Source organism: Argiope bruennichi, chromosome 9, assembly GCF_947563725.1.
Source record: "Argiope bruennichi chromosome 9, qqArgBrue1.1, whole genome shotgun sequence".
NCBI classification, from domain to species: Eukaryota; Metazoa; Arthropoda; class Arachnida; order Araneae; family Araneidae; genus Argiope; species Argiope bruennichi.
In genome coordinates this window covers 6,241,958-6,386,136 of record NC_079159.1, presented here as the reverse complement: position 1 = coordinate 6,386,136, position 144,179 = coordinate 6,241,958, and the positions used below count along the sequence as shown (strand labels likewise).

The following is a 144,179-nucleotide window of genomic DNA, read 5'->3' as shown; positions in this document are numbered from 1 at the left end:
TTATTCTTAGCACCTCACAATTAGAATTAAAGCATCTTCATAGAAAGCACTACCGAAAAAGAAAAAAGTCCAATGTTTATATGAACGTACGCTGTAATACGATGTTAATAAGCACAGTTATAGATATATTATACGTAGATGTATATTATACAGGGGGGCCATAAAATAACTTTTCCTGTTTTTCGGCATCTGCAGCTAAAACAAATGAATGAAATAAAACCGCATTTCATATACAGACTGTGGAAGGCATGGGAAAATGAATTTCGCAGAAAAAAATTTAGTTCCAAAAGTTGTCGATAGGAGAATACTAGCGCTGTGGAAATACAATTATGAATGAATTCATGAAACTCACAGAAAATAATCTTTTATTCATCAACATTATGGTCCCCTGGACACCGTGCAACATTTTCAATATTCTCACCTCCCTTGTGTGCAACATAAGGTGCATGACGTTCTCCACTGCTGTCAGTTACGATGTTCATAACAGCCCGTGTTCTGTTTCAAGATATACAGGTTTCCTTAAGAGCAGCAACGGCATTACACTGTCTAGTGTAGAACAGTTTCACCAGTAAAGCGCTGAGATATGGTAGGGCTCATATTAAGCACATATCAATTGTCAGTCACGAAAAAACAGTCAAGAATATATCAATAGTCAATAGCGAATTGCTAACAGGTCGTTTGCTCTTCACTTTTTACAAGAAATGCATGGCGCTGTCACATACTCACTAGGAATTTTACACAATCCATCTCGATATACAAATGTCCATGTTCGTACTTGACATCAGCGCCAATATTTCTCTTATCGACAACTTTTGGTACTCATTTTTTCTGCGGAATTTATCCTCTTACAGTATATGAAATGTGGTTTCATTTCGTTTATTCGTTTTAGTTGCAGATGCCGCCAAACAGGGAATGTTCTTTTACGGCCACCCTGTATATCGCTTGAGTGGACGTTTCAGAATTGAAAGAGTTGAATTGTTGATTTCTTGAAATATAATTATTCTTAGTATCTAGCAGTTAGAATTAAAGCATTTCCATTGAAAGCACTATTAAAAAAAACTCTTAATATTTCTAAGAAAGCACGCTTTAATACAATATTAATAAGCACAGCTAAATATTACGTTACGGGTGCATTGTATACATTTAAATTTAACTATGAAGTGTGCGTCTGTTTGTTTTTATTTGCTATAAATATCATTTTGCATTCTACATAAATTGTGCTTTTAGGAGGGTCTTTCTATTTTCTAGAAATTTTAACAATAATTTTACATGAAAGCGTCTGTCATTCGTTTTATAAAATATGCAGCAGCATCTTTGCATTTAATGAAAGTCTCTTCGTTATTTCCTGTGCGAAGTTTGCGAAAATAGTTGCCATCTTAGATGGTGATCGCGGTTGAAAATTATAAGGTGAACCTAATAATAATCTCTGGGTTTCTTTGAGGTTAGAACTTAGGATAATTAAAAATATATCCGTTTTTTTTTCTAGTTTACCAAATTTTAAGGGTATAAAAATTACAATACTATTTTAATCCTCTCATTCTTAAAATCATTCGAGTTCACATATCTCAAAATGCTAAAATGTCTGAGTTTCTTTTTCAAAAATAAGAAGAAGAAGAAGGGAAAAAAAATCCCCGCCCGTCAAAAATCCCAATAATTGCTTGTATTATTAAGAGATTAATATAAAAAAAAAAAAAACAGAACTCTGCTCAGCTGATGGCTACTAAGCAAATGTAAGCTTGGATATTCTTTGATAATTCTCAAAAAACAACCCTGATCCATTAACCCATCTGGGAGAGTGCCTCTAATGAACAAAGCACGTGATACGGTATTCAATCAATTACACTTATCGAAAGGGGAGGAGGGATTTCGCTGTGATATCAAGGCAACTGGGCGCCTGCCGTTGTTCCGTTGAGCGGGCGTTTGAGATCTTTGATAGAATAAAAGGTTTTATTTCTGTCATAAAAAAATAAAATGCATAAAAATCGTGGGAAATTATTCAAAACTATACATTTACTGTACTTAATATTTACAATTTAATTTTTTATTTTTGCAAACATGGTGGTCTATTTCCTGGAACATTCCTATTTTTAAGCTTTAAAAATATACTTTCTTTATTAAATGATTTAAAAACCAAACCAACATGCATTAAATACTTTGATATAAAGATTCCTTTAAATGTAGAGCTACAAAATTTGACTTATTGTTACATCTTGAGATTTTTCAAATCTTTAATTAATTCAATCACAATGAAATAATTTTCGAATAACTCGGAGCATATTACCGCATAAAAACCAATTTTATGCTACTTAATTTAAAGCGATTAATTTTTGAATTTATTTATTTATTTATTTTATCTTTCTTTTAACTCCATTAACTCTTAGTGTCGTTAACGATAATGATGATTGTTATACTTCGCTTTATCAAAGAACAAACAGAAACGAAACAATTTTACTTTAAAAAAATAAACATCTTTGTTAATGCTTCTCATTTCTTGTAAACTAAGCTTTATTGCATGCGAATTGAAGCAAAACAAAACATTAAATGTTGCAATTTAAGAGGGAATATTTCTAACGACCTAAATTCCAATATCATTACATTTTATGATTCAGTATTTAAATTTTAAATTACACCAATTTATTTTTAAATTATAGAAATATATTTCTCTTATTTCTATACTATTAAATTTCTCTTCTATTTTTTTGCCAAATTTTCAATTATAGATTAAATTATTCCCTGAAATGCATTTTCATTGTTTAATTAAATATTTAATTGCGTAATTTTCCTCCAATGTTAAACGTTAAAGAAGGATTCTGTTTAATATATGCGTAGTTTACAAACCGAATAAGAAAATAAAGTTACAGAACCACTAAAGTTAGAAGATATATTACCGGGACAGCTATGTTTTTAACATCAATATTATATTATGGGCTTTATTTTGTTAGGATAGTTCATATTCAAAAGGTTCAGAATAAGTGTAAGGCTATTTAAATAGCACGATTTTGATGTCTGTCACAATTTGGTTCTTAAAAATATTTTCATGGAGAAAATTAAAAACATTAAATTAAGGATGGGAGATTTAATCGCTTAACTGTTTTGCCCGAATGCCGTACGTGCATCAATTTATCGAATTTTGATAATTGTAATCAAAAAATAAATCATTCATAACGATTATAATCGTTATGAATGAATTCGGCTATGAATTCGGAGTAATTTTAATAATAATATTAAAATTACTCCGAATTCATAGATGTCAAGCATTCAATGGATTTCCATTTGAATAAAAATAAGAAAATGTTCTCAAAATAGAAGGTGTCATCTTATTAGATAGTAAAGAAAATAAAACAGTTAAGGGTTAGTTGAAAGTAAACAGACCTCATACTCCCGGCTAACCATTTGGTTGCCAGAGGCGGCTATCTTGAAATAAATTAGTAATGTATTGTTATTTCTTTTTATGCTAATTTAGAAATTAAATATTTTGCAATCAGAAGTGGAATTTATTGTAGATAATCCCACAATAAAACGCAAGTTTTAACTCTATTTTGTGCATTAGCAAATACTTACATCATTTTCAAATTTGTCTTTTTTTTTAAAGTTTAATTTTGAATAATTCAATGATAATGATCATATTTGCTGGATAAATTTTTCATTTGATGTAGGAAAATTGTTTAGTTAAAAATTCATCAACTAAAGTATATAAATTTATTTTAATTTAAAACTGCAATTCAAAATATTTTTTTCTACCATCTTTTACTTTTATACTTTTTAATTCTTTTCCTTCTCTTATGCATGATTACAGCTGTTTTTTAAAAACAAAAATCAACAGCATGAGGATTAATTGGTTAAATTCTTTGCTCTTAAAGCAAGAAATAAAGTGAACGTATGGAATATACAGTCTAGAGCTGCCGCCATCGTGGCAATGGCGATTCTTTTATTGTTAAAGTGTTTACAAATTAGCCGCACCCAAGAATATTCCAAACGATTGCTCAACAGGTGGGAATCCATTCACGGAACACGACACTTTCTAGAAGTTACGTCATTTTCCGTATTTGTCTTCCCACTGGGTGGGTGGGCAGGTGTTTCAGGCGAGCGAGCGCGTTAAACAAAAATTCGTTCACCCCAGCAAAATCGTCTTACGAGATTATGGAGGGAGGGAGGAGGGTTGTTGCGCGAAGAAAGTAATTCGTTTCGCTTTTAAAATTTCGAAAACAATAGTTTTCAACTTTCTCTTTCTGTTGTTTCTCTTGTGAATATTTTTTAATCGTGAGAACAATTACGCATTCCTATGTGCCAAACGATTTATTTTTGTTTCAGAAGGTACGAAGCTGATGATTTTTGCGGCTTAAAATCATTCCATACCAAACGATAATGGTTGAAGAACAAGATGCTGGAGATTATGATAATTTTTTCGCTTAAGAGGAAGAGTGGGAGAGGAGCAACAAACTTGATTTTAGTCGGAAAGCGGAACTGTTTTTAATCACGAATACATACAAACCCGGTTTGCATATCGACTTTAATTCATTATTCAGATTATTTAGCTATCAGAAGAGCAACAATTACGGTCCCCTCGAAATTTAAATGTTTTCTCCCCTCCTTAATTTGTATAAAAATCATAGAGCTTGGGCGAAGCTGTGTACGCTATCAGTACTCAGATTTTTATTTTCAAAGTTTCACTTATGTACGTTTTGTACTGTATATAGTATACTGAAAAAAGAAAGTCTCAAAAAATAAATTTATTTCATTTTCTTTTCAAATAAAATCAACAATTTTATTTGAATTAATCTAATTGATGTGGTACTGCAAGATCCTCACCGGATGAATGGTACACTTAAATTTTCACTTTGTTGCTTTCCAAATTTACCAGAAAAATGTATTTATTACCATCACATTGTGGATATATATAAAGCGAATTAATAAACGCGACAATCTAATCTGTTGTTGTTAAATATAGCTAAAATATTTTTGAAAATTTATTTAAATGAGGAAAAAGTAGTACAGAAAGAAAATTATTAGCATTTATTTGAATGAATTTTAATTTAAAAGTTTTTTGTAAATTTTATTTTTGTTATTGTTACTGTACCATTCATATATATATATATATATATATATATATATATATATATATATATATATATATATATATATATATGTAATGATATCTCTTAATTCTAAATTAAATCCTAATTAATTTCCTATATTTTATCTTAATTTAGCTCATATTGACTTCATTCTAAAATGTTCTCTTATTTCCTGATCCGATGTCGCTTTTTTTATTTAATTAATTCAACAGAAGCTCTGTAAAATCGCTTAAATCAGCAGTTCCCATGCTCCGAGTGAAGGGATAAAAAATTGTCAAGCTAAACGAATTCTTTTTAAAAGATACCTAGATTTCCCTATCCTAAATCGACACATGTACAGAAATCCCTATCAAAATCAGGATAAATATTTCTCCCTTTTTCGTATTTTCTGCTCTTGTACCGCTTGTGAACGGGCGGCAGTTTTGTTCGCGTTTCTTGTATATAAATTATGCCTCCCGGGATGGAATAAAAGCAACGTTTAAAAATTCGTGGAGTTTACTCTCTTTTCTGCCGGTAAAATGCTATATATATATATATATATATATATATATATATATATATATATATATATATATATATGCAGAGAAAGTTTTGATGTCTTAAGATGTTTTTGAAAGTTCTCCTTCAAAGCGGGATAGATTTTAATGTTAGCATTTAGTAGGCTTTGTTTAATACAATTAATGCATAAGGTATTATAGTTACATGACAAAAATAACCATGTATATCATCTGTCATTATGAGTCAGATTATAAAGCAAAATTTTAAGACACGGAAATATCGATATATTTTTCAACAATATTTTCTTATTATATTAGTTTTATGCTTTCATCTTATTTACCAGAGCCATTCACTCGAACTGATCTAAATTTACATCATTTACATCGAATATTGATTTAAGACTAAAACATTATTCTAATATTCTTAATATTACTTTGCATTACTTTTATGAAATGGTAATTAAGAAAATGTTTTTAGTTCTAAGGAAAGTTTTATTTTGTCCTCAGAGTAATAAAATTCTTTTTTATTATTACATTCTTCGTTTTATGCTGACAAAGCTTTTGAATTTCATCTAGGACAATTTTTACAATCATACGTTAAGCAAAGTATTCCGTATGTGTGTCTAATTCGTCTTGGCCACGGAACTCTCAGCCAATTGGCATGTCTTTTTGTGATGCTCTCGGCAACGGGAGTGGAGTAAACTTCAACACTGTAACGCATTCGCAATAAATCTTTTTTTCAAGAAATTACAATCCGCTAATTTTGCTTATAATTAAGCACGCCCACACACAGAAGTTTTCATTCACTATGATTGGCGAATACATTTCTTGAAAATTGAAAGAATTCATTAGTTATTTAAAATAATGATTACTAAACTTTAAAAAATATTTTGCGTTTAAATTTTTTTTTTCTTATATTTCAGACCTCAGAAAAGAAAATTGACTCTTAATAAGGTTGTTCGGAAGCATTAAATCACGAATTGCACTTGATACGTCGGAAGTAAAGAAACAATGGTGCATTTTCCGAACTGGTAAATAGCCATGAGTAAAATATTTTCTGCGCTTAGAAAAAAAAAAAGTGCTGTCGTTATTGTTTTAGAGGAAATAATAAAATCAAAGAGTACGAATCGGAATAAAAGAGAAAGAAAGAAAAATAATCATCATCGATATCTTCGAGATATCGTTTGGCAGATCAGGAAATGCTTTGGAATTCGTGTCTCGCGTTTCGATTTTAAATTTCGTCTGCGGGAAAGTATGATAATATTCTTCTTTTTTCCTTCGTAAAATTTTTATTAAACGTGCCCTCCTTTCGACGGATGGAACTTTTTCTTTTTACTAACGATTCTAATTAGAGAACATTTCATTCGTAAGTTATTGAGTTAAATGAGAACTATTTTGGAATACGTGTCCTTAAATGCTAATTTAGATTTCTTTGAAGGAAATGTCACGGCCTTAATTTCTTGTGAACTTTACTGTTCCCTTTCATACCTTATTTCAACGTTCCGTTTTCCTTTTTTTCCATTCTTTGAAATGGTACTTAATTAACAGTTAATTAGAATGTTTCGCAATCCTTATCTTTGCTTATAATAAAAAGAATGTTTATATGAGTGTGACTGTGCTGGCGCTATACAGGCTAGACCGTTTGGCCTAAAGCTATGAAATTTAACTCAGGCAAACTTTAAGGAATGGAAATGTGCACTCTGAAATGTTTTTTTTTGAAATTTTGAAATTTTAACTAAAATTTTAATTAAAAGCTAAAAAAAATATTGGCATTTTGCCTACTATTATAGTGCAAAAGTGATTTTCAAACCATAATACAATTTTTAAAAAGACCCTAATAAATATCGTTTTAACGGTATTAATTTTCTTCTTCTTTTTTTCTATATTTAATCATTTTTTTAACATTATGTTAAGCATATTCTCCAACAAGAATACTAAGATGCATAAGAATTCTGACGAATATGAAATGTATCGCGAACGATAATACAAAAATATAAGAATTCCGGAAGAACACCAAAGTTATTGATGAAAATAACTATTAAATTTACAGATTTTTTTTTTATTTTACAGTCCGGATTGCTAGCAAGGTAAATACGAAAAACAATGAAATGCCAAATAATGAAAGCAATCAATATATCTATTTAATTTCGAAAATAACCAGTAAGAGATTTAAATTTATATTTAAAATATACTATTTACATCAAAGGAAATGCCAAATTTTAAATTGTTTCAGTTTAGAAATTAGGTTATATTGCTTAAGGCTTAAAATAGCAGAATGTATCCATTTCTAGGAATTGACCGGGTATAAGACGGACAGAGAGTAAGGATAATGCATAGTAAAATGAACTGAACGGCGTTAGGCTCCTAAAATAGTATGAATTTTATATCTATCATAATTTGAAACCTAAAAATATTTTACTAAAGAGTCTGTTAAGTCATATTACATAAGGTATTTAATTGAAACGTTTAACGACCATCAATCGCGGCGAACTAGCTGGTCACTAAAGATGGCTTGTAGTAGTAAATAAATCAAATAAATTTTTATAAGTAAGAGGGGAAGCGATAACGTTACGATAGTTATTAAGCAAATCAAAGAGAAATTTCAGTGTTTTATTTTGTATTTTGCATTTTACTGGAAAAAAAGAAACTTTCATTAAACTTGGAATGCAAAGTTACTGTAATAAACTTTTTGTGTTGTTTTGAATTTTTCAGATAAATGTTTAAATTATTAGAGTTTATTGCATAATGCACTTACAATTATCAATGCTTTAGCACAAATTTTTATCCTTAACTAGACGGACTGTCATAAAAAAATTGCAAAATTTGAAAAAAAAAATGAAATAATACTTTTGGGTGAAAGCTTAACATCGGTTTTATGCATTAAAACAAAAGTTATTAACCTGAGGAAAACTTTAAATTTAAATGTTGCAGGTATTAAAAAAATAACTTTAAAATTGGTTATAGAACGTAACGATAATTAGATCAGGAGTAAATTTTTTTAAAGAGCAAAATTGGAAAATATTTTTTATTCTTTTTTTAATTTGACTGAACTTTGTAGTTAAGTTATTTCTTAAGTACTCGAACAATGTGCATAATATTTTCTACTACAACTTTCGCGAGTCAATTTGTGACTGTATATCAATCATATCTGAGATGATATTACTGATGTAACAGCTAACCTCTAGATGGACACATCTTCTAGCTCTAAAAATGTCATTCTATGATTCCATATGGCATTATAACAGTCGGATTTAAACTGAAAAATAAATTCCAAACAGAAGAAAGAGCCTTACTTTATGGGGATGGATTTTAGTAAAACATTAAAAAATAGTGCTCACAATCGTTGCAGTTATCGAAAAATGAATTCAAGTTTAAGAATTTAGACAGAATGTTGATTTGAAACTTAATTTTCATCAATTGTTTTTGAAAATCGACATTGTGATGTTATTTAAAATTGTAAAATGACATATTTAGAATAATTTTTTTTCTTTTCTCTAATTTAGACTGATAAAAAAAAGAACTTACAGATATTTTTCGACGATTCTTTATTTTTTTCAAAATTAAATCGTAATTTTCAAAAAATAAAGCAGCTATTAACCTCAAAATTGTATCTGTTATTCTCTTATTTATAACAGATTCCAAAATGAAAGTCCAAAAATTTCAGTAATCTAAAAAAAAATTTTAAAATCTAGAAATTCTTTAAAAAACTTAATTTAAAAAATGAAAAATATTTTTTTAATTTTTTTTAATCTACATTTAAAAAAAATTATTCTTTATTTGATTAAACTATCATTACGTTCCATAACTTATTTTATAGGTATTTTTAATACCTACAACTTCTTAATTTAAAGCTTTCTTCTCAGAATAATAGCTGTTTATTTAAATGTGAAAAGCTGGTGTTAAACTCCCCCTCTGACCCACTTATTCGGTAACATATCCGACTGCAAATTTAGAAGCCTGTTTTGGATGGCCAGCAGCAACTTAATTTTTCCAAGAAAAAGTAAGATTCGTTAAGACTACAAAACAAGAAGCAGTTTTAATTCTCTCATTATTTACCGATGAAACTTCTATTAATATTTTGTTTTGATCAATAATATCAAATTTGTTTAAAAATTTAAGCTTAAATACAACAAAAAAAATTAATGAACTTTGAATATCAAAGCATAAAAATATTTTAAAATTATTTTTATAAAGTTTTGTTTTTTAAAGATTTAAATTTCCAATATTTAAAAATTTCTAGGTTGCAAATGCATTTGCAAATTTTCGCAATTCATTATTTAAGCCTTACTTTCTTTCATAAAACTAAAAAGACATTTTATTTGTTTTAATTAATTTAAAACTACGATTTTATTTAAAACCATAAAATAATATATACTATTTGCTTGTTTTTATTTAGTTTTTCTAACTCATTAAGTGCCTTAAAGAACAAACTCTAAAGTAATTGCGAATAAATTTCTAACTGAAAACTTCCCGAAGAGTTCATTTAGTAATATTTTTTTTTTAATATGAGAACATTTACTAATTTGAAAAAAAAAAAATCTTGCATATATAAATAGATTCTTCATCATTTTATTTCAAATACAAATAATAGAATCCTCAAAATAGAGTAATGAGCTATTCGTTTAGAATATTTCAGCGATCATTTAATATAACCCAGATATGAAATAATTTATAAAAGTTTTATAGAGTGTTTTCGTCCTACTTAGGTGAATAACCCTAAACAATATTAAAATTTCCATCCATTTCTAAAAAATGAATTGTATAAAAAAATATGGAATATTAATCTACCTTTAGACGTTTATTACAACAGTAGAACGAAAAAAAAAAAAAAAAATTCTAAGCATATTCCTTCTTTTCTCCACTACGTACAGAATTCCTAAATTAAACCCCTGAGCATATATATTCTCGGTTTCTCTTAGAACGCTGAATGGCAACTTTTCAGACGTTGTAGTAAATCGGCAGCTAATGTTCAAAAAATGTGGGTCAAAAAAATAAAAATAAAAAAAATAAATAAATAAAGGGCAGCCATTCAATTCTTATCGGACCTTGAAATAGCCGTCTGCTTTTATTTCTTGCAGACGATTTTCTGTTTTCTTTGTCAATGAAGAAATATCTTTTTTTAAGAGTAAACGGCTGATATCAATTTGTCGTTCCTAAATGCTACTACGATAATGCATTTAGCTTCTGAATAGAATTGGGAAACAAAGAGCATGAGTCAATGGCATCCAATGAATTGCGCAAAAAAGTAGAAGACGGCATTAAACATGGCAGTTTTAGAACACGTTGAATCAATGATTCGAACAGGCAGTCATCTGTTACCGCCATTGTTATAGATTTTATTGAAATATACGTAGCAATATGTTTAATTTTAGGCATCTAAATAGAAAGACGCGCTGACATTTTACGTCTAAAATTAGAATCCTTTTCATTTATATTTATAATAGTAATCGTAACTAATTAAATTATAAATGTGAAATTTATAATTTAATTAGTTAATGCCATTATTCTTAGCTCAGGAGAGTTTAAAAGGAAAATTTTGGCAAACGTGAGAGCATTGATATAATTTCACTCATTCTTTTATAATTTTCAATACTAAAAAGTAAAAATAAATATGGGAATAATAATAAATTAAATAATTTTTTAAATATCCTTTTATTAGTGAATCGAAAATTAGAAAACTTATTATTTCTTTTATCAAAAATGTTTTGTAAACTTTTCTTTTAATTATAAGGACTGAAGGAAACACTCTTAAGAAACTTGAAATTTTTATTACATATATTTACATGCTTTTGTGATTTTATTTTGGCGTTCATATTTTTGATTTAAAAAAATTAATATACTTTTTTATTTGTTTAATACTTTAGAAAGTTAAGAAACACAAAAAAGTTCCAAGAGAAGCAATAAGTGGTTAAAATCGTAATCATATTTATTAAGAATTAAAAGTGTTGCAATAAGTGCTAAAGATTTTCATAAACCTTTGAAAATTTACTACGTGAATGTATGATTAAGTGTTCTTGAATGGAAAATGATAAATTTTATTACATATTTCCATTGTTTATTTAACTAATTTTCCTCTTTTCTATTACTCCAGCTGTCCTTCGTAATACTATAAAAAAGTGATTAAAAATATCTTGATCCTATTTTAATGTTCTTAATAGCAGTTTTAAATATTCTTAAGCAGAATATTTCACATTTAAGTAATGTGAAAAAAAAAAGAAAGAAGAATTGTTTTTATTAGCCTTTTTTTAATATAAGGAAAGATGAAAGCATTTAAAAGGATATAAAAACAGAAATATTATTTAATAACTTTTTTAAAATACTCCATATTATTGTCGATTTCCACTTTGGCTCTTACATTAGCAGACGATTCTTTTTATGTAGAAGTCAAATTTTACACACTGCTGATTTGCATAAGAATTGTGAATGTACAAAGTTTTGAGAAAATAATAATTATTCCAATCATTGATCCGTTTATGCTATTAATTTCTAAATCTTCTTAGCTAAGAAAAAAGGGATTTTTTTTTCACATTTGACATGAAATGAATTTAATTAAAATGAATAGAATCGATTTATTTTAAATGTATTTATCTTCTTGGTGTTGTTTTTCTATTCACTTCTGAAATTAGTAAACCATTTTTTCTTATGTATAAATAGAATTTTTCACGTTATTGATTCCTAGGAGAAATATAACCTAAATGAATGAAAAAAAAATAGTAATTGTTATTCTTATCCTTTATTTGTTTTCCTGTAATGAATTTGCTAATTTCCTTAACTTCAAGCGAATTACGAAAAATTTATGAATAATTTTGCTTTAATTATTATTGTTTGATTCTGTAATATATATAAATACTTAATGTTATTTCATAAATGAGAATTAAATTTACTTTTCTTATTTTGAATGTCATTATCAGAAAATTTATATTAGCTTTAACTGAATATTGGAATTTATTGTACTAGCCGCCTTTGGCGACCAGCCGGTTCACCCATTTTAATGCTCGTTACAGTTTTAATAATTAAATATTTTATGTATTTATTATGTATTATATATAAAAGTAATATATTATGTATTACTTTTAATAGCTTCTTCATCAAAATATTTTAAAGCCTCAAATTTTGATAGTCATATAATTCACTCAAAATATTATAAAAGCCTTTAGCCATAACGTAATATGAATCTCTAATTTTCTGTTAACTCCCGTAGAATTTATGCTTTAAATTAAAGTTGAAATGATTAAACTGCAAATAATATAAGAACCTTTTTTTACAGAAACAAAGTATTTTTTTAAAATATGAGCACTGAACACAGAGTCGCTGAGTATTTAAACTAAACCTTATGGGCACTAAAGAATAATTTATGTAATATCTCAAGAGGTTTTCTTCAAAATTTTCTTTAGATTCATCATGAACAGATCGATTAATAAACAATGTTTAGTTTTAAATGCATGAAATTCTAAGAAAATAAACAGAATCGTTTGAAATAATCGGTCGAAAACATGTTCAGCTTACCTTCATTAGCGTGGAAAAAAAAAGTTAAAAAACGATGTACTTAAAACTATAAACATATACGAAAAATATATAACTAACACTAATACAATTTAATTACAAAAGCACACAACTAACATAAAAACATTTTATTTACAGTGTGTAACTGAAATAAAACAAAACAGCAAATCAGTTGTCAACAATCAGAACACAATGCGCATGCGTGAATTTTCAATGCCATAACTGGCATTGAAATGCCTGAATTTTCTATGCCAGTTGGGGTAACGCAATTTTCTATGCCAGTTTTCTATGCCAAATGCCTGAATTTTCTAAGCCAGTTGGGGTAACGCAGAATACGCAGGAATACGAATAATTCTGCAGTACGCAGAAAAGAAATTTTTAATTTCCTTTGTTATGTTTTATTTTAATTCAAAAGTACTTCAGAATGAATCCGAAAAAGGGATAAATTAATAATGTTTAATTTTAAATGCTTCTAACATTACGAAAATAAACAGAATCGTTTGAAATAATCGGTCGAAAGCATGTTAAGCCTAAACTCGTTAGCGTGGGGGTAAAAACTGCAGCCTTACTTATTTCGCAGTGGAGAAATAAAAAGATTTTTTGTCGGGAAAGTTAGTTTTTAATTAATAATTAAAATTCTACATAAAAATAAAAAAATGGGACCCCAGGTGCACATTCCCGACCTCCAAAGTATACATGTGCCAAATTTGGTAGCTGTAGATCAAACGGTCTGGCCTGTAGAGCGCCAACACACACAGACATACATTGAGCTTTATTATAAACTAGCCGCCTTTGGCGACCAGCCGGTTCGCCAATCTTAATGTTCGTTAAAATTTTAATAATTAAATATTTTATGCAATTTCTACTTTAATAGCTTCTTTATCAAAATATTTTAAAACTTCAAATTTTGATTATCATATAATTCATTCATAATATTATAAAGGCCTTCAGTCATAACGTAATATGTATCTCTCTCATTTTCTGTTAGCACCCGTAGAATTTATGCTTTAAATTAAAGTGGAAAGAATTTATCTTCAATTAATATAATAATATTTTTTACTGAAACAAAGCATTTTTTTATAATCTGATTACTGAAAATAGAGTCACTCAGCGTTTAAACTTTATGGGCACTAAAGAATATCTTTTTTAATTTATGTAATATCTCAAGAGTTGGTCAACAAAATTTTCTTAGATTCATTATGAGCAGATCGATTCGTTAACAATGTTTAAATTTAAATGCATCAAACACTAAGAAAATAAAACGAATCGTTTAAAATAAACGGTTGAAAACAGGTTTTAAAAAAACTACTTAAAAAACGATGTACTTAAAACTATAAGCATATACAAAAAATATATAACTAACATAAATACAATTTACTTACAAAAGCATGCAACTAACCCAAAAATAATTTAAATCATCCATTGATAACGTTGTCATGGCAACAATCAGAACAGAATGCGCATGCGTGAATTTTCTTCGCCGGTTACGTAACGCAAATACGTGATTTTTTTCTACACCAGTTGGGGTAACGCTATGCGGATTAGAAATTTTTAATTTCCTTTATTCTGTTTTATTTTAATTCAAAAGTACTTCAGAATGAATCTGAAAGATTGATTCATTAACAATGTTTAATTTTAAATGCATCAAACATTAAGAAAATAAACAGAGCCGATTGAAATAATCCGCCGAAAAATTTTAACCCTAGCCTCATTACTGTTGGGAGAAAAAAAAACTGAAGCCTTTCTCGTTTGGCGCTGGGGATAATGGAAGATTTTTTTGGCGGAAAAGTTGGCGGTGGGGAAAATGGAAGACTTTTTTGTCGGGAAAATTAGTTTTTAATTAATAATTAAAATTCTAATTAAAAATTCGAAAAAAGAAACCCCAGGTGCACATTCCCAACCTCCAAGGTATACATGTACCAAATTTGGTAGCTGTATGTCAAACGGTCTGGCCTGTAGAGCGCCAACACACACACACACACACACACACACATTGAGCTTTATTATAAGTATAGTTATAGATATAGATTGATATAATTCCGTAAACGATATTTAAAATTTTTAACAGCATAAATGTAAAACAGGATTTCCAATTCTATTCTGTGTTAACAACTAACGGATAAAAAGGTCTAACGATAAAAAAAAAAAAAAAAAAAAAAAAAAAGAACTTTAACGAATGCTTTTCTGTATCAATATCACTTTTTATTATATCATTTATGAATTCCTGAATGCACAGAATTAACTCTTCCCTGAATTATGCTCCCAGCTGGCCGTTGAAACTCGCTATTCGCTCGGAACAGTCGATGAATATTTTTGCACGAATCTGTCTGCTGTTGATTTCAAACAAGATTCGCGAGGTATTCAATTGTTTACTTTAATTGTCCGATGCAGTTAAAGCGTTTAATTGGCTTTCAAGAGACATCCCTTGATTTTTTTTTATTAGAATGCTCTTCCCGATGCTGTGATTGTTCTTCCGGGTTCTATGATCTACCACCGATCACGGCGCCACAATCGTCATGCTTGGATTAGTTCAGCTGTAAAATCTACCGAGTGCTTGATCTTTGGTTTTAAATTATGCATTTTGCATTTTTTTAAAAAATATTTTCGTTATTTCAAAACAGAAGTTTCTAATTTAGAATTCCCTTCTATTACAACCAAACGATTTTATCACGTGGAAAATTATATCGTCATGCATCTGAGAGATGATTTAAATTCTGTTATAAAACTAAATATCGCTTTATTTTCAAACGATTTTATTTGTTTAAATTTTTATTTTGCATAATGTGTCATCTATTTTGCTACAAATATAAATAAATGCATGAAACACATTTTATGTTTTATGTAAATGATATTGAAGTTTTTAACAACTAAGTCTTTTTCCGAGTCTTTATTAATCTCACATCACTTATTTAATTTTTTAAAAAATTAATTTATTTTTCAATACACCCAATTGTCATATCCCCATCCTTAACCAAGCCTGTATATGTTTTTATTTATAAAAGGGCTTAAGTTAGCACATCCATTTGTGAATTTATTTTTATTTTAGTATTTTATTCCATTTTTGTCTCCTCCTTAATGCATGAATAATGAAAATAATGCATTCATAAAAAAAAAAAAAAATCAACATCGGGATTTTGAAGGAACTTTATTTCTCCCTGAGTCCTAGGAGCACTTTTTTGTTGAATTATGCGTGCCTGCGAACTCGACAACTCAGAAACAGGTGGAGTTAGGCGGGCAGATGAAATTTAGCACACAGATTTAGCATCTGAAGAGCAGATCTGTTTCAAATTTTGAACCAAATTCGCCGACACATTGAACCAACTGTGAGTTTGTATATTCGCATGCATGTACAATACGATACCTTAAGAAACGCAAAGACTTACGTGAATGAAATCTGATATGTGATCGTGTTACTAAAATTGTAGTTCTGCGTGACATTTTGATTTCAAAAGGTAGGAAAAAAATGCTTCCAAAATGTATGTTCTGTTTCCTTTATTGTATTAAGAAATACATGAATCTCATATATGAAACCCTGAAAATAAAAATTTGAGCACTCATGGCATTAATACTTTTTAATAGGGAGTATTGAAGAACATTTGGGTGTTGCTTTACTACAATACTAATCACTTTTTGAGACCTCCAAGATATACATGTGCCAATTAGATAGCTGTAGGTCAAATGGTCGGACCACACACACACAAAGCGCGAGAGGGCGCGCATACATTCATCTTTATTATAAGAATAGATATCAAAACCGAGAAAACAACACTGCAATTTTCGCATTAATCTGCGAGCATTAATAGCAATTATTCATTACGATAATAAGATATTCAGAAGAAAGATGGCTTGATTCATTGAGTATCAATCAATTGAATCCATTTTATGAAATTAAGTTCAAATGAAGACAAATGTTTGGAGCTGCATCAAATGTACCGCGTTCCAACTCCTGAGTATCCTACCTAATGTGGCAGAGGGGTTGGCCGGATAACAAAAAAACAGATAGACCGAAGTTCTATTAAATCATTTCTTTGTCCACCAATGCCAGAACACAAAATTTTTACTTTTTCTTATTCTTATTTTTATTCCACTTATACAACACCCAACTTCTCAATTTCTGCTCGATTCCCCCCCCCCCAATCCATCACTGTACTTTTCCCGGCTCCTAACTTCGAAATACATTTTTTATCGTTACACCAGAGTCTAGTCGCTGTATAGCGTATCATTTATCCTCCATGGCCAATACAACTTTTTTTTTTTTTTTTTCGTTTATCACTCATTTTGAAATCTTTACTTTGGTTCTCCTAAAAAAGTATTAAGCACAACTCAAGAACAATTTACGAATACTTTACGTGCTGTGCAGTTATAATCAGAAACAGTTGCAAAAATGGAGGTCCGTTGCACATTGACGAAACAATGAACAAGGAGAAGAGCTCAACCCGTTCAGCTTTTCCTGTCACAACTTGTATTTTGCAAACGACGCGTAAGAATATCATAGCAGATGTCTGCTTTCAATGCCTTGGCAATGTTGCTATTGCAACGCCTTGTCTTTCTCAATTAATTACGATAAAAGAAAATTAGGTCGGATAGTACGGAAACCGGATAGTTGCTAGCCGGATAATCTGGAGAGTACTGTAATTTAAACTTAAGACTAGAATGATTCTTCCACAAGTTCTAGAGTCGAGAAAGATATAAATTATTTCCATGTTTTGACATCAATTCTTGGTACTCTGATATACAGCAGAATCTAGATAACTTTCATTTTTCACACGAACTTGAAAAAAAAATTCATGAAGTTTTTTTACAATTTTCGTTTATCACTAGTTTAAGGGTGTATGAAAGCAATATTGCTTTCCTACAGATATGCATAGCAGAAGCTGGGAACTTTTGTTCTAAACAACAATTCAATGTGCAAATCATGAATATGATAAGATTTTTGTTTCGCAATCGTAATGGATATAAGTAACAAACCACACAATAAGATATCTATAGATTTAGGCGGCCGTTTTGACAAATTACAAAGATTTCATTTAATTTTAAGAAAGGCGAAAATCAATTGTCGTCAAAGGATACATGTTCATTCATGCATGTCTACATTTTTTTATAAATTGTCTTACTCTTTGAAATGTTATTTTTTTTTCTTCTTTCTAATTTTCTGAGATGACCTTGACTATCCAATTATATATAGTATTTCACTACCCACAGAAACAGTTTAAAAATCTATTCTGATGCATAAAAAATTTAATCGAAACCAATCACACTTCAAGGAAACTAATTAGATAAAGCTTATTTTTAAATAATATGTATACGTGGTTGATATTCTTTTCAGTATTTGTCCACTTTCATTTAAAACCTCTGGTATTTTGAAATTTTTATTGCGTTTTCAAATTATAGTTCACGAATGAATGAAGCCAACGTGCCCATATGCTGTGAGGTATCAGTTTTCTGGGGAGAATTAGATACCTCACATTCCAGACTTTAGATAACTTGGTTGAAATAGCTTCCATTTTTTAAAATTTAGAGTTTTTTTTTCATCGAGTCTGAAACAATTTTTAGTGTTACATTACCCTTCGATTTCATTGGAGCTGGGATAGGCTCGTTGGTAAAGCGTTGGATTCGTTTTTTTTTTTTTGTTGTTGTTGTTGTTGTTGTTGTTGTGAGTTCGAACCCCGCCTACCGAAGACTCTTCGGGTATATGGTGACTAGTGCTAGTATAAATCTGTCGTAGCCACGAAGTCCTCCAAGTCAGGAACAATACCACTGGGGGTACTGGATCGGAGGTGATTGTTCTCTGATTCAGGTCTAAATTATGATCTATGAATGAAATGTATGAATGAAATCCTCCCCGTTAAAAGGGCCGTGACGCTTGAATAGCTATGACGTACTGTTAACCCTAGATGGCGCTACTGAAACAAGAGACGCTAAAACGCGGCTTAAAATCGCTGACTTCGTCAGCTGGTTTGTCTATGAGAAATGCTTTAAGCAATTACAATAACCATTCGGTTTCGTTGATGCGATGTTGAAACAGAGTGACCTATTTTGCATTTAGTGTCATGATGTAGTGAAGAGAATCACTTTTGCATTGCACTTCAAAACTCTTTTTTTTTTTTTTGACGTATTTGAAAAAATTTAATGAGATCTACAAAATTGTTGTAAAATTCGTATTCTAAAATTCATCCATCTTGTTTCGTTTTTGAATCATAGTGCTTACATGACCAATAGCGATAGTCTGTTGAAGGATTCGGTCTAAAATTTGATACAGATAATTTACATTCACTATGGTCATATTCAAAAATTCAATTATCTGGCACTGTGGTTTCCGACCTATGGGCCGCAGATAGCGTTTTAGTGGCAGGTGGGACGGCCTATTTATATTTGCTTGAGATCCTTCTTTCCGTATACAGGAGACGAAAAAACAGTGGACCAGAATCACCTTTTTAAGAATACTACATAAAGAAAAAGGAAATGATAATCTAATGAAGAAAATCTTTTAATGAACTATCATGTTACTAATCTCTAAATTCTTTTATTAGAATGTGACTGGTCCTGATTTAATGAAATGTTCGGCAGCAGTACTCAGCAGTTGCATTTAATGAGTTCTTGGTATGAATGAATAGGCCTTTCTTATATTTCTTTTTTTTACTTTCTCGTATACGAAGTACAGAAGAAAAATATTGTAACCGCCAAAAAATGTGAGCTAAAGATCTTGACGAATCTCTACGTTATAGATCTCCTTGAGTTAGAAAAACACATTTGGGACATTATGCCTGTCTGTCGGTCAATCTGTGAATATGTTAAATCAAAACCGCTTCGAGCTCGAAGACTAACATTCAGTATTCAGTACATAGAACTACGACCCAATTTATATTTCTATCTTATTTAAAACGAAATTCAGTGACAGGAAATCTGTCTGAGTGGTTCTTCGAGGAAAGTGAACTCGATGTCTATAAAACATAAATAAAATTTGGCACTCAGATTTACCATCTAAAATGCAGATATTTATCATATTTTGAATCAAATCCTTTTTTAGAGCAAAAACAAATTGCATGTAGGAAGTGAATGGAGGCTGAAACTGTCTTTTAATCCATAGAGTGAACTCTCTTGTGGGGAGCGAACAATTTAAGAAATCGTCTAGAGTTTTTTAAAATTTTATTTTGAATCTTTTTATTAATAATATATTTTTAATCTTTTGTGTCTATTGCGATCATGAAAATAATCCCATGATCATAACAAAATGATTCGAGATGGTGGAGAATCTTCACGTTTGAATTCTACTTCCATGAGTAGGAAAGACACATTTTTCTTGCATTATATCTGCCTGTGACTATGATAACTCAAAAACGTTTTGAGACAGACCTACAAAATGTAATCTATGGTCTTCACACCAAACTTTTAGATTTCTATCAACTTTTAAATGACATCCGTTTAGAGGAAGTCTGTCTGTCTTACTGTTCAAATACAAGTGATAACTGCAAAACGCAAAGAGTTAGATAAATAAAATTTGGTACACACATTTAACATCTAGAGCGTAGATTCTTAACAAATATTGAATTAAAAGGGATGACGGTCTGTCAGTCTGTCGTTTCGCATACATATAAATGCAATGATTGAAATAAATGCATTGCAGTATGTTATCTTGTGACTATAATTATAGTTTCCCGTCTAATTTGGGTTTCATTTGGTCACAAAAGAGGTATCCAAAATATATATTCTACTGATGAACTCTGTAGAAATGCTAGATCCACGCCAATGATCCATATTTCGTCACTATTGTTCATCAAAGCCATGTAAAGCATTTGCAGCCTTACCGAAAGTCCATGACATTATGCGGGGAAAGGGGGATAAAATCTTTATTGGAGAATATGCAAAAAAGCGGGGTTTTTTTAAGGAGGGAATGGGTAGCTAGTTTTCATAACAATTGAACTAGCTGCAATTTTTTGATTTCTGTATAGTTTATTTCAAATAGCAATTGCGACCCACGCTAATAGCAAATTTTTTATCTTTTACCATCCTATAAATTATATTCCCATAAATTTATTCGTATATTTAAAATCAAATATCACCGAGAAAAAAAGGTTCTTTAAAAGAAAACAAAAATTAGACATGATCTTCTAACCTTGATCACGGAAGGCAACGGAGGGGGTGGGACCTTCACTCAAGTCACGTAAAATGAAGCACGCCATGCGTTCGTTGCCATTTCGTAAACATTCCTTTTATTATATTATAACTTAGAAGGCCGTAAAATCATTAAAGACCTCTATTGCCTGCGAAAAGTCTTTAGAAGCTGAAGATAATAATTTTGCGTCTTAACAATTTCACAGTCAAGAACTATTGGAAGAGGCACTAGACTTGCATGAGACAATTTATCATTATCTCTACCCCTTTTGAGAATATCGTGTTCGTGCATTTCGCATTCATTGTGAAAGCATGTCTATCCATTTTGGAGATTTAAACGCATTTTATTCTTTTATTGTTGCTGCCTTTTAAAAGCATTTACTTTCACATTTTATCTGTTTTAGCTTTTTTACATGACCTTCACAATCAAAACTCTATTTATCGCCTCGAAAACGAAGAAGACAGGGATGTTATCAAAAGATTCAACATTCTGATTTTGATGAAAACACATTTCTAAGACCTCCCTGATTGCTAAAGAACATTCTGGAATCCTGATTTTGTGGTTCTGCTTGTTTGTGTGTTTCAAAAGGATAACTAGAAAATACTGCTAATTACATATGTAAAATACTACATTTTTTAAATAATGGAACCTTTCTATGGTGCCACCCTCTTTCCTAGGAAAATATGTCGATCTGAATGGTTGTTGTTTTATTGAGATGAAGCGAGCGACACTATTTTTCTAAAAATCTTTGTACGGATGAATATCCGTACAAAGAGGGGATTGTACAGTATGAATAAGAGGGGATTAGCTCCCCTCTTCCTTCATTTCAAACACTCACACTTTTCCTTCCTCTGAGTCCTTAAAGATGGAGTGATGCGCTTATAACACTGAACCGAACTTATCGATCTTTAACCGATTAGGCCTCGCATTAGAGAGCAATCTACTCTTAGTTAATTTCTAGAACGTTACAAAAGTGATGTAGACTAGGTATATGCAAGATTACAAGAAACTCGAAACATCTAAGAATGAGAGCATCTTTTTCTTTTTTTAAATATCGATTCTTTAGAATCTTGAAAAAAAGCTCAAAACAAAAAAAAATCTGGCAGAAATTAAAATATACAGTCTTTTTTTTTACGGTCTTACCTAAGAGCCCATGGTTTAATTTTTATAGATAATTTTTTTTTTCTTTAAATTTATTTTCGCATTTTTAACAAAGGAAAAAAAAATGAAATTTTCATCAAACAGATCACACACACACACACACAACAAACAAACAAACAATCAAGTTACATTTTATAAAGCTTTTGAAAGTGATATGTCAAAAAGAATGCACAGCGTTTTTAGTCCACTCCAAATTTGAAAATGTGTGGGAAAAGAAGAAGAAGAAAAAAAAAAAAAAAATACTGTGTGGTTGTGCAGTGAAAACCAGTTCAGCTGATTATATTGTTTCCAAATGAGTCCTGCACCTGTTAAGCGCAATGATACGCATGATGATACAATAAGACAGGAGAATAAAAGGATCTACAGCGTCATTACTTACAGTTACAAATTGATTGATTCTGCGAGTGAGGATCTCTATACATAAAACGCTAACGTACGTGGCACAGAAATAGAGCTTATTACTAACTGTATACCAACAAACCATCATACGAATTTCAGACTGCTTTATTCATTGAAATATTTTACAGCTGTACTGAATCAAATGCTTCGCTTAGCTAATGAATGAAGCTGCAGATATAAATAGAAGTGTTCTGAAGGTAGTCCGCCATGTCACCAAAGAGTACATTCAGTCAGAGGAGAGAAAATATAAAAGAAATCAAGAAATAGGCTTCAAACAAAAAGTTCATTCCAGCGCAAAAGTGGGCGTAACCGTTGTCAGATAATTGTGGTAAGGTTTGATGTACGTTTTCTCTCCAAGCGCATCAGGAACGTGCCAATCGTCCAAAAAATTCTCTGTAAGTGCAGTCCTGGATGTATACCGAAAACGCTAAAAACGGCTTCTAAAGTTGCAATCAAAAATTGTCACGAATATATCTGGCGAGAAATTACTTAAAAATTGTTCCATTTTGTCGTCCGTATATTAAGTCTGACGATAATCGCCAAGACTTTCGTTCGGAAATTGATATTCATATCTTCCAAAACAATTATCTTATAAAAAGTACTTTTCGTTTTATCTTAAGACTAAAAAAATTACCTTTTTGATGACATAACTTTTATTTTCGTACAATTATTCATTTAATTTTAATAATATTTTTTATTCAGTTTGATACACTCTCAGAAACAATGTTTTTATGAGATTCAAACTCTCCATCAAATCATTCAAGCACGTGCTTTTGCTAATCATCCAATCCGTAGTAGGAGTTCCATTTCCTCTTTTATTTCGTAATATATATACTTTGTAAATTGCAATAAGCTGTTTTAATTGAATTCACGTATTTTAGTTGTATTTAATAACAAGGTGAAATTTTTTTAAAGAAATGCATCCCATATTAATAATTTAACAGCCTAATACGTTAATAAACGGAGGGAACAAACGGGTCGCCAAAGGCGGCTAGTATAGTAATCTGATATGGCAATTTTTAAAAGAATCTGCAACATTTATAACACTTAAAAGTAAAAGATATATTTAAATCTTGAAAGGAGAATACAGTCGTTATCTGCCATGGATAACCATAAGTGAGACAGTGAAATAAATTTTTTTCCAGTCTTTGCAAAAAAGTCTTAAATGTACGCCAAGATAAGTTCTCTTTATCTCAAAGAACCATTCCTTAAATGTTTTTCTCCTCTTCTTTGATTTTCTAGTCTAGTGATTCGGTGCCTCCATTTCCACCAACCGCAGTGACCTTAGCCAAGTGACCAGGCATGACGCCTCTTGATAGCCAGTCCATTCAGAAGGTCATCTTTTATCGATCAGCGATTAGCGTTCATTTGTGGTGAATGGGCCGAGTTCGAGCATTCAGGAATCCAGAATGAAAATGAAGAGAAAAAAGAATAACTTGATTTTATTCAATTTATGAGCATCCTGAAACCTGCCCACTTTGTTAAGAAATACTAAATTTCATTTATGCAAATCCTTTTTGTTTCTCTTTTGAGAATTATTCAAAGTATAAAAGATCGATTTTTGTGTTGAAACGAATCTCCATATTTTAAATTTTTATAAATTCTAGTGAAACAACATGTGGAATGATGTCTGTTTGTCATTGAAAACTATAACTCGAAAATACGACAAACTAGATAGGTGAAATTCGGTCGGAAGCTTGTATCAAAATGGTAGATTTATTTCAAATTCGAGATGCAATCCGAGGACGAAAGCCTGTCTGTGAAATCATGTGAAAAACAACGAGCCGATTGCATGACATTTGCCATATAATTTATTATTAGAATTGCTTTGAATTTTCGGCCAAATTTATCAATTTTTGAACTGTCTACCGATCTGTCTATATCCAATAATCAATTGGTGTCTAATTTTGATCATGTAGTAGTTAAAGAATGGGAGACTCAAGTCCCGGATCCCACTGGAATTTTTTCTAAGTGTGCACACCTTATTTAGATTTCGCAGAATATAGTATCGATGGCCATATGAAACAGCAGGGAATTACAGGTCCACCGGTCTCGGTTGTTCTGTCCGTGCTTCAAAATACTTTCCCGTTGGCGGGGCAATAAGATACATTTGATTTGCAGAATTTTAAATAACAAGGTGCGTTAACAAGTTAACTGCCACTGAAACTACATGACTTATGACCTTGATTTACACAAACTACTTAATCGCATTATCCCCTTTTGTATCATGGTGTGGCATTGAAATGCATTCGATTTGCAGAAATTTAAATAACAAGTTGCGTTAACTAGCACTAACGCCATTTGATTCACTCCTGTAATCCACACAAGCTGTTTAATTACATTATCTTCTTCTGTATTATAATTTAGAAATAGTAAAGGCATAATGAGAAAAGGATTAAATTCACAAGCATCAGTTATAGTACCAAACCTATTTGGAGTGGAGATAATGCTTAAAATTTTTGTACTTTTTATGATGTTTTTCCTATTTTATCGGAGACTAGACAAGCACGTGTGAATATCTGTCACAAACTTGTTTTTTTTTTAATATAAATTTGCCTTTTAATGGTAGAGAGAATTATCATTTTAATAATGGAATAACTGGATATCTTTAATTTAAAAATTATTACATTCAATATAATTTAGATGGCTTTTAAAAGCAAAGTTATTCAAAATGATGCTCAGAAATTCAGGATTATCAGTCGAAGTAAGCGACTTGACAGAAAATTGTAATTTTCCTCTTTTCTATAACATATTGCTAAAAACGAAAGATTGAATCAAAATATGGAAATTTAAAAAAAATTGAAAAAATAAAAATATTTTGAAAATACACTTTTATTAGAGCACTAAAAATGTTTTTTTAAATCTAAAATATGAATACCAAAACAAAATCACAAAAGCATGAGGTGATGGTACTTTAAGAAAATTGGACTTTTAATCTCGCTTATAATAACTAAAACTAAGGCTTAATGAATCTTAACACATTTTTGTGTTATTTATTATGGTTTAGTTTGTTTATAGTATTATTTCTAGGTCATTTTTGCTTCGATGTGCATATTTTTTATTTATAATTTTTTTTGTTTCTTTTCCAATTCTGTAATAAAAGCTTACTTTAAAAATCTTTTCAATTCTATGTTATTTTCTATTTTCAGTCTTAAATATATTTCAAACTTTATTTTTATAAATATTATGGAATTTCAAAATCAAATTTTTATGGAATTCATTTCCAGATGGCAACACCGATATGTAGTTAAAATTAAATTCAAACGAATCGGTTAGCTGGTAATTAAACTGTGAAATATAAAAATATCGTATCTTCACAAGGAATTAAATAACACAAAATTTCAGAGCTCCAATGAAGCAAAATTCAAATACAAAATTCCTTCTTTACGAGTATGATACAAGTCAAGTTACATATAAGTGAGTAAAAAATTATGAAACTATTATACGCATGGGTCGAATCGTGTGTGCACGGTTGATGAAATTGCCGCGCCAAACGGCATTATTGAGGCATGCAATTTATTATCCATTTTCATTAATTACACAAAGTGTCGAAGACGCTATTAGCGGATTGAAGTACAGTATTAGCAATGGGATACCTCCAATACTATTCAGATTTCCCTTCAACCCAAGAAGAAAATGCCGAACAAAAAAGTTGCTAATGATCTGTCCGGCATTTCAGCTTCCCGGGAGATATGTGTACATTAATTAATTATTATCAAAGTACTTGAAAGTACTTATGGTTTTTATGATATTTTGTCGTGTGTCTCATCTTTGTAATCAGGCTTCTCGCTTTAAAGTAAGGAACATTTTTCTTCCCCATATAAAGAATGTAAAGAAAAAAAAAGAACTTTGTGCCTGTCTATTTCTTTTGTTGTTGTTGTTGTTGTTGGTGGTGGTGGTGGTAGTGGCGTTTGCCTTGTCAACAGATACTATCAACTTATATAAATATGAACCTTAATTACTGCAAATAATTATCATAATTTTGCATTTTATTGAAGTAAATAACCACTTTTGGTGACCGGTTGATTCATCTATTATATTAATAAGTAAAAAATGCCAAATAAGTTTAAACTAATCAACTTATTTAATCTTGACTCAAGTATCTAATATCTATTATTTAGAATGATATTGTTACGAAATAATTTTTTTAATGCCATATTAACCTCATAATTGGAAAAAGAAATTTGCAGAAATTTTTAGGGGATGCTTGAGCAATGACTCCCGACCATGGAGATCATTTGATGATTTCGGGTTAAATTTACGAATTTATCGGCAGAAATGAAGGTAGTGGGAAATATAGGAATTGTATCTAAGATCTGGAGGTATATAAATATAAATCTGGTATATAAATCGGAGGAGCTCGAGCGAGTATCTGGAGTTGTATCTTCAGAGAGAGCTGGTAATCTGTGGACGCTGGACCGTATAGGTATCATTTAATTAACGATTTGCTCTCTGTTTATGCTGTTCATTTCTGCAAGTGTTGTCCTTTGTACACATCTTGACTGATCTTTGTTGCCTATGTTTCAAGTTTTTGTAATATTAAAGGAAATTAAGCACCGCATTGTATTATCCAGGTTGTTGAAGTAAATTCACAACAGCACTACAAGACAATTTTTGTGACATTATTTCAAAATATTTCAAAAACTTGCTAAAATTAGAGATAAAATATCACAGTAATATAAATAGGACATAGAAGGATTTTATGCTTTTAAATCTGTTACGTTAAATTCCGAATGAGTGTTTATCAGTTTTTTAAACAGGAAAAGTATGCGAGCCAAAAATTTGAAGAAACAATAAAAATGACTTACTTTCGTTACAACAATAAAATGCATTGTTAAAAACATGTTTGAAAATATTATTCAATTTTTAAAACTAAAGTGAAAATTACTGAACAAATGAACTGTTATCTTTCAGATGATTAGTTCTTTCTGAAGTTTTAAATAACAGAAAAATACGATTTATAGCTGAAAATGATCGGCAAAAATGCCATAATTCTCTTAATTTCAATTTAAAAAATTCTGATTATTAAAGTATGAATAAAAAGATTCTGTAATGTCCATTGTCATCCTCAAAGGCATGTAAGTACAAATTTGGGATGTTTAAACATTTTGTTCTATAGAATAACATGCTAACAAACAGGTCTTTATACATCCACCTTTATTATTTATAGAGATTAAATGTCAATTTTCGATTTCGATTTTTACCATAATTTACAATAATTGTAAAAAAATGAATATTTAATTAAGGTATTCAGAAAAAAGTATATTATTTTTCTATATATTTTTTCACATAATGCATAATTACAACCTTGCTTTATTCTTCTGTAATTGAATTATAGCAAATAACACAAAAATTTTATAAATCAAAATTTATAAATAAATTCAAATAAAATTTTTGTTTTTTTTATTAATTTTATCGATTTTACGATCTTTAAAGGAAATGAATCAACACATTTTAGTAATAAGCTTGTAAATCAGGAAAGGATTTTATACATAAGAAATGATGTCAGAGATATTAATTTTTTAACTGTAGGTATTAAAAGAGTTAATCTCGCGTAACCGCTCATTCGAGCCAGTTACAACCAATTATGTTTACACTGAGAATCATTTGATAAGCAGTCATTACCGGAGTTATAATACTAATTGTTATATAACGTTTCACTTAACATTATAATTATTATCCATTTTTGAGAAAAGAAGTTTTTACTATTGTTTTCGGAGATTTTTTTTTTTTTCAAAATTTTAAAAGTATGGATTATCTAACCTAACTAGAGTTTACTTAAAGTAACGCATAACGAGTTTACTTAAAGTAACGTTTCTTTTCTGTTTTCACATCTCATTTTTCAGATATCATAACATTTTATTTGATTCATTTCATTCAAACCGTATGAATATTTTTAGAATTTGTTCCAAACGCTGATTGAAGACAAAATGCTGAAACGAAAATATTTTTTAGTCTGCAGTCAAATGACGTTTGCTAACTCCTTCATTTTTGCTTAGCAATAGAGCCCAAACGATATAATTTGGAGATTTAATATCTTGCACATAAAACTTTAAAGTCAAATAGAAAATAATATTTTTGAATTAATAATCTTTAAAATAACCAGACTTTCTTTATAATGGTGAAGATTTTAAAAAATGAAATAATGAAAAAATCAAAAGAATTCTTAGAGGATTGAATATAAGAATTCGAAAACTATAGTGGTAAAAGAGCATGTTCTTTGCTTTTTTCGTACAAATGAATTAAACCAATAACCAGGCGGCAAGTATTTCGGATAGTAGTTTTTAGAACAGCCAGCTATTTTTTAAAAATAAATATTAAGATTTAAAACATGAAATAATAAGCAAATAAGATTTAAAATTTAATTTATGAAGTGTAGATATCCCACACATTTTACATTGTTTATAACAACTCTCTCTCTCTCTTTTTTTTCAAAATTGGTTTTCAAATAAAATAACAATTTTTAATACCATTTCCTTTCTTTTATGTATTGTAAATTTGTCGTAAACTTTAAATTTCAGAAATAGTGATAGAAGAACTGACTTTTATAAATTTATAGCATTTTTAATCGCTATAGAAATAAAGAAAAAGTTATAAAACCTAAAAGCTATTAAGCTATAAAGCTTAAATACCTATAAAAAGTTATTTCAGCTTATAGTAAAATTATAGCACTTCATACACTTTAAAATCCTTAAGATTTTTCAAAATTAGTATATCCTTTTTTTATATAAGTAAATAAACTTTACCTATCACTGAAACGAATCATAATGAAGTAAAATTTTACGTTTCTTAACACAATGAATTAACACAATGGGAACCTTTGATACATCTAGACTCGACCATGACTGGTCAGTGGTACGTTAACATCCTTTCTGACCATCTGCATGCACTCATGTCCTGTGTGCATTCCGACGAACGTGAACAATTCCAATAGGATAACATGCCACCCCACAGGTCTACAGTAGCTACCGAGTGGCTAGGGAGCACTCTTCTGAATTTCGTTCCCTCTCTGTATTCCCATGACATGGACATCATCGAGCATATGTGGGATGTTTTGAAATGGGACGTCCTCAGGAGATCTCCACCACTTCGCACTCCCATGGCATTACAGGAATCAATTCCTGCAGGAACCATGGTATATCTTTCAATTCTATATATAATATCTATATATAATATCTTCACAAATTAGTTTAATCCATGCCACGCCATGTTGCGGCTCTTCTGCGTGCTTGTGGGGGCTTTACACGATATTAGATTCGTGTTCCAGTTTTTCTAGCAATTCGGTGTATTATAGCAAAACCAAAATCAGAAAAAAAAGTCTTAAGTGAATTTTTTAAAAACTATTTCTCTGAAGCAAGCTCTCTGCGAATGTTAAAAAAATTAATACATTCAAAAGAATAAGTAAACAAATTCGACCCAACTCAATAAGTTATAAACGTGTTACAATGTTTTCAATTGTGGATAAAAAAACAAATAAATATACAAGTAAAAAGCAAATGAATATGCGAATGCTATCTAAAATTGAAATGGTAACTGTAATTAAACATTTTTCAAAATAATAAAAAAAAGTGGGAGTGGTCTAATTATTGCTTACAAATGCCCTCTTTCTAACAATAGAAGAGTAAAGTATCTTTCTTTTCATTCAAAATTAATTTCCGCTTTCTAATTTTTTTCATCAAGAATTCTTCAAACAGCATTTTTCTTACTCTAAAGATTAAATATTCTAGTTCTTATGACTTACTTACAGAGAATCATAACAATTTTTGGCAAGTGTATTATTAAAATAAAGCCATCCCGAATGAAGGCTATTCTAACAATAAATGAAAGAAGCTGGAGTCAGTTTTTTTCTTTTTCTTTAGCTGGATATCTAAAAGTGCTCTCAGAGTGTTTAATTCTATAATAGAAACTTAGCCTATCTCTTTTTTTTTAGCAGACAACCTATTTATATAGAGATATATTTCTTCTTTTGCATGAGCTTTATTGTGCGTGTAAGATAAAAATCACTGGTGACCGTATTTTGTCTGAATTATTCAATAGCAATTTTTTTATTAGTTTCTAGTAACGTTAACTAAAAAAAAGCGTACAGTTAAAGAAACAAACCTTATCACTCTTGCGGATCTAACAACCGGAAGAAACTACCGTGCAGTGATTGATGCCATTCACTACTTTGAACTTAGCAGGTGGAAAAAAAATCAGATATCGTTTGGTTCATTCAACTTGCATCAAATAATTCTGTTCCATATAAAGAATCCATTACTTATTTCATGCTTTTGAATGACTGCACCAAACATTTCTTTTTGTTAAATATTCTAATAAATTGTCACGATAACAAGCAAAAAAATCTTATTAGAAAAGTAATCCACAAATAAGTATTTTTAATGCATATTTAATTGGCTAAAAATTTTGAATAAAAAATGGTAAGTTTCGGTAAGAATTTATATTAAAAAGAAAACAAAATGAGAACAACTAACTATACGTGTTCGCAAATGCGGATATTTTAACCGTTCTACTTAAAACAAAGTGGATATTAGAATGACATGAATATCAGTGTTTTCAGATTAATTTTCAAAAATTAATTCAAAGAATCCATCATTAGTAATTAAATAAAATAATAATTCTTTTATTTTTAAATTAGAAATAAGTAACAATAAAAATGTATTACCTATAGAGTTCAAGTAGGGATTCCTTTATTTATACGTCTTAATTCTGTGGCAATGGGGTGCCTTCTTCTTCTTGCGTACAGCCGACCACCCCGCCACCACTGAACGTAGCAGTATCGACAGGATTTGTTGTGGCCGATTGCTATCTTGAGTATTGTCCATCCTTGCATTGACCGATTTGTCAAACTGACATTCTCCTCGAGGTAATTGGCCACAAAGTGGTCAATTATTGTCCTTCTTCCTTATCTACAAACTCTCAAATAGTTGGTAAAAAACTGACAATTTTTGACATCATGTCCTTCAGAGTTTTAAGATTACCTGGTACCATCAGTACTGTACTTAAGTCATTATTTATAATTTTCAGATTTTTTCTTAACTCCGAGATTTCAATACATTCCTTTAAATAGTGGTAAACAGTACCGATTCCTCCACAAATGCATTTATTGTCCTGCATTCTTCCAAATCTTTGGAAATATGCAGGAAATCTCCCATGTCCTGATATAATTTGAATTATCAGTGGATGGTATCTTCTTATTTTTATTTCTGGATTAGGAATAAAATCGAAAGTTACTCTTCCGTTTTTGGACATATACCATCTGTCAAACCATTGCAGCTTTATTTCTTCTCTTAATTCCCATTTTAAGACACCATTTGATTTGGGGACAACCATATCAACACCCTCTTTCTGTGCAGCCAACTTTGCATATTGATCCGCCTTTTCATTACCATATATCCCAATATGGGCCTTAACCCAATTCAACTCTATCCACTTGTTAGTTTTTACACTTTTTATCTTTTCTTTTATCGTCCATATTTCCTTATTACAATTGTGAGAAGATTGTATGGCTTGTAGGACTGAGAGAGAATCTGAAAAAATTGAGCACTTCTGTCCGTCCTCCACCCTTTCACAATATTCAATGGCCATCTTTAAAGCTTGCACTTCTGCCTGGAAACTTGTGGCATGGTTCGATAATTTCACAAGACTTTTATCGATCTCTTTCCCATAGTAGTATACTACTATTGCAGCTCCTACTTTATTTTCATCTTTTGAACCATCTGTAAAAATTTCTATTCCATCCATATCTGGGATTTTAATTTGAAAACCGTGAATAAACCATTCTGCAGGATGTTGTTCGAATTTGTCAAAATACATCTCATAATCTTCTTTGCTGAAGCATTTGTTTCCTATTTTAACTTTATTACTAGAAGTTCTTATTTGAAATTTAGTGAAAATTTCCGTTGCTCTGAGGTCCATTGGCAAAATTCCCGTTATCACTTGAAGGGCTTCTGTAGAAATGGTTCTATAAGCCCCAGACATAATGATGAGAGGGCGCCGTTGGATTGAATTTAATGTTTCTCTGATTTTCTTTAGATTTAGCCTATGTCCCCATGCTCCGTGCCCGAAAAGAACAAATGGTTCAATGGCCCCAGTGTAGATTCTTCTTAGATGGTATTTCCTTTTTCCATAAAATTTATCCGCAACTGTCACTAGTTTATATGTTAATACATCCACTTTTTTCTTGACCTTATTAAAATGTGACGTAAATGTTAATTTACTTTCCCATGTAACTCCCAAGTACTTAATTTGATTTGACACATTTATATTGTTATTGCCTATTTTTATGTTAGGCGTATCTGATAATTTTAAACGTTCTCCAAATGTAATAGGCATTTGAATTGTTTTCCTTTCATTAAACTCAAGTTTATGAATTTTGCCCCATTTTACTAGCCTATGAATTATTTGTTTTCCTTTAATTTCCAGTTCATCTTTTGTTCTTCCCGAGATTATTAGTAGCACATCATCGGCATACGCCTGCATAAAGCAGTTCACTGGAAGATTGATTTTAAATGCAGAATTCATAACCAAGTTCCAGAATAACGGTCCGCTGCACGAGCCCTGTGGCACTCCTCTATCCATTATAAATTCCCAATTATTCTCTCCATCTTGGTAGATACATTTCCTTTCATTTAAGTAATCTTTAATTAATTCAAAAAGATTGCTCGGGCAATTCATTTTTATAAGGGCATATAAAATGCTTTTCCTCCATACGGAATCAAATGCTCCAGCTACATCCAAAGATATAACTGTTGTTTTTAGTTTTTGATTCATCGCACCTTTTATTTTACTCCATAGTGCATTTTGGGCTGTTTCACAAGAGTGGTTATATCTAAAACCATGTTGATCATGATGAAGTCTATTTTGTGCCGTTAATAAGTGCTGTACTCTTTGAGTTATCAGTTTATCCAAGATTTTACTTGCTGTTGTTAGCAAACAAATTGGTCTATAGGATTTAGGATCCTCTAAGTCTCTATTAGTTTTAGGAATTAAAATCAGTTTTGCTACCTTCCACTGATTAGGGAACGCACCTAATTCTAGGCACTTGTTGTATAACTCTAAAAGTATGAATGGATTCTTTCTGTTAATTTCAGCAAGCATCTCCATTGGGATGTTGTCTAATCCAGGTGTTTTCTTTTTGGCCATTTTATTAATCGTTGTTCTTATTTCATTTATTGTAAATATTTTATCTTTTTCTTTTGTTTTATATAACTCAATACTTTTCCTCATTTTCTTCTGCTTTTTACTTTCTTGTTGGGATTGTTCCTCTTTGAAAAGGCATCTCACAATAGTTTCTATAGTTTCTTTTGTATTTTTGGTTTTTGTACCATCCTGTTTTTTGACACCGTGCAAAACTGTTTTCCTTTTCATTTTATCTGCCGCTAATTTATAAGGTAGCTCAAAAGGGTTCATTCTCGTTATTTCGCTACATAACTTTTCAAAGCATTCAATACTTTTCTTTCTTAACATCCCTCTGTATATTGATTCATTCTTTTTATAAATTTGTCTTCTCTTCATTCTCTCTTCAGTGTTTTTACATCGTTGGTATCTATGTCGCAAAGCTCTTGTCAGTTTTCTTTGTTTCTCCAGTTCAGTGTCCCACCAGGGAACCCTGAAATGATTTGTCTCTTTACTGTTCGATCTTTGGCTAATTCCTTGAATGAATTCTGTAAATTCTTCTACCCATACTTCTAAATCTTTTTTAGTCTTTATCCTTTGCATTGATTCTCTTATATCAGCATATTTTTCAACCACTTGAAAACTAATTTTTCGAATTTTCCACTTGCTTAATTTAAATCTTTCTGCTGAAACAACTTTGCCACCCATATTAATTTGAAAATCCAAAAAGCCATGGTCACTCAAAGTACTTTGGATTACCTTCCAGCCCATTACTTTGTCATGCAGGTCTTTAGTTGATAAGGTGACATCAATCCAGCTTCTTCCACGTGCAGATTGAAACGTTGGCAATGAGTTTGGATCATTCCAAATAACAAGGTTCTTCTTAAAAATGAATTCTATAAACGAGCCGGCTTCATCTTGTGGTCTATGATCGGGAATTTCATTTCCCCACAGTCGACTATGAAGATTGAAATCTCCTCCAATAAATATGGATGATGTCCCCAACTGTTCAAACAGATTTCCAAGTTCTCTGCAGATTTCTTCTTTATTGTGAGTCGGTGAGAAGTATGCCGATACCATAGTAATTTCACTATTTCCCACTGATAAATTGGCTGCTACTATGTTTTCGCTAGTAAATCTTGTCAAAACAGAAATATCTTGGTTTCTTACTGCTATAATCGCCTTCCCGTAAGGGTGAGAAATTATTCTCCATCCTAGGGGAAGTCCTATTATTTTTCCTTTCATTGTATATGGTTCTTGTAACAAGTAAACATCTGGAATATTGTCCCCAAACAAATTTGGGAGTTCCTTTGTTGCATATTTACCCCGACCTATATTATGTTGAATAACACGCCAAGAGTAATCATTGAAAGGCTTATTATACATAGTTCGTCTGTTTAATCAACTGATCTCTCTCCCTGATAAATACAGGGCAATGCTCCGATGTTGCAATATGATCCGTTCGAATCATAATCTTTGTTCTTTTGCGATATTCTTTACAGTTTCTGCATTCTGGATTTTGCTTTGTGCAATTTTTATAGTTATGCATTTCCAAGCACTTGGAGCAGCTATCTTCTTTTTGCATACATTTAGATCGAACATGCCCAAATTTGAGACATTTGAAACATCTAAGGGGTTCCACAAATTCTCTAAATCTATACGATCCGAAACCACACTGTAATCTTGCTTTATCTTTAATTATTCGGAACGCTTTGGGGTCCAAACTTATAACCCAGTGAGACGAGCTGCCTCTTCCTTTTTTCCTAAATAGAACCCGCATATTCCCTACTATGTCATTGCTTAGCTTGATTTGATTGAGAAAATCCAATTCCTCCTCCTCCCTGGGTCTCTCACTCTTTTCCACATCATATATAATGATTTGAGGCATTCTTATCTGTGGAGTAGTAGCCTTGCATACATTTTGCAAATTTGTATGACTGTTAATAGCATCTTTTAACTTTGTTACCATTTCCGGGGTTTCAACTTGAATCAGAACTCCATTTCCCATTGCTGGCTTCAAACCCATAATTTTAATTTCCATCCCCTTTGGGCTGATATTCGCTTCTAATGTCTTTCTCATTTTAATCGATGAGTCTATTGACTCTGTAATTGGTCTAACCACCAGTGTAGGCCGGTTTGCTTTAGGTCTTAGCAATGGTGTTGTTTTATTATCGTTTTCATTCGCGTTAATTATTTTTTGTTGAATTTGATTCCTTTCTTCCCCCAACAGCTTTTTAGAGGCTTGGATACTTCTAATAAACGTTAAACCTGGTTTTAATGGAATTTTTTTTTCCCGCTATGCCATCACTATTAAGATTTTTCACCACATTTGGGAATGTTGGTCCATGATTATCATCTGTTGAATTCATTTTGGTTGCTGAAGGATTTGACAAAACTTTCAAAAATAAGTCTCTCAATTCTTCAGCCGCGTTACCTTCAATCCTATATTTACTGATAATATTTTCAAATGTTTCCAATATTCCCAGTGGTCCAAAGGGTTGCTTATTTTCCTCTGGTATTTCGTTTTCACTTGCATCCACATTCTTTGCTTTTTTAGCATTTGCAAAACCATCATTTCTTTCTTTCTCTTTGCCTTTACGAGGAATGCACGGTCTTTTATCTTTAGGGAGATTTTCCCCTGTTTTCATTTTTACATTTTTCTTTTTCCGTTTTGTGGCCATTTGCATTTTGCTGTCCGTCTGCATTGACGGTTCAATTATCTCATTTGAATCAGAATCCGATGATTTTTTAAAGTCTTTATATGTCAATCCTTTAAATCCTTTAATTGGAGTTGGTGTATCGGGGATTATCATTCCCGCTCCTTTTGGTGAGTAAAATAAATTCTCATCATCAGTTAGAATATCGCTATCATCAGCAAAGTGTTCCCTATCCGTCTTGTTTATGTCTGATTCCATTTTTTTTCCCACAAAGTCTAAATTTCTAGTGCAACAGAGAGTAAAGCTTAAGCAAGCTTTTAACGAAATGTTTGGAAAGCTTTCCCAATTTTAAATTTGAATTATTAGAAAAGAATGTAAAAAAAAACTGTCCAAATAAAATCTCAATAATTTTTTTTTTGCACCAAAAAACTATCAAAAGTGTAACAAGAATTTCTTCTAATTAGATGCACTAAAGAGAACTGATATTTTCCAAACAATTTTGTTGTCAACTAATATTCAACACATTTATGGACACTTTCCATAAATTGGAATTTAAAATGGGTAAAAAATCACAAAATAAGAGTCTGCATAATAAAGAAATCTTTCGATACAGAAGAACAATATCCGAGTCCTGCAAATAGTTCATGCACTGAACGCAGACATCGATAGCAGTTTCTAAAATGGTAAGCAAACAACAAAATGGCTACCCAAACAAGTGGGCGTTTCTGCCACAACTACACTTCAGAAAGTCAAAAACTTCTAAGATGCTAAAGAATTTTGGAATAAAATTCAAAAACCTGTTACTCCAGGGTTTCAGCTACACTTGATCATCACATTCAACAGAAATTATCCATCATTTTTCATTTTATAGCCATATTTTGAAGAGCACAAGAAAATATCAACCACGCCGATCACTGCGGATCCGAATTGCAATGGGGTGCCTGGCTGTAATTAAAAAAAGAATTCAAGTAGAATAATATCAACCAAGGAAATTTTAATCAAACCACTAGAATTTGATCAATTGAATGGTACCTAAAAAATGTTTTGGTTCATATTTTTGATTTTTAAAAATTATTTTTCGAATTTATTTTTGTAAATTCACACAGCAACAGTTGAAATATAAAAAAATATTGAAATGTAAGGATTAATACAAATGCCTTAATCTTTAGTCTAGAATAGTGGTCATTATGATTGCTAAAGTAGATGTTAAGTAAACGAGTATTCAAAATATGATCCATTTGTAGAGTTATCATTTGGAAAATTAAGAAATTTCCCAATGAATGGTCGATTTTAATTAATTATTAAAATTTATTAATTAAATTTTATTTCGTTTCACAAACCGATTCTTTGAAAAAGTCTCATCAAATCTTTAATTTTGAAATTCAGTTTGATTACTTGATTTTTTTTTTAATTAGAACAACTCATCCATTTTGTTTTGTCTAGTCTGAATTTTTTTCTATTCTTCAACAAAGATTTGCCAAAAAGATTTTAAATTCCAATAAAGACTTGTTAAATAAGTTTTTTTGAATAACTTAAACGTAATTCATTTTATTTTGAAACATACCTTCCTCTTGCGGATTTCGTTAATTTTCAAGATTGCGATATGATTTCTTTTTGTTTTACGGACATTGTGGAATTTTGCACGATTTTTACTTTGCGCACAAGATTTTATTGTGAATTATGGGCAAAATCACCAATATTTATTTTGATATTTATAAATATTTTTTGTAATAGAACACATTAAATCCTCGCTAACCTGTGAATGGGTCTGTACAGTAAATATGGGTAATCCGCAAAATGGTCGAAAAGATAAAAAATCAACAGAAAAATAGATTTGAACAATTTTTATATTAAATATGAGACTACACATACAACTATGATTTAATAAACAATAACGTTGTAGGTTTACTTTTTTATAAAAAAAGGTCAATTATATGCGTGCGTTATATGCTAAACACCTTTTATTATTTTTGACTGAAGATTTTTTAAACATTTTGGGACAAACAATTACAGAATATTAAAAATTCAATGCACTTCTTACAGCATGGCACAGTTATGATAATAAATATATATATATATATATATATATATATATATATATATATATATATATATATATATATATATATATATATATATATATATATATATATATATATATATTTTAAACTAAAGACTCACAATTTTTATTTTAAAACTTATCTTTTTGCTTAAACTTTTTTTTTATCTTTGGTGTCTAATTATGCTGTCTTGAGACGTTCTATATTTGCCATTAAACAAACAAATATACAGTCGCTAAATACATTGACATACATATAAAGCCAACTCAAAGTTTTTTAATTAAATCTACGGTTAGCAATTTCTTTAGTCAATATCGACGCTAAAGAGTCAAGCGTTTCAAAGCGCGAGCGTATCAAACCAACAACGTGATTAAATCCCTCGCGAGGAGACGAGTCTGACTGGAGCGTCGAATAACTAAATTTTTAGTTTTAAATACGCAACAGAGCAAAAGTAATTTGAAATTCAAAATTGATCCAAAAACGCTTCAATATCTCAAATGGTCTTATATTATTAAAAGAGTTAAAACAATTATAAATATTCCAAATAGGATGTGTCATCTAATTAGGAAGTTAAGTAAATTCGTAGGTGAAGGGGTTAAGCAGAGTTAAGCGTTGCCAAACGACCCTTATAACAAATGCACACAAACTGGAAATAATTCTGAAGATTCAAAATTCTTGCCAGTTATCAACTAGAAATCTTAATTTTAAAGCTGTTTTAAACAATAGAATTCGGCTTAAGAGTAAAAGAGATTCAAAATCTTCCTTTGGTCAGTAAGTTAACAAGAAGGATCCAAGCAAATAATCTTGAAAATGAAACAAACAATTTTTGAAATCGAGTTACTCTTCGTATTTTCTAGGAGACGGTTTCCAACTTCGATTCGTCTATGACACATTTCAGCGAAAAACTCTTAATAAATTTGGAACATGTGTTTATTCTTGGATTGTTATATGTGCAAAATTTTCGGAAGCCAAGAAGCATAAATTAAAAATTCAAAATATAGCCATATTCACTTCAAGCGAACACTGAAACTGAAGCGGAAATTCCGAAAATATAGCTTATCTTGTAATCCTTGTCAATTAAAATATTTGCAACCGTCTTTTTTTTTTCTCAATATTTTATGCTTATCAGTAAATATCTGGTCATTCTAATTATATGAAAACAGAGTCGCGATTATTTAAGTAAATTGTTTGTTTTTATCAATTGTCCATCTATTTTTCCTCAACTAAAGAATGCTTCCATTTTGACATTGGGATTCTTTTTTTTCCCTTCATTAATTGAATGTTTTATTTACTGACGGTATCTAAAAGTCCCATTTAAATCCGGCTTATATCTTCATAATATGACTATTTTTTTCTGATGGTATTCAAAAGAATACGGAGAATGTATCCCTGACAGCAAGTAAACTAAATATTTAATTATTAATTAAATTAATTATTTGGATTAATTAAAAAAATCATGGATTCCTTGGGATTATTCTACAAGAAAATATAATTACTGGTGCAAAAATGAAGTTGAAAAATTAATGGTAACATAATTGGGTAAATAAAGGGTTAAAATCTTAACTTTCTGCATTTCTGGAGAATTTTTTTTCCATGAAAGCTTTCCTTTTAAGAAAGTGCCCCTTTCATTATTTTTCTTTATTAAATTGTTTTATTAAATTATTATTCTTTGCTTCTATTTTTTATGCAAATGTAAAAGCCACTTTTAAATGAACGATTAAATTTTCTTAAAGAAACCTATTGTCCTGGTTCATGGTATTCTTTGAATCAGCAAAACAACGTAAATTTGATTTCTTCAACATTGTTAGAATATCGACAGGAAGAAATATTTCCGAATTCTTTTTTATTAGAAAATATGGTTTTTATAGGATAAACAGCTTGTGATTTAGAATTTCAAAATCGATATGCATTTATTTCTCTTTATTTTTAGCCTTGATCGAAAAGTCGAATAAAAAGAGTCGAAAATGTTCGCCGTTTTATAAAGGTTACATTCAAACGGTAAACGAAATTTATAAATTACTGTGAAGTGGAACGATGCCATTTTTGTTACTTTTTCCGAGCCAATCTTATTCGTGAACAAGGGTTTAAAAATTCGGGAAATTCCGTGCGTTACTAATCCGGCCTGCCTTTGCAAACCAGATGCTTATCCGATGAAATTCGAAACTCACTTTCTGTTTTTCAAATTCTTCCAGGTCTTAATGCCTTATTAAATATTAAAAATAATGTTTAGAAAAAAGAAATATACACGCTACCTACAAAGAAAACGATCCTTTTATCTTAAAAGTCTACAAAAACAATGTTTTTGCCTCTTTCTTAAAGCAATTACATTGCTAAAGCATAATGCCAAAAGCGATCATGGTCAAATTGTAGCCAAATTTGCATTTATTTTATTTTATTTTGTTTATTTATTTATTACTTTCTAAATTTCGGATTTGTGGAAAGAGCAAATTTTGGTTTAGAGCAGATACATTAGGATTCGGTTAATTCGAACCTTTTTTAACTTAAACTCATTAATAATTTGAGTTTTTCACTAATCGTTTTGATTTCTTAGTAACACGTAATTAAAACACCAATTACAATTCGAATTAATTTTGGTTAATCTGAAATCAGAAATAATAATTATATATAAAAAAAACCCTGAAAAGTTTGGGTATTCGATATTTTAAACTAGTCTTTTTTTAAAATTACAATCTGTTACCTCATTACCACATAACCAAGTCATTTAAACATTGATCATTGTGATTATGCTCATTAACTATCCAAATTTTTGCGTAAGAAAACAACGGCCCGCAAAAGTTCAAAGAATCTTCAAACTGTTGGTAAAAGGCTAGAAATCTTTCCCATCGCTTCTCTTAATATTTTCAAATTCCCAGGGTATTGTAATATTGTGTTAAAATCACTATCCCCAATGAGTCTTCCTCTAATGTCTTTCAACTCGACACATTCTGTCATGTAGTGCTGAACCAAGCCCATTTCCCCACATACACATGTGTTGTCTTGCATCCTTCCGAATCTGCAGAAGTATTCAGAAAAACTTCCTTGTCCTGATAACTTGCAATATCATCTGATGAAAAATTCTTTTTGTAATTTTTGGTTCCGGTATGAATTCATATGATATGCGTCCTTTGCACGACATGATCCATCTATCCTGCCACTGCATAGTCATCTCATTTCCTTCTTTAACGTTTGGAATGATTTCGGGACTACAATATCTATTTGGTCTTTCTGTGCAGCCTTTATTTGCGTATTCATCTGCTCTCTCGTTTCTTGCTTTAATCCGGTTTCATCTAATCCATTTGGTCTTTTTAACATTTCTCAAGTTTTCTTTAATTTTCCAGATTTCTTTATTTCTGGTGTTCGTGGATTGTATAGCCTGAAGGGCTGACACAGAGTCTGAGAATACAGAGCATCTGTGCCAGTCCCTCAGCCCCTCACAATAATCAACTGACAATTTTTATTGCTAAGACTTCGGCTTGGTTATTTGTAGCATGATTAGAAATAGGAACAGCAGATGAAAAACAAGATGTCCGGGATATAAATAAAAAAGGGTCTAGCCCAATTCAGGATTTTGAAGATCTTTTTCAACCAAATCTAGACTTAAAACAATTTCTTGAATATTAATTTCGCGAAGGTTTCACTAATGTTCTCAATTAAGTCCTTTCTTAGATCTAAAAATTGAATCACAAGAACTTATTGTTTCTGGTCTAAAACATTATGTATTGCGATGTGCCGTTTAACATGAATTTCTTTTTATAATATTTTCCCCTCATGTACCCATTTAATTGACAAGGAACCCAGAGGTTACGAGTTTGGGGGGTACACAACAGTGAAAAGAAAAAAAGTGACCATGAGTGAATAATTTTTTTTTTTTTTTATAAAATCCTTAATTCGCTCGAGGATTTAATTGTCTTCATTTGAAAAAGCAATATGAAATTTCATACATTTGAAATAAAAAACTTTGACAACTCTATTTATCTCGATTTACTAAGAAGAAATTTACAAAAAAATTGGAAATTCAGCAAATAAAAGCGAATACGGAATATTTTTTTAAAATATAGTATAAAAATATGAGAGTGCACTGTTTTCAAAAGTGGTAAAAAATTATTTATTGGTTGAGAAAAATTTGAGTTAGTTAGTTGAGCTTGTTAAACATTGATAATTTAAGTTTTATTTTACAGTTGTATGCAAAGTGCTATTTATTTATTAAAATATTAAGTAACTTATCAAAGTCATTGTTCTTAAATGTATAAAAATATTTTTATTGTTATTATTGATGCACTATCAGTATATTATTTTTGAAGCTGTTAATTAATAAAAATAAATTTTTGCTGTCTTTTGTTTATTTAAAAATTTTGCTATTTCTATATCTTTTCCCCTTGATGTACTTATTCTTAGACCTAGGTTGTTGTTTTTTACTTCAAATTTTTAGATAAATAGAATTTTTACTGTGTTTTAGTAAGCTTGGAATTAGCCAAATGCTATTGTATATTTTCCAGAGATAAATAATGAGTGATATTATGATAGAATGCACATTATATTCTCGAAAAATTACCCCAGAATCGTAACGAATTACTTCAACTGCCACCATATGGTCCTGCTGTACCCAGTTCTAGGAAAAGACCCGGACCTGTAATCGACAATATTTACGTTAATTTTCCGTCCGTAAAAGACGGAGCATTTTCTAACTCTGTTATCAATCTGGTAGATTCAAATCTTTCAAAATTATTCCTGTTTCGGCCATAGATAGTTACGATGAGCTAACCCTTGTAATTTCTGGATTTTTTTAATAATAAGGAATCAAAATAGTTAATTTAGTCCCCATAGCAAAAAGCACGTGCAACGTAATTCCATTAAAGTTTTATTTCCCCCATAAATAATCCAAATATTATTTTATATTAATAATTACATCATAAGAATATTAATCTACGAATTGCACCAAATTTCATGACGTTAGAGCGCTATGCTAGTTTCAATTAAATTTAATCTTTCCCTAAACTTACAAATTATAATAACTATTCCAAACTATGATGTGGAGGGGCTCGTGACCACTTTGTCACACCGCGGAACTCCAAAACATCACGATGTTGCCTCAAAATACCTGGCATGGCAAGATACATGGAAATATACATTTCCTGAATCATGGTTCATTATATGCACTTGATATTCTATTGATCCACGAATAGACAAATCAACATACCGTCGATTTGATGAAGGATTTAATCCGGAATTTGATAATTATCTACAATTCCTGCAAACCAGTCGCAATGTTTTGGGTTATCGTATCTACAGACAGATGGATATAATTCTTTTCTTAAAGTGTTAAAAAACATCATGAGTTCATAGTTTGGCGATCAAATTTTTTTGCAATGAGTACACAAGTGTGATTAGTGAAACTTGCAAAACATATATTTTGTCCAAAATTTTACTATTTATAACGTTGTCATGAAAATTACATATCAGATTTTATTCCTCTAAATTAGCTCGTTTTTGGGTTATCGTATCTGCAGATGGATGTAATGAGTTAAAAAACATCATGCGCTTTTAGTTAGGTGATCAAATTTTTTGAGGATGACTGTACTTTCTTCCTTTACATATATGCTCGCGAGGCAATGAAAAAAAAAAGGTTCATCGAGCCAAAATGTTATTTTTATTCCACCATAACAAAAAAATTATGACAAATCTCTTTTTTATCTCCATATATTCATTTTTCAAACATGCAACAGTAGGAAGAGAAACCCAAATTTCATTGAAAATTGCTTCATTTCAAACGAACCATCCTCGCGTGCTCAGTGGCACGAAATTCGCCGCCAAACAACGAAATTTCCAGAGGCGCGGAGGCAACAAACGAGCCAAGAATAAATTCTCCTCCATTTTGGAGTAAAATTCTTCAATGCTCAAAGCGATTAACAAAGAGTTCAACGGAGCATAAAAACGAATAAATAAAGGGTTCGACTCGGCTGTTCTTAGTTCAAGGGCTTCTGGCACGCCATGCAAATGCTGATGTGAATGCGAGGGATTTGTATGTTTGCATTTAAAATTCTAAATGCTTTATTCCAAAAGAGTTCGTGCAGATTACTGTACAGATATGGAAAAGCATAACACTTTCCTTTGGAAGTAAGAGTTAATATCTATTATTTAAATCGGATATAGATTTTCCTTTTTAAAAGGATTGAGAAAAGTTAGGATTCAGGATAACTTGATTACTTTACACCAATTGCTTTTGGCGACCAGCTGATAAGACGAGAATATTGGTTATATTTCATTTTAGTTAAATTCTTTAAATACAACGTTCAGCCCATAATCCCGGCAAATAGACATTAAAGATGTTAGACATAGATCATAGACATTTGATAGACATTAAAGTGTGTGTGTTTGTGTGCGTGTTTGCCTTAATTAAATTCTGTTTATTATGCATCTGAAATTTTCTGATGGAGGCCAGTCCATAGCTCTGTTAAAACGAAAATGCCCGGTTCACATATCTTCTAAATTTCGCGATATTGTAACTTGACTGTTTTTAATTCACTTGCAAACTGCACAGATGTCATGCAGAATCTTTCTCATTTAAATTCCAACAATGGAAGAAAATCGCATGATTTAATGAAAAAGGTTTGAATTTCATGGCAAGAATCTAATATATCTTCAAAAATTAGGAAGAAAAGAAATATTGTTTAAAAATTGCCAGAATTTAGGAAAATTTCGCATATTTATTAAATTGGTCTAATTAAAAAGATATTTTCTTAATTTTTGAAATGACGTAAAATTTATTTTTGTGCAATATTATTTTTGGGCGTAATTACCTTAAAGTTTGATTCACTAAAATTCTATTAAAATTTTCAAAACACTTGTTTTCCTGCTACTTTTTTTAATAGGTGCACATTTTTTCACCCTCCAAAACATTTGGTAAACAGTTTGGTAAAAACAATCAATCGGTCTGTCCTGTAGAATGCCAACTAGCGCATGCACATTCATACTTATTATAAGTGAAGATAGAGATAGAGATAAGCAGAGATGAATTATTTTTATCAGGAGTCAAATGTGTGGGCTAAATAAAAGCTACAACGAATATTTGGGTATTCAGTAAAAATTAATAGATATTTCGTTGTTGAATTTTTAAATTCTTAATTATATATGATTAATACATCATATCTTAAAGGATCATAAAACTCGCCTATCGCGAGATATTCTTCTCCTCAGTCATTAATTTCAAAATTGATTTAAGTTAAATGGCAACAATAGAAGACTCATTTTCCTGCTTGAGAGAAAATAACTTTCCTCGTCGGCAAGTATTTTGAAACATTGAAATAATATTATATGCCTATTTTCGAGTATTTTCAAACCTAGATGGGAAATACTTGTACAATTCCGATATCTTAATTTTGCTGCTATCATCTATTTCTGAGATATTTACTTTTCATGCGAAAAACAATCACTCGATGTAGTATTGACTCGTAATCGAACACACACACACACACACACACATATATGTATATATATAATACAACTTTCAGAATGAAGCTTTTATAGTATTTTTTATTTTTTTTAAATAAAAATATTGCTAATAAAAAAATAAATTTTAAATTAAATAAATAAAATTTAAACAAATATTGAAAAATTTATTAAATAAATAAATTTTTGAAAATAATTTTTTTTGTCTTCTCTATACGCAATTCTTTTTTTGTTATGCTGATTCGTTCTTATTTGTTATGTTAATCAACGTTCTTTATGTTACAATATTTATCTTGTATTATTCTTTTAATCATCGCGTTATTCGGAGATTAAGAACCATTTCATTCAAAAACTCCTTCAAAACTCTCCAGCATAGCGGCAATAATATTTATGTCTTTCTATTATGACATGGTCGAAGATTGGATTATCCAACTTCATAACTCACATTCCTATAAATAATTTAAAAAAAATCAGAATTGGTAAAAAATCTCAGGATTGTAGAGAATCATTTGATAAATGTTCTTATCAACAGTATTAAATATTCGAATTTGTGTTCTCATCATTACAGCTATGTCGTCTAATAAACGGCATTTAAATTTGAAAAAGAAACAGTAGTAACTTTAGAAGTGAGATTGAAACGTTTGTTAACGATTTTTAGGAATGTTTTTTTTTTTTTTTTTTTTTTTCTTATCCAAATAATTTGTATTCATACATATAAGCAAAATTGCTTGAAAAAGCTTTTTTCCCTTCCTACGTTCCTTGCTTTAGAAAGCAATAAATTTGAAGGGAAAATAAAAAATATATATATATATTGAGAAAGAATACAAAAGATGCGCTTTCAAATATCAAGTCTCTTTTTTTTTTTTTTGTTATTTTTTTGCAGTAAAATTGTGTTCGAGTATTGAAGTATTCCTTATTTTGTCTTTTTCCGGACAATTTCTTTGTTGAATAAATAACATTGTATTGATATTTATGAAGCATTTTTTTAAATCTGGATTGTTAGTTTATGTCTTTCTTTCTTTTCTTTTCGCAAATAAAGTTATTTACATTTATAGATAACCCAAGTTAAGTGACGAGATGGTCATTTACGCTCAGTGAAATAATCCTGAAAAAAAATCCGATTCTTTAATTAAATAGTATAAATTACTTAAAAGTAACTGATATATTTCAACAGATTTTGAATTTAAATAGAATCGTAATGAAGCCGCATGTCTTAAAGGTGAAAGATGTTTAGTTTTAAGGAGTTTTTTTTAGTGCCTGTAAATCACGTAGAAATGCATATTACATCTTTCACTAATGACGCAGTTCTCTGTCACTTTCTGTGCAGTCTCTTCAGATGTATATTCTATTTTCTTATCAAAGCATCTTAAGTTTCGAAACGCGCCGATATAAGGATTCTCTGTCTACGGTGTCCTTTGTAGTCACGTCGTAGAAAAGATCCGAAAGAACGGTTTATCGTTCCGAGAAGTAAGACTCAATCGAAAATATCAGTTCATAATGCATCTGAGTTGATAATTTAAAATTAATTTAATCAAAGGATAGTAATAATCTAAATTCATTAAGATGTTGTCTCCCATAATTTATGAAAAAAATTGGCAGATGAAAAGGAAGCAAATTTTCTAACAACAGTGCAGGACTAATATCAACTTTTTGCTGTCGAATGTCTTGCCTCAACTACCACTCAAGACGGTTCATCATTTTGACATTTTATTTATTTATTTATTAAAATACCTACAGAATGTTCAAAAGATGTAGATTCATTTTCAAGGAAATTCAACTTAAAGCAGTGGCGTGTATTTATTTTTTGGTGTCATAAACAGGTCCATGTATTAAGTGAATGATCTAATGCATCGAATGATCTTACCGAGCGCAAAGTCTTAATACATTCAATGTTCTTCTATTAATACTTTGAATTTAAATCTTTTACTTTTGGTCTTCATTTATATTTACATGATCAGCAAAGAATAATTTAAAAAATGATTATTATTTGGCCTAGGGATGGATTATTAAACAGGCAACTGCTTAGGGTTCCTCAACATTAGGGGGACCCAAACTTTCGATATATTTTTTTATGTTATTTTCTGAGTATAGTAATTTTATGATTCCGTTTAATTTACAAAAGCCTTTCTTTCAAAATAATTCAAATAAAAAAAATCAAATATCTTTTAAATTTTAGAACATTATTCTAATAGTTCTAACTATTTCTTACAAATTTGATATTATGTTATTAAAATTTTTTTTAAAAAATAAAACATTCTGTAACTAAATTTTATTTAAATTTTATCCAAAAAGATTTAAATTTTTTTTTAATTTTGTTTTGTTTAAAAATGGTTTTAAAACTGAATCTTGAATTTTTTAAATGTGAAATACTGAAACTAGCTCTTTGAAAGGGACTCATAATTACATATTTTGTCTGTTTATCAAAATTTATAACATAATATTGTTCAAATAGAGAATTAAAATCAATGAATAATATTTTGTAGGAAGTTAGAGGAGAAAGAGAGCTTCAAGAGATATGCATTGCCTAAACCTGTGTGGATCGTATATTGTTCGAGGAATAGCAGCTAACAAACTATCTCGTGCCGCCATCTGTACGTCACAAATGTAAGCTCTCTTAACTATATTTTACATTTCCCTAAAAAATTTTAGAAATACAATAATGACACAAAATGAATTTTCAACTAATTAAGAATAAATAACAGACAAGGTATCAGACAGATTCCTAAATCACATATATTTTGTATTTGTTCTTTCTATTAGGACCCTGGGTTTTAAGTGGTGTAAAGCTTAGTGGTTCCAGGGTCATGATAGAATTTTTCGCCCCTGATCGTAATCAAAGTAAAAGGCTCTAAGAACATATTATTTTTCGGTATTTTCAGATTAAGGACATGCAAGCCAGCGATTAATTGCCAAAATATTGCTCAGATAGCACACTGATATATATATATAATCTGCCTATGCTCAACAGCATGCAGTTAATACTCAAATGCCCCAATGATATGCGATTAATACTTATTTTTCGGCTCATTCGTTAAAATTGTCACCGTGACGCTCCTAAGACTGGCAACCGGGCATTATATATTTCCTCGTCTTCTCCTCCTACACTCTAAGCCACTGATTGCGATTCGCATTTTAATCAGCATCTTGATTGGTTCCAGTTAATCTTACTGCAAATGTGAGATTCACAAGAAATTTTGCGAAACAATGTTTATTGATTTTACAGCTGTACATTTTTTTAAATTATTATTTGTCAAGCGATAGGCAATAATAAAAAGCACTTGTAACATGCACATACGAATCACTTCATTTTATCTTCAATTTCATGAAACTTTCACCTTTTCCCCTTCCGCCGTAGGATGCTGCGCTGTGCGTGATTCTTGTGCAAATCAAACAAACAATAAAAGACCCACGCACCTCCCGCTTTTATTTTTAATATTTATTTTCACTGTAACCACTCGCAGATAGCACAATCAGAAAGGTCAAGCAACCCTCTGCAAGAGTGGGTTGCGTAGAGAACAAAAAACTCAGTTGGAATACAAACAGTGAACATTTGAAAGAAAAAAAATCGCCTACTCGAAGATCTATCTGTCTATAAGCATCGATGGCGAAAAAGTAACAATATTAGAGGAAGTGTACGATAATTATAATAATGCTAACAAAATTTGGCAACATTACGAACTATTGGCGAGAAATATGAGGAGTATTTGAGTCAATTGGTGCTTACCTTTGAGAAGTGAACACAATAATTTCATCTGATTTTAAATAATTTGGATTTTTTTTTTTCTCGTAAGTCAACTTTTTTACTTTAATATGCTAAAAGAAATGGTCAAGAAGTGTTAAAGTAAATGTTGTTGTTGTTTCTAATGGCACGTGTCATAAAATCACTGACTTTAGAAGTCAGTGATTTTAAGCCAGGGGTGCGTCTCTTGTTTTTTCAGTAGCGCCGTCTAAGGCCAAGAGTACGACTTAGCTACACACACGTCACAACCTTTTTTACAGGGCGGACTTCATTCATGCATTTCATTCACTCATCCACAGATCGTAATTTAGACCTGAATCAGAGAACGATCACCCCTGATCCAGTACCCCCAGTGGTATTACTCTCGACATGGAGGACTTTGTGACCACGACAGATTTATTCGTGCGCCAGCCACCACTCACACGGAGAGTCTTCGGCAGGCAGGGTTTGAACTTGCAACACAAGGGACGCGAGTCCAACGCCCTACCAACCAGGCTATCCGGGCCAAAAGTAAATCTAAATCTATACTAATAATAAGGATGAGTGTGGGAGTATGTTAACTCTCTAGGGATATTAGTTATATTTAACTCCAATTAAATGATTTAGATATCTTTTCATCTTTGATTCCATTATATTTCCAGACATTAAAGGCATATTATTTTAATTACCTTATATATGTTCTCTTCATTGCGCACACGAACTTCTTCCAATTAAAACCATTCCTGCGATATTATTGCGCTGTTAAAAGCATAAATGTCCGGTTCATCTGGTTTATAAATGAGAGCGGTATTTAACCTGATTTTTTTTCATTTGTCTTGTGAGCTACACAGGTGTTAAACATAATTCTTTTTCTTTAGCTTTCAACAATGAAAGAAAATCGTGCGATTGAATATTTGATGAAACAATGAAAATGATTTTGGAATATTTGAACTTTTTCAATGATACACAAATTCGGATCAAACTTTGATTCAAATAAACACATCATTTTAATGGGTCTATCATTTAAGATGAAACCCTACAATACAGACTTGCAGAGCAATTCAATTAAAGCGACTGTAAATGCTTAGTAGGCGGACAATAGTAATTAAGGAGATGTCCGGGGAAGGTTTCAGCTCACAGTTTTGATATTTTTTTTCATCATGCAACTTACTGATAATATACGTCTCTCTCTCTCTCTATATATATATATTATATATATATAATGCTAAATTCCACATAGCAAACTAAGTTTCTATATGCAGTGCATTGTACACAGAAGCAGAGCAATTTCACTTAGAAAAGCCAATGATATCAACAGGTATTTTTTTTTATTAAATTTATCTTTTTGTACAATATATTACACCATTTATGTGCACAAAAATATATACATTTTAATTGATGGACGGTCAACTCATAAAATAACATAGCCATTTTCAAAATATTTAATCTTTCGAATTCCAATTTCTATTCAAAATATTTAGCTAATTTTAAGCGAGGAACCACATTCATGGACTGCAGTTCTTGGAAGAGTAGCTTGCAGGCGTATGGCATGCGGATGGAAGCAATGTTACTGGAAGACTTGCAGAAGTGACACCTGGAAAGGAAGAATAATAACAATAATAAAGTCAATCGGCTGATACAGCAACACAGAAATATCAACATACTATGAATGCAACAAATGCCACAAATATTATCTCATAGAAATGAATGAACAAAATAGCAAATTTCCCTCTGACAAAATAAAAGATTATTTTGAAAATAAAATAAAATAAAAAATTTTTATAGAATGAACTCTAAAAAAGACTGAATTAATTATACTAATACATATGTCACAAAAATGTATATTTATTTTGAATAGCTACGAGGGTGATTACTTGTCGAAATCAAATAATGCAAAATGCATCCCTAAATACCCTATGCAATTCATTTAAATGCGAATGATGTTCTATTTTTAGCTAATAATTATCAGTGCCAATAACTGTAATTATGATGATTAACTAACATACTTTTAGAAAAAAAAATCAGTAAAAATGAAAAATTGTATTAAATTAAAGGATTCGTGACAAGATTTCATATTTTAGCAAGCTTTAAAGATTTCATGTTTATCTCTCATAGTTATGCAATTGTTACTCAAAAACTGCTCATGGTATTGGGATCATCATAATATATATATATATATATATATATATATATATATATATAACCAATCTAAAGTAAGAAATATTTAGAAAACGAAACTAAAATGAAAACGAAACGAAATAGTTTCGGAATCGCAACTAAAAATTATTTCTTATTCAAACTAAAACCAAAAACAGGAAAAACATCATAGTATATATATATAGATTTTAAACTCTTAATTTAAATCCAAATTAATTCCCAAAGTTTTATCTTAATTTAGCCTGTAGTAATTTCATTCTAAAATATTCTCTTATTTCCTGATCACATTCCACTTTTTCTATTTAATTAATTCAAGCGAAGCTTTATAAAATGATTTAGACAGCGGTCCCACGCTCCGAATGAAAGGATAAAAATTGCTGATCTAAACAAATTATTTTTTAAAAGATCCCTGTGTTTCCCTTGCTTGTGATTGACATGTGTCAGAAATCCCTATCAGAATCTAAATAATATATATATATACTAAATACTATCATTATCTAAATATTATACATCCCTATCAGAAGCTTATAATAATAATTGCCAGATATCCTTATTAGAATCTAATAATATGCTGCGAATTTTTTTTTCTTCTTCTTTTTTTCCTATCGATATCTCATGCTATATAAGACCAGGGATAAATTATTTTTGTCTTCTCTTGCTTAATCTGTTGCTGTGAGCGGACGGGTTTTGTTTGCGCCTCTTGTAAATAAATTATGTCTTCCCGGAATGGATTCAAGCAAACTTAAAAACACAAAGTTTCTTCACTGTCTTCAAATTGAAAAATTATATACTGACACACGCACGCACGCATATGACATCTCTAAATCTAAATTAAATCCTAATTTTTATCTTCATTTAGCCTATATCAACTTCATTCTAAAATGTTCTCTTATTTCCTGATACAATTCCACTTTTTAAAAATCTAATTAATGCTACACGAACTCTCTAAAATTGCTTAAATCCGCATTTGCACACGCTCCGAGTGACGGGATGAAAACCTGTCATGCTAAGCGAATTCTTTTTAAAAGATACCCATATTCCCCTTACCTAAATCCACACATGTAAAGAAATGCCTATCAGAATCTCACAATATATAAATCGCCGGGGGAAAATATTTCGCTCTCTTCTGCTGTTATACAGTTTGTGAACGGAAGTCAGTTCGTTCTCGTTTCTTGTACATAAATTATGTTTCCGGGGATAGAATGAAAGCGAAGTTTAAAATGACAAAAGTGTCTTCTCTCTTCGGCCATGCAACTGCTTCCAATGGCAAATAAATAGTGGTTTCCACATTTTACTTCAAATCATTGGGAGATAATATTTGGGATTCCTTTTAATAATGTCATGAAGTTATTTCTTCTTCTTCACTAGCCAAACTTATGCATGTGGATGAAATAGTACGTGGGAAAAAAACTCAGATAATCAGATGACAGATGCTGTCGGAGAAAAGAAAGTGAAGCACCACTAGATAATCTTTGTTAGTATTCTCTTACAAAATATTGCCGTAAAAAAGATTTATTGAAAGATTATTTAGACAGTATTAAAGATTATTAAATATTGATTTCAGTTTTAAGTAATGCCCACTATAATAGTTAACACTCTTTTCACGACAATGAAATGAAAAGCACGGTTTAAATTAAATTTCAAATAGCATTTACCTTTTGAGATGCTTTTATATGTCAGTAATTCTTTTCTTAAACTAATACAATTCATACTTGAAAGAAATTCGCTTTAAAAAGCTAAAGCTTTTCTTGAAATAAAACAAAATTTTCAGTTCCTATAAAATATCCTGTTATTCATTTAATTTTAATTCTTAAACAGAATACAGTTGATTCGTCCCACACATTTTCTCGTGTTGCGTGTCTCGTCTGTTATTGCTTCATAAATAAAAAAGTTATGATGATTTTAGAACGTACAATTTGCCCAAAAACTTGCTGTTCCAGGCTTATGTCTTACAGATTTCTTTGCGGTCCTTAATGTGTTAAATATTTGCCTCTTGTTGGTTATGCATCGATTTAGCTGAAAAAACACGAAAACGAGATATCTCTTGATCAGGCCACAACGTTCGGTCTGCTAAAAACGAGAAATCTCGTGACAATGTGTTAATATACCTCAAAATAAACTAAGCAATTATTAGGAACTTCTTAATAGCAAATGGAATAAAAATGATTTAAAAATCTAATAAATTCCTTACCAATTGGAATACCCCATAAGACCGCACTTCCCACAAACATCTACATCAAAGGCATCACTTGAAAGCATTAACCTTTCCAGAAGCAACATACTTGTGCCATGACCAATCAAACAATCTCTTTCCATTTCTCCAAGCCTCAAGCCACCATCTCTTGCACGGCCATCAGTGGGTTGTCGAGTGAGAACAGTCCTTGGACCCCGTGCACGTGCATGGATTTTATCCACAACCATATGTTTTAGTTTCTGATAGTAGATAGGACCAAAAAATATATATGCCTGTAAAGGCTCGCCAGTAATGCCAGAAGTCATGCAATCTTTGCCTTGGTAATTGAATCCACACTTGATCAGATCTTCAGATATGTCTTGAACCTTATCACCGCTGAATGCTGTGGCATATTTTAATTTACCAGTTAGAACTCCAGCCTTTCCTGCCAGTAGTTCAATCATTTTGCCAACTGTCATGCGAGATGGGAACCCATGGGGATTCATAATCAAGTCAGGAATAATGCCTTCATTACTGAATGGTAAATCCACTTGCTCTGCAATGAGCCCAACAACTCCTTTTTGTCCATGTCGACTGCTGAATTTGTCCCCAACTTCTGGCCTGCGTGTCTGTCTCATTAAAAGTTTGATTAGAGTAGATTCTTCAGCATTAGGTGCTACCATCACTCTTTCAACATAGGATGGCAAAATGCCTTTATGTCTGAAAAATAAAAGGAAAAATGTAATTTCATTAAAATAAATGATTTAAATGCTAAATATTTTGCTTAATGGAGCTTCACAATCTAATTAGATACCACTCTCCATTTGAGAATGAATTTCTATCCGAAAGCTCATAAAACATTTTGCATGCTAATAGTTTCCATTATTGAAACATCATTTTTGTTTTGTATTATAAAACACTGAATATCTTAATTTTAGTTTATAAGTTGAAAAATACAATAATTTAATGCAAGCATGCTTTAAAGTCAAAGATTTAAGTGGTAAAAAGGAAAAAATACTTTCTTTTTTTGTGATCATTTTTTCAGTTGTACTATATAAATAAACAAAAGCTGTAAGTAAATCTAACAGTTTTATCCCCCCTTTTTAAACTAATACTATTTTATAGATCAATTTTATCTAAAAAATTAATTTAAAAGCTTGCAAAGTTTTACTTCATCTTTAATTCTTTTTTTTTTTAAAAATATGAGCAATATATTACAAGAAGATATTAATAAAAAAAGTGCTTTTCTAGCAAAAAACAATGAAGGATCATATCCAGGAATCAGATTGATTTTATTTAACACTAAATTGTAATTAAATTAAATACTTTAAAAAAAACTGACTTTTTTATACCAATTCAACAAATAATAAATTTTTCAATAAATTGCAAGCTTTCAAAAGGTAATGGCATATAAAAATAATTATATTAAAACCTCATATACTTTAATAAATGTAATAAAAATAAAAAACAAAATCACCATAATAATAGCAAGTTATGAAAAATGAAAACATTGCTTCTATTAAGTTGCACAACAATTATTAACATTAAATATTGCTAAATAAAATTTCTGAAGCAAAAAGAGTAATAACAATCAAAACTTACCATGATTTCCTCATAAATGAGAATATTCAATAAAGTTCTACAACATCCATTAAAAGGGAACACAAAATATTTATATAAAAGGCAAATATTTATAGAAATAGCAAAATTTTATTTTTTAACTTAATTTTAATGCTTAATTATTTTATTTTAATTCCATACAAATATAATTAACACAGTATTAATTTTAATGTTTTATCACAAATGTCTATTTTATGAGATGCTGATTCTTACATAATTTGTTTAATTTAGTTATATTAACATTCCATTTTGAAGTAGCACAACAACTATTTTTAGATGGGTCTTATAATTTTGAACCACAGTCAGAAGACAAAAGTTCCACATTACACCAATGAGATTAATATTTAGGAATTAGATATGACAAAAATTTAAACTTAAAATTAATTATGAAATACAATTTTTATAAAACATACTTAAAATCTTTTACTATTTTGTATTTAAAATTAATTTTAGAATTAGAATGAGCTTGGCTCAGATTTGATTAGAATCTAGATTTGAAGTATTTTTGCAATAGAAAATAACATTTTTACTCCTTTTGAATTAGAGCATTTTCAAAAAGCATTATATTTGTTAAACATTTAAGGACCATAACTTTAAGATCTTTGTTACTTACTTCTACTTCTAGTAACTTCTAAATTTATATATAAATAAAATGCAAATTTTGATAACAGAATATGCAAAGTTACTTTAAATAAAAACAACACTTACACAACAGGAACTTCTTTATAGGGCTGCTCAGCGTTCTCAAGTTCAGCTTCTGTTGGCAATGAGGTTGTAATGGATGGCATTGATTTATTTATTAAAACTTGTCGAACATCAACTTTCACACCTATAATTTTAAAAAAAGTAAAAATTATTTTAGAGCTAACTGCAATTGTCACACATCCTGACATTTTAAAAATATCTTTTCAGACAAAAGACAAATCCCGTTGGCATTTCACACTTCTTTATCATATATACTAGCCACATTTTGCAACCAGCTGGTTTGATGGAATTAATGTTTGCTAATAATTAAATATTTTGTGAAACTATATCTATATCATTTTCTCAACAAAGTATATTCACATTATTAAACATTCACAACATGAAATTTGCCATTCTGAGATTCATTTTTAAGCAACTGCAATATTTCTAATATTTATTATTTTTAATTAATTGTTTCTTAAAATATTAAATTAAATAATTAAAAATTAAGTCAAACTTTAGCACTTTTCCTTGACTTTACTTCTTGCAATTTCTGAAATAATTATTGCAAAAAAAGTTTTATATGGCAGCTGAAAGAGTAAGTACGCATCTTTTTAAAGACTTTGGCTAAAATATTATAGGTTTTAGCTTAAATATATATGATTTTCATTATTGACAATCGGTCTTATTAACATAATATAATTGAGTCCTTTTCCTACCGATGAGTTAGACCTTTAGAAATCAGTTAGTTCACTGGAGATATTTATTATATTTAACTTCAGTTAAATTGTTAGATGGAACTTCATGTTTCTTTATTTCCTCAAGTTTAGTTTAGTTTAGTTATATTAATGTGTCGTTTTTTAAAGCAACAATAGGGCTATTTTGGGATAGACCTCGTATTTTTGTACCGCGGTCAGATGACGAGGACGACATCTAAGGTAGAACCCCCTCTCCAAACTTCCACACCACACCAGAGGGAGGACACGTTTGGTCACAACAGATTTAACATGCAGCAGACCCGGTTGCACGACGATTCTTCGGTGAAATCGGGTCTCGAACTTAAAACCCTCCGATTCCGAAGACGAGACCTTACCACCAGGCCACCGCAATCCTTTTATTTCCTCACATTATCAGATATTTTTTAAAAAATTTTATACTTTTTCGTATCTTCTATTTATGTGGCCTTTCCAATGGAGACCAGTCAGCTTGCAACTTCTGAATTAATTATTGCATAAAAATATTCTATATGCAAGTTTAGAATGAAAATATTTATTTTTTCAAAGATGCTGGTTTAAATATTGAATAATATATTTAGGGTATATCTTTTAATTTCCTAGCTTTTTAAATTGTTTTTATTACTGTAAAGTCACACAATAATACTAAATCCACTAATTGCCTTTGGTTTGACTAGCCGGATGGATAGGTATAAAAGGTCATATTTAATTTAATTTAAATTGTAGAGAACATAGCTTCATAATCATGATTCTGAAAAATTATCAGACATTAAAGAACTGTTATTTTAATTGCCTTCCATATGCTTTGCTCGCTGAGTGCATGGACCTTTCTAGTGGGGATAAAATAACAACATAGCACAATTAAAAATGTAAATATTCGTTTCTTCTATCTCTTAAATTTTATGGTATTGTAATTAAAAAAAAAATTTTATTTGTCTTGTAAACTATACAGATATTAAATAAAATCCTTCTCCTTTAAATTTCAACAATGGAAAAAAATCATGCAAAATGAAAACAGTTTGAATTTTATGGCAACAATGTAATATATATATATATATATGTAAGCATTATTTTGTTTGAAGCAGAATGCAGTTTCAAAGACAGTGAAAAGACTTTGATTTCGTGACGTCGTTTTATTTCTTCTTGAAGAAGCACGCATTATTTACAAAAAGGCGCAGACAAGGCACGACCGCCACAATGCGGCACAAAAGCAGAAGTCGAAAAAGAACAAAATAAATTATCCCTCGTCTTATATAACTTGAGATTTTGATAGGAAAAATATTTCTTTATAGTGCTAATATGTCTCATCCAATTGATGAGACATATTAGAGACAGTAAGATTCCAATGGGGATTTCTGACTCATGTCAATCACAAGTAAAGGAAACACAGAGATCTTTTTAAAAAAGAATTTGCTTACTGGACAGTTTTCTATCCCTTCACGTGGAGCGCGTGAATGTGTCGGTGTTTAGCCGAATCAGCAATTTTATAAAGCTTCTCTTGAATTAATTATGTAGAGAAAGTGGAATTGGATCACGAAATAAGAGAATATTTTAGAATGGAGTTACTATGGGCTAAATTAAGATAAAATCTTGGAAATTAATTAAATTGAAAGTAAGATTTTAATATATCGTTACATATATACATATACACACACTTTAAAATTTTTTTTAATTGAATACATTTTTTTTCCATGATAAAATTTTTGGAAGTTATAAAGAAAAATATTCCGAGGTACACATTTCCTCCTGTAGGGTATGTTACGTAAGCATGTTGCCCCGCCTCTCACTTGTAACGCCCTCTAGCGGTATATGTAAAAAAACCATCAGTCTTTGTAACATCATCGACGAAGCAGCAACGCCGAAAGGCAAGGCTCAATCCAACTCCCGAAAGCGGAGAAACAATAAAATCTTTAAAATACAAAAAAGGTCCGTCATCATTATCGAACCTCTCCATTCTGGTCCTAGCGATCCGGAGACGAATTAGCGAAAATATGGAGAAAAATAAAACTCAAAAAGCCAAAGAGTTAAATAGAATCCGTGGAAGGATAAAGGCGAAACTAACAAGTGTTAAAAAGTTTATTGAAAGTAGTTCAACGGTTGAAGAAGAAAATAAATTCATATTAAGCTGTCAACAAAAGCTGGCAATTGTGGAAGAAATAAAAAATGAATTACAAATTTTATTCAAGGATTATTTAGAAATCGACGAAGATGAAACGTTAAGCCAGAAGTGCGATCAAGAAATGATGGATATCGAAGAAGAAAGAAATGAATTAGAGGTAAGTTTGAAATGCTTACTCTCTAATTATAATGTTAACGAAACTGTAATGCATAATATAAATCAAAATTCAAATTTGAAAGCTTATATCAATCATATTGAATTAAAAACGAAACTTCCGGAAATTCCCTTACCGCTATTTTACGGAAAAATGGAAGAATTCAGTAATTTCAAAAATCAATTTATGTGTCTAATAAACGATAATATCGAATTAAAGAATGATCAAAAGTTATTTTATTTAAAAGCTGCCCTCCGTGGTGAAGCTAAATTTATAGAAACAAGTGACGATACATTTGAGTCACTGTTTGGTGCTCTCGAAGAACGCTTTGAAAATAAGCGAGCAGTTGTTGATATTCATATTCGAAACATGCTAAAACTAGAAAAATTAAATTTTGAGTCTGCAAAAGGCTTACGAAATATCACAGACACAATAAATAAAAGTCTGAGAGGTTTAAAAAGTTTGAATTTAGAATGTAATGACTTAACAAATGCTATATTAGTAAATATAATATTAGAAAGACTTGACAAAGAGAGTAGAAAGGCATATGAAATGTCCATACAATCAAAACAAATACCTTCATTGAAGGAGCTCTTGCAATTTTTAGAATCAAGAGCGATGGTACTCGATCAATTAGGGAAATACCCTACAAGTAACAAATTCCACAAGAAATTTCAAGGCGCAATGAATAAGCCGAAAAACTTTCTTCTTAATGCGGATAAACTAAGTAATGTAAAGCCATGTATTTTATGTAAATTTGAACATCCTTTACAAAGATGCTCTGAATTTTTAAAATTGAGTGTTACTAAAAGAATCGAGCTTTTAGAAAAATATAACATTTGCAAGAACTGTTTGAAATTGCATAAGCCACCCTGCAAATCCACATTCCTCTGCCGAAGCTGTCAAAAATCAGGCCATAATTCTTTGATACATCTGGATCCTAAACTCTTAACGCGCCTAGCAGAGGTAACGCCCCCAGACGCGGGGGAGCAACTTTATGTAAACAATGAACCGTCTGGCTCGTCGAGGTTCCCCCAAAAACTAACCCCTGATGCTGAGTCAGCGCTTACAAGTAACTCGAAACTATCTTCAACCATTCTATGCACCGCGCAGTTATTTATTGAAGACGCATTTGGTCAAAAAATAAAAATAAAGGCCCTGTTGGATTCAGGGAGTTTGGTAAACATAATAACTGCAGATTTGGCCAATTCTTTAGATTTGAAGCGGGAAAAGGTTAATGCATCCATCTCTGGTATTAACGGAGGAGAATTCTTCGTTAAAAATAAATTAACCACTACCATTTTTAATGAAGACAATGATTTTTCCAGAACTGTATCATTTTTAATTATGCCTAAAATTACGCATTTAACTCCTTCTAAAGAAATTGATATCTCAAAAGTTAACTTCCCAAGTGAGATAAAACTTGCGGATGATACTTTTCATATTCCTAGTAAAATTAATGCATTACTCGGATGTGAGTTGTTCTTTGATTTATTGAAAGCAGAAAAATTTAGATCATATGATAATTCACTCTTGTTACAAAATAGTGTGTTCTGATATTTAGTAACTGGAACAATCAACGGCAGAAATTCTCATTTCTTTTCTGGATTAATTTTTAAAAATGATAATCTGGAGAATTCTGTTAAAAATTTCTTTAAGTTAGAATCTTTTCCTGGTGATAATACAGATGATTCAGTCGAAACAAAAACATATGAACAAGCTTACTGTGAGGAACATTTTCTTTCCACTCATAAGAGGGATAGTATCGGAAGGTATATTGTTAAATTACCAATAATTGAAGAAAAACGTTCTACATTAGGCGATTCAAAAGAAATAGCGGAAAGGCGTTTAAATTTACTTTGGAAAAGATTAGATAAAAATAAAACAATGGCAATACAATACAAGGCTTTTATGGATGAATATTTCCAGTTAAATCATATGGAAAGAATTTTAGATTCTCCTGAAATTGCCAATAGTGAATATTATATTCCTCATCATGCCGTGTTTCGCCCAGAAAGCACATCAACACCCTTGATTGTCGTTTTGATGCATCTGCAACAGGAACTATTTTGCATCATTCCAAGATTCCGAACATATCAGTTTGCATTTAGTACAGATATAAAGAAAATGTATCGCCAAATTTTGGTTGCAGAAACAGATAGAGACCTGCAAAAAATTCTGTGTAAACCTAATAGATTTGCTCCTGTGGAAACATACAGACTACGGACTGTGACATATGGAACAAAATGTGCTCCATTTTTAGCCACCAGAACACTCAAGGCATTAGCTGAGAAAGAAAAAAGTGAATTTCCTCAAGCATCTGCAGCACTTCTTACTGATGTTTATGTTGACATTTTAACTGGTTCAATTAACTTACCAGAAACCAAAGCTTTACAACAGCAGTTAATAGAACTTTTAAGTAAAGGAGGCATGTAACTTCACAAATGGGTTTCCACCCACCCACCATAGATCTACATTGCTTCTGTGATGCCTCAAATAAGGCCTACGCTGCAGTCATCTATGAGTGCTCAATAAATAAATCCAGTGAAGTGAAAACAAGTCCTTTGTGCAGCAAATCGCGAGTGTGTGCAATCAATAATGACTTTATGAAGGAAGTTAAAACTTTTTGTGAAATGAATTTACTAACTAATATTTCTAATAATTTTATTTGTAATATTTTAAATTTAAGTAACAACTATACTAAAATTGTAAGTTATCTTTTCAGATTTATTAATCATTTGAAGTGTTCTTCTAAAATGTAAAAAAGGTAAGATAATAATAATGGAAATTGAAGCAGCATCCAACTTCATGGTAAGCAAGGTGCAACCTTCTGAATTTTCAGAGTAAATTAATTATTTGTCAAAATGGCAAAATTAACTAAATCAGTACAACAAGTTTGGAAATATTAGAAACATAATTATTTGAATAATTTACATCTTAGAAACAAATGGCAGTTAACTAAGAATAATGTAAATCTTAATGATATGGTTGTAATCAAAGATCCAGATTTGCTTCCATATAAATGGAAACTGGGTAGAATTCAAGAATTAATAAAATGTTCAGATGGTTTAGTCAGAGTTGTTGTAATAAGAGTTTTGAATGGTGTTATTAAAGGAAGCATTAGTCAAATATGTTTACTTCCAAAAAATTAATTGGATTTATATGTGTATATGATTGTAAATAATATATAGAGACTTTAACTCATTTGTATAAATGTGTATATATAAGAATTATTTCAGTACTATTTTGTGTAAATTTATATTTAAGAATTATTTCAGTATTTTTTATTTGTTTTTGCATTTATTCATTTTTTGTAATAATTCTGTCGAATTTATTGTAATGTGTGAAATTCATATAGTGTCTGAATATTGAAATTGTGCAATTTCAAGGCGGGAGTATGTTACGTAAGCATGTTGCCCCGCCTCTCACTTGTAACGCCCTCTAGCGGTATATGTAAAAAACCATCAGTCTTTGTAACATCATCGACGAAGCAGCAACGCCGAAAGGCAAGGCTCAATCCAACTCCCAAAAGCGGAGAAACAATAAAATCTTTAAAATACAAAAAAGGTCTGTCGTCATTATCGAACCTCTCCAGGGTATATATAAGCAAATTTGGTAGCTCTAGTCAAAACGGTCTGGTTTGTAGAGTGCCAACAAACACATGCATGCATTTATCTTTATTATTAGTGTGTGTGTGTGTGTGTGTATATATATATCAACTAAGATAAAAATTCTTCCCATTTTAGAAATGAATGAAATATCTCACTACACTAACAAATAAGCAGTCAGGTTGAAAAAGGATGTTGTGGCTGAATCCAGGATCAAATCTTTATTTTAAATTTCAGATAAACTGCTATTTTAGTAGAAATAAAATTAAAGTTAATCAAAATGCGGAATTTCTGCTTTATGAGGATCTTTCAAATTAATGCACAACTGAAAATTATGCTTAAAATCAGTTTTATATGCTGAAAATGAGATTCTTAATATGCATTACAAAATTGTATGAAAAATAAGTTATAAATAAATGGTGGCCTAAACTAACAACCAAGAATACTTAATGCAATTTGATGACCTGACAATGATGTAGTTTATGCAACTAATATCACATCAAAAGAGTTTTATTCATGAGTTTACACAAACGAGTCATGCAGTTTCTACAGTCTTGAAATACCAGTGTGAAGTTTTTAGTTCTTTCTAATAAAGGAAGAATTCCAAAGTCTAAATTATAATACAGTTTTATTTCAAAACGTATTTGAAAAATAATTAAGAAATACCATGCTTACCAAATGACAAGAATGGATGTGTTCGTTCATCAAAAATCCAGAACTTTGAGAAGGAGCAGAAATGTAATGATGCAGAGAGCAACAGCAAAAAATTATTATAAATTCACTCATAAAATAAATCTGAATGATGAAATTCAAGTGCTTTACACAAACTTTTCTTTTTACTCCTTCCTTTACCAGAACTATTTCACTGTTCCTCTCTTTTATTAGTTAATGAGTTGAACTATAATCCTTATTGTTATTCGGCTCTCAGATATTATAGCTTAAAAAGATGTGCACCGTCAATAGCTGTTTTATGACAGTACGTTTAAGGTTAGTATCCAAAAATCTATTTTATAATTAAATTATCTTTTTAGGCAATTGGATTGAATTCTGCATTATGAAATTTTTTACTAAAATACTAAGGATTAAAAATGAACATTTAGTAGATTTTAATGTTAAAAAGATACATTTTTATTTAATTGAATAATAAAAAAATAATTTTAACTTTTAGAAATAATGAAAATTATTCCAAAATTTGCAAGAAAACGTTATTTTATATCGCACTCATTCACTTTTGCTTTATAATTTCATAAGATAACCAGCACTTAGATGAAATAATACAAAACATTCTAGAATTTAATTTAAAAAATACTTTTGTACAAATTTTTTTTGTGAAAATACCCTCTGAAACATTTATGAATAGAATGCATCCAAATGATTAATATTGTAGAACCCTTATGATAATTTTTAAAATAATTATCTTCAAACTATTCAACATGTTTAACAAATATATCAATACAGAAAAATTGCTGGGTCTTACCAGGTGCAGCTATGCCATCTGAATCAAGAGGCAAATGTTTCCAGATTGGTTTTCTTGTTTCAGCATCAACCTTTGGACCCAGAACTCGATCATATGTCTGATTTGCATATCGCTTCAGAGTAGTTTTACTTGTTCTGTAGACTAGACAACGACCAAAACCTGGCAAAAATATTAACAAGTCAACATACTTATTTAGTTTTCATTGTAAAAACTATAATAGAAAAATATAATATAAAATGAGCACTTTAGGGGATATTATTATGTTTATACAATATAAATAGGTCATACAAATCAAGCTTAGAATTATAAAGCTGAATAATTGTTACTTCACTTTATATCATTTAAACAGCAGGAAATCTACTGCTTAAAAACTTTTATTTAAAAAAAAATATGGATTTTTACAGTAATGTTCAATTGATAAAATATGAATGTAACACTAATTTCTTTTTCAAACTTAAGCATGCTTTACCTATTAAAATGTTAAATGCTAATCAAATGTTAATGCTAAAAATATAGTGAATAATTAAAAGCGTTTTATAAATTTTTATGTATTATCAGTTTTTATATACCTAATTATTCAGCTCATTATTAATAAGAAATAAGGAAAATGCAACATAAAAGCAAATATGGGATAAAATTTATTTAAATAATAACAAAATAAATATTTACTAATGTTACAATTTAAAAATATTACGCATACATTTTACACACACATAAAAAGTAATTGCACCTTAATTTTGCATTAAAAGAGCAATTAATGAAATACATGCTAATGAATTATATTTGGGCTATAAAATCATAACACAATCCTAACAAATTGCATTAATAAAAATTCTGGAAACAAATATTTTGAAAAACCTGATAGCGTTTAAATGAGTTGTAAGCATAATTAGTGCAATTTAAGGATTCTGATAAAAGTAAATAATAAAATGGAAACTCACTATAATTATCACCTTCCAATACCAAGCAAAATTAAGCACTCAAAATGGTTGGTTGATCTGAATAGTTTTATTTTTGAATAACGAAATACAAATTAAATCTACTGCTAATTCATTATTTCTGAGACAGTGAACTAGAAGATTTATCAATAAAAAAAGTACTTTATAAAGTTTTCTTTCCTTTTAAGAAAATTCTTTTCTTTTCTTTCTCCCCCCCCCCCAATTGTAAATACTGAATCGATTCTTTGGTAGTTATTAAAGTAGAAGGTAAATATTGAAGTTATTGAAGTAAGTAGAAGTATTGAAGTATTTAAGAAGTAGTTATTGAAGAATGTCTATCTTTATCAAAAATCTATTCAACTAAAACTTTTCTTAAATGGTGACAGCAACAACAGTTTCTACATCTGTCTAGAATCAATGTTAGAAAGGGAGAAAAAAAAAGTAATATGCATTCTTTATTTTTAATGTAAAATACTCCTGGCCTAGATTCAGAAAACTTGGATAGTTTATGAGAATAAAAGGATATGCTTGTGGCAGAAATCAGTATCCTGTATTTCAACAATGAAGTTCATTATTCTTCCCACATTGGGGAAAGTGATGAGAGTGGGATGGCAGTTTTGAACGTATAATATTTTTCTTCCTTAAAAGTTCCACGGCTAGGGAGAAGAATGTATTTCATTAAAGTTGAACACGCAAACATTCCTAATACATTTGCTTGTTCGTTCTTGCTTGAACGTTCCTAATATACCATTTTATTACTCTTATTCTTAAGAGTTTATTCTATTATATCTATGGATCAAAAATTTTATGCCAAATATAAGTAACCATTAAAAATGCCACTACTTAAAAAAATTTATTGTTCTGTTAAGAAAATATATCAGAAAATATCATCTTTACATGGTCAGTATGTTTATTAAAATGAAATCATATTTCTGAAAATACACACTCATATAAATAAAATAAAATACATATATATGTAACTCATTTTTGTGCAGTCAAGTCAATAAGAAGAAAACACTTTTTGAAATAATTTGAATTTATTTTTCTATGGGAGAGTATGATTTCTACATAGAGACAAAGGCAGAATATATCTGTTTGCACCAGAACAAAAATAAACGTTTCCCACTTCATGCTTTTACTAAGAAATGCTTATAGTGATTTTCTTTTAAACATGTTCATTTAAGAAAGGGAAACTGAGGAATCTTTAGACAAAATGCTGTGGGTCTTAGAGCACTAGAATTTTAAGCACTATATTAGTCATCCTTTTTTAAGAGCATGAGTTGAAAATACTTAAGAATAAAATATGGTCTAATGTAAGATAAAAAGTTTGGATTTAAAATAGATTAAGAGATATTTCATATAACCTAAATTTATACATGACTTACCTCTATCTAGGGATGCTTTGTTTAGAACTATGGCATCTTCTATATCATATCCACTGTAGCTCATTACAGCCACAATTGCATTTTGCCCAGCGGGCAACTTATCAAAATTAATAAGATCCAGTGTCTTAAAAAAATAAGAAAATGGGTGAATTATTCAAAAAGAGAGAGAGAAAAAAAAATACATGCTACAATAATTAAATCATTTGTATACACTAGGAATTAACATATTTAAATTTATTTTTTCCTCTTAGTTAAATTTATATACACAGGGTGGTTACAATTCAAATTAATTCTTAAGTGTAAAATAAAGATAGTTTTAAGAAATGAAATATCAGTAATACACATTTCAGAACATGAAGGTCTTTTAATTCAAACTACCAACAACTTTTCAATTTATTCCTTGTTTTGAAAGCCTACATGTTAATCAGATGCTTAGCAATAGCAATGCAAATTTAAATTAAAATTTTACATGCAACAGATAAGCTTGATAGTTATTTCCTCTTCAATGTATTGATTTGTAGTTTGCCAAACTTTCCTATAATTCAATTTTTACTTTTTTTTTCTTCAAAATATGTTTTTTTATATACAGCAAGTAAATTTCACCAACAGAATGTTTGGAATAAAAAGAAATTTTTATTAATTAAAAAAAATGTTTTACATTTAAAAATATTAGAATTGGAAAACAATTTTTATATCAAACAAAGCTTTTGAGAAATTTTCACTTTATTCTTTCATCCTTAAATTTAATTTTGTATGGTCATTCTGGCATAAAATTCTCACCTTTCTTTAAAAACCTTAGTTAGAGTAACAATTTGATACCATGTAGAAGGCTATGAATGAAATCATTGGTGTTTATATGCAAGTTACAGCAAAAAGAAAAGTATGTCAAATTAATTTTCTTTATTTTAAATAAAAAGTTCATTATCAAATTTAAATTCTGCTGAAACAAATTATTTTCAAATACATCTTAATTATATTTAGGAATATTTAATAGACCATGAAGGCATACCATAGATCTTTCCCTATGCTCTCAATTGGAGTTGCCACTGACTATAAAATTTTCAATTTAGAGGCAGCATTATTTATTTATTTTTAACATCATAAGCAATCTTATTAATTTATTGAATGGTGATTTGTAAACTTTCAGATAAGTTAATTCTGACTGCACTGTGATTCATATCAATAATTCAGCTTTAAGAAATTTAAATTTGTTTTTTTATATGATGTTTTAGAACCATAGTTACTTTATTATGAGAATTAATTAGCACAGCAGATTCACAAAGAGAAAATATTTTTCACATAATAAAAACAGTTCAAAGAATTGAAAATGTTCAAGCACTTTGCATAAAAATAAATATAAAAATTAACATGAAATCCTTAAAATAAAATAAACTTCTTGCTTAAAAATTTTTAGATGAATGTCTGGATTAATGAAAACATTGAAAGGATTTTAAAAGTTAGTATCAGGCTTATGTATAAGAATTCCATTTTTCATGTCCCTGATTAAATTAAAATAAAAATTTCATTAAGTAACATTGTCTCAAATACATTTTTTTTTATTTGCGAAACAGTCAACATTGGAATTCCTGATTAAATAGTCATTCAAAGCTAAAATAAAATATTATAAACAATAATTCATTTACAAGAGACCCAAACAAAGTATGAGATAATGATATAATAAAATATAAAGTTCCTAATTAGTTTTCAGTTTAAATATTGATCTCACAGAAAATGTATACAGTTTTTCCAAATAAATAAAAGAAAAGTATACATACCCGTGTTTTAACTATTGGCTTCTGGGGGTAAACCAAATTATACATTAATGTATCCATGCGATTTTTCTGATTCCATCCAATTGTCCCTAAATACAACTTAAAGTTTAAAAAAGTGCAAAAAAATTTAAACTAATTCAACATTTATATTTTTTTTATCCATTTGATATTAATTTAAAATATAATCCATGAATAATGACTATGTGCAAGATTCTTTAAAAAGTTTAATATAATAAATTATTTAACATTTTGAAATTCAGCAAAAGCTTACCCATGGCTTGTTTCCCCATAGCACACTGGTAAGTGTTTCTAGGTGACTGATTATGATTTGGATATGGTATCAAACCAGCACAAACACCTAATAAAGTGTATGGCTCAATTTCGAGATGTGTAGTATTGCTGCAAATAAAATTCGATATATTTTATATTCTTGAGTATGAGAAATAACAAAAAGTCAAATGAAAGAAAAGTAGAATAAATAAATAATGATAATTATTTTCTATTTTCAGAAATTATAAATTCGCATGCCAACTAATTACAAATATTCTTTTCCCTTAAACTAACTCTTCATATCTGATCTAACACAAATTATAATTTTCTTTAAAAATAGCTGAAATTAGTAATTTAAAAAGAATTTAAGTTAAATTCAGAAATGTTAATAGTTATATTGCTTCCAATACTTTGCTTAAATAATGAATGAAAATTTTTTAGCAGATTTCACATGAATATCATAAATACATTACTAAATAAAACTTACGGTTTGATATCTTTTTCATACACAGCTATGTAACTGTCATTTTCTTCATTTACATCCAAATATTCAATAAGACCATCCCTCAAAAAGTCACGAAAGAATCTTGTATGGTATTCTAATTCTTGTATATGCTTTTCTGTTACTTTTGGTTTACCATTTTCAACAATTATATACGGTCTAAAAAAAAAATATTGCTTAAAGACATGCACAATTTAAAGAAGCTACTTACTTCATGAAGAATTTTCTATACATGTGTGTGTATTTTACTATAATGCATATACATAAACATCATTTTTATATTTAATAATATATAATTTTAAAATTATATATCTGTACTCTAAATATAAACATTATATTAATAAGAAAAACTTTGTATGAAGAGTTCTATAATAGAATAAATTATATAAAACTCCCATGAAAAGTCATCAATATCAGTTTAATGTAAATTTTTACATGCAAGAGTCAAATATGACTACACTCTGTTATGGTGTCAAGTTAAAGTTAAGGACAGAAAATTAAAACAACACAAAAATCTGCTTAAATATAAGCAAGTTTTTATATTATAGGATCTACTATTATAATATAAAAACTTGCTTATATTTAAGCAGATTTTTAGCTAAGCAGTGCTGCAACTTATATTGCTATAATACAAAACTCATACCTTTCTGCATAATTTACATTTTTAAAAAATTTTTAATTACTTTTGAATAATTAATATTATATTAATAGAAAATAATTAGATTTATGATTAAATGAAGGAAATCACAGCCTATAAAGGAACTGTTATAAAGCAAATTTAATTTTAAATTTATATGCAAAATAGATTTTCACACCTATTTTTCTTGCAAACCTTAATGTTATTTCTAAAAAATTATACAATTCATGATTGAATAATAAAAAATATATCGTAAAATGTATAGTTAAAATAAAAATGCAATTAGGAAATTATTTGCATTTATCTGCAGAAAAATGTTTGCAATAAAAAAAAACTAAAAAATATATTTATTAAATTTAACCTTTCTAATTTATTTTCGAACTTTTATATTACAAAATAGTTTTCCAGAATGGAAAATGTTTACAGTCTCATATTTAATTTTTGTTAATGTACTTTTCTAAAGTATTTTCTTCTTTTCCTTTATGGCGTATGTGTAGCAGAAAGAAACCAGAACTGTGTAAAATATAATCCTTTATGGTGTTTTTGCCCTCTCTTAAGAATGAAATTTCTAAATGGAAATTTGTATTTGATTTTGGTAGATTTAAATATTATACATAAAATCAAATAAAGTAGTGACTAAATTTATGCATTGAAAAAAATGAGAGGCAATGGAGATTTGTAATACCTATACATGAGATATTTCTGAATTTATTTTATATTGTTATGTTATGTACTGCTACGATAATTACATAAATATTTATTGTTGCTGATATTTTATTCTTCTCTAGAAGTTCACAGTTCATTTTTAATTATTCATCCCATTTATGCATATAATAGTAAATTGATTTGCTACTGACCTACAAAGTCGACCGCCATCTGTGGCGATATAAATACAGCGATGGGTGTGATGAGGAGCTATTGATATAAATTCATGAATAAAACCATTTCGACGTAGCTTTCGAAAATTATTAACAAATTTTTTATAGCCTCTCTTTATTCCTATTAAATTACCTAAAAAAAGAAAGAAAAAAATGTCAAAATTTGAAATAAGAATATTAATAAGATAGAGATAAATGTATAATTTGAAATAAATAATAATAATAAGACACAATTTAACCTTTTGCACTCAGAAATGTAATTCTATGCATAATTATTCACTTAATACATGTACTTGCTTATTACACCAAAAAATAAATACAGACACAGATTGTTTTAAGTTGAATTTTGAAAAAAAAGTATCTAAGTCTTTTTACCATTCTGTAGGTATTCTTAACAATCAAAATTGAAAAATAAATAAAACATCAAAATCGTGCACCGTCTTGAATGGTGAGTGAGAGGCAAAGAGTTGATATTTATGCTTTTGAAATGTAGAAGCCATTTTAAAATAGTTTGATTTAAAATTATTGATAATAAAGCAATAAAACAGTGCAACTTACAGATCTATGACACAAAATTTTAACTTTCCTACTACCAAAACAAATGAAATGATTATAAATAACAAAAGATTAAACAGACAAAAAAAACAAAACATTTACACAAATTAACTTCCAAAACTTTTTACACCTTATTTATAATTTAAAAAATCATAATATTTTGCACAAAAGAGCCTGCCAGCATTCATTTTTAACCAATAAATAAATAAATACAAGATCAAAATCAGTTAATTACCAAAGCTTACAGACTTTTTATTTCTCATTAGATACAGAAGAAATTCTCCTTTTTTTATATTTACATTTCCTCAGTTGTGTTAAAAGGATTTTAAACATTACACTAAAATGAATCACAATAAAAACAAGCAGCATTACAAATACAATTTTAAAAAATGAAAGCATGGGAACGAAGAATATAAATAAAGTTAAATAAAAAGAAATGGAGTTGCATATATTTTAAATGACAATGTTCTTAATGAAATGAAATAAACTAAATTTAATATGCCAAAAAATGTATAAATGCAAATGAATTTTTTTTTCTCACCATTAACAAAAACAAGATATACATCTGGTTCATGCAATTCAAGGCCACAAAGCATATGAACTTTTTGTACACCTAAATTGTAAGCAAGTTGAGCTACAGGTTCTTCTTCAAGATCAGTTGTGACGTGTGTCATCAATGCCAAGTTTTTTACTAAACCACATCCCTATAACAAAAGAAATCAGTATTTCTATATGCATATATTAAATAACAAAGTTTGCATCTTTCTAACCGGCAAATTATCTGATATATAAAATATCAAAGGGCTTTCAAATAAAAAATAAAATATAATGCAGTTTGAAAACTGAAAAGTATTATGGTCCATCAAACTGTTTAGTGACTGCATAATGGCACTACTTATATATTTAGAATTTTTTAAATTAAAACTGAGTAAATAATTCACTTAATATCATCCCGATTTAAAATACGGGAATTTAATCTATTTAAAAAAACTTTTTTAAAAATTAAAAATGCAATTTTTTTTATATACTTTTAGATTTATTTACATAATTACTTCCTCTTTCTTTTGCTATATTCTAAGATTGGTATAGAATGGAGGACATTATAAAGTTACATGCAATATACAGCTATATACAAAAAATGTTAAGTAAATTAAATGTTAACATGCATATTGCTAACTCTAAGGAACAGTGGATTTTCCCTCCCCTTGCACTAAAATGTGAAAGAATAAGCCGTTGATTAGCAAGACATTTCAGTATTGGCTTTGAATAAAAAATAATCTGTTGACCTTAGTTCTGGGAGTAAAAGTACAAAAATTTATGAAAAGAGCATCAATTTCAAAGTTCTGCTTAATTTACTTCAAGTGAAGATGGCTGCTTTCTTAAACATTTAAATTATATTTTCAATACATCATTATATATATATACAAAAGTATTAGAATCAAGTTAATAGGAAAAACAAAAAAAATCAAAAAAAATTATAAAAAATATAAAAAAAGAATCCAGCATGAAGACTTTTTCAAGGGTCACCCTCAGGCAGGGATTCAAAGAAAGGGATTTTTTCTGTGAGGAAAAACAGACATTGTCTAAAAATGATTCCTCGTGACCCGAAAATCCTCTGAAATTATGCTCAAGAGATATACCATTTTAACAGAAAGGAAATATAAAACAACAAATAAGAAGAAATTAACCACAACAAAGTAAAAATACAATAACAAAAATAACAATAAAAACAAACAATAGCACTAAAATTAAAAATTAAAAACAAAAAGGCCAGTACATACCATTAACAGTCAAGAAAACTTTAAACTATTGATTGTGATTCCCTGTTTTTAAAAAACTAGCGGTAAATTATGTAAACAGATGTAGGCTCCCAGCGCCATCTATTGAGTAATCCAATATGCAAGGAAAGTTCTATTTTTATTTAAGCCAAAGGATTAATCCCAAACCATACCTTGTTTAATTAAAAAATTGATATTACAGTAATTTCTAGGAAATTCATTTTTAATTAAATTTTTAAGGAGGTTGTTTGATGCTTCAATATAAGAATTTTTATTATTGCAAACCCTTTTGATCCTGTTAACTTGTGAGAAAATTAGATTTTTGAAAATTTTAGAGTTTAGATTGGAATGGTAGTTACATAGTTTTGTTATTTTAAAGTTGAAATCATCCCTTTTATCGTATATACCAACTATTGTTTTATCATTAGCAATTTCGATTTTTAAATCCAGAAAGGTAGCCTCAAGTTGATTTTTATTTGTATCTTTTAGAATTAAATCTTTTGGATAGCAATTAGTAATAATATTAGTATTGTCGAAGTTAATCAAAAGTAGGTCATCAATATATCTCCACCCGTTTATTAAATTATATTTTATTATTTTTCTCTCATAGTAATGCAGGAAAATATTAGCTAAAGCACTTGAGAAAGCTGTTCCCATTGGAATGCCCTTGACTTGTTTATAAAAATTAATACCATTAAACACGCAATTTTCAGTAATATTAAAATTACATAACTCAAGCCAGTTATTTTTAGGAATGATATTTTCATTTAAATATTCGTCATATATAAAAGTGCAGACCTTTATTAATTTTTCATGAGGTAGATTAGTGTATAAATTTTCGAAATCAAAAGTATTAAGTTTATTAATGTTGTTATCTTTAAGAAAATCCAATACTTCTTTGTTACTAGAAATAATAAAGTTGTCTTCATTTTTTATTTTGTCCAGGATAATTTTTAAGTATTTAAAGAAATGTTTACCCATATAGTAATTATAACTGCCAGTGCTACAGGTTACGAATCTGAATTTTAATGGATTTTTATGAAATTTAACTGTTGGGAATAAATAAGGATAGTTAAGAGAGCAAGTCTTAGTTTTGGTTTTTTTTGCGAAAGCTAGCATTCTTTTATCTAATTACTTTTTCCCGGTGTTCTTTAACATATAAGTTGCATTAGAGTTATATTCATTAATTAAAAGTTCTTTATAATAATATTTACAAATTAAACAGAAATTATTTGCTGATTTATCTATTACTGTAATAACAAATTTTTCTTTTAAATTTTTTATTTCGTTTTTTAATGTTTTACTAAAATAAATCCCACGTTCTTTAGATCTGTCAAAATCAGTATTCATTTTTAGTTTAATTTCCTTTAAAATTCTCACTTTCCATTCCCCGAAACCTTCTGCAGGCCAATTATATATATATATATATATATATATATATATATATATATATATATATATATGAAGAAAGAACTTTTATAGTATTAGATACATACAGAAATGATTTTTTAAAATTTCATTGACTATTGTAACTACCACTATCCTTTATCAAATAAATAGGTGTTTGAAAACTACACACATACCTTGTAAAAATATGACACTGTTTCAAAATTCCTTTTAAATATATACTCCATTTTTAAAGAAAATTTTATTTTACACTTATTTTTGATATTTTTTAAACAGAATAATTAAATTTTCATTTTCAGATAATTTCAACAAAATATGGATCAAGAATAATATCTATAAAATAAAATGAAGAAAAGTAAATTAATATTTAAGAAATAAAATAAGAACCCATTTGTAATTATATCTTTAAAAAAACTGTTTCACTTAAGAATGTCCTGAATAATACTGATTACAAAATATTCTCATCATGAATGGTATATAGAAAAACCTTAATTTACATTAAAAGACTTATTTTTAAAGTTTATGTAATGGAGGAAAGACTGATTTATAGTTTTAATTCACAATACGAAAGAAAAGGATTAAAACATTTTAAGAATAGTTTAGAAATAAGAATCCAACTGATAAGTTTAATTTAAAAATAATTTACCATAAGTGTATTACATACACACATTCTTAAAAAATTTAATTTTGAAGACTAAACAATAAATTTATTAAGACAAATGCAAAAACAGTTTCATAAAAATTAATAAAAACATACCTCGCCTTCAGGAGTATCACAAGGGCAAAGCATACCCCATTGTGAAGCTTGCAATGAACGAGGACCTGAGACCTTACGAGACTTTTCAAACTGACTGTCTACTCTTGTCATCATCCCCAATGCAGAAATGTATGAGAGTCGGGAAAGAACTTGAGTCACACCAATTCTTTCCATCCTAAACCTCTTTACACTCCAGTTGCCCTGAAAATAGAAAGTATAAATGTATATTTTAATTAAACTCTGTAACAAAATTATTATGAGTTATAAATGTATTATTCTTAAAACTAATTATAATGGATATGAAATGATGTAATAAACTCATTTGAAATTTCAAATTGTTGCATAATTTTAAAATCAGTCATTAGTCTTTTAACAAATTGGATGGAGAAAACTGAAAATCTTAAATTACTTTGAAATAAGAGAGTAAATACCAAAGAATGCAGTAATTAATGATAATAAAAAAAATAGAGGATTTAATCCTAAAAATAAGCATGTATTATAAGAAAAGGATTATTTTTAAATAATAAAAATAATTTGTAGATGTTGATAAGAAATGTGTGAAAAGTATTTCATAATTTAATCAAAAGATATCTTAATTTATATTATCTGTTCCATAAAAAATGAACATATTTTAAAATATTAAGACAAAAATTGCTCCCAACACATAAACAAATCATTTAATCATACTTACACTTGAAATAGCATTAACTAATGCATTGGTTATAAGATCTTGTTTAATGTGTAGCAATGCATCAAATGGTCCAGCTTTCAGTTTTGGTAATATTTTATCGATAGTCCATTTCCACTAAAAATATATATACAAAAAATTTAAGGATAAAAATCCTGTTATGTTTGAAAAATACAATATAAATTCAATAATTAAATGTAACAAATGTAGTAATGCTATCTGTCCAAATTGATAAAAGATTATTACTTCAGAATGATTTTGCTGCCAACAAACTTCAATGATAAGCAAAGAGTAAGATAAATGTTTTCTTGTAGTTCTTTGTTTAATGCAAGTTTGTTTTCAAATGCTGAATTTCAGTTTCTTTTTTAAATATGACTATTATTTTTATTTGAAATTCAAGTAATATTTTTACATATTGCTTGGTAAAAAATAAATATCTCCTCCATTAATCTTTCATATCATTCCTCTTTTCATAAAATTAAAGCTGATTTGTACATGCAAAATGGATTTCTACATCTGAAAACAAATAGTTTCATGTGACTTAATTTTAATTTTTAATAAGTTGCTACCAATATTGAGTAAGAAAATACTTAATTCATGCCAATGAATCAATACAATTAATAACCGAATAAAAGTTAAGAGAAACTTTTATAAAAATTTAGAATAATTTTACTATCTCTTTCTGTTTCTATAATTAAGAAGAAATGCAAGAATTTTATTCTATGACTTTTTTTTTCCTATTATTGTTATAAACTCATAAAAATTTGAAATTGTTGACAACTTTATTTTTGGTTCAAATAATTTTTTTTAATGTTTGGATTAGAAATAAGATAAATAGATAATTGCAATTAATCTTGCATTCCATTATAATAGTACTGTCAGATTGATCTGTTTTAACTTATGCTTCAAATCTACGAACAAGGTCTACAAATATGAATATATTTAGACTATTTGTGATAAAAAAGTTACAATCATAAATCATATTATAAACATGACTGAGTGAATTTTAATACTATTAGATCAATTAACTGGAATAAACCTTCCAAATTGTCACCCAATGATGATTATCAATCATCTGCTCATAGATTTTATTACAAAAATAAAATTTCATTACATGAAAACAGAATGCAAACCAACGTCAAAACTGGAAGTGAAATATATTAATAGTAACCTCCACAACAGGATTTCAAATTCATTTAATTTAACTTATGATAAAATAGTAAGGTTTTAGAAATGTTTTTATTGAAATATTTATTTTTATACATGCATAAAAAGAATGAATATTGTTAAAATTGAGGAAAACATTTACATATTCATAAATTGATTAATTTTTAATTACTTTTGTATCATGCTATCTTCCCTTTTTCAAAGTGCTGAATTTGGCATACATCACAAATAAAAAATTTCATTACTCTATTTACTAATTACTCAATTTACTAATGGTACACAAGGAAAGTAATTTATACATATCACAGGATAATTATTACAAATTTGCAGTCAGTATGAAAGACAGTAGAAATAAGCTACAATAAAACCTACTTCAGTATTGAATCGCTTGAAGACATCTTCAAATAGCAGTGCTAACAGAGAACCAGCCAACTCCAATCTTTTATTGCCATAATAGTCTCTATCATCTAAAAGTTGAGGATTTTTTTCAGCCAATATCATTCGCTTGATAATGCAAGCCAAATATACAGCTTTCATTTTGAAATTAAATTCTTCAACCTAAATAAAATACAAATTGATAATTTTTTTAGCTAAAATTTGTGCTTATTAATGAGAATACTTAAATAAGGTAATCGCACAGGAAAAAAAAATTACACAATTTTCTTCATAACTATATTAAAAAAAACATACTGGAATGTGGGCTAAAATTGTAGTTGCTAAAAGCTCCATGGCTTCATCAACCGGGGTTTTCTTTTGAACAGAACCCCACATTTTTCGTACCTTTAATTTGCTTCCTATGAATTGCAAAGCCTAGAAATACAAAAGAGTTTTTTTTAAGGACAAATCACACAGATCTTACAGATATTACAATACTACCATTGAAAATTTATAAATCTTATTTTATTTGAATAATTTCTATTATCAATAATGTAATGTAAAGATTAATGCTTATTTATTTCCATGCTATTAACATATTTGTAAACATGAATGCATTTTTGCTTTCATTTTCATTGAAAATCAAATCGCCATGAATGACATAACATTTAAATTTATGAACCGGTTATCATGAATTCAATTTCTGTGGAAACTTAATTAAAAAAAAAATTACAATGAACTTTAAAGAAATCATGGTTACAGATTCATTAAGTGTTTGAATTGTGTTCTGTCTTTTCTTTCTAAAATCAGTAAACGTTAAATATACTGTTCATTACATAAGAAAATATAAAAACAAAGAAATTAATATTGATTATGTAATGCTTTTAAAATATCATCTGAATATAAAGTTAACAGAAATATGGCCAAACAGTTTATGACCTCCAATCAAACTAATATTTTTAAGGACAACAAATTTCCTTGTAACCAGTCTATGATCAGACAACTATATCAAAATTGCAGTAATTTCTTGAGCAATTTTATGATTCAGATATTGCTGTTTCAGACTGTCAGTGATTTTCATTTTTTTTCTATTCCTTTTAGTAAAAGAAAGTAAAATATATGAGACATTTTTTTCATATTAAATTAAAAATTTGATTAGCAAAAAACATGAATCATTATACTAAAGCATCTATTTCATCAATATTGAGAGCATAAAATTAAAAATGTTATATAAAGAAACTTGTAAAAAGTAATATTTTGTCACATCATGTATAAAAAGAAATTTTTTTGTAAAAAGGGAAAAATTCACCTTATTTTGAGAAAAAACATCCAATTTACGACATTCTTCTATACAGGGAAAAAGTTTTGTTAAAGTGATTTCATCAGTGCCAATCATTTGAGTAATATATTGATCACTCTCAAATCCCATTGCTTTAAATATTACAAATAGAGGAATGTCCTAAAAAAAAAATTAAAAATTCAAACAAATCATTATATATATATTTATAATAATACTTTAAATTTAATTTATATCTTAATTAATTTCCTAATTTTTATCTTAATCTAGCCCATATTAATTTCATTCTAAAATATTTTATTTTATTCCTTATTTCCTGATCCAATTGCACTTTATTTATTTAATTAATCCTACACGAACTTTATAAAACTGCTTTAATCAGCAAGTTCCCATGCTTTGAGTAAAGGGATAAAAACCCTTAATGTTTTGCAAAATTCTTTTAAAAATAACTGAATTCCCTTACGTAAAGAAATCCCTATCAGAATCGCACAGTATAAAATTACTGGGGAAAACTATTTTGGTCTCTTTCGCTTTTCTCTTGCGATGTTTCTCATTGCCTCTTTCTTGTACATAAAGTATGCCTCTCAGGATGGAATAAATTGAATTTAAAAATTTAAAAGTGTCTTCTCTTTTTTTTTCAAAGTTGTGTTATTTTAATTACCTTAGTTAAGTTCTGTTTATCATGTACATGAAACTTTATAATGGAAGCAGTACATAATATCATAGAGTTAATAATATTATATATGACTAATCTTCTAAATTAAGTGATATAGATAATAAATAAAACTCTTCTTCCTCAGCTTTCAAAAATGGAAGAACACACGAGATTAAGTATTTGATGAAACAATTAAACTGGTTTGAATTTCAGGGCAATAATGTAATCTATTGTTGGAAATCAAGCAAAGATCTATTTTTTTTAATTCGCCCCCACTATTAAACTAATTCCATTAAAAAAAAGACAATTTCATAAATTTTTAAATGGTATAAAATTTATTTTTGTGTAATAACATTTTTGCAAGTTATTCTGGGAAAAAAGCTAAAATTCAGCTTAATTTTTAATTAATTAAAATAAATAAATTAAAATTAATTTTTAAAAAAATCGTTCCTAGGGTACACTTTGACCCTCTAAGACATTTGGTAACTGTAGGTCAAATGGTCTGGCCTGCAGAGCATCAACACACACACACATTTTTGTTTATTATATATATATATATATATATATATATATATATATACAGTGGTGGCCAAAAGTGTGGACATTTTTTGAAAGTTTCATGTTTTTCAACTTTGTGTGCTTGTAGAATATATTAATTTTCACTTAAATACAAATGTTTATATATCAAATTGAAGGTAATTTATTGTAGAATTTAATAACAAAAACAGTATTATAATATCTGTGTTACAAAAAAAGTTACGCTCATTTTAGTAGAACAAACAAACACAAATCGTTTTGAATAATGACGTGTTTTGCAATAAAAGCGTACTAGCCAATCACAAACACTGTTCTGAGAACCCCATCAAATGTCTGTAACTATAGTTTAGGTTATTTGGTATGTAAAATAGTTATTGTTGTGGAAATATTTTGCGGAATGATGCATACAAGTACAATTAAATAGAGTTTTGCTGTTTTTGAATATTTTAAGTCCTTTTTTCTAATTAAACTAATTTTAAACAATGTCACCAACAAGAAGAACTGATTGGACATCTACAAAAAGAATCCGAATTGTCATATTGAGAGAAATTGTCCTCTCTTAAGCTGAAATTGCAAGACAAGTTGGTGGTTCAGTGACTTGTTCTGGTGTACGAAAGTTCTATTTACGTTATGAAAAAACGAAATCAGTGGAAAATAAGGCCAAATCAGGCCGAAAAAAGTGCACAAGTGCTACTGCCGATAGAAAAATTAAACGGCTATGCCTTCAAGATATAAAAATTTCATCAGATGCCATTAGATGTTAAATGAATGCAGCAGGTATTGCAGTAAGTTCAAGAACAATAAGAAGAAGGTTATCAGGATTTAGACTACAAGCTAGAATTCCAAGGAAAAAACCATATTTAAATCAAAAGCAACGCGAAAGTTAAGTGAAAAGAACACATTAAATGGTCAGAAAATCAATGAAAGCAAGTAATCTGGAGCGATGAGACTAAAATATCGCTCTTTGGTAGTGATGGTAGAAAATATGTGAGACGTAGAGTAGGTGAAGGACTTCATCCTGATTGCATTGAAGCAACTATAAAAACTACAACAAATGCCATGATTTGGGCATGTATTTCTGCAGATAGTGTGGGCCGAATTCAAGTGATTGATGGCATCCTGAATGCCAAAAAATACATCGAAACTGTCCTGGACCAAAATTGATACTTTCTATCAGAGATTTCTTCCCCAACAAATCACCATTTATTTTTCAGCAGAATTCAGCTCCATGCCACACAGCAAAAGTATGCAAAGCATGGTTTCAAAATAAAGGCATAGATACTTTCAAAATAAAGGTATTACCATGACCAGGAAACAGTCCTAATCTCAATCCAATTGAAAATTTGTGGCAACGTTTGAAAATTCTTGTATGAAAAAAAACGTCCCTCCAATAAAAGACAACTTATTGAATCTATAACCTATATATATCTATAAATATAACAACCATGTGATTACGAAAGATGAACTCCAAACACTCGTTCACTCGATGAAAAGACGCTGTGAAGCTGTCTTAAAAAATAAGGGTTATCCTACTAAGTATTGATTGTGTAAGTATCACTTTAAAAAAATGCAAATCTAAGATAGATCTTACTAAAATGAGCGTAACTTTTTTTTTGTAATACAGATATTACAAAATACAGACTGTTTTTGTTATTAAATTTTACATTAAATTACCTTCAATTTGATATATAAACATTTGTATTTAAGTGAAAATTAATATATTCTACAAGCATGCAAAGTTGAAAAACATGAAACTTTCAAAAAATGTCCACACTTTTGGCCACCACTGTATATATATATATATATATATATATATATATATATATATATATATATATATTTAACATAGTTTTGTAGAAGAGTGGGGAAAAAATACAAATTTGGAATTAATTTCAATTTATTTTTCTACACCTCATTTCACACCAGAGCAAAAGTGGAAGCTGAAAGAAGTTTTCCACTTAGAGCTTTTAGAGATTCTTGTAGGGATTTCTTCAATATAGAAAAAGGAATATCAGGTATCTTTGGAAGGAATGAATAATGTTAGGGATTTTTATCTCTGCTATTGAATTTTTAGAGTTGTATAAGTCATCCACTTTTGAGAGCATATGTTGAAAATAATTAAATAAAAAAATAGGATCTGGATCAGGAAATAAGAGAAAAATTTAGATTAAAGTAATATGGGCTGATTTAAGATGGAAGTTAAGAATCAAACAGATAAAGAGATATCATTACATATGTATATTCAACAGAATTCAAAAATTTCATGGGCATATTAATCATATGCCTCTTAGAAAGTAACAATATAAATTGATTAAATCTGTGATGAATATTATTCTATAAATAGTGATAACTCAAGTTGAAAAACTACAGGCAGCAACATTACATCTTATTAAATAACCATGAATATCATCTCAAAAAGAATTTAACAATGTCAAAAAGTGAAATTCTGTGTAACAAGCGATATATTTATTAAAAAATAATTGTTTAATAATCTTATTAATTCCTACTACAATACTAAGAACATAGAACATATTTAAGAACTATATATTCAGCACATAGAACTATAGAATGTATTGAAGAATAATGATGATCATATAATATAATATTTATTATTTTTCAGTGATTTGATCACTAACAGTTTTCTATAAACCATTGAAGTTAAACTCAGTATAAATTGTTTTTAAAAATGGCAAATGTTGTTAGCATATAAAATCTAATATTCAAAATTTCTAAAAACTGTAAAAGAAGGGGGGGGGGGGACCCATGAATATCATTGGTCTTTTTATAAAAAATTTATATAAAATTTTTAAACAGTTTAAGAAAGCTACAGAATTATCTTTATACATATTATAGCTAGGCTCACCCAAAAAACATTATTTAGCTACAAAATTTGCAATAGCTATATCAGATGATGGATCATGGGATTTCATTTTCCAAACATAAAAAAATAAATACGATACAGTATGAACCAGATTTTCTAGGAAATATAAATTTCAAATATAATCACAAAAGTAAAAAAAAAAAAAAAAAAAAAAAAACTGAATTCAACATACAAATGAAATAATGAAGGAAATTTAAAAAAATGTTTAGGAAAAAAGGAGAAAAAATCAAAATCAGCAAATTTTATTCGGCCTGATCAAGATGAAAGCACCATAATGAAAATCATTTTAGAATTTTTATTAATCCAAAAAAAATTGTGTTTTTAATGATAGTCCTAAAATGTTACACAACAAATTTATCATTAATAAGCCAAAATAACTAATTTGTTATTGGGATTTCCATTACACATCTTGTTTTTGTTTTTTTTTTGCATTTTTGCACTTTTCTTTTATTAATTTTATATGACTGTAACACTTCTTATATAATTACAAAATCAAGAAGAAAATCATTATAGTAACAAGGCCAATAAATGTTATTCTCCAATGATTATTCCAATTGATTTTGATTAAAACATGAAAAGCAAATCAAGTGTTAAACCATAATAATTTTTATTTTTTTAGTTCTTTCATGATTGCTTCCACTCTAGGATAAGCAGAATTCTCATGGTAGTGAGAAAAAAATGCAGAGTTTGTGTAAAACAAGGGTATACAAAATGCGACTTAACATAATTTCTTCTTAATTCAACTCAAAAACTACTTCTCATTAGAAACACATTTTAATAAGTTAAATATTAGAACTTTTGATTAAGCATCCAAAGCATCATAACAAATCTATTTTTTGCTATTAATTTTAAAATTAACCATCTATTAATCTTATTCTGGGTTTTTAATAAAAACTCAAACATAATGCAAACACTGTACCCTAAATATTTTACTTTAAGACAAAAAATACATGCAAAAAAAAAAAAGGAAAAAATATTTTATGATTTAAAGTAAATGAACTTGGTATATTTACAGATTACTACTTCTTTTTCACTTTTCTAAGAAAAGTGAAAGAAAAAGGAAGTCTAATAATATATATTTATAAGTAAGAAAGTGATTTTTTTTCCCCTCACAAATCAGTGATAAATCAATAATATTCAACTTTGTAAATATGCAATATAAATGCAAGCTTTAAAAATAAAAAAAATGAAAAATGTTTTTGCAAAAACATTATGAGAGATCTAAATAAACTGAATCACTTTTTTTTTTCAATATTTCAAACTAACACAAGAAAACTAAATTTTATGGAATAAAAAAACATTTTTGAAGTAAATTGGAAATTATTATATTGTATTTGTTATTAGGCACTGAGCAATAAAATCATGAAGCCAGGAATAAAAATATTTTTCATGAATAAAGAAAATACTACATTGCTCACTTTTAATAATAGAAATTAATATCTTACTTCAGAAAAACTGTTGTGGTTCAAATAAAATCGTCCTTTCTTTGTTATAATATTAGTTCTTGTCTTTTTCTCACTAGTAGAACTACAAAGAAACATAATTTAGGTTTTAAATTAAAAATTTTCCACAAGAAAATAAAATAAACACATTAAATTCAAAACTAAAAATTAATAACAAATTACATAGTAGTCATATTAAAAAAATTTGATATTTGAAATTGATTGATTGATATTTAAAAAGGCCTAAATTTTAATCATATTCTCTCCTATTTAAGAAATACAAAATGAAAAGTCATAGTTATAAAATTCTACTAGATTTACACAGCAGATTCCCCTCCTTTATATCATTGCCATTACAATTGCTTTATTTGAGAAATTTATATTAGTTCAATGACATTATTACATTAAAAAAAATTAGTGCACATAATAGAATTATTTTTTTACTAACTTTCTACAATACTAATTGCACTATTAGTAAAATATTATTTTGTATAATATAAATTTTTAAAATATTAGCTTGAACAACTATTGATTTTTTTTGTAAAAGATTCTAAAATATAATAAATGAATTACCTAGTGATTTGACAAGATATTGCACCATTTTTATCTTTCTCCACAATCATTCGATTTTTAGAAAGCTGCTCTTGCATTAGAATCACCTTTTCAGTTCCATTGACAATAAAATAGCCACCTGGATCAAGTGGACATTCATTCATAGCAGCTAATTCAAAGGGAGTCTTACCATGTAGTCGACATTTTGAGCTCCGAAGCATAATTGGCATTCTAAATTTATAAAAACAGACAGAGAAAAAATTGCACCATTTGACAAATTAAAAAAATTAAATACATTTATGTAATTTAATATAAAAAATATATATTCAATACATCAGATGAATTTTTCCACGATAGAAAAAAATAGAAAATTAGTCCCTTGCTAAAATCAATTATAAATAATTCTTATATGAAAAATTAAAGTAATATAGGGAAAAATATTTAAAATAGTTGAATTTGTAAGAAGATTCTTGCTTGATATGTCATAATATATAATTCACAATAATATGTTTTCATAAAATAAGCAAATTACGAATTAAGTTGATTTTGTGTATTAAGCCAGTAAAATGAATTTCATGAATAAGCCCCGATTGGAGGTCTATAAAAAAAGTTGAATAATTAATAACAGCATTACACCTGTGGGGAAATAGTATGTTAATTTTACAAACTGTCATTTACTTATTTAGTAATTTGGAAATAAAATACTTCAATGAAACTTATACTTACAAACAGACAACTTCCATATTCCATTTTGCTCAATAAAATTGCAAAATTATACTAAAAATTAATTTTGAATGAATGCAACTGAAATTATAAGGATCTCAGAAAGTTTAAAATCACATATAAAAGCCATCATAAATATAGTTCTTTACAGATTAAATTAATTCTTAAAGATTTTTAACTGAAAAATAAAATTTGCCATTCAGTCTTGAATTTAAAAGTAAAAATTATCAAAACATTTGTGTAAATTTTCTGTTTTGGTTTTTTTGTAATTCAAGCTTTCAACTATAAATTATCGATGCATGCAGGAGTTTTTATTAACCAGCTTTTCAATGTGATTTAATGATTTCAATAACTTAAATATGTACTGTGAAAATAAAAAAAAGCCATTAATTTAAGTATATTCAAATTAATGTAGTTTTTTAGCTCTATTATAATTACAATAAACAAAAGCATAAAAAATGTTTTTAAAAATATTTTTTACCTTCCAATGACAACATCATTCTTAACAACTCTCATTTGACTTTTGATGTATTCAACGCTAACAATTATTGGTGCACTATAAGTCATGTCCCGAAGACGACACTAAAAAAAAAACCCAAAATGACTTGCATGAATTCAAATTGTAGCACATTCATCAGTGTAACATGTAAAATATTTCACTCTGTTTATTTTTTTGTCTTATGTATGTGTTCAATTTAAGATTGTGCAATATTATTTTCAATGTCTGAATACAAACCGTCCACCTATAACCTAAGAATTATTTGTTTTGTTTTGATTTAGCTTGTACTGTATGGCAATATCTTGTATATAGTGTAGTTTGTTTTGAATGTGTTTGTCCGTTAATAAAGAACTGTGATATGCAATCAGGGTCATTAATTGCATTTAAGAACACTGATTAATACACTTTTTCGTGAGTATATCACTCATCTGGAGATCTTTTGATCATTTGAGTGAATTGTAATAGAAAAGGCGTCCGCAACGATATTTTTACTGACATTGTTTACATTTCTGGCGTTACGCGACAGGACATTGTTTTTGAATACAAACATGTTTAAAACAGCTAAGGGCTTCTTGAAAGAGGACTTGTTGTTTGTAGCAGAAGAAATTGGAGAGACACTGCCTGATAAGGTAAAAATTTCTGAACTGAAAGATATTATTTTGAATAGCAAAGAGTATTTGGATGATCCAGACTTTGTGACAAATATTTTAGTAACGGCCGTGAGCCAACGAAAACTAAAAGAAGAACAAAAACAAAAGCAAACAGAATTTGAAAAAGCGGAAAGATTAAAACAGCTAGAATACGAAGAAAGTGGAAAAATAAGAGAACACAAACTGGAATTGGCGAGAATCAGAGCAACGTTGCCAATTACAGGTGAGTCTCAAAATACTGTTATATCTGGTGCTAAAAAGAAATTTAATCTGCCAAAATTAGAATTTAGACAGTTTAATGGCGATATTAAAGATTGGCTACAATTCTGGAGCCAGTTTCAACACATTCATAACGATGATGAAATCGCGCCTGAGAACAAATTTCAATATCTTGTGCAAGCTACTGTAAATGGATCACGAGCCCGAGAAGTAGTAGAAAGCTTCCCGGCAACAGCAGCCAATTATGCCAAAGCAGTTGAAAGTTTAAAAGCACGATTTGGGAGAGATGAACTATTAGTAGAAGTTTATGTTCGGGAATTATTAAAGCTGATAATCTCAGTTCAGAAACATGAGAAAATATCGATGACATCTCTCTATGATAAACTCGAATCTTATTTGAGAGCCTTAGAGACTTTAGGAGTGACTACTGATAAATGTGCTTCAATTCTTTATCCCATGGTGGAGTCTTGTTTTCAAGAGGACTTTTTGAAAGCATGGAATAGAAGTGCTTCTTCAGCAGTCTCAACTGATGCTAAAGACCGTTTAACCAACTTGATGACTTTTCTTAAAGCAGAAACGGAGGGCGAAGAAAGAATTAATTTGGCTATGGCTGGTTTTGGCTTGGGTGCAGATGAAAATCACCAATCATTTAAGAAAAAAGTAAGAGATTTTCCAATGAAAAAAGTACCTACAGCTGCCAATTTATTTACTACAGCTTCAAAAGAAGTGAAGAAAGAATGTGTTTTCTGTACTGGGAAACACTCGAGCCCAGACTGTTTTCAAGCTCAGAAGATGAGTTTGGCTGAAAGGTATAATATTTTAAGAGAGAAGCAATGTTGTTTTGCTTGCTTAACACCAAAGCATACATCTCGTTCCTGTAAGGCATTTTTAAGATGTGTAATATGTGGGAAAAAGCATGTCCCACTTATGTGTGAGTCTCTAGAGGCTAAGAATCAAGATTCATTCAAGAGTGAGAATAAGAGTCCAAATGTTGAAGTTAATATGGCCAACAACACTTCTAGTCCCAGGGTGTTCCTCCAAACGTTGAAATTAAAAATGGTGTGTGGTAACAAAGAAATCCCAGTTAGGGCAATTCTAGATTCTGGGTCACAAAAGACTTATGTATTAAAGAATGTTGTTGAGAAAATGGGATATATCCCACTCAGAAAGGAAATTCTGATGCACTCATTGTTTGGGGGCATTAAATCTGACAAGTGCGAACATAATTGCTATAGGATAAAACTGAGAAATCAAGACAACAGTGTTACATGCAACCTGGAAGCATTAGACCAGCCATCTATATGTGACAAAATTTCATCAGTCATTCCAGGTTCATGGATTACAGAGCTCCGTGAGATGAAGATCAGGCTATCAGATGTAGGGGAGGAGCCACAATCTGTTCAAGTGCTTCTTGGTTCAGATGTGATAGGGAAGCTCATGACTGGCCAGCGTAGAGTTCTATCCTGTGGGCTTGTTGCCATGGAGACACTACTTGGCTGGACTCTGTCAGGTAAAGTTCCTGAGAATGAGATGTCATCATGCAATGCTATGCTGGTGGCCTCCCTATTTGTGAAAGAGATGGATATCTCCCAATTATGGAGATTAGATTCCTTGGGGATCCAAGATCCTTCAGAACAAAAAACCAAAGAGGAGCTTCATAAAGCGTCGATGGAGCACTTCTTAAGAACTGTCAAGGTCGATGAAGAAGAGCGATTCCTTGTCTCCCTACCTTGGCTTGACGGTCATTTGCCTCTTCCAGACAACTTCAATTTGGCACTCAAAGGGTTGCAAGTGACAACCCATAAGCTGAAGAAGGAAAAATTATTTCAAGAATACGGTGATGTCTTTAAAGAATGGGAACGAGAAGGCATAATTGAAGAAGTTCCCCAAGAGGAAATAAAGTCTGCTTGTCACTATCTGCCCCATCGACATGTGGTGAAGCCGAACAGCACTGCGAAAATTAGGCCCGTCTTTAACGCTTCATCAAAACAAAAGGGAGCGGTCAGCCTCAATGACTGTTTGGAAAAGGGATTAAACTTGATTGAATTGATCCCTTCCATGTTAACAAGGTTTCGACTGTATAGGTTTGGCATTTCGGCTGATATATGGAAGGCCTTCTTACAAATAAGTCTATATAAGGAGGATCGAAATTTCCTGCGATTTTTGTGGCACAGTGAAGAAGGAGAACTCATACATTACCGACATTGCCGAGTGGTGTTTGGTGTTTCCAGCAGCTCTTTCTTGCTTGGGTCAACAATCCAATACCACTTGGAGAGAAAGTTGGAAGAAGCGCAGCAAGGCCGTGGAAGATACCCTGAGTGCATTATTCAAAAGTTGATGAACAGCTTTTACGTGGACAATTGTTTAGCAAGCGTCAAAACCCAGTCGGAGCTAGAACGATTTATTGATGTAGCCACGGAGATCATGGCTGAAAGAAAATTCGACTTACGAGGGTGGGAGCACTCTAGCCCATCTGATCCAATAACAAGTCCTACAATCATCCTGGGAACGATTTGGGACAGACATTGTGATACTCTTTCAATAAATATTCCGGATTTGAGAGAACTAATGGAAGAGGTTATCACGAAAAGAAATATTCTTGCTGCTTCCCACAAAGTGTTTGATCCCTTGGGGATTACTAGTCCAGTGTTGCTACTACCAAAACTCTGGCTACAAAATTTGTGGAAATCTAAAATCGGTTGGGATGAAGAAGTAGATCTAAAAACACGTCAAGATTTTCTGAAGTGGCTAATGGAGCTGGAATATTTGAAGCATGTTAGAGTACCAAGATGGTTACACTGTGATAGCGGATTTGAGAATATTTCATTGCATTTTTTTTGCGACGCGAGCAAACTAGCCTATTCTGCGGTTGTTTTCCTACGAGTTGATAGTGGAAACTCTGTACACATACAACTGGTGCAAAGTAAAACTAGAATTGCACCTTGTGGAAAAAAGGAAACAACTATTGCAAGGCTGGAACTTCTTGGTGCTGCTATATCTGCTCGTCTTTCTTCCACTGTCTTGAAAGAGTTTCCAACAGACAATGTTTATTTCTGGACAGACTCTACTACTGTGCTGGCTTGGTTGAAGAGAGAAGAACCGTGGGGTGTATTTGTTTACAACCGTGTTCAAGAAATTCGAAAGCTGACACCAGTCAAAGTCTGGAGACACGTTCCTGGATCACTGAATCCAGCGGACTGTCCGAGTAGAGGGTGTACAGCGAAGCAGCTTTGCAGTTCGAAATGGTGGGAAGGTCCCAGTTGGTTGTACCTTTCGTCTCATGAATGGCCTGTCAGTGATGTGGTAGTAGATGTCAATGAGGAAGAAGTCAATAAAGAGAGAAGAGCTATCGTGACCTCTCTGGTGAATATTCAAACAACCGATATAAAGAGTGAATATTTTTCCACCTATAGTAGAAACATCAGAGTAGTGGCATGGATTCTACGTTTTATTCATAACGTTTCAAATGCAACCAAGCTAAAAGGAAACTTAGTCTATGAAGAATTCAGACAAGCAGAGATTTTGTGTTTCAAGTCCATGCAGTCAAATGCCTTTCAAGATGAGAAACTTCTTGCTAAAATGCAAGCATTTAAAGATGAAGATGGGCTTCTGAGAATAAGAACCAAACTAGCAGACAGTTGTGAGAAGGAAGATTTCAAGTTTCCAATTCTCTTACCTGCCAATGATGTTATCATAAAATTAATTCGAGAGGAACATATAAAAGCTATGCATGCAGGCTCTTCAATATTACTCGCCCGGCTTAGAGAGAAATTTTGGATAATTAGAGCCAAAAGATTAGTTAAGCAGGTTCTTTCTGAGTGTGTGATTTGCAAGCGTTATAAAGCTAAACATCTTGAAGTGCCCTTCGCTCCACTGCCTAAAGATAGAGTTACTCAGACAAAGGTATTTGAAGTAACAGGTGTAGACTATGCAGGTCCTCTTTATCTTAAGTCGAAAGGAAAGACCTGGATTGTTTTATTTACTTGTGCTGTCTACAGAGCAGTGCATTTTGAATTAGTCCGATCACTCACTACTGATACTTTTATTCAAGCCTTAAGACGGTTCATTGCAAGAAGAGGCAGGATTTCAGTACTTTACAGTGACAACGGTACTAATTTCGTAGGGACGAATAATGCGTTGCGAGCATTAGATTGGGATAAAATTTCTGTGTACTCAACTGCTCAGAAAATCACTTGGAAATTTATCCCACCCACAGCAGCCTGGTGGGGTGGATGGTGGGAGCGTATTGTGAGAATGCTCAAAGAGCTTTTACGTCGAGTGTTAGGAAAATCTATTATAAATTATGAAGAACTCCTAACCATCTTATGTGACTGTGAGTCCATAATCAATGCTAGACCGTTGACATACATACAAGATGATCCAAATGAATTGCTACCTTTGACCCCATCAATGTTTATTCACGGAAACAGCAACTATGAAACGCCAGATTTAGATAAAGTAGACCGATCTTCGTTGGTAAAGCGCACCAAATATTTGCAGAAGTTGCGTGAAGATATTAGACAAAGATTTAGAAATGAATATCTTGCTCTTCTGGTCCACAGAGGGACAAGGAAAAGTGATGTTTTAGAAGTGGGCGATGTTGTACTGATTGGTCATGACAATATTCGACGCATTGACTGGCCTCTTGGTGTTATCTTGGAGGTTTATCCTGGCAAAGATGGTGTCCCTAGAGTAGCGAGAATTAGAACCTCCCATGGTGAGAGGATCCGTCCCTTCCAAAGGCTTTATCCATTGGAAGTGTCAGCAAAAACTGAAATTGATGTTTTGAAGGCCTCAGGAAAAAGTGGCTTATCTGTTGAGAAAACTCCTGATTTGCCTACTGACCATGTTCCTGATTCACCTACTGATCATGTTCCTGATTCACCTGCTGATCATGTTCCTGATTTACCTGCTGACCAGGTTCCCAATTCTCCTGTTGAAAGGACTGATATTTCTGAGGAGATACACCATACCAAAACCAGATTAGGAAGGACCATAAAAGTTCCTCGTAAATTGGACTTGTGAACTCCTTTCAATTTTACAGATTTCACGAGGAATTAAGTGTTATAAATTTCAGTTTGTTTTATATTGCAAAGTTCAGTTTGTAACCCTTCACTTTGCAAGGTGGGAGTATGTAACATGTAAAATATTTCACTCTGTTTATTTTTTTTGTCTTATGTATGTGTTCAATTTAAGATTGTGCAATATTATTTTCAATGTCTGAATACAAACTGTCCACCTATAACCTAAGAATTATTTGTTTTGTTTTGATTTAGCTTGTACTGTATGGCAATATCTTGTATATAGTGTAGTTTGTTTTGAATGTGTTTGTCCATTAATAAAGAACTGTGATATGCAATCAGGGTCGTTAATTGCATTTAAGAACACTGATTAATACACTTTTTCGTGAGTATATCACTCATCTGGAGATCTTTTGATCATTTGAGTGAATTGTAATAGAAAAGGCGTCCGCAACGATATTTTTACTGACATTGTTTACAATCAGTATTTAATGTAAAGAAAATGAGGATTTAATAAACAAATTTTATGCAACATGAAGATAAATATTAGAAAATTAAAGTCCTAACCCTAATTTCCATTTTTTTTTAAAACAAGGATTAAAGTCCTAACCCTAATTTCCATTTTTTTTTAAAACAAGGATTATCTATTTGCTCTTCCCTCAATAGCAATAAATTTACCCATCACATATTTAGTCAAATGCAAGATTTGATAGAGGAAATAAAAACAGAGCAATAAGAGACTACAATGATAGATTTTGCAAGGGATATGAAACTTACAAATGGTAAAAGTCTTATGAACTTCTACCCAAAATGGAGATTTTTCCTACATCTCTCATACACATACGGAAAAGGTTGAAAAATTAAAGGGTCAGATTCATTCTTAAAGTATTAGCATATAAAAATTAAGTAAAGAAAATAACTTGAATCAATAACTAATACTTACTATGTGTGGAGTAATTGGCTTTCGTTCTTGGTAGGATTCCTCAAATATAAGTTCACCTAAATTTATGCTCAAGTATCTTAGCAAAAAAAAAAAAAAAAAAAAAGATTAAAATAAAATTGATATGAGGTGAAACAAATAAAACATCAAAAACTATTTCATGCATTTAAATATAAATTATAAGCATATATCATTTGGATAAGAACCATCTTCATTTACAATTCTTCCAGTACTATTGTATTAACCAATGCTAGTTATTAATTTTCAAGATAAAATCACTATGTCATTTACATGTGGCTAAGCCAAAAGTTTGTCAATGGCATGTGATAAATATACAAGTAATCATTCTTTCTATTATGATACATTATAAATTCATAGTTAACAAACAGGGAAAAAAATAGTTTTGAACAAATCAGTTATAATTCTATTATTTTAAATGAAATAAACCTCTTCATAAATGTTTCATGTCAAAAAAAAAAACACCCTAAATTTTTAATGGAGTTAAAATGACTTAGATAAATTTAAAAACACTTTCTTAAAATATAAATATATATTAACAAAAAGTATCTTAAACGATACAATACATAAAGGACGCTTAAATTTCTTGTGAAAGATCATTAATTGAATGATTAGAAGTAATTTTCAGAATTCCTAAATCAGGAACCAGATTTGGTCATAGAAATGCACTTTTATTCACATATTACTAGTTTAAAATAAACATATGAAATTTAAAATAAGATTGGAAACTTACTTGATATAAAATGAAGGGTCAACATCTGACACAATTTTTTGATTAGCTTTCACAATCTTTTTTATCTAAACAAAATAAAGTGTGAAAATAATAATAAGTATTTAAATCTTGCTTTTAAAAATATGAAAAAAATTAAGTGCTAAAGTACTTACACCAACATTTATAAAATGATCAAATGAATCAATATGTTGCTTCACTAAGCCTTTAGTTTTCAGAAATGCTGGGACAAGTTTGGCTTTCTCCTAAAATCACACACAAAGAAAAATTAATAAACAACTTGATATAAAATTTTTGAATAATAAAATTATAAAAGAAATTTGTTGAATCCTAGTTTAGTGTGTCCTTGAGTTTGTCACCAATGTAGTATCCTAAGAAAGCAAACAGGATAGTTATCCTAATGCTGATTTTTTATTTTTTTCATTTGTTCAATTGTAAGTCTAGTACAATAAATTTGTGAGAAATGAAAATAAAAAATAATTGCTAAATAATCACCCATTAAAGAATTTAATGCATCATAATTTAAAATATTATTACTGCTCATAAAATATTCTAAAGCTATTTTTAATTATGAACAGATAATATTTATCTTTTTAAGGTTCTTAATAAATTAATTTATTCTTATTAAATATAATCTTTTCACAAATCTTGTCTGAGCAAAAAATAAATAAAAATTTAAATATCTGTTTGAGAGTTTTAAAGTTATTTATCTTTATTTTATAATTTTTCATGTTAAAATTATCTTGTCATTTTAATGGAATTCTTTGTAATCTGATGTTCTTTTTATGGATTTCCCATAATAATTCCATAAACTGACGAGAGCATAAGAATCAATATCTGATGATTAGGGTGATCAGAAATATTATGATCACAAATATTACCAGGGATATTGTATAAGAGAATTCGATACTTAAATGATGGAATATATACCATGCTGATGAAACAGTATTAATATCACTGAAAAGTTCTACCATTTTTTACAGACATTTCTAAATCATTTCTGTTTAAATTAAGAATTAGTTAAACAGAGTAAATACATTTATTTCCTTAAAATTTCTTAAGAAAAGTATCAGTCTCTTGTTGTGAAAGTACTAGTAATGGATGCCCCCTATGCTGTTTTAATTGTCTTCAGAATCCTTAAGTTCAATGTGCATTCAAATTTATTATGTCCTCGCTCTTACTGTTAGCAAAGCCTTATGATGTGTGTGTGTGTGTGTTTTTTTTTACAATAAAAAATTCTGCTGGGTGCCTTTTTTTAGATGACAGAGACATTTTATTGTCTAAAACACAGATTGATGTAGCTGGTTTGCAGTTTCAATTAAAAAAAAAAAGAATTCAAAAGAGATTCAGCAATAGCAACCCAGTTCAAAAAGAGCTCTTTTTAAAAAAAACAATTCTGATCAATAAAGGTCATAATTTTAATAAAAAAAGTAAATAATTGGAATTGTTTCACGGTACTCTTTGTATAATCAGTCATCATCTTGACTGACAACTTGGCACAGTTGGCATCCTCAGTGAAGTAAGGGGTATACTAAACTAAAATGTTACTGGAAATCATTAGTAATAAATACAGTAGATTCCCAACTATATACACTAATTTTGAGGAGAGATAGATAAAAATTCTATTAATACTTACTTCTCATTCCATCTGTATGATTAAAAATCACTCTTTTTATACTACAACCTACTTTTATTCATGCTCTCTGATATTTTAGCATAGTTCATATATCACAAAGCACATTTCAAAAATTTATTAAAGACAATCCAAAAATAAAAACACTGAGTGTACTTCAAGAGAATTTTATTGTCATACTTAACTGCAAGAAACATCAAATGATACAAATATTTCTTATAATAAGCAAATTATTCCTCTTTTTATTTCTTAGAATTATTTTTTAAACAAAGTTGAGCAGTGTGAATGTCTGCTTTAGCACAAAGTTATAAGCTACAAATTTATTGTAAATTATTTATTTAAATAAATTATTTACAAATTTATTGTAAAGTATTTTAACCAGAGGTCGGAAATATTGCATTGATAAATATATTTAAGGCAGAGTAATAAGATAAAGTAATTAATTAAGGTAATAAATAAGCTAAATATTAAGGTAAGTATAATTTAAGGTATAAATATTTTGACTAAGAATACAGTACTATACATACCTTTATTTCCTTTATAGGTGCCCCTATATTTTCAGGAGTAAGATCGCGAATGAAATTCGCCATTATTTTTTTAGATTTCTAAAGAGTTCTACAAAATTTTACCGATAATATGAATAAATTTGAATTATCCTTTTTAAGAATTAAAAATATTCAGTCACTAAATCAACTTTAAAACCATGCAACTTCACATCATACCAACAACATATAAGGAACGAAGGTGTGTTCTCCAGCGTATGCTCCAGAATCACCAAAAAGATGCGGCATGCATTAAGTTTGCATCACAGCACAACAATGTACTAATGCTCAGTTCAGTTCTATTCAAAAGCCATTTCATTACTTTTCTTTCAATTCCTATCCATCGGCTTTATCACGAATAACGCTTGAAAAAAAATAGATAAGTGAAGAGATTATCTCGGCCAAAAAATATGAAGTTGCATTCATTAATATGTTCATTATAATCTGATTCTTTGAAAAAAACTGAGTAATTTCAACCGCTTCATATATAATTTAAAAATATTTTTCATATCATTGAAAATTTTGACAAAAACACAGCTCGATAGCTAGAATAATTTGGAATTCACTATAATCATTTCAAGCAAACATCGTACGCGTTAAATGTGAATCCCTGATTTAATTTTGGGATTGGGATCATTTCCACATAACGCTGAAGAAAAGTTCTGGAGATGACAACAACATGTGACAATTTGTGGATGGATGGATGACAAGCGCAGATACATTTGTCATGTGATTGGGATTCTAAGTTATATATATCATTAATCACTAAGTGTAATATATCATTTTCTGTGTTAGCCATTTGACTACGAACTTTAACAACAGGTACAATATGCATTTCCGTTAATTCTTAAAAATTTTTTATAAATACTAATTTAACACATGATTTAAATTATAGAGCAATTAGTAGATAACCAATAAATTTTAAAGAATTGAACATTATAATTTATCTAAAGTACTGAAATACTAGAATATTAAAATTTATCTAAATTATCAAATTTATCAGAATTGCTAAATTAAGATATCATCGGTAGATGGCGACACGTTATGGGCATAGTGCACTTGCGCAATATAAATACTTTGGTTAAAATGCTAAAATTTCTGATTCAATCTCTCTCCCAAAGATGCTTCAATCTCTTATCGACTAAAAGAGATAAAATTTTTCCTTCAAGAAAACATATTGTGATGAGATTAATGAACATCTTAGCTTTTATTTTCTTTCAAGATGTCTTAATTTTTTAAAAAAATTCTTTAAAAATCTTATTATTGATATGCAATTATCGACATATTTATTAACCTGTGTCAAAATAGAAAGCAGAATTTCTCTCTTTTCATAAGTGCACTATATTAAAAAAAGAATCGTTATATATATATATATATATATATATATATATATATATATATATATATATATATATATATATATATATATATATATATATATATATATATGAGAATTGATTGAATTATCAAGTCTCGAACCTCAGAAAAACATTTTTGGAATAAAATTTGTCTGGGAACACTATAAACGGAAAGAACTGGAACGAATAATTGAAACTTGGTAAATGAATAGTTATTCAAAATTGTAGATATTTATCAGAGTTTGGACGAAATCTGTGTAACCTCTCAAAATTTATTTTTTTACCGATTATTTAAAAATGCAACTCTTATTCTGATTACTTAAAAATGTAAAGCTGCGTGGAAGAAATTTGACACACGATTTTATCACTATGTCGATCAGATGTATGTCAAAACTTTGGATCAGATCCATCAAAAACTTGACTTTTGAAGCTTTATTTATTTATGTAAGTAAAATAAAAGTTAGAGAAATGAAATTTGGTATACGATTCTGAATTGTAAAATTTTACATATCAAAATTTTGGATAAATTCAAAATTTGAACTGGATAGAGAAATAAAAATTGCCTACTCGCTTTTCATTATGTTACTAAGTGTTATGGTATGTAAGTGCACCAAAGAGTCGAGGATATAACACCATTACTAGTTTACTTTCATATTGTTACAAGCCTGTAAAGTTGCTTCCCAGCACGGTTAGTTGAATCACCGGAAAGACTGATTTACAATCATCTGTATTAGCTACTGCTCGGGTGCCAAGCCAATAATCCCAGATCTTTTTGAATAACAAATAATTTTGCTATTGTTATTTTTAAATATTCGTTCCAAATATCTGTTATTTCAATCATATTATTAATTAAAAATTATTAATTATTATTAAATGGAGTAAACCATTTTCTGAAAAGTTGAATTTAAAAAAAGTCATTTCTTTAAAATGTTCGTTTTAGTTCTATATTCTGCTAATAGATGGCACCTGCAGAGTGAAAGAAATGCATGCCATTAGAGAATCATGTCTCAGGCAATTAGAAATGATCTTAGTGGGATAACGCATTGTCAAATTCAAATATCGGAAAGTCAAGCGAGCGGTTATCATAGCGGAGAGATGACTTCTCAATTATGAACATTTTCCTGTGATAGCTCCACTTTCAGTGATATGGGATTCAATGACACGATAATTCTGAGAATAAACGGCCCGTTCACTTTTCAACCCACTTACAGATTAAATGATTGAATTTTTGTTTGAGAGCTTCCATTGGATAGATCGTATCGATTGTTACTTTCTATCATGATCCAAGACCTTTAATTGAAATATCACCAGTAAGATCATGTCAAGGATTTGAATCACACCTCTTTTTGAAAAGTATTGATTACTGATATTTGTGACTTTTGGATATTGTTTACGTAATAACCGCTGTTAAAATATTCGTCATCCCTAGTCCAGCGTTGTATAGAGCTCAAGCGAGTGTTGAACTGCTGTAGCCGAGTCCTGGCGTTTATTGTAGAAGCAGCATCGTGTAGTATGTGGAGTAGCCAGTCGTGTAGTAGTGGGTTGGCAGTCGGATACAGCTAAAGCGAGGAAACAGTGAAGAGTTTCAGCCGTTTGGAGAGACCGTAGAGGAAAACTCCGAAGATCCCCTCTCCCGCTGTATTCTGTCTGACCGCTTTATGAGCTGTGATCGATTTCTAATTGTGGGCTACTGTCTGTTGTTGTGTGCTGCTGTGTGTTCATCTCGGCTGTACATATTTGTCGTCTTTGTATCATTGTCCTCGTGTTAAATAAACGTCGTTGTTGCCTGCTACTGAGGCCTGCTGAATGCTTTCATACCATACACCCATTATAAGCGAAACCGGAGATTTTACGGACTTGGTAGTAGTGAAATGAAGTTCGTAACAATATGAAAGTCTGTTTGCACGAATATTTAAACCAGAAGTGGGCAAACGGTTTTATATACATAATATGACTTTAGAAATGCGCATTAACATCCCATGTTAGATCTTTCATTTGTTATCTATCAAAAAATTCTATTAAAAACCTATTTTTTCCTTAATTTTTTGTGTACAAATACATAAAACGATGAAGAAAAATTGCTTCACTGGAAACTGATTTAATTATCATCCATTAAAATAATGTAATGCTTTAAGTAGGTAAAATATTAATGGAACTTTCTGATGCTTCAAATTATTGTATTTTTTCACATTTTATAGAGGAAAAATAAATAAAACCAGTAGCGGTTTAAAGTTTGAAAAATTGTACAAATTATAAAAATATCGTAATGGTTGATTAGCTTCTATTATGATTCGAAAAAAAGAATCGCCGTATCGAAACAAATACGTAAGTAACACAAAAAGAGCATCCATTCGTCAAGCTATTTTTAAAAATTGAAGTTGCAAATTACACCCTACAATCAGAATAACTATATAACTGTTGAGGAATATTCCTTTCAAAACATAATTGTCTATTATTATTAAACTGCCAATCAATTACATTAATCATCATCATCATCATATTTGGCTAGACAACCCAGGGTGGGATAGTGCCTTCCTCAAAATTCTGTTCCACCGCATTCTACTTTTGACACTTGTGCGCCAATTTCTTTCCTGGATATCCAGGAAGTCTGTCTCCACTGACTCCATTCATTTCATTTTGGGTCTATCCCTTTCCCTACTTGTTAGAGGTTTATGTAAAAGAATTTATTTTTAATATGGAATCATCATCCATTCTAAATATATGAGCCGCCCAGTTCATCCGATTTATTTTTATGAACTTTATATCTGACTCTCTATAGATTTATATAGCTCAAAGTTATGTCTTCTCAAAACATTGTTGATTTCTGTCCCACCAATGATGATTCTCAGAATTTTTCTTTCGAAAACGGCTATTTTATTTTCTCCAGCTTTGGTCAGGGTTCAGGTCTCTGAGCCATAGGTAAGTATAGGTCTAATTAAGGGTTTTATATAATAAAAATTTTGTATTTCTTGATAGTAGTGAGGATTTAAAAAATCGTTGTAGTCCGTAAAAGGATTTATTTGCATTCATTAGACGACCTTGAATCTCCTTGACCATGCTATTGTCATCAGCAACTATAGAACCAAGACAAGTAAAACTTTGGACAACCTGAAATGTGTGAGAACCAACTTATAGATGGTATTCATGGCAGGAAATTGTCACTCAATTTTTTTAAAAATAAAAAGGAACTAAAGCAATATAAGCATAATTATTAGGTTAATATTTCTTATTGGAAGTATATCAGAAAGACCTTCCAAACAAATAAATTATTTGAAATTTAATTCTTAATAAATAAGTCCAAGCTTTTTCTGGTAAGTGTTATTTAAACCAGAAGGACTACAGAAAGCAGATAGCTATGGTGAAAAGTAATTAAAATATTAACTTTCATTTCGTATTTAAGAAATACTAACTGACATTATGAAAAACTTAATAAATTTTAAAACTGAAAACATTAATTTATTTTTAATAGAGAGATAAAGAGGAGTTGAAAAGGATACATTTTACTCAGTTTGTCTCTGTGAATAATTTTCAAATGCAAGCATCACTTCATCTATCCAGTATTCAATACTTATAAGCATTGAATACTGGATATATGAAATGATGTTTAACATTGCAGCTTCTACAAAGTACTTTTCCCATATTAAAAATGTTATTTCGTTGCTTGCCAAATGATAAATCCATGTGACCACTACTCAAGAACAAATTATTCTCTTGTAGCTTCGTCTTTTTTTTTTTTTTAACTTTTTTAGTGAGTGACAAAAATGCAAACAATGATTTTTAGCAAAACAATGATTTTTGCTTTTATTGAAAATCTGAAACTGATGCAATGACTCCTATTCGTAAAAAACATTTGAAAAACTCAAAGTAAATGAACTATGAAACTTATATACAGAACTTCCATTTATTTGTTGAAAAGGAGAAATAAATAAAAAAAAGTATGTACAAATAAAAAAAAGTGCAGCAAAATTTGTTATAACAGCGTTTGCTTGATGAGTATTTGAAACAGAATGGAATGAAGATTTTGCTAGACTTGGTCGATAACATATCAAAGGTTTTAATTAAACTGTTTTTATAAAATTAAAAGAAAAATATAAATGCATGTTGGGAGTTGAAACTATCTTGAAACTATGCAACAAATTCTATTGATTTCAAAAGTTGAATCAAGAAACTGAATGCTTAAGCGTTCACAGTGAATGAAAAGCAATAATTTTTTATTGTATTCTTTTAGCCTGGAAGCTGCAATCCCGCCCACTGAAAGTATTATGTTGATTTAGTAAAAAATTCTAATAAAAAATATATCTCTTTGTGATTTATTTTATTTATTATTTTTATTTTATAACTTTCTAAAAATGCAAATATGCCTATTTATTCATTATGAATGCTCGTAAACCATACTTGTATGTATATAATATTATTTAAGCAGATGTTGGATGCTTGTAGATATTATAATAACTCGAAACATTTGTATTTTTTATAAATTCAGTCATTTAGCAAATTTAATAATTGTCTTTTTAAACGACTTGCTTGTGTCCTCTCCTCAATCAGAGTTTTTAGACAACCAACTCTCAGAAAATTCATAAGTTCCTACTTGGAATATGTCACTGTTACTATTTCTATTGCAATAAAAGGCCTAGAATTTTGTTTTTCAATGCAAGATAAACACTTCTTTACGTGGTACATTATATAGTGCCATTGCAGCAATAAATTAAAACCAGTTACAGAGTGATAGATTGCTCATCCTTAAAACATGCTCACTAAGTTTATAGGCCTTAATTTTTGAGATAATAGATTTAAGGAATATTAACACAGGAGTCTATATTTCGAATATCATAGACTTAAAAGTTTGGTTTATCCAAATCTCAAGAGATAAAACCATCCAAACTGAGATAAGTTTCATAACATTAACGTACCATGTTAAATATAAGAGAGTGGTTTTAAAATGGATCTCGTAATTTTAAATAATGATTAATGATGAAAATATTCTCTGAATCAGCACCTACCCTTTCTTAAAATTTCAGCAGCAATTACTTAAGTTCAACTCTTTAAGTTTTGAAATATTTAATATAAATTACATATGCGATGAATCTTTGGTGGAATCGAGTTCCGAACCCATAATCCTCCAGCTCCAAAATTGAAATTCTGGCATCAGATTGTGATAAATTCTACCTTCTAATTGAGATATCTGAAGAAATGTGTGAGATCTATATCCTCATTGTTAATAATTTTGTACAGAATACAGCCTTTTTTCAAACATGATATATTTTACCTATTGTCAATTTCATCTCAAATATTCTCAGATAGGGTGTTATTTTTAAATGTATGAAAGCAAAATGAATACAAAAAACTGAATTCAACAATAAAAGAACTAATTTTATTAACAGTAGAACAATTGCTTATTTTTTAACATGTGTAAGAAAATGTAATTTTTATAGTACTTTTCAAAATTTTTACAGTACAATTACTTTTCAAAAAGATTCCTCAAAAAACAAACTACTTAACACCTCTGGAATGAGCTCCAGAGCTAAAACTATTTTCGTGCTCAAAACATAAATTATAATTTAAATTTAAAAAAATGACTGAAAAAAACTTGTAAACAATACTTCAAAATTACTCTGCGACATACTTTGTTTCAAAAGCTTCAAATAAGTGTAAAATGAACTCACATTTTCATGTACGTGAAGAAAATCTGCGTTCTTAAAATCCATGGCATAGTAATTACTAGCCCATGAGGAAGAACATTATTGAGCATTCTTAGTAAAAATGTGCCACAAAAATACATCCTTTAAATCTAATTAAAGGTCTGGTTATAAAACAAACATATACTAAATTCACTGTATTTTTTATCAATTCAATTTAAATATATTTTTCTAGATATATTTCAAACCAATTTCAAGAAGCGTTGAGCTTGAAACGTGCAGCACCATTTTGGGAGAAAAATTTCGTGAAGTGGTGGCGTTTATCCTCTTTACTTTGCTTGGGATGACGGCAGGGCTCGTTTGAAAGGAAGTAAATGACTAGCATTTGAAGTTGTCGATTACTTTGGTTACTTCAGCGAATATTTCATCCACCGTACCTGTGGCTGGTATCTGAAAGGGGGAAAAAACACGATTATTTGACATCCACCATTCATTAAAAAATTCATCATAAAATTCCATGTAGAACATAAAAAACGAGCAATAGATTAGATATAGATTTTCTAATGGAGGGCCGGCAGCTAACGTAATTTTGTAATTTGTATATGATTAAATCTACCTTCATATGTATCTTTCTTTACTAGTCGAAATTTGTTGATTTGCACACAGTGATATCAACTAATTAATATAATCACAAAATAATTATTAATAATTGAAATAATCTATACATATAATAAAGCTTAATGTGCGTGTGTGTGTGTTGGCATTCTACAGGCCAGACCGTTTGATCTACAGCTACCAAATTTGGCACATATGTACATTGGAGGTCGGGAATGTGCACCTTGGAGCGATTGTTCTAAATTTTTAATTAATTAAAAATGAAGCGAAATTTTGACGTTTTTCTGCTATAATTTCCGAAAATATAACCGCACAAAATCTATTTTTACATCAAATTAAAGTTTAAAAAATTATCTTTTTAATGATGCCAATGTTTTGATCAAAAACTTAAGTTACTATATTTAATGAATTAAAAAAATATTTAAACCATATTTTTCAACAATTTATTTCCCAAAAAATCAAAATAAAATTTAACCTGCACGAGCATTTTACGCTTCAATAAGGAAAAATTAGCTTTTATCAACGTGTTACCATCACAGATATGAAAGTGCAAATTAAAAAAGAAGTTAACTATTATTGCAAAATAAACAATTTTCTAAACAGTAAATGCAAGACAAAGCATTCTATGATCGCTTATAATATCCACATTATTAATTAAAAAAGCAGTTTTATTTAAGGCTAACATAGTTTAATATATATCCTTTCAATTCAGGGCCTAACGGCTAATTTGTAAACCTTTAATAATAGAAAAACATGTATTGAAATTATTTAAATGAAGTAAATATTTATATTTTATGTAACTTGAGTCAATAAAAGTTCTAATAAATTACGAATGTTTAACTTTTATCTAGATTCTCTGCTCTATGAATCATATTTAACAAAATATTCTTCACACACTAATATTATAAATAAAAAGAGTTGCACTCCAATCAACTAATTCAATACTTAAAACTGATTTATTTTTGCAAATTTGAAGACCACTATTTTGATTATTATCATATTATATTGATATCACTATTTAGACATTTCATCGACCGTCTCGAAGGTGATACCCCAATCAGTGCCGAGGATCTCTCAAGACTAATTGGCCTAAGATTATGAAAATGCAGATATTTTTAAACTATTTCATTCAGAATTCACAAATCGCTAAGATTTGAATAGCAGAAGATAGATGCGTTTAGAAAAAAACGAAGAAAAGTGTAAAAAATAATTTGCAGAATATGATTCTTTAGGACCAAATGACTGTATAAAATTTGGACTTCATAATTTTTTGAATTATATTTATAGACCGAAACGAAATAAAATAATATTACTCACGCTATTTAAATCCTTTTGAAAGTAAAACTAAAAACTTAAATTTATGATGAATTTGAAAAATTTTTGTTAAATAATTCTTGAGATCTACATAAATTATGAAAATTATTCTGTTGTACACATAAGACGTAAATACTCAACGATTATTTCCTATATTCATATTTAAAAAAAAAGATGAATGGTTTCAGTAAAAAAAAAGTTTTTATATTAAATGCAGTTTAATCATTTGCACTTTAATTTAATATTGAAATTTTACGGGATCTGACAGAAAATTAGTGGGATAATACATTATGGATTAAGGTCTTTATATTAATATGAATGAATTGTATGACTATAAAAATTTGAAGTTTAAAAATATTTTGATAAAGAAGCTATTAGAACTGAAATTTCATAAAATATTTAATTGAAAATTTTAATGAGCATCAATATTGGCGAACCGGCTGATCGCCAAAAGAGGCTAGTTTTGAATATAATTACAGTGTATTAAAAAATAATTGATATATTTGACAAGAAAAAAATATGGTATGAAAAAATTTAATATTCTACAAAAGTATATGTCAAAATTGTATTTTCTTTTTTTTCAAAATTTATTTGAACGAAACAACTTAGTATAAAAAAATAACGAAAAATTCTGAGAAAATACTATTGTAGTTCCAATATTATTGATTGGATTAAATAAAAGTACTTTTGAATGTTATAACAAAAGCCATGAAAGTAAAAGAAAAAGTTTTAAAACGCTTAAAAAAAAACTAAAATTACGGAAAAAAAAACCGGAAAGGTAAACTAAAATTTTAGGAAAGTTAGATTTGCTTTTCTGGTTTGAAGATTAGGCATAATTCCAAACAATATATCGAGTTTTAAAAAACTTTTATGTACCCGAAACTAGAAAAAGGAAATCTAGAACTGGAGCAAAAAAGGTAGCTGATACAATACTATTTACTTAGTGTCACTTTGAAATGTTTTGAAAAACAATTCTTGTTAAATTATTTTTTAAAGGGGAGATAGAACATTATTTGGTATTAGTTTATAACAGCCCTATATTTCAAATAAAAGTTTTAGTTAAATGGGATATTTGCCAGCTTCAACAAAGAAGCTGAAACAAATATTTTCTCAAGAATTAAGTTGTGCAAACAGAAAATAAATAAATTTTTAACATATCTCTATACAGAGCTCATGAAAACTCGAAAATGCAATTTGAAATTTTAGATTGATTGAAGTCTGTCATTAATATCTATTCATGTACGTCAAATTCACATGATAAATGGAACAATATCTTTCATAGAATATGCAAATGATTTTACTACACATTGGACTACCTGAAATCTATTCTCTTCTGCTAGATACGCAATGAATTCCCGCGTTAACTTGGTTCGGTTCATTTAAGCTGTATCACATGAGTACGTATTCATCTCAACATCAGTAGTAAAGTTTAGAATTCATTTTTAATGAAAATAATTCGTGCCAAAATTAATGGTTCTTGTTTTCTTTCCACTTGCTTCCAAAATTTAGGGATATATATATATGCTGTTTTTCTCAATATATATATATATATTGAGAAAAACAGTTTTTTTTTAATTTTATTTTTGTAAGTCAAAATTTTCTCGAAAAGAACATACCAGAAATATTTTACTAAATTCAGTCCATACGTCTATTTGTGTTATTATCACGTGAGAACATGATATTGTTTTGGTTTGGGGTTTTTGAAGTCTCAAAATGCAAGGGCAAAAAATTGGCAATTTATCACTTTTAAGGCATCAATCTTTCGCTTTTAGGGTTATTAGAAAGAAGGTTACCACATCTGATGACTTATCGCCAAAAAAATTAACTTGGCACAAATGTCCGCCATGTACCCGATTCTCCTGTCTAGTCAATAAAAGACAGGGTCGTAAGAAGTTATCACCCGAAGAAAATGGAAATGAACGCGAAACAGCGAGAGGTATCGAAAGTTATTATATATATATATATATATATATATATTCTTAAAAAAATTTTGAAACTCAAACAATTTTGAGATTAAAAAAAAAAAAAAAACACACCAATCACTTTTCTAAATGTTGGTGATTGTCAAATATAAGTCATGTGAGAACATGATGTTGTTTATCTATCGAACTAATGCCACGTGACTAAAAAAATAATGTTTTTACATGATAACTTGAAATTTGCGAAAGCAGATTTTATTTTTAAAAAATTTAATTTGTTGATTTATTTTTATTTATTTATTTTATTGTATTTTCTAAATAAATTACAAATTTATATATCATGATAAACTTTCATATTTCACGAAAGCTGCATTTTCCAGCTTGAACGAGGTTACTTTTCATTTTAAAGGAAGCAGGAAGTAGAGAAAGTCGAGAACTTCTGAATGAGTGAAACAGTGAGTGACAATCTGTTTCATCGAAGATAAGATAAATATGAGCTAATATTTTTTTATAAGATAAAGGCCACAGGTTTTTTTTGTCGTTACATAATATTTAGAAGGTCATATTAGGAATATAAAAATCATCTGGGAAAAGAACATTTTATCCTCTTTAGCCATTTTCATCTCTGTTTTCATTAAGACTGGAGCTATGAAATAAAAAAGATTTGAACTGACGAGAGCTCTCTAATAAGATGCCACATGCTCAAGTTAAAAAACAGTCGAAATTAGCAGTTGAAAAGCATTTTGCTATTCTTTTAAGGGATTGCAACTACAAAAAATTGTTGTGATGAAGCAATAATTCATCTGATCTAAATTATTTATGCAAAAGTAGGAGAAATATGAGGAATTGAAAATTTCTTCTCCCCCTGTTATCATTTCTATTTCCTTTGAACTGGCAAGTCTATTTATTATGTCAGCCGAGACTTGATATAACCTTGCCAGTTCAAATCTAATAAGTTCCAGATTATGGAGTGGGGGAGAGCAGAGAAGATAGGAAGATATTTTTCTGAAATTATTTCAAAAGAATCGATGCAATAAGTAATTTTCCTATAACGAATCCTCTTAAATGAAAAATAGAATAATAGGTATTGGTGAATAGTATTAATCATATATAGTTATAACTCTATCAAAATATTAAATATATGTAAAAAATAAAACATTTATATTTTTAGAAATCGCAGAAACGTTTTTTCGCGACTAAATTTTATTTCGCTGCTTGGAATATGAATTTAAAGAAATTTAATGGATTTTAAGAAATTGAAAGAGCATCAGCCTATAGGGCATAATGTTTTTGATATAATAAAATGATTTTACATTTGGTATAATAAATATTCTGCTTTAATAAAATCAATTTAGGTTCCCCTCCCCCATAATTTAACGCACCAGTTAGAGCCTTCAGATATTAGATTTACGAACGTTATGGAAGCAAAATCAGCATTCATGAGTTTAAATCACTTTCTAAAATTAAATATGATGAGAAGTTGTGAAAGTATAAAACTACGTTATGCTAAGTTATTTACATTATGCACATTATTATGCTAAGCTGCCGATAACCATAAAGAGAAAAAAAAAAGCAAACTTTATGTTTAAGTTGTCATTGATGCTTTCTACGCTACCGGTCACGAAACAAACGCAAATAAAAATGGCATCTGAATAATTTAGTTTAGGTATATTAACGCCACATTTTAAAGCCACACTAGAGCTATTATGGGAGGAATCTGTAATTTTGAACAGCGCTCAAACAACGAGGATGATATCTGAACTGGCACCCCTTCTCTAAACTCCCATATCACAACAGCGGAAGGATGTTTGGCCCCGACGGATTTAACATACACCAGACCCGCTCATAATACGGTTCTTGAGTGGAGTCGGGCCTCGAACCTGAAACAATCCGGTTCCGAAGCCGAGACATTACCATCAGACCACCGCCAGGCCGCGCAACCGACTATATAACTAAATATTGCCAAAAACACGCTTATTAATTGCTTTTATATTTAATTCAGTCCTCCTGAGTAGGAAAAAAAAAATACTTTATTATCTAAGTTTAAAACTGTTATAAAGCAAAAGGGAAAGATGATCATAAAACAATAGTAAATTTTAGTTCTACGGGACAGATCTAAGTAACTTGAATTGTGAAAATTTGGAAGGAAATATTTAATTTTAATTTATCCAACATTTTATATTTTTTTATTTTCTTTCCTATAGAAATTTTTTTTGCGACATAAACATTATATTAAAAAGTTTTTTTTTCTTTTTTTTCAGGAATATTTACTAATACCTGACTCAATTTTATTCCAGGCTGTGATACGTCAGTTTCAGCGCGAAATCTTTTCCAGACGCGTGAATGAGGCCGTGAAGCATTTAGTCATTACTAGACTTTCCGGTTGTTAGCTTTGTTTACCTTCTTAGCGGGACGTTTGGAAATCAATATCTGTTGTGCTTGATTTTGGATTATTTGCTTGAATGAACTATGTTAAATGGCTCATTTCAAAATAGTTATACACCGTTATATTTTCAAATGTTTTCACAATGGTTCTTTGAATTTTATTTATTACAGTCAGAATTTGATTTCATGTCAGAAGTATAATTCTATAGGACTCGCTTATGGAGCCAAATATTTATATTATTATATGTATATAATAATATCTATATTATATATGTATATAATAATATCTAATTATTATATAAATATATGTATGAATATATCTTAAAATATATAAATTACGTGTCACATTGTTTGTCCGCGATGGACTCCTAAACTACTTAACCGATTTTAATCAAATTTGCACACCGTGTGCAGTTTGATCTAACTTAAAAGATAGGATAGCCCTTTTTTTGAATTTTTAATTAGAATTTTAATTATTAATTAAAAACTAACTTTCCCGCCAAAAAAATCTTTTCATTTTCGCCACCGCCAAATGAGTACGGCTTCAGTTTTTAGGCTAGGCTTAAGAATTTTCGGCTGATTATTTGAAACGATTCTATTTATTTTCTTAATGTTTGATGCATTTAAAATCAAACATTGTTAATGAATCGATCTTTCAGATTCATTCTGAAGTACTTTTGAATTAAAATAAAACAGAATAAAGGAAATTAAAAATTTCTAATCTGCATAGCGTTACCCCAACTGGCGTAGAAAAACTCACGCATTTGCGTTACCGTAACTGGCGTTGAAAATTCACGCATGCGCATTGTGTTCTGATTGTTGACATGACAACCATTATCAACGGATGATTTAAATTATTTTTAGGTTAGTTGCATGTTTTTGTAATTAAATTGTATTTATGTTCGTTATATATTTTTTGTATACGCTTATAGTTTTAAGTACATCGTTTTTTTAATTTTTTTTAAACCTGTTTTCAACCGATTATTTTAAACGATTCGTTTTATTTTCTTGGTGTTTGATGCATTTAAAATTAAACATTATTAATTAATCGTTCTGGTCATAATGAATCTGAGAATATTTTGTTGACAAATTCTTGAAATATTACATAAATTAGGAAAGATATTCTTTAGTGCCCATAAAGTTTAAACGTTCAGTGACTGTTTTCAGTAATCATATTACAAAGAAATACTTTGTTTCAGTAAAAAATATTATTATATTAATTGCAGATTAATCCTTTCCCCTTTAATTTATAGTATACATTCTACGGGAATTAACAGAAAATTAGAGAGATACATATTACGTTATGACTGAAGGCGTTTATAATAGAATTATATGACTATCAAAATTCGAAGTTTTAAAATATTTTGATGAAGCTATTAAAGTAGGAATTGCATAAAATATTTAATTATTAAAATTTTAACGAACATTAAGATTGGCGAACCGGCTGGTCGCCAAAGGCGGCTAGTATTTTATATAATAAATATATAATTATTTGTATTCGGTAAGGTATTTATTTTTTTCATTTTCTTATTGCCATAGTACAGAAAAACAGTATTAGAATCGATTACTGGGAATGAAAAGCAAACAAATAGAGTTGGTTTGGAATATTGGGAAAAGGAAAATTTTCACATAGCTTTTTTTTTAGGGGGATAGGGAATAGGGGGAAAAGAACAAAAATAGCAACAAAAAAATCATTTGATCAGAATTTTTCGAGGATCCATTTAAGAATTTAAAATGAATTTCCTTTATTCATTATTAATTAAAGCTTCATTTTTATTTTTTTATCAATTTTGGCCTCTTGCTATAGAACGAAAACAGGGTCGCGATAGTGAGTGAAAAATGTTTAAGAAACCTACCCTAAAACAATTCTCATGATTTGGAATTAGTTAAAAAACTTACGCGCCTCTATAAAGTGAAACATTTTTTATTTCTTTCTTATTTATCTATTCAACTCTATTCTTTGGATAACTTAAGAGTTTAGAAAAAATCTTGAATACTTTATATTGCCAATTGACGAATAAATTAAGTTTTTCTAGTATCTTAAAAATGTATTTTAATTTAACTTAGTTGGATCATTTTTCTGTTTTGAAGCTAAATGGAGACTAATTTTGAGCGGACTTCGTAATTTTGGAACTTCCTCAGTCCTCAAATGACAAGGACAGAAAAAGCTGGAAATTTTATCCACTGAATATATACGAAATCTTCACATTTTTTTAGAACGCGGATTTAAAAATAGACTCCATTTTTTAAAATTATTCTAATGATTGCTGTCATTTTTTTACGTATATCAAAAATTTTCGATATCATAATAACATACTGTTACGAATAATAAAATGATAAAAATGGTGATGCTTGGTGCTAATTTGAAGTTGTTTTTTTTAAATTTCGTAAACTCATATATATATATTCATACAATTCTTTTATGGAAAAATAAATAATTATGGAGGGAAATAAATCATAATGAAAAGCAGGATATTAAGTTTCAAAATTCTAACTAATTAGACATATCATAAATATCGAATAATACATTACACAGGAGGTATGAAAAACTTTCCTTCATCATAAATTGTATACTATGGCAACTGATTTTGAGAAGAATTGTGTCGAATTTTAAGACAGCATTTAATATAGAACAATATATTTACACGATTTTTTTATTGTTCATTTTTTCCCCTATAACATAAAGAAAGGCGCACGTATTTGATGTTTATTGATTTCACATGTCTGAACGTTTTGAGAATTTTTTAAAAGAAAAGAGTGTCATTAGATATCAAACCATAAATAAGCAAAAAAAAAAAAAAAAAAAAAAGAGTTTAATTTTAATTTTACTATGGAAATAATCCTTGACATGCATTAAATATTTAGCTCAATAATTAGTCCATTGTCTGATTTTTGTGATGAGACAAAAGACAGTCAATTAGTTATCAATTTATTGTGCTCTGCGCTAAAAATAATTCTGAAGAATAACAAGACTCCTAAGGCGAAGTCAATATAAGGCCTCGTTTTACATTATCACTATTTATTAAATTTAGTTTAGTTATATTAACGTCCCAATTTAAAGTAACACTAGGGCTATTTTGGGGCGGACCTTGTTATTCTGAACCGCGATCAGATGACGAGGAAGACCCCTGAGCTGGTCTCCCCTTTCCAAATATCCGCACCACACCAGCGGGAGGTCGTTTGGCCCCGACGGTTTTAATGTGCACTAGATCTGTTTTCACGACGGTTCTTCGGTGGAATCGGGCCTCGAACATGAAACCCTCCAGTTCCGAAGTCGAGACCTTACCACGAAGCCACCACGGGACCACGATTTATTAAGCTAAAGCATAGTGGAATTAATTACCTTCTTTACTTTATCTCCATAATGGTCTAGAATGGGCTGCGTGTGATTATGAAAGGTGAGAATTCTCTTGGCGATTGTCTCTTCGTTATCGTCAGCTCTTCCACTCGTCTTACCTCTGTGCAGAAGACGCTCTTTCATGACCTCGTCGGGGACATCGAAGAAGAGAAGGAAAGAACACTTTGATACCTACAGATGACAGAAAGAACATCTCTTCATTGTACTTTTGAAACAATTTAAGAAGAATTTTTTTTTTATTTTAGTTATTTAATCTTTTCAACCATGTACTATTTACAGTAACCCATTGAGACATTTGACTGCAATGCTTAAGAGAACAATGGACTTTTAAATAAGCAAAAATAGACTAAAAACGTGATATTTTAATTTTTTCATTTCATCACCAAAATATATACTTATATTCAGCTAAAATAATGTTATAAAATGTATTGCTCATTAAAATAAATATTTAAAAGACTTGGAGAAAAAAAGAGTACACCTTATGACTTTTCCCAAGACGATATTGTAATTAGGTTTAAATATCTTTGAAATGTCCCAGGCGTCTTACTTTTTGAAGAAATTAAATAAAATTGATAATAAAGATTTAGTTAAACATTAAAAGAAAATAGGGTAAGCATTTTATATTTTGAGTTTTTTTTTTTTTAGATAAATTAAAAGTCAATTTTAGTTCAGAGAAACATAAAATCCCTATGAAAATTTAGTAGGTGTGCATAAAAAAAAATTTCTAAAAAATAGCTTTTAATTGGAATTATAAAATCATACACAGTTTTGTTCTAAATATATTAATATTGGATAATAAGGAAAAAAAAACAATATAAAATATTAAAAATTAAGTCGCCTGAAATATTTTGAAATGATTTTAAATTATATTTCTTTTAATTAAAAAATATTTCGTTAAAACTTTTTTAAGGTATTTGACTTATTTATATTTTAATACATATGCATAAAAATTTCATAATCCTAAGTGAATAATTAGTAAAAATATCTAACAGAGTCTACCGTCCCCTTAAACCTACGATGATTTATAAAATTCCGATTTGGTCTAAGTAATTAATTATAACAGATGCAGACAAGGAATCATTTCAGCCTAATATTTAGTTTGGTTTTTATAAGTTCAATGAAAGGAGATGAATTTCATGTCATTAAAAGCTTATAACATAACGAAATGTAATAAACGGAAAGTATCAACATATGGAAGAGAATTTTGAAAGCGGGAAGAAAAGCATGGGTTATGATAAAGAACAGGCTTACAAGAAAAAAAAATATAGCAATTTGATACCTAAGTTATGTATTTTATAGAAGAAAAAGTTCCACTGGTAAGGATCCCGTGCATCTCCAAGATAAGATAGAATTAGCTTAAGGAATGGCATACATTTTTGGAATAAAATCATCACGAAATAAACCGTCAACAACGATACATTTATGGTTTTTTTTAAAAACAAATTTATTATTTCTAATATCGGATTAGAGTTGAAAATTTGATTAAAGCAAGTAAATTCTTCGAGCTTATTATTATTCGAGCTTTACAGTACACTCTCGGGCATCCGACTCGAGATTATCGGTTTCCGCACTCTCCGGTCTAGTTTACTTTTGTTGTAATTAAATGAGGAAGGCAAGGCGTTACATTGCAACACTGCCAAAGGATTGTAAGGGGGCGTCTGCTACAATCCTCGTAAGTGTCGTATGCAAAATACAAGTTGTTACAGGAAAAGAGCAGCTCATTATTCATTGTTTTGTCAGTGTGTAACAGACACTGTTACACTGTTATAACTGAATAGTACATACAGTATTTGTAAATTGTTCTTAGGTCATGCTTAATATTTTTTTAAGTTTACCACAGTGAAGATTTCAAAATGGATGATAAACGAAGAAAAATTGTAGTGACTATGGTGGAGAAATTACGCGCTATACAGTTTCTAGACTCTGGTGTAACAGCAAAAACCAGCAACCAGTATGATTAGCCGGGCCGCGTTCACATTCTACGCGGCTTGAGATAAATGGAGAGTTTAGTACACTATAAGAAATGAGAAAATAAGTATTATAATAGTGACTTTTGGTATAAAAACTTTGTCTTCTGGTATTGAGTGGACAAAGAAATGAGTTCATAGAACTCTAGCCTAGTCAGCTTATTTGTTATCCGGCCTACCTATCCGCCACATTAGGCCGGATACTTGGAAGTGTACTGTATTACCTTATGTTTCAGATATAGTTTTAGTATTCTTTTCTGTCACAATGATGTGATAATACTGAAAAAGGGCTGAACGACAGCTTCATTACCAATTCAAAATAACGAATCCAATTCATAGATGGCCTCCATAGAGCAGCTCCAATTCAAAATGGGGATAATTAAGGTATTAAATTCAATTGTCAACTTGGATAATTATCAAATGTAAGCATCAAATGTAGCAAATATGTAAAAAAGCAGTGAAATAAATTACATAAATTTGCGTAGCATTTAATACAAAGAAATATTGATGTAGAAATAAAAATCTTTTTTTTTCTATCCTACTTTAGATCCATTAACAAACAGCCAGATCTAAATATTATAATTGTACTTGTCTTTTGTTAAAGTTTCTGAAAGTACCAAATAAGAATGTTACATACAAAATGTATTTAGCAATTTTCATTGTGATTCAAAGACAGAAATAAATAAATTAAAGAAAAATAAGAAATCTCACTTGTTTCTCGAAGTCTACTGCTTGTCCCACCTCTCTAGGGTAACCATCTATAAGGAAGCCATTTGAATTTGCTAAATTTTTCAACATGGCTTCTTTCAACAAAGCTAATACTTCTTCCTAAAATTAAATAATTAAAACTGATTATCAGAATGACTACGAATTATTTTTAAATACAAAAACAAGAACATTCAATCAAAAATCTGTTTTGACAGACATTATAATTTTTTTTAAAAAAATCTCACCTTTTGAACATTAAAAAAGTTAAAGATAAATTTATATCATAATCAAAGGATATATAAGCATAAAATTAATTATTAGCCATACTGAATGAATCAATTTACATGGTATTGGAAACTCAGAATTCCGATTTTACATAGAAAATAAGTAAATAAGGAAAATGCGGAAACTTCCCATTTTTTCAGCATATGATATTCAGTGAAACACTATCAAAGGAATGAAGCATAGATTTCAAAATATTTAAAGATTTCATAGTGTGATAAATTCACGTGACGTCGTGGTTATATGACAAATGTAACAGAACGCATCTAACAACTAAATTAATTCAGAAATTGTGAACGAAAACTTATAAAATCTAGCTGACATTGATGAGAATATCATTTTGACATAATTTCACTACCATCTACAAAATTAATGGGAAAAAACTTTTTAATAATAATTCTGATTGGGGCCTTTTGTGATAAATTTTAATCACATTTTTTAAAGGTTAAAAATAAAGTGAAATCCGTGGTTTACAACTCACATTCTCCAAATTTATCACTTATTAAATAATATCTTTGAAGAATGCGGTAAATTCAACACAAAATTATCTTTCAGAACATTATCGAAAAAAAAGGTACTCAATAAGTTTCAGACAGTTAAGTAAATGATAAGAAAAAAATATAGATAAATCCATTCGAAATTAAAGGTACATACTTGAGTGTTAGTAACTTTTATTGTACATCCATTACAACTTTCCAAAACTACAGTTGTTAATCAAACAAATTCAGTTCATAAAGAGAGAAATTATAGAAAAAAAATTAAATATATATTACTCTTATTGATTTTTAAATTTATTTCATCAATTTAAGATCAAAATATGATAATTTATTATAATATCTTAAATTCTTAAATCTAATTTGGTATTCGAGTTTAAATGTTCTACTTCGTTTTAAATAAATTTGTTCATATTGTAATTAGATCATAACTTCTATTTAATATGAAACTGTACCTTTGAATGTAGATAGATAAATAAAATAGAAATATAAATAAAATTATCGAGAAGTAATCTGATATTTGAGATCTTTCTGCCGATTTAAAGTGTAAAAAGAACTTATGCTTTAATAATAATAATAAAAAAAAAATTACAGTAACTTGAATAGTTTACACACACACACACGCACACACACACACACACACACACACACACACACACACACACACACACACACACACACATCCATTTAGTTTTTAGTTTACTTTGAAGAAATTGATTTTTTTAACCCAAATATCGTGAAGAAAAATGGAGAGAAAAAATAAAATCTTATTTCCTAATAACCCAATTCAAAGCCTAATCCAAGTACATGAAATGATTTCTAAGTTGACTTTCAAATCGATAAAGTTTTTACAGATTAACGAGAAATTTTTATGGGGTATCGAATTTCAAGTTATCTCTCTAGTTATTAGATGCGGTTTTAAATGAAGATGCGCTACTGTAACCATAGTTTAGACAATGGCTAACATTTTAATTTATAACAACTGCATATTCGTAACTTAACAACCTTGAGTCGGAAGATGCATTTCCACAAACCAGAACTGGAGATATCGTAACAGTCGTGTCGTGCCCCAAAACATTCACGTTGCCGTTAATCTAATGTCACGTTGCAATAAAATTACTATTTATGGATATTTACTTGCTCTTTTCCAGAACACAACAAAAGAAAAAAAAATATTATGATCTTGAGAGTTGTAAATAATTTCTATCCTACAGTAGTTAGTAAAAAAAAAAAAGTTTTATTTAAAAAAATAAAGACAGTGCAAGACTTTACAATGTGTTTAGAGTAGAATTTTATTTCTGAGTTAAGACAAGCTGAATATTGTTTATAAAATGCTAAAGTGAATATGTATACAAGAGAGTACAATCCTGAAAGTGTAAACTAAAACTTCAGACAAACTGAAATTTCAAATCTATAAGAATTAGAAATAGAAGATGTGCTTATTCGTACCAAATGATAAACAAAATTATAATTCAGGAGGAAATGTGATTGCTAATAATTGTAATCTAAGCTCGTTTTAATATTAGTCATCAAAATTTATTAGAATGCAATGTTATAGGATAGAAATACAACCTGTTGAAACTGCATACACACTTGTAAAATTTGCTTACTCATTAACGGGCCAGTTATAATCGTATTAGTGAAAAAAAGTCTAGTTTTAATTTTTTTAAAATTCTCACGATGATTCATAATAAGATGGATCTAGATATCTTTATGAATCATTACAATTTTACTTTAAAGATAACTTAATTTTCGAACTTTTGCTTATTCTTATTGAAAAATAGCCAACAATTCCCTTCTTCAGAAGAGAAAGAGTATTAAAACATCAAAAATGATTGCTTAATCGTTTTTGACGACAGCCGATTTTAAAGTGGATTAAATATCTAAAATAATATAGTTTGAAGTTCATGAATCCTTCAACAATACACTTTTAAGCATCAAATTTTGAAGGCCATAAAGCTGTATTTAATAGACTTAGTTCTGTTCTCTCATTATGTGTATGAATCAAGCTAATAGAGTCAAGCTCCATGATATCATAGTCATTCCGTTTAGCTCGTCTATCTTTCAATATTCGCACTATTGTAACTTCACTTTTCCATTCATCATGTAAACTTCATAGAGATTAAACAGAACCCCCATCCTTCATTTTCAACAATGAAAGAAAATCATGCGATTGAATAATTGGTGAAACGATGAAAATAGTTTGAATTTCAGTACAAAAATGTAATGTATTTATGAAAATCGGACAAAATTAAAAAAAATGAAAAAATTCGGAAATAATTTGTGCGACTATTAAAATGATATCATAAAAGTGATAATTTTTTAAATTTCAAGGTGATGTAAAAATAAATTTTCTGCCATAATATTTTCTGGAATTATGGCAGAAAACTCCAAAGCATAAACTAAGTTTTAATTAGTTAAAATCCGAATAAAATTTTCAAAAAAAAAAAAAAAAATTGCCTTGTGGTAACCATTTCCATTTTCCAAAGTATATCTATAACAAATTTTGTAGCTGTAAGTCTAACGATTTGTCCTCTAAAGCACTCATTATCCTTTATTATTACTAGAGATAATTGATAATTTGGAAGTATTGTAATGGCGGTTCAGTATCTAAAGGATTTAATTTTTCCTTTATCTTAAGAGAGATTGCAGTATATTTCTGTTAGAAATGTGGAAATTTATATTAAATAACTCATGATGGGAACTCTCTATTAATTTTTTTTTTTGTAAAAAACATTTATATCTTTAAATTTAAGCAGATAATCTTTACTGATATATGTTTCTACAAAGCTAAATAAATAAATTATTTCATTGCTCTTTAATTAGTTTATAGCGCTCTTTAAATACATTGTATCTTTTATTAGTTTGGGTTCAGGAAATATTTACTTTCAATTGAATTTCATAATGACTGCTTTTTTGATTATTGATAGTTTCTTATAATTCCTAGAAATTTCCTATAATTCCTAGAAATTTTATGAAATAACTGATTATGATTTATTAGTTATTTATAGGATATTTAATTAATTCATAAAATATCATATAATCTATAAAATAACGGATTTCATAATTTAACGATAACGTATATATTAGGAAAGTATCGAAATCATATTCTTTTGAAAAACTGTATTTAAAATGATTAAAAAATATATATGTCATGGATCATTAACACCATAGCAACTGTAAATAAACTTAAGAACATAAAAAGCAACGATCGATACAAAGAAAAATAACAAGAAATACACCTAGACGCTTATTCAACTAAAAATTTAAACGAATACGAAAATATAACATGCTCATGTTCAATAAGCGGATAACTTTTGTATGAATAATTCAAAAGAACTCATGCCCTTAAGTTTCTTCAAATAGGTCAATAAGTTAATTCTTTCTCGATTACAATTCATTTTTTTCTCTTTATTTAAAAAAGGTATAGTAAGTCCAATAAAATGCCCGGCTGATTTTTTTAACCTCTACCATAGCGATTTTTAAATGTTGCTATATCTTTCTTTTTATAGAAAGGTTGAGATTTTATCAAAGATATATTATTTGAGTTAAGTAAGTTTTAACGCACATAAAAATGTTAACTTTGGTACGCACATAAAAATGTTAATCTAGTTAATCAATAAATCAGTATTAAGTAAAATCTCCATTGCTAACATTTTACTTGGATTTCAAAATCGCTGTCAATAAAAATAAAATTCATTTAATCGTATTAAGGAATTCTTCAAAACCATTATTTTTCTTTGAGGAAAAGTAATTTAGAGTAAAAGATACTTTGACATTCGAATTTCCATTTCAATCTTCCTCATCATTATAAAAATGATTCTAAACAATTTTCATGGCTTCTTCACTTATATTCGCATAGACATCTCAATAATTAGGCCTCATTTAAGATAGATGTTATTATTATTTTACTTCGATAGCCTTCAAAGCGCTAATGAGATGTCTTTCTAGCGCTATTTCGATGCCTTCCCACGATCATTTACAATCGCAGTATTGTTCTATATTCAGAGAAAACAGTGGGAGTGATTTCCCTAAACTCTCTCGCATAGTCTCTAATAAAGGTGTTATCCCAGAGAATGCCTTGAATAGCACTGGCGTACAGTAGTAATTATTTTTGACAGAAATTTAACATTTTCACTGAATCTATCGTGTGATCCTTGGCGAGTGTTTTGGTTGTTAATCTCTGGCATGAGATAATATTTCGTAATTATTGCATGCCAATGCAATGCAAGGCGTAACACTTTCTGGCATTAACACCTTCCCACGATCATTTATGATTGCAGTGCTGTTCTATATTTAGAGAAAACAGTGGGAATGGTCCCCCATATACTTTCGCACACACTCTCTAATAAAGATGTTATTCCCAAGAAAGTTTTGCATGGTATTGACATACAATAATTACGAAATATTATCTTATGCCAGGGATTAATAACCAAAGCACTCGCCAAGGATCACACGATAGATTCAGTGAAAATGCTAAAGAGAAATTCCAGAGAACGCCTTGCATTGCACTGGCGTACAATAATTAAGAAATATTATCTTTGACAGAAATTTAGCATTTTCACTGAATTTTTCCGTGGGATCCTTGATGAGTGTTTTGACTATTAATCTCTGACATGCTGTTAATAGTATCCGAAAATCGAATTTGCGTTTTAAATGCATTTTACCAACGGAATGAAACCAAAATTTAACACAGGACTACACTTGTAGTCACAAAATTACATACATAATCCCGTATCTAAATAATTTCATTTTTGAGTTATCATGTTTACATGTTTCTGAAAGTACAGACCGACAAACAGTCAACCCCTTGCGGAATTGTAATTTACAACAATTATTGTTGTAATTTCGTGAAATTGTAACTTCAGTTTTTATTTCTCTTGTAAACCATACATACATTATTATTAGTAGTAGTAATAGTAGATATGTATATATGTGCCGTAATATGTATAATACCATCAGATTATGTATTATTTTGTTATTACAAAGTGATTTTAAATTTACTTATATATTTTGTTATCACTTACATATGTTGAAGAAAAACGAGGCGAATATCTTTGATTAAAAGTAATAAATTATTTGCTTGATTCTTAGAAGTTTCAAGATAAACCCGATAAAGTAGAAAAATGATTTAAATACAATAACCGAAAAATGAATTATCAGTACTACAATAACCAAGTAAAACAGAATCATGAATCACGATCTCCCGTAGAAGCAATGGTAGGAAAAAATGGAACGCGCTTCATTAATTTTATAAAGGAACAGGAACAATGGTTCCTTAGCTGTTCAAGAAAAATAGAATGATTATTTCGTGGTCTTGTTATGAAGTATGCATTCGACGTAATGAATCATTGTATAAGAGATGTCTTTAAAAAGTGTTTATTTAAAAGCATATTTCTCTTTTTAAAAAAGATTAGTAATGACCAAATTTAGCTTCTTTTTATTCGAAAAAGATCAGAATTTATTTTTTACTGGAAGGCTAACACAAAACAGGTTTTACCATTAGGTGACTCGAGAAGATCGTCTGGGATCGTAAATGGGCACATATCCGTCGAACGAACTGTCAATTTTTCTTTAGATTTTTGCCCTTCATAATTAATGTTGAATTTTAGCATATATATAAATATAATTATAATCGTGCTGAAGTTATCATCACTTTATCTAAGTGTTCAGGGTTTGAATGAATGACTGTCCTGTCCTCATGCTTCATGCACAGTAATTGAATGTAAAGAGGTAATTGTCATCGCCAACCACGGTCCAGCCCTCCTGTAGAGAGTGCCTTCTGTCATCAGAGTGGAGGTAATTCTCCATAGCATCATTGACAGGGCGTACAAAAGGGATGTGTGAACAGTGCGAGTACACAAGGCAACACGGTGCTATATTACAGTATGAAAATGCTTTCCTTTTTTTTTTGTTTTTTGCTTTAATCAGACTTTGCTTTAATCAGACAAAATTGGGTTTTAATACATTCAAGCTAAAAAAAATCAAATTTACACATGATCGAAATAAAAAGGTAAGATTCTGAATTATATGCAGGCCTATAATGCTTACAAGAATTAAGCATTATAGGCCCGCATATAATTAATCTCATTAATTTTCTTATATATTTATTCTATGGAAATGTAAGTTTTTAAAAATGTGACACACACAGTAGGGGTGACTGAGGAAGAAAGAAGAAAAAGTAAAAGGCGTTAATAGAACCAAAAACCAAATTGTGAATACAATAAAATCGACTTCATATCTGAAATGGCAAGCTTCAACTTTCCTGGTTTTTAAAGTGCTGATGGTTGCTCCAATAATTTCAAATTTATATTATATTTCAATATTTGCTTACAAAATGTTCGAATTTTTCAAATCAAATTACCAGCATAGTACTGAAATTAACTCTGTAAAATTTCAGATAAAAACTAAAAGCATTCCCAACGTACTCACGTTGGGTACAAGCTGTCCCTTTTTCATGATATCAGTTAGCCTTTCTCCTCGTAACGAACCAGAATTGACTTCGTCTCGCAGAAGATCGCCTGTAGACAAATGAGTGAAACCATACTTCTGAACAATCCTTTCACACTGTGTACCTTTTCCTGAACCTGGCCCACCTGAAAGAGATAATGAAAAAATCATCAATATTCTGCAACGTTGTGATAAAATTGGTGCTGATGCAAGTTGTTTAAATGAGTAGATTAAATACTTAAATATAACAGCTTCAGAGCGAGTTTTAAATAATTCTGATCAAAATATTAGGCTGAATCCTTTTTATTATTTGAAGATATTGATAAATTGATTTTCAATTTTTTACAGACGTCTGAAAGAGAAAATAAAATAATAATTCAATTCACATTTTCAATTGTATTCAGTAAACAAGTCAACCACTCTTTTTCATAGTCTTGAGTTTTAATATTACACACATAATGATGATGTTAGTTATGTAGAATTGAATCAACTGTAATACTTGGCACAAACTTATTTTAAATGCAGTTTCTAACACACTAGTTAATAACAGCTTCACGCCCAATGTATGACTGCATATACAATTAAGGATAGTTTAGCCGATTCTGCTAGATGTTTCATTAGTCGGCTAATGACTTTTGAGCGACACAATTTTTTTAATTCGCCACTTTGGAGCTCTACTCTGAAAAATAAAGCTCCTTTAAAACGATTTTACAGATGCAGGAAGGAAATAAAAATAATAATAAATTTTAATTCATATGTTATACATTTGCTTATATTATAATTTTTTCAAATCATGGTTACATGTACCTCTAAGGATATATTAGTTTTGGTGATATAATATCTTTACATAAAAATTAAATGGTTAATTAATATAACATTCTTTTGGTGCACATATTTAATATATATGTTACGGCCAAAGCCCGAAGTACGGCCAATTCGCGAACTGGCCAAGAGGTTTGGCCAAAGTCCGAAGTACTTACAACTAATATTGTATATTCTACTTTGGCTGGCCATTTCGCGAAGTGGCCGGGAATCCTTGGTTAAAGCCCGATGTGATAATCAGTACTTAGTATAAATAAAGCTCAATGTGTGTGTGTGTGTATTGGCGCTCTACAGTCCAAACCGTTTGACATACAGTTATCAAATTTGGCATATATATATATATATATATATATATATATATATATATATATATATATATCTTGGAGATCGGAAATGTGCAACTTGAAGCTATTTTTTTTAATTTTTAATTAGAATTTTAATTAATTAAAAATTAAGTGTAATTTCGGCGTTTTGTCGTTATAACTTCAGAAAATATTACAGCACAAAATCGATTTTTGCATCAAATTAAAGCTCAAAAAATTATCTTTTTAATGATACCAATGTTTTAATTTATAAATTATGCTTAGATTTTTAACGAATTTTTAAAGAAATATTTTAACCATATTTTTCAATAATATATTTCGATCAAAATAAAAATAAAATTTAATCTGCACGAGCACGTCAAATTAAAAAAAAAAAAGCTTTTATCAACGTGTTGCCATCACATTGATAGAAATTTAAGATAAATCAACTATTATTGCAAATTTAATAAATAAAATTGCAATTTTCGGCAGGTGTCTGTATAAAATGAAAAAAAAAAAAAAATGAAATAAGATATTTTCTGAAAAGTAAAAGAAGAAAAAGTTTTCTATGAGCTTTGACAATACTTATATTACTAATTCAATAAAACAATTTCATTTAAGTCAAACATGATTTAATATACTTAGGATGATCATTCCATCCTAATCAGCGACCATCAGCTAATTTGGGGCATACATTTGTTAACAAAATGGTCTAAAGGAACTGAATAATTGATGTAACTTTAGTCAATAAATGCTCCGATGAATAAGGAATTTTAAATTTTTACATAGGTCCTCTGCCCTTGAATCATATTTAACAAAATATTCTTGAGACACCAATATTTTAAATAAAAATTGTTGAACTCCAATCAACAAAATCATTCATTAAGACAGAATAATTTATTAAATTTGAATATCGCTCTTCTATAAAAACTGGCGATTTTAGACTACTTCACCAACTGCCTCAATGAAGATACACTAATCTTCTGCCAGGGTTTCTCGACAGTGATTGGCCTTTGATTATAAAAATGTTGACTGTTCTAAAACTGATACATAAAAACTTCATAAATCGGTCAGATTTATCGCAGAAGATAGGAACGTTTATTTATTTATTTAAAAGTTGAAATGTCAAGAGTATTTCGCAGAATAGGATTCCTTGGGACCAAAAGACCGTGTAAAATTTAAAATTCGTAATTTTTTCATAAGTTCATTTATTTACTGAAATAAAATAAAATATTTTTATTTGCATAATTTAAGTCTTTTGAAAGTAAAAAACTAATTTTACGATGAATCAGAGAAATTTTTGCTAAATAATTTTTTTGAGATATTATATAAATTATTCTGCAGTGCACATATAAATTCACTACCGAACGACTCTGATTTCAATTTTCATATTTAAAAAAAGACATGTTTAGCTTCAGTATAAAAGCTTTTATATTGATTGCAGTTTAACATTTCCACTTTAATTTAAAGTAGAAATTTTATGGATGCTTACAGAACAATAGAGAACGTGATAAGTAGTATAATGAACAGAACTGTTTAAGGCCTACATAAAAGTATGACTAAATCATACCAAATCATACCAATAAAGTACCAAAATATGAAGCTCAAAAATCTTTTGCAAAAAAAGCTACTAAGTGAGCAAGTTACATTAATTGAAAATTTTAGTGATCATTGATACTGCGAACCGGCTGGTCGCCAAAGGCGACTAGTCATAAATAAATATAATGACATTTATGTATAAAATATAAATAAGGACATGTTGTAGGTGAAATTCAGCAGATGGCGCCAACAAAGAAATGTCTTTAAATGATATTAACAACAAAACTATTTTTCTTTATATTTGTTTTAATTAGCCCTTATATTTGCTATTTGCCTTTGCAAAAAATTTCATATTTTTGGAAGCGATATTTGGGGAGACAATGTGATCTGGGATCTTTAACATTAGGTCCATGGAGCAGAAAAAGAGTAGGGATCACCCTTAAAAGTAGTTGAAAATTGAGTACTCAATTTACCTTTGTATTCCTACACGATACACAACGCCTTTGCTCAAGATATAATTCGTTCATTTTGAAGGGCGCAAATCTAATCTTCACGCTATCACGTTGTTACAACATATACGTCCATTGAATAATTTCAATTATGGTTTTTATATGAGAACAGAATAACACGAGATCATATTTTTATATATTACAAGCTTATTTTTTACTCAGAGGTGTTACTTAGATTTGAAGTCGTTTCTGAAACAATTGTACTTAAAAAAAAACAGTGCACAGAAGTACTCATTTTTAAATACTTCATTTTTAATAGTGTTTAAATAATAATGTGCTCTTGATGATGATAATTTTTAATAGTGTGCTCTTCCTTCCTTTCTTCCTACTTTGGCCGATCGTCCCAAGCCACTTCTCGAATTGGCCGGCCAAAGCCCGAAATCAAGAAAAGATCGGGCATTGGCCGGTAAGTTTACAGCAACGTTGGCCAGTTCGCGAATTGGACGGCCAATTCGCAAACTGGTCGATTTCGGGCTTTGGCAGTAACATATATATATAAAATGTAAATGGCGAGCACATTTTTTTAATGAAGTGATACAAAACTTGGAATTCTCTGTTCTATAAAATTCAATATTAAACGTTTTGTAAGAGAAAGAGATGCAAAATCTATTAATCGGATGCTTCAAAAATGTAGTTTTAACGATTTAATAAACTAGAAATATGATAAAAATAATGATTGAAATATTAATTTAACTTTATATCAGAAAGTACTTATTTATTTTTCAAAAGTAATGACAAAAATCGTTCGTCGTTAAATCATTAAATAGACATGGTATAAATTTAGCAGATAATTTTTTTAAACTTTCTTGAATAGAATAGAATTTTGCTGTAAGTATGTTGTAATTGTTTCCTACAACTCTGATCCAGTTAATAGTAAGAGCTATATTGCTTTCAGGCTTGTAACCAAGAATGTAGAACCTATTTGGCATTTTGCCTTATCGACGAAGAAGATCTATTCTTAAAGCCAAACGGCAGTTTTAGTTTTCTTTCATTCTGTAAAACTTCCTACTCTTTCCCAACAGAAGCCTGCGAAAGATTCTTTAGTTAAGATAATTTAGTTTTATCGATGTTACTAATCGCAACTCTTAAGTTTTCACTAAATAAATAAATTTTAAAAAAAACGCACACACATCGAAAAATTCATATAAGTGATATATTCGTAAGATACATTATCTTCTAAAATAATCTTTTCATTAAAAAAAGCAAAACCCATTTTGTTTTTAAATCAATACTGATTGCCACTTTCTTTTTAATGTTAAGATATTCGTTACAAGAATAAATAAATATTTGAAATTTGATTGCAGTTTATTTAGTTCACAAGTTTTTCTAAGTATTTTAATCCTAAAATTTTTCCAAAAATGTTTCCTGCATGTTTTAAAAGACCATGCTTCAAAACTTAATTAACTCAATTTTTCAAAATTTGAATACTTTTCAAAATTTTTAACTCATTCCACTTTTTCAAAATTTGAAAACAAATCATCGTCATTTGATTTAACAATTTACTAGGACAACAGCAAATATCAAACATTCGCACAAACAGCGCCGTTACTTCTTTAAAAAATATGCAATTGCAACATGAAAAACATGAATTAAAGCAATTTATTACCACCTACTGCACATGAATAAGGAGTTACAAACAAATATTTTATTTGAAATTATATAAAATTATTTTAAAGAAAAATCAGATTCGGAAAAATGCAATTTTTGTTTTGAGGAAATTTAAGATTATTTCGTTTAGATACTTTATTCTTCCCTTTCGAAATATCGTTGTGTTACTAATTCTAATAAAATTCTTAATATGGATAGGAGATGAAAAAATGGAATGATTCCGCTTTGATACGATAAAATGCACGATAAAATGCAACAGGATGATACGACTTATCATATTGATAGATAAGCATTAATATTTTTGTTTTAGTTTACATCGTTTTTAGATCTGCAGTCGACAAAAATACCACAAGCTATCATCTTAAAAGAATAAAGATACATGGTATAATGATCAGAAATGAGGCCGCTTTGAAAATGCCGCTAAAAATTTATAGCAAGAATTAAATTACAGAATGTACCCAAATAATTATGTACATATTTCGAAAAAATGTTAAAAAATAAACTAGAGTATACATCTAAATTTAATTAATTAATACATAAGATAGTAATTAATATATTAATAACCATTGAAATTAATTACACAGATTGAAGGCTTATCTTGGTATATATATACAAATTTATTTCGTGTATCTCGGAAACTGCTCGAACGATTTAGATCGAATTTCACATTTGTATAAGGTTTTGCCTTATAAATTTAGCTATATAGATGTCCATATTAACTATATACAGATGTTTTTCCTAAGAAAACGTAATTTTACAACACACAAAAATTTTTATGATTAAAAATTGCCATGTGGCTTTACATGACCTATATAAGCGTATCAGAGAGGGAGTAGTGTTTAAGACTTCGAACTCCTATGCATTTTTCTCATATTCAATCCTGCGTTTACAATTCAATTAGATTTCGCTTATAACTTTAAACGAGCCATAGGCTAGGATTTTATTTATGATTTTCACAAAAAAAAAAAAAAAAAAAAAAATCTGCCGAGCGATGTTTTGTTTTCTAGGTACTTCTGATTAACATATGATTATGACGTTAAATATCTTCTCTTAAACATTAAATCTCTTCTCTGGCACATACTGAATCTCATTTCCGATTTACTCATTTTACTTGTTAATAAATTTAATATTTCTCTTTTGGGGAGCATATGAAACAATATATTCTAGCTCAGCAAACTACAACCGACGAATTGAGAACAGCCATTTGAAAGAAAATGCTGCCGAATACAAATTGATGTGTTTAGTGACATTTGCGACTCCGACGTAAGACATTGTCAAAAAAGCTTGGAGAAAAAAAAAAAAACGGTAAAAATATCGAATATTTCCGGTGATATACAAGATTCTATACTGTTCATTTGTATTCATTAATTTGACTTACAAATGACACATGTTATTATCTCTTTGAATAATAATTATTCCAAACTTTAATGCATTTTAATGATAACTTTTAAAATACAAAGAAATTAAAAGATTTTATACAGAATAAATAAAATCCCTAAAAGGATTCGCGTCTTACAAGGATTTCATAATCTTTAAAAGAATCGTCTTAAAAAAAATTCAGTTAGACAACTGAGAATTCTGTTACATAAATTGCTATCAAAATTTATCCTACTCCAAGTTTCTGTTAATGAAGAGTTGTTTTTATGCCTTCAAGTTTCTAATTCTAGAAATACATTTTTGAAGTTTGTATGGTCAAAAACATTCCCAAGTAATTAAAGAAAGCAAAGTAGGAAACATTTCAGCAAAGTTTCTGATCAGCTTAAAATAACTCGAGAATTTTAGCTGGAAACTGTTGGATCGATTGCATAGCGACATAGTTGCTTGCTACGGTATTTCTTTTCCCGACTAGTCTCAATGGCGCTTATACTTTCAAACAAGAAAAAAGATTCCCGTTACGTGAGGACTAAAAAACACGGATATCAGACATCTTCAAAAATGGAGAATCGATATCCATAAATATTACATTAAGATCTGCATTTATGGATGAACTTGGGATATGCGACTTTTTGCTTAGTAAAATCTCGTAATTGAACTTTATTCTAGAACAAGTCTACTATAGATGCAGATCCCAGATTGTTTATTTAAGAATTATTTTGAGATTATAAAAACTCTTGCAGGACAATTTTATTTAAAAAAATTCCTATTCTTTTGCATTATTTATTAAATATAATTAATGAAATCATGTCAACAAAGACATTTTATGGAAATTATTTAAAGATAGTAGTTTTTTCTACGGTTCCCCCCCCTTTCCTTTCCTTTTTTTAACATTTATTAACAGTGATTTCATTTACATAATTTGTTTGATTTCCCATCATAAGCTCAAACAGCGAACAGCTGTTGATGAATTTTTATGATGAAATTTATGTACTTTTTACTTTCTCATATATGAAGTATAGAGAAAATATTGTACTATTCGAACTCGATAATTTGCCAAATCTCCACATTTTAGACCACAATGAGTTCGGAAAAGGCATTTTTAAAAAAATGTCTGTCTGTCTCTGACAAAATGAATTAAAAACACTTCAAAATAGACGGAGGAAATTTAGTTTATGATCGTTACATCAAATTTGTAAATTTCTATCAAATTTTGAGCAAAATACATTCAGAGGAAGCCCGTCTGCCCAGTTGTTCGAATATAAATTAATGTGATAACTATAGAGCTAGATGGATAAAATTCAGTACACAGATCCAACATCTATAATGTAAAGACCTTTGCATTTTGAGCCAACTTCAATAAGGAATTTAAAGTCTGTCAGTCTGTATTTTCAGAAGAATGGAATAACTTAAATATATGAAATTTGGTATGTGATTTTGTGACTACAGTTGTAATTCTGTGTCAAATTTTGATTTCAACCGAATGGGAAAAATGTCTCTAAAACACAAATCCGATTTTCGGCTACTATTAACCGCATTCCAGTGCTTAATAGCCAATAAACTCGCCAAGAATCATAAGATAGATTCATTAAATATGCTAAAATCACGCCAAAAGGTTAATATTTCGTAACTATTGTATGTCAATGTCGTGCACGGTGTTCTCTTCCTTACCCAAGATCCATAATTTTTTTGCGAGGGATTGGGAATAATATATAAAGTATGCCAAAAAGTCTGGAGGACGCCACTTTCGATGGTTTCAAATTTCAGTCCACTCTATTGCTTACGCTTACACACACACACACACACACACACACACACACACACACACACACACACACACACACACACACACACACACACAAAAAAAAAAAAAAAAAAAAAACGAAACAGGATATTGGAATGCAAGTAATTTAAATTTGCACATAAACGTTGATCATGTTATATGTCAATTTCAATCAGCTAATATTAAAATAAATTATTCATTGATTTTTTTTATGCAGGAGGAAAAAATATTTGATGTCAGAGCGAAAAGTAAAAAATGTAATTGCATTGGAATAGCGAGAATATATGATAACCGAGACATAAAATGATTGTTTTACCTCTAGTTGTCATAAATGACTTAGCAAGTATAGTTGGCGAAAGGGAGTTTGTTTTATTCTTTTTGTCGTTATCTAATGATCGTGACGTAATGTGAATAGATTCTAATACAAAATTATATGATATTTAGAGTAATTAATAAAAGACCGAAATTTAAAAACTTATATTTACAACATTAACAAAAACAGTTATCAAATTACAGTGTAAAATAATATTGTAAAGTTATAAATAAATAAATTCGTGCATGCTTAATCGGAACTCGAGAAATCCCCAAATCAATTCTAATTTAAACTCTTAGGACAATCTTTGCACATCTTTCAGTGTTATGGGGCAAAATCTGAATCAATTTAGTTTCTCGATACTTTCTAACCACCACCTGAACAATTTTAAAGTAATAATTGGCAGATCGAATTGATTTTCACGAACTGCGTTTGGGTAGTGCAGAGATTCTGCTTGGGTAAAAGAACAAAGTTGTTTTTTTTTCCCTACTAAAGTGACAAAATTAAATGTGATACTCCTGCGGAAAAAATTTCGTATTAATGATCCAATGCACGTTGAACAAGCTAAACCGATTCGCTTTCAAATAAATTATTAAAATCTTGAACCTAGAGCGCCTTATATGTGCGGTTGCCATCTTAGTGCAAATTGAGAGAGAAGAAAGACTCGCAGTGCAATGAAAAATATCCCTAACAGGACCCTAATTAAGCGTTTTTCGTTAGAAGAACATTTTACGCTTTACTTAATTTCTTTTTACAATGACTAAGTTGTTTTGTTGTGATGCTGTAGAGTTTCAAATCTGAAGTAGTTTACACTCTGTATACAATATAATTTTTCTTTTATTTTACCGTTTAAATGCGTATGAAAAACCACAATTGTCAGAATGAAATGCATTTATACTATGCACATTGCTACACTGTGATCAATTTCTTATTTTATAACAATTATTATATAAAATTCTACACTAAAATATAAAATTACAGTACTACATTAATAAAAATTGTAGTTATATATATTAATATTTTCAAAAATCATACACTTTATGAAAACTGTATTAGAGCATGAAATGAATCAAGAACACAAGCAGGATGGAAAAGCGTTGATTTGATAATATTTATTATTATTGATTCATACAGAAAAATAAAAAAAAGTTCTGGAGTGTAAGCACGAATACTCAATACAGAGTTATTTTTAGTTTTTATTATTAATCATATTAACAAAATGAGGCTATACAAAAGGTATTTCAAGATTGGCCTCATAAATCTGAACGGTGGTGAGATGACCAAAGTAATACTCGATCCGATTCACAACTCACCAAACTTGCACGCTTTACTAAAATGACGATATTTGACCCGAGATAGGTTTAATACACACCAAACCCGTGTACCACGATTTTGTTGAAATTGGATATCGAACCTGCGATCCTCTGATCCTGCCTTTCTATTATAACGGCTCTTCAAATAATTATCATAGTTATCTTAATTTTGTTCTATAGAACTTATGTTAGACGACAAAATTAATGCATTTCAATTTCAATTCAAATTTTATCGAAGAGTGTTCATTTTAATTGCATTGAGAATTGATATTAAAATATCAATTCTAGGATTTAAGATGTAGATAAACTAGTTTATTAACCTCTCGAAAGTTAACCAGTTTATTAACCAATAAAGGTGTGCCGCAAAAGAAATCAAAATGGGTTATACTGTAGCATTTAACTTCAATCACGTAGTTTAAATAGACTGCTCGCATAATTTCGTTCTGAGAATGTTCTGACTTGTAACTTAGTTTCACTTCTCTTTTATTAATTAACAAAGAATTACAAATACTGAAATATTTTATATAAGATTTAATTGCTGCTACGGTTTCATAATGATTATAAATTAAAGCCATATCTGAAGTATGCTAGTGAATTTGCGTGATTAATTCGTAATTTCTATAAAGATTTAAATATGCCAGTACAATCTCATGACAAAATTATAGAAGTTTTTTTTTTTTTTTTTTTTTTTTGTTACAGCTGTAAAATTATGCTCGTGCGCTAAGAAAATATTCATACGAACTTTATAAAAAGCAAATTACGAAACTGTATTATTTTTAAAGCGCCATTCTTAAATTAATAAATACGAAAATTTCAAATTATTTGAGTAATGTTTTTAAAAATGGAATACAGATCATCCTATCTTTTTTTTTTTTTTTTTTTTTTTTTTGCGTTTTTCTTTCTTTTAAAGATACAAATTTTTTTCCCAAACTATTGCAAAGAAAGGGGAGGGGGAAACAAAGATAATTCTATGTTATATCGAATTGTAAGAACAAAAATTTAGGTGATTTCAATAAAATGTATTAATTAATAGAATGTAATAATTTCTTACTAACCTTATTCTCAATATTATGGAAATATAATATGTATTGATTAAAAATATAATCCAAAAATAATAATAATAAAAAAAAAATAATATTTCAAAATAAATAAATAAATAAGTAAATAAAAATAAAAATACAAAAAAATCAAATTCATGAAATTCAGTTCTTATTTCGCATCTTGCACTCATCCGTATTTAAATGTAATAAATTAATTCTACTTTTAAATAATATTCATTGTATTAATTTTAATATACTTCGAATAACTTAATAATAATCACATCAATTCCTAATTATAATTCTCACTCAAATTTGTATAAACAAATGAGGAAACATTAACTTACCTGAAAGTTGAATGACAGATTTTCTGCCAAAAAGCATTAATTTTCTTATTTTTCTAAGCATTGTATTTTCTTTCTTTTCTTTTTCCTTTTTTTATCGATTCATTATTCCTTTATATATATAAATAAACAAAAAAAAAAAAAAAAACAACTAACGAACATTGAAGCTATCTAACTGTTTTCAAATTAATTAAACTCATTATACAAGAAGACACACGAGTAGTTCTAATATTAATATGTACATTAGTATTATATTAGTATAAATCTATTTTTAATACTACTGAATATTAGTATACATTTAAGTTTTTCTAAATATTAGTATAAGCTTAAGCATTAGTATTTCTAGATATTAGCGTAATTATATGCATTAGTGTTACTACGTATTAACATAAATTTATAAAGTGACTAATCATATTAATACGATTAGTTTTAAGCCTTACGAATTTTCCATGCTTGGAATTTTTTCCTATAAGAATTGACTAGCTATTCTGATTGCAGTTATCAATACATGAAAAATAAACAAAGGAATTAGATAAAAATTGCATTATTCGACAAAAATATGATCTCAGAAAAATTTCTAATACTTTTTAACAAAAATTAAGAATAATAAAAACATATTTCTATTTATCCTCTTCGGCAAAAAGAATGCAGTAATAAAATAATTAGCATTAAAGATATTAAAATTCATGTAACAAGTTTTTGAAATGATTATATTTTACATTTCATTTCGAATAAAACAAACACGTAACAGAAAGTTGAAGCAACTTTTTATTACTTTTTTCTGCTACTTTAAAACTTTTGTAAACAAATTTTTGAATTATGATTATAATTATTTAATCATCTAGTAATAATTAGGATTCATAAATATATTGCGTAGTAAAAAGAATAAAAGTAATAATCTTACCAATGACAAATATAACTGGAACCTTTATTTCCTAAAAATAAAGAAAAAAATGCATCATTTTATATATAAGAAAAAATATATTCAATTTAAAAAATTGTTTATGAGCAGTATTTAATTTTTATTTTAATATTTTTAAATCGATATAATATATTTTCAGAAAAAGAAGCTAATAAAATTATTCAAGATGCAGCATTATAATCAGAATTAAAGGAACACACGCATTGTGAAGTAAAGCTCTGTGGCGGGAAAGCTTGGAATGACAGAATAACAAACAAAATATGGCAAAAGATCAGTTTCATACAAAACGATGAAGAGCGTTTTAACTTACCGCCATGCTTTCCCCAGCTGTTGGTGAAAATTAGGTCAACGATACGAGGGGGGTGACCTTAACAAGTCGATAGAATACGACAATCTTGCGTCTGCGCTTTCCCAGCACAACTCTCTGAGCTCTCACACGATAAATTAAAATTATTTCCCGGAAGTAGTGATGCCATCTGGTGGCAACTAATGATGCTTAAAGAAACTCAATTATTCCAGCATTACTTAAGAGTTGCATAAGCTGATAAGTTATTTATTAATTTTTTTCCATGATATAAGAAAGTGTCTTTTTAAAATTAATTAAATTATTTAAACTCTAAAAAGGAATTTTAGGTTGAAATTTTTTATTTATATTTCTAACATTCATATGTATAAAAATTCACAAATTCGTTACGTAGTATTATAATAAAGGAATAGCAGAATATTCTGTAACTGATTGGATGAATTTTAAAAAGAAGATTAATTTTTCAAAGCTGTATTCCATACATCAAACATCATTGCCATTACCCAATTTCAAGAACCAGTGCTATTATGACGAAAGCCAAATTGTTTTGCTTCTTATGTTTAAAAAAACATTTTACCTTTCCTTTATACAATAGAAGGATTGCTTTCAAAACAGGCTTTAAAGAAAAGCTATTATTCTGAGTTATGTACTTTTCTCTCTAAAATGTGCTTGATTTTTTCAAGAGATTTTTGCGGATAAAATAAGTCGAAAGTTTTTAACGACCATTCATTATCAGTTTATGGCAGACTGATTTTTTTAATAAAATAATCAGTCAGGAGTCATAATCAGAAATAAACTTATAATTCCCTAATTCATTCCAAAGCAATTTTTTACTCGCAAAATCATTTTCGGACACGTATTTATTAACAGTTTTGAAACTGCAATAATTTTTTAAGACATTTTTATTTAATTCCTCATATATTCCTAACTATATATATTCGTAAATAAACTTCTGTAATGAAGTTTTCTTGTTATTTCGCTTGATGTCGCGATCATATGACAAATGTACATGCATATTTCATACAACTATACAATGTCTTATTTTATACTCCGATGCCAACATTTTTTTTCTTTCTGAAAGATATTTAATAGATATCGGTCTTACGATGCATTTGAAAAGCTTTATATGAGCATTGACTCCTTTGCTTAATTATATAACAAGCTAAATAATGTCTTTTAATATAACATACATTTACAGGTAACAAAATCTAATTTCTTGCTTTGTTTGGGAAATATGATACCGTAAACATTTGATTGTCCAGATTCTGTTACATCATCAAAAACAATGCTAAATGTTAAAAAGAATTGATTTCTTAAATTCTATCATATTTAAGCCAGACTTGATTACAAACTTACAATTTTCTCAAGTAGAGTTACTTGTTCTTCAATATTGTCAACATATAAATAGGAATATTAAAACACATCATGAGCAAAGAATACAGTTGAAGACACATAAAAGCTTCACAAGAACTCAAAAAATTATAAATAAATGTAAATAATACGGCTGATAATTTTTTCATATAATATTCCAGCATAAATGCGATTCTTCTTCTGACAAATAAACTCCTGAAGGAAAAATGACACATTGAGCATTTCTGAACCGTTTCTTTTGACCAACATATAATCATCCGGAAAAAAATAATCCACCAACTGCAGAAACATCAAGTGATTTATTGTGCAACCAATAAATTCGGAATTCGTGGCAAAAAAAAGGGGTTAAGGAGAAACCAAGTATTTCATTTTCATTCTTTTTTGCAAGTCGTATATGTATATTTTATTTTATTTGTTTGCGAAGTTTTTAAAATTGTCCGGGACCTCTGAATTACACTACCCCCCCCACAAAAACAGGTTTTTTCAGCTTAAAGAAAAAAAAAAAAAAAAAAAAAAAGAATTCTAGCAAATGTATATCTACACTTCTAGGAATCTAAGTAGTTATAATTGGAAATTCGTATAATAGTAAATAATTTAAATCACTACTATATAACTTTAAATCTGCATCGCAAATCATCGCTATACAACAGAGCTTTAAATAATATTTGCAATAATATTAAGATTAAAACCCAGAAAGCAAATAAAAACAACGCTTTCTTAATAATCAACCATAACATTGCTCATTGCCATTTCACTGTTTTCTCTCATCCCCCCCCCCCAGCCTTTTTTAAATACAGTACATAAAATTTGTATTAAACCAATTTGTAAAAACAGATGGCAGTGGTTTTTCTGAAATTTTCTAGCTTATTCCCTGATAAAATGAAATGAGATCAAACTTCCGCCCTTAATGACCCTGTACTCGTATTTCACATGGAAAAGTCACATAAACTAAAAATTTATTTAAATATTGATGCAGTTTTTATGTGTAGAATAAATTGTCATTTTCATTCATAAATGGTCTCAGTGTTTCTCTCAGATACAAAATCTATTTTATTACAAATATTTCATATTGCTCCCTTCTACGTTAATATCATCACTGTAAAAAGAGAATTCCAATGCTTCTTAATAGTGATAAATCAATGACCTCCAATTCTTGATAAAAAATTTATCGCCAGATTTGAAGGTTCTGGAAAATGCAAGAATTATGACCTTTATTTATTAAGAACTAAGATCTGGAAATTTTTCTAGAGAATTCCATGTAATGTTACGATCTTTCAAAAAATTTATATAAACATGAGAGATGAACGAATTCATTCTCTTTTTGATGTTGATCGCATTGCGATCTGATGATACCTATTGCTATTATTTGATTAGCTATTTTCTGTCTTTTTCTGTTTTGTTAATTTTTACAAAGGTTGTTCATTGTGTTTGTTTTGTGTTTACTTATGGAATAAAGCTTCACGTTTTATTATCTAATGAGCTGGACTTCTTTTGCAATACACTCACCGGACGACTTCCTTATGTTCGCCAGGTTTTGAAAAATTTTCCTTTCTAACTATTACTCTTAATCACTAGACAAATGAGTATAATGTAAGAAAAATTCAAATTGTAATGTGTTAAAGATAATCAACAGATGTGGAATGTATGCGTGTCTATTAGATATTGAAATTAACAGACAATTCAAAAGATGTATTCTTTAACCATAAAACATATGCATCTTTTAATCTCTAAGGCAAATCATGACAATATGTATCCCATAGGGTGCACTCAGTGGTTTAGAAAAAGGAGGGCATAGAGTGTAGATGGACATCGAACAAAATATTAGTGTGTTTATGTCATTTTTAAGCCCAAATATGATGAGCAATATAAGAAAAAAGACAATACTGCATCATATCACTAATGATCACTGAGAACAAAAAAGTATGTATCTGGAGTGCTTCTTAACTCTTGCTATAACACCGATAAGTGATAAATTCCATGGGCATTGCAACCGAATCAGGTAAACGAATTAATATTTTTAAAAAGGCAATTGTTAGGCATTAGATTCTTAGAATTTTATTTTGAAAATAAAAAGCAATGTAAAAGAATATGCAAAAAATTGAAATCTGCAATCACACATCTCATTTTATCATGTGAGAACATTATTAATTTTATATCATTGTTTGTCTTAATTAATTTGTCATTAACCAATTTAAACGGGTTTGAAACAATCTTTTTTCTATCAGATTAAGTATACGTCGACATTTAGAAAAACGATGGTTTTTTTCCCCCCATCTCAAAACAGTCGAGCTCTAAGACTTTTTTTTTGCCAGCAAGAAAAATTAAAAAAAAATTATATTTATATAATTTTCAATACCTTTGCTCGCTGTTTCGCATTTATGCACATTTTCTTCTCTGTGCCTCTTCGGACGATAATTTCTCATAATCCTCCCTTTATTGGCCAGACAGGAGAATCGAATACATGGTGTAAATTTTTGTTGGCGATAAGTCGTCAAATGTGACGATTTTCTTTATCATCTTCTATTAACCTTAATCGTCGAACTGTGGCAGGCATAAAATTTGTATTATCCCTGTACTGCTCATTACGCATGCATATATGTAGTGACGAGCGCCTGTTGGCGAGCGCCATCTGCTGGTTGTTAGACGGAGTTGACGCTGGTTAGACGGAGAGCAGATCAGACGGATCTGGGCGAGAGTGAAGACGTAGCAGATCAGACGGATCTGGACGAGAGAAAAGACGTGGCAGATCAGACGGATCTGGACGAGAGAAAAGACGTGGCAGATCAGACGGATCTGGACGAAAGACGAGACGCGACGTATTCGACGAAATCTACTGAATGTTCAATTCTTTTATGTTAATGTATATATATCCTAAATGTCCTAATCGTCCTAAATGTAATTAAATGTGCGTTCTAAAATAGTAGTGATTTCTGAGTCCTACAAAATATGGGGGTTCGGCCGAGATATTAATGAAGACCGGCACATAGACGAAAGAAGAGCCTAACAGGAGTGAAATTTGACGTAGAGCAATTTGACGTGCTACAATAAACCTTTTGGATACCAACTCCTTGTAGACTGACGCAGTGTGGATCGACGTTGAAGAAATTGTGAGTACAATTTTGATTTATTCTCAAGTATGGCATTTCTTACACGAGCACGAAAGAGCGACTTACTAACTTTAGTAGACGAATTAGAACTAACGGCACCACAGGATGCCAAAGTGCGACAGTTAGTTACAATGATAACAGAGTCGAAAGACTATGACGAAGAGTTCGTAAAAAACTTACTTTTAACTATCACTCAGGAGCGCGAAAGGTTAGATGCTGAAAAAGCCGAAGCCGAAAAGATAGAGCGTGAATATACTTTGAAAAAGTTAGAACTTGAGTTAAAAAGTAGAGAAAATACTTTAACTGTATCAGATATGCCTAAGTATGATATATTAAAATTGCTAAAGAATTATGATAATAGCGGAGACATAAGTGTTTACCTTTCGTTATTTGAGAAGCAAATAAGTAGGGCTAACATTGCAAAAGAAAACTGGATTTCTTATTTACTCGGGTTATTACCATTGGATATAGTCAATTTAATTGCTCGCGAACCTGATCCATCAGCTAATGACTATGATTACATAAAAAAACTCTTGCTTAAAAGATTTAAATTAACTTCCGAACAACTCAGACAGAAGTTCTGTACTCACAAACGAGATTCTTCTTCATCATGGCGGGATTTCGGTTTTGAACTGAATAACTTTTTTGAGGAATGGATAAATTGTTTAGAAATAACCGATTTTGAAGATTTAAAGCAGCTAATGGTCGTTGACCAGTTAAAGAGTAAAATACCAAATGACGTACGCGATCATTTCCTCGACGATTTACCCAAAATAAAGAAAGTAGAAGATTTGGTTAATAAACTGGACGAATATGATTGGCGTGTTTCCGAAAACAGAAGTAAATTTGATATCGCGAAAGAAGCTAAAAATTCACCATTGCCGTTCGTTCGTGCTCAAAAGAATTATGTTGATGATAATTACTATAACAAGAGTAATAATAAATGTTTTAATTGCAATGAGACTGGCCACAAATCAACTAATTGCAAGTTTAAAAACAAAGGATTGAAATGTTTCCAATGTGGTAACTTTGGCCACAAAGCCAGTAACTGCCCGCAAAGAGATTTTAAAGTGTCTCTCTCTAATAAAGTATATACTCGTAACTCTCCAAAAACTGTAAATAAGCTTAGTAAAAATGTTGAAATAAATGGTGTAAATTGTGATGCATTAATTGATACTGGAAGTGATATTACTATGATTAATTATGATTTTTATTTGAAAATTGGTAAACCTAATTTAACGACTGATAATGTTAAATTAGCTGGTATAAGTGGAGATAGCATTACTCCTCTAGGTTTTTTTTATTGTGATATATTAATTGATGAATATGTAATATCAACTAATGTGTATGTGTTAGAAATAATGCCGAACGAAATAATCATTGGTATGGACGTATTAAATAACCTAAGCTTTTCATTCCAAGAAAATCAAATTATCATTCATGAAAAAAGAGCCCAAATAAATTACACCCGGCTGGTGAGAAACGAGGTCAAGGTCGTATCACTACGTTCCTCGGAGCTGAAAAGAGACAGTCAGGCACCTATTTTTGCTGAGACTGGCAATAAAATAAATACACATCCTCTCCCATACTTCATTCATTTAACGGATTCGATAAACTATGATGAAATCGACATGAGTCATGTAAAAAAACCGTTGAGACAGGAAATAAATCGTCTTTTAAATAAGTATTCGCCAAACAAAACAAAAAGTACGGATTTGCAAATGAAAATAATATTGAGCGATGATATTCCGATTAGTCATAACCCTCGAAGGCTGCCTTTTAAAGAACAAAAATTCGTTGAAACTCAGATTGATAAATGGTTACAGGAAGGGATAATAAAACCCAGTAGTTCAAATTTTTCTTCACCCGTGGTTTTGTGCAAGAAGAAGGATGATAGTTATAGGTTATGCATTGATTATCGTAAGCTAAATAAAAAGATGATTAAAGATCGGTACCCTTTACCCCTCATAGAAGATTTGCTCGACAAACTTGAGCAATCAAAAATATTTACTACTTTGGACTTGAAAAACGGATTTTTTCATGTAGACGTAGAGAAAGATAGCACAAAATTTACGTCTTTTGTAACACATCATGGCCAGTGGGAATTTCTTAAAGTACCATTTGGACTTTCCAATAGTCCGAGTGTATTTCAGCGTTACATTAATGTGATATTCAGGAATTTGATGCTAGATGGAACTGTACTGATTTATATGGATGACATTATTATTCCATCCAAAACCGAGGAAGAAGGGCTAGAAAAATTACAACGTGTTCTAAAGGTTGCATCAGAGTACGGTTTGGAGTTTAATTTTAAGAAGTGTCAGTTTTTAAAACCACAAATAGAATTTTTAGGCTATAGAATCCAAAACGGAACTATACAGCCCTCTGTATCTAAAACGGTAGCTGTACAAAAATTTCCACAACCACAAACTGTTAAACAAGTACAAAGCTTTTTAGGCCTTACTAGTTATTTTCGGAAATTTATACCCCACTATTCAAAAATCGCAAAACCTCTTAGTGATCTACTAAGAAAAGACATTGCATTTAAGTTTGAATCTGAACAAAAGGAAGCTTTTCAAAAACTCAAAGATATTTTAACTCAGGAGCCAGTTTTGCATCTCTATCAACAGGGATCAGTTTTAGAACTTCATACAGATGCTAGCAGTCAGGGGTTCGGAGCAGTGCTGCTGCAACAGGGAACCGACAATAAGTTTTATCCTATTCATTATTTTAGTCGAAAAACTTCCCCACAACAAGAAAAATATAGTAGCTATGAATTAGAAGTTTTGGCTGTGATCGAAGCATTAAAAAAATTTAGACATTATTTACTGGGTTCTAAGTTTAAAATTGTGACTGATTGTTCCGCTTTTCAACAAACTATGAGTAAAAGAGATCTTACACCAAAAGTTGCAAGATGGGCTTTACAATTAGAGGAATTTGATTACCAAATTGTTCACAGATCAGGAAAACAAATGGCACACGTAGATTCTCTTAGTCGAAACGCAGTACTTGTAGTTACTCGTTCATATAGTGAAGTGACCACTAAAATAGCCAATGCTCAAAATCAGGACGAATTCCTTAAGAAATTGAAAGCTTTGATAGATAAACAAGAAGACGGTGAACACATTGTGAGAAATGGAGTTTTATACAAATACGATAATGGTAGAGAATTGCTCATAGTCCCAGAAGCATTACAAAGAGAAATTATTCGAGAAATTCACAATAAAGGACATTACGCTGTGGCTAAGACGGAAGAAATTTTAAAGCAAGAATTTTACATACCAAAGTTGAGGTCAAAAATAGAAAGTGTGATTGCCAATTGCGTGGAGTGTATTCTTTGTAATAAGAAACGTGGGAAAGGTGAAGGTTTCCTTAACCCCATCCCAAAAGAAAATTTGCCTTTAAGTACTTATCACATAGATTTCATTGGCCCTATGCCTTCTACAAATAAGAACTATCAGCATATTTTTTCAATAGTCGACGCTTTTACAAAATTTGTCTGGTTGTACCCGGTTAAATCAACATCTACTCAGGATGCAATAACTAAACTTAAGCTTCAACAATCTACTTTTGGAAATCCGACGAGAATAATAACAGACAGAGGTTCAGCTTTTACCTCAAAAGAATTTGAAACATACTGTCAGGATGAAAATATTGAACATTTCAAAATTAGCACTGGAATTCCTCGCGGAAATGGGCAAATTGAAATAATGCATAAAATTTTAATACCCATTCTATCAAAACTCTCAATAACAGATCCTACCAAATGGTATAAACATGCTGCATCAGTGCAAAAAATAATCAATAGTACTGTTTCGAGGAGTACAAAGTTTACCCCGTTTGAGCTTTTAACTGGTGTAAAATTAAAAGATACAACTGATTTACATTTAAAGGAAATATTGGAAGAAGAATACACAAAAGCAATGATGGAAGATCGAAATAATATGAGAGAAGAAGCAAGGGAAAACATTTTGAAGATGCAAGAAGAGAATCGGAAAAGTTTCAACAAACGAAGAAAAGTGGCGCGCATCTACAAACTTGGTGAATTAGTGGCCATACAACGGACGCAGTTTGGAACTGGACTCAAACTAAGACCAAAGTTTCATGGACCATATCGGATTGTTAAGGTTAAACCTAAGGATCGCTATGACGTGGAAAAAGTTGGATGTCATGACGGACCAAATACAACTTCCACAGCAGCCGATTTCATGAAAGCATGGTCTTCAGACTAAAAAAAAAAAAAAAAAAAATGTTTATTGTTTTATCCAGATACTGTTTTCTTTTTTTTATTCTTTCAGATTTTTCTACTTTAACTTTCGAGGTCGAAAGAGACGTCAGGATCGCCGAATGTAGTGACGAGCGCCTGTTGGCGAGCGCCATCTGCTGGTTGTTAGACGGAGTTGACGCTGGTTAGACGGAGAGCAGATCAGACGGATCTGGGCGAGAGTGAAGACGTAGCAGATCAGACGGATCTGGACGAGAGAAAAGACGTGGCAGATCAGACGGATCTGGACGAGAGAAAAGACGTGGCAGATCAGACGGATCTGGACGAAAGACGAGACGCGACGTATTCGACGAAATCTACTGAATGTTCAATTCTTTTATGTTAATGTATATATATCCTAAATGTCCTAATCGTCCTAAATGTAATTAAATGTGCGTTCTAAAATAGTAGTGATTTCTGAGTCCTACATATATATATATATATATATATATATATATATATATATATATATATATATATATATATATATATATATATATATATGTAAGGTTTTCGTATCCTGCCGGCTAAATAACATGTAACATTATTTTTGTTGAAGCAGAGTGCAGGTTTGAAGACATAGACGAGACGTTGTATTTTTAATTCTCTTTAATATCCATCTCGGGAAAGCAATTTATTTACTAGCAGACGCAGTGCGGCATAATAGCAGAAGTATGAAAGAAGCGAAACAAATGATCACTAGTCTTAAATAACATAGGATTTCCGGCCACGTGCAGATGAAATATATATTTTGACCTCTGATAAGGGCAAAAGTATCACTTTCATTTGATACGTAGTACTGATGGCGCATTATTTTTACAAAGGGATTAATGAAACCGAAAGTGGAATTGGATCACGAAATA

The 144,179-nt window shown here is 29.6% G+C and overlaps 2 protein-coding genes across 3 annotated transcripts; both read right to left on the bottom strand.

Moving 5' to 3' along the window:
• Nucleotides 1-51,055: 51,055 nt before the first annotated feature.
• Nucleotides 51,056-96,194, bottom strand: LOC129984010 (DNA-directed RNA polymerase III subunit RPC2-like). Its single transcript, XM_056093759.1, has 22 exons — nt 95,904-96,194; nt 93,899-93,988; nt 93,747-93,811; nt 92,999-93,074; nt 86,148-86,248; nt 84,965-85,174; nt 84,395-84,476; nt 78,889-79,038; nt 77,895-78,014; nt 77,577-77,762; nt 76,041-76,154; nt 75,350-75,550; nt 71,949-72,111; nt 70,832-70,985; nt 69,323-69,496; nt 68,837-68,964; nt 68,569-68,654; nt 66,794-66,917; nt 64,471-64,629; nt 56,403-56,523; nt 54,093-54,794; nt 51,056-51,338 (listed from the first exon to the last, which is right to left on the bottom strand). Exons 1-22 carry the CDS (start codon nt 95,964-95,966, stop codon nt 51,209-51,211), a joined length of 3,399 nt encoding a protein of 1,132 aa, XP_055949734.1. The 5' UTR covers nt 95,967-96,194; the 3' UTR covers nt 51,056-51,208.
• A 6,431-nt stretch (nt 96,195-102,625) lies between these two features.
• LOC129985188 (adenylate kinase isoenzyme 1-like) lies at nt 102,626-134,708 on the bottom strand. Of its 2 annotated transcripts, XM_056095117.1 has the most exons (7): nt 134,581-134,676; nt 134,253-134,283; nt 133,352-133,459; nt 122,387-122,550; nt 115,182-115,298; nt 112,489-112,674; nt 102,626-103,362 (listed from the first exon to the last, which is right to left on the bottom strand). In XM_056095117.1, exons 3-7 carry the CDS (start codon nt 133,410-133,412, stop codon nt 103,291-103,293), a joined length of 600 nt encoding a protein of 199 aa, XP_055951092.1. In that variant the 5' UTR covers nt 133,413-133,459; nt 134,253-134,283; nt 134,581-134,676; the 3' UTR covers nt 102,626-103,290. The 2 variants fall into 2 exon arrangements, with proteins under 2 accessions (XP_055951092.1, XP_055951093.1); XM_056095118.1 differs by lacking the exon at nt 133,352-133,459 and having other exon boundaries at nt 134,581-134,708.
• Between the last annotated feature and the right edge of the window lie 9,471 nt (nt 134,709-144,179).

Coding starts and splice junctions, on each gene's coding strand:
- LOC129984010 (XM_056093759.1), bottom strand. CDS start 95,966: ATGGCGAATTTCATTCGCGATCTTACTCCTGAAAATATAGGGGCACCT. Junction 70,986..71,948: donor ATATCTTGTTTTTGTTAATG/GTGAGAAAAAAA, acceptor TTCTTTTTTTAG/GTAATTTAATAGGAATAAAG. Junction 56,524..64,470: donor AGATGGCATAGCTGCACCTG/GTAAGACCCAGC, acceptor TTAAAATTATAG/GTGTGAAAGTTGATGTTCGA.
- LOC129985188 (XM_056095117.1), bottom strand. CDS start 133,412: ATGCTTAGAAAAATAAGAAAATTAATGCTTTTTGGCAGAAAATCTGTC. Junction 115,299..122,386: donor AGGGACAGCTTGTACCCAAC/GTGAGTACGTTG, acceptor ATTTAATTTTAG/GAAGAAGTATTAGCTTTGTT. Junction 112,675..115,181: donor CAGTAGACTTCGAGAAACAA/GTGAGATTTCTT, acceptor TGTCATCTGTAG/GTATCAAAGTGTTCTTTCCT.